The sequence below is a fragment of the Necator americanus genome, chromosome X (genome assembly GCF_031761385.1).
Source record: "Necator americanus strain Aroian chromosome X, whole genome shotgun sequence".
In the NCBI taxonomy this organism is placed as follows: Eukaryota; Metazoa; Nematoda; class Chromadorea; order Rhabditida; family Ancylostomatidae; genus Necator; species Necator americanus.
In genome coordinates this window covers 35144667-35259182 of record NC_087376.1, presented here as the reverse complement: position 1 = coordinate 35259182, position 114516 = coordinate 35144667, and the positions used below count along the sequence as shown (strand labels likewise).

The following is a 114516-nucleotide window of genomic DNA, read 5'->3' as shown; positions in this document are numbered from 1 at the left end:
AGTACAAAACAGCAGAAAGACGTACATTTGTTTCTGGTTTATCCAGATTGGATTGGATTCATTCAGATGTTTCTTTTCTTTCTTTTGTTTTCTGCTAGATACATCCTCATCGCTGTTGCATTAAAGGTATCACCCCACGAATCTGGGGTGGTGCGGATTCCAGGTGGGTTATGCCTGTAAGGGTCGTAGATTATGGAGAAGAGGGTGGGCAATGTTGGCGCGCTCCAATCGAACAGATTGTAGATAATAGCACCCCGGAATACTCGAAGCCGCAGCTTCTGGGCCGTTTTTCACGGTAATTAGGAAGGAATGGACGAAATCACCTTCTTCCCCATATTCTACGACCCCGTGTAGACATAATCCACCTGAAACCCGCACCACCCCAGATTCGTGCCTTTCAACGAAACGAACCAAAAGAACGGAAAATACAAAAAAAAACTGGCGGTTATACCTAAAGAAAGAGCAACTCTAGCGACCAAGACACAAGTTAACTTGAGCAACAAAAAACTGTCCCGGATGCCAATTAACATCAATCCGCTTAATCTGCTGTTCCGATTGGAAGTTTAGAGAAAGCAAAGAAACGCGGCTTTAGGAGGCTCCTATGAATCCATCAACGAGGATGCTCCGCCATTGGAACAAGATATCACATTGACGGATTAACCCTGGCAAACCAAGCCAGATGCAATGCCCCTCTTTTACGGCAGAACCAGGACTAATAAGGTGCAACAAAAACATCGGCAAACATGGATTAAAACCTGCTTCTCGAATTGTTGTGAACCTCGTGCTGCACCATACTCGAGGCAGGCCAGATGTTAAACTGGATCGTGTCTAAAATGAAGCTAAGAAATTTCTCGAAAACAGGACGTTGAAGCTCTACGTTCAGTGGAATGTATTTAAGTCCTTGCAAAGGAACTTCAGGAAATCAGGCAGAAGAAAATCCTGGAAACATCACAAGCAACGAGCAGTCTTAAAGGCATCACCCCACGAATCTGGGGTGGTGCAGATTTCAGGTGGAGTATTCGTATACGGGATGGGAGACTACGGAGAAGGGGGTGATTCCGTCCAATTCTTCCTAATTGCCGGAAAAAACGGCCCAGGAGATGCGGCGCCGCACAAGGCTGGCGCGCTCCAGTCGAACTCCTTGTGGAAAATAGTGCGCCAGAACGCCTGAAGCCGTATATTCCGGATTTAATGCAATTAGGAAGAAATGGACGGAATCACCCTCCTCTCCACAATCTACTATCCCTTATAAGAATACTCCACCTAAAATCTGCACCACCTCAGATTCGTGGGGTGATGCCTTTAAGGAATATTAACGGGAGCTTCGAGCGAGTCGTGATCACGAGCAGGAGACTTGGAACAGAATGGAAGCCGATGGAACAGATTTCTAAGGCAGCGTACGAAACTTCCGACGTTGTGTTTCTGCAGAGTGGATTGGCGTAGGGAGGTAGTCCAAGAGTATGAATGCGACCGCACTCAATTTCCCTATAAAATTTAGAAAAACTTGTCCTCATTAACTTTTTTGTGCTTTTGAAAATCCTCTACTCTGCAGATTATTAATGCGATGGAATGCGACATTTCGCAACAACTCAGTTTGCGAGTGAGACAGCGTCAACTGCATATCGATTGATTTTACCAGGGATTCCGATGCGTATGTTCTGTCTTTCGAAGCTCTTCATGTGCATCGGAATCCCTGGTATTCGAGTGATCTTTTCTCTGTTCAGTTTGTTAGTACCGATATTCCTCCGGTGCTCGCCGGTTTCGACATTCTGTGGATTTTTCCGCTGAAGTAAGAGTAACGTTGAAGCAAAGTAGATAACTTCATTTATTTGATCCCTCTGATTATTCGTGATTTTTCCACTGATTCGTTCTTTTGCTTTTCAACTTCCCCACGACTACTTCTGTTGTAGTTAGGGTGCCTTTGGTTTGTGCTGCTGCTTTCGTACGGTTACCGTTTCTCAGTGCTCCTCTATTGTATAGTTTTGTAGTGTTCTCCGTGATGTCTTCTGACACCGTATTCGCGCTACCCGCTATTTCTTCGTTGTACTAGTCACATGCTGCGGGTGCAAAGTGAGTTTATTTGTTTGTATGAGACGTCATACCTATGTAATGTACAGTCCCTGTGTAGAAGGTTGTCACGCCACTTTTTTGTTCTCGAGTGAGCAGCAGATCAGAACACGTAAGATGACCGACCAACGTCTATCCTAATGACGAAATAATGCAGTGGGATGTCTAAGTAAGCTAGACTATCAAGTGCAAGCAACTCTAGAGGGCGCTCACAGCCTTCTTTCTCCATGTGCAGCCAACCCGCCACCGCAGCCACACGTAACCACTCAGTAAATGTGCAGTGTGTGCCCTGCTCACATATGGAGTTTCACGGCAAAATCTTGCTTCTTTCAATAAAAGCCTATATAACAATGATATGAAATTTATTTATGATGTCTTTAACTACCCTCTGACATATTTTGTGGTTTCAATCCAAAGGTCCCCTTCAGAACTTTTGTGGGAAATAAAAGAACTCTTGAATAGTACCGTGCTGCACCAACTGAGATGTGTAGTATGTTGAGATCGCATTTGTTCAAAGACCAGTGTTCTATTTCCCAGAATTTATGAATGCCCCTTGTCAGAGACTGACAGTTGATTTGATCCAGTGGGAAGGTCTCCAACGCAGGTAAGAGGTGTCTCCAAAAAAGTGTGTTCTGGGATGTCACAGACACGGAATTTCCTCTAGATTCGTGTTATACTACAAAAGACGTCAACATTATGCTTTTTTCAATAAACGGTGGCTAAACCTCTCTTCCCACAGTTGCACGCTCTTCCTCTTATCATCACAGATTTCAGAAACATGGTTCTGAAATGGAAGCGGAGCTCTTTGTTATCTTTGTCAATTATTTCTGTAAGTGACTAGGTTGTGAAAGTTTGCCACTATGAAAACGTTTCTCTGTGTGCGTGGGATATCTGGAAGGTGAATTTTCATGAATTATTATACGCCGTCTGTGAACAACGCAAACCGCAATCAGCTTCAGTCCCCTTGTCCCCTTGATTAATTGCAAAGTCCTATCGAAAATGTTCCATATTTTGTAGACTGAGAAGCTCTCTATTGAGCGACTTATAAGGTTTGGTTATTAATTATTATGGTTATTTTGCTATTATGGTTAATATGATTATTTTTTGTCATATTTTTATGGTTATTATGTTTATTTAATTTATTTTTTATTACGGTTATTTTTGGTTTAGTTTGTTCCTGTATTTTACATTTTCAAAAAAAAAAAAAAAAACTGGCGACATATTCCTCAATATATAAGTTGGAACCCAAGGACAAGTGGGTCTTTCACGTTAGGTTGAAATGACGATAGGTGAACAACAGAACACTAAAGGGAATCCTAAGGCGAGTAGAACATTCTTGACTGCTATCGAAATAATTGGTGTGTTTGCTACAATTTCGAGTTGAACGCTCAGCTCGACACAATTCAGAGATATGTTCTATTCGGTGTTATTTACAAACATTTTCTGGATGATTATCATGCTATATGATAACGCGCTTAGTCAGTGTGTGTGTGTGTATGTGTGTATGTATGTATGTATGTGTGTTTTTGTCTGTGTGTCACGAAAATACTGCACAATAATGCAAAGCTCTGCAACGGTGAGGTGCCGAACCATTCACCATTCACCTGATAGGCGAACACTCTACCTTTTATCCATTGTCCAAAGCTATGCAGTCATTTGCGTTGGGTTTGATAAGGCAAATTGGTTTCTCTCATGTTATGTATGTTAGTGAGGGTAAATAAACTTTTATGTGAATGTATACTTCTAAGTTTGCAAACTATCATACTGTATAACAACGGGCTTATTCTGTCACGTGTGTGCGTCTGTGTATGCGTGTGTCTCAGTCAAGAAATTCCAAAAGGAAAAGGAGGCGGATACTATGGCGTCGGTTTTGTGCGCTAGAGCCTCAACGCAGTAAAATTGGGTGAGACGGGTCGTACGGAGTCGAATTCGTGCCCCGAAGGCAGATAGCTGTAAAATGGGGTGCGACGGCTCCCATGGGGTCGGAATGCTGCGTCGGATTGGTGCGCGGGATCCCGAAGGCAGAATAGGTTTCTGTGGTTCCTTCACATATCTATTTCCCAGCATGTCTCCCTAACGCCTAACCTAACCAACATCCTTTTTCAGAAGGAGAAAACACACGTGCGAACGGCTGCTTAAATACAGTACATAGTAGCTTATAGTTTACACGATCTGACGTAGAACGTTATTTTTATCACTACGATAGTGATATTCACGTCTTCATGTTAGCATATCGTTCTTTGCTAATAGTTGAGAACGGAAAAAACTCATACTTCCAATAATGTTTCCAAATTGTGGAGGTTTGAGAGGAACGTAAAATCAAGTTTGATTGTTCTCCAAATATAGAACTGAGCGTTTAGGAAAAAACCGTGAAATCTTTCATCTATGCTTAAATTTTCGGGTAAAAAAATGGAAGAAAGCGTTGACAGAAAAAGCAATTCTAATTTTACAAAAATGTCGCTACTGTTATTTCTTATTGATCGGTGAAGGCGAGCGAAGCGATCACAAAAAAACTGTACACTGAACATCAAAACTCAGCACTATTTCCATTCTTTCCTTTATTTATAACCAGCCTGAAGTCCGGCTTTAGCCGGACGGTATAAAGGAAAGATCAGTTAAAAGGGTATATATATGTCTGTGTGTGCGAGGAAGTAACGGTTCGAATTTTTCGAATAAAAAAAGCCTCTTTTATGAGTTGTCATCAGTCTAATTTCCGACCTATCTGAGTTTTAGAGTATTTTACGGTACTCATGTTGTGATATAGTTTGAAGTTGTTTGCGATCTAAAAGAATTACAGAATACGTACACGTATGGGGTTAAATAGGAAATAAATATGTTTTCTATGTCTGCTTTTGTCATCGTTGCTATGTACTTCGTAACGGCTAATCATCGCAGTGAATCATTTGAAATTCGAGATGTCTAGCGTGACTTCACACACCGCTGTACCCTTTGACAAAAATATGTAACATATGACATCACCTACTGCTATTGCTGCAAATTCCATTCAGTGCATTTTGTGGTCGTCCCATGTCAGTTATGTTTTCAGACTGTGTACTTTTGCATGAACATACGCCTTGGTTTTTAGAGAAAAGTCGCTCAGCTCAATCGTTAAAGCACCAACTTTACGTACCAGTGTTGTTAAAGTGATGGAAACGAAACTGCTAACAGTAGAATGAATTGAGTCAATAAATTTTCAAATCTTTCATGAATAAATTGAGTCAATCAACTCAATTCTCATCCTTTTAATGGCAACAAACCAGTCCTACTGCCTCTTAAAGGATGCGAACCTGGATTGTTTGATTACAGAGGCACGAAGCAGAGTAGGGGACGGTCTCACAATAAGTTCGAAGTCGATGATTCCTTTGCGTATCAACTTCATGCTGCAATCTTAACGTAGTTACAATCGTTTCTCATCCGACGAAATAGGATATTCATTTCTTCTCCAAATGCATTGTTTTGAAAACTCCAGTTTTCTTTCCCTTCCAAATAGTTCCTCATTTTTGAAAGTTTAGCGACAGTTTGGCGAAAAAGAGCAAAGATTCTAGCTAAACCTACACCTTGTTGATGTATAAATTTGCCTTTCTGAGCTCCAGTCATCGGGGGAAGCGGTTGTTGGGAACGTAAGTTTGTGAAGAACTTTTCCATTTTCATTCAACAAAGTTCAGAGAAGAAGAAAGCTAATAACCATCAGAGATCATCACGGAGAAGCCAACATTTTCGGATACATTTTGCAGAGTAAATTTAAAATTTCGAGCAAACTATTCTTATTAAAACTACCATCTCATAACGTCCAACGAGACCTTAGCTTGACTGATATTCCTTCTCGGTGCGTCTGCGTGCATCTCAAAGGCAGTTTTTCTCCCTTCACCTTGTGAACGATAGGGTTTTGAAAATTGGAAGAAACAACTACGGGAGCTCATGCGTTCTGTATGCGCAGACATTTTAAGAAGTAGCGTTTGATTTCCAGGCAGCTATTGCGAGACCTACGCCCTTGTATGAGTGGAATAGTGCAATGCGAAAGATGTAGACGCATATCTCACCTTAGCCAATGATAGATCAGATCAGTGTTTCATACACGTTTAATTTTAATTCTATTTAATTTATTTTTTTTTAATTTTAATTTTGATCTACTATTCGAATTAATCGGAAAAGTTCAATAGTGACTAAAAGAGCGTTTCAATAGCGTTCCTTCGGTTTCTTGTACTTCCTTACCATCTATAGCAATCGTGCAAGCACCAGGCAGCATTTTTGAGCTTGTCTGCTATTCATCACAAAAAATTCTCCGGTCTATAAAATTTAGATTTTTAAGGGGGAAATCTAGTTAGTCGATAAGAAATGAAACACTCTTAGATCTCCTGTGCGATGCCCTGCGCCACACCGTCGCCTGACCATCGTGTTTATAATCCAACCACGGTACCTTTCTTAAGAGCAATTGGATTTTTTCTGAAAATATATCAACTTCTGATCAGTTCAATCATTTCGGTCAATACACGTTCTTGATGAAACTTGACTTCTCGACTCAGTCATCGTCGAAGCTTATGCAAGCCATAAGGCTGCAGAATTATTCAGCAATTTCAGCGAGAATTTTTTTAAGGTGTTATGATGGATCTTACGTAGGATGAAGACGTCGATTCAGTCCTATCTTATTCAGAAATCTAGCTTGTATGTATCTGCCTCAGCTCTTAAAGTCGATTGCTTAGGTGCACTTGATAAACTACGCTTCGACCTTACTAACTTACGCTGAGAACTGAGAAGGTTGGGTTTGCCAACAGTTTCTACTGCTTCTTTCTGCTGGAGGGATAATTCTGAAATCACTGGGACCTTTCGAATACTCGGTATTTTTCCAGACATTCTGAGTTGTGTTTTCGGAGTGTTCTCGAACTAAACTTAAGCACCGTCATAAATTGACGCTGGCAATGTTCGCTGTCTTTCATGCCGGCTCCCTACCGCTGCTGAAACAACAAGTGCCATTCGTCTCTCAGCTTCTTTTTCTCGACCTCCTACTCTGCGTGTCCGCCATCCACACACTCTCTCCTACGTCGACAATCACGCCTCCTCCTCAGGCATTGGTAGTGTGTAAAATAGTGTTGCCGTGCTCGACGAGCTTGCTTTATTCAAACTTAGCGCTTATCCTTCACCAGCCATCCAATGGCTCCTATCGGTCGTCTTCAAACAGGACTTCATTAGTGGGGTGTACGCATATGTGCGGCTTGTACAGATCGAATAAGGATCAACCTCCTTTGTTTCCTTCGAAGTGCCCTAAAAAGTGTTTTATGTATGTGGGAGGATTTCCAGTTCCAGTTTCACCCAAACCACCTAATTTCATGAATCATTTCTCGCTCCCTTATTAATGGCCCAGCTGTATAAACCTCTGTTTCGAGGCGCTTCGACAACCGCACCCGACAAGATCCTGAGATAAGCCAGGGGATTTCCTTGACATCTCTTTGCATTGGTTATCTCCGCACTTTTATTTCTTCCACACCTTAGCTTTGATGCCAAAATCCGATTATCCCATTAAAGGTTGTTATATTTGCTGGTGCACTTTCTTTGTTTACAGAAGTTCAGAGTGACTACCAAAATCACGTAAGTGAGACTCTTCATATTTTGAGGATTATTCACAGCAGGATCTCTCACCAGACTTCGTAACAAGGTTCTTCCTCGATACTTCTAAAACTATCCAATTGTCAACGTCTCTTTTTAACCTATTTGGAGTACAAAGGGTGCAAATCAGTGCCCATGCCATGATTGTCAATACATAGATGCTTCGTTAAATATGGGTGGGTGGTGAGGGCGAATTTGCGGCTCTCTCTTTTTCATAATATTTACACATAAACTACACGCACACTAGGACTTTTTCAGAGTCAAATCTATACTCCACGTTTGCCCTATAAGTTTTAGGATCGGTTTTAGTTCGGTTAGGATCGATCTTTTTATCTCAGAAATTAAAAGAAAAAAGAAGACATCTATGTTGAGAAAACTATATCTGCCACAGCTCATAAAATATTCATCAGTACAAGAATTAGTACATATCAGATTACGCACCAGAATCCTAGCCCTGTGAGCAAAAAATGCATCATAGGGTTGCTTTCGCTAGCATTGTTGCCTTTCGTAGAGTATTTGATGAATCTATCAGAATCCTAAATGATTAGCAACGCACACCCGTTTTACGAGCCCTTAAACATTCGCATAGTTACAAACAACACCAAAACAATTTTTAAAAAATGAACAAACAGCCGTAGAAAGTAGTTGGAAATTTCAGGAACTTTCTCCACTTTCTGCTCAACAACATGTTAGTCAGGTTTCAGAAGAAAAAAGAACCGTTCAGTGATTGAATCCACATAAACTTTTAATTCTCAGTCGTTTTAGTTAACAATTGGAAGGAATTGCCTTGTACCGTACCACTGTTGCAGTATAGTTATGATTAGCTTTTCTTGAAGATGTCCCCTATATACTCCCCCAATTGCATGCTGTCCAACTATGCTTCACCTTACACTCTCTGAGGTGTAGCTACGAGGGTTCTCAACCTATTGATAACCTGTGTTATAACCCAGATGGGTGGTTGTAGTGTAGCTGTTAGAGGTTCCGCTTCCTGCACGATCGATTGGAGGTTCGAATTCGCCCTAGTACTCACCAAACCTTTTACTCCTTCGAGGTCGATAAGTTGATGCCGAACCTGTCTGGGAGGATAAAAACACTGACTCGACACATCGGTATACCATTGTATTGTAAGGCAGCACGCGGTTTCATAAACTTCAAACGAATTCTAAACTGAAATCTAACGTCCACGCGCTTCCCCAGAAGGATAGGGTCAACGCCGTACATCTTATCTTCTATCCTTTAAAGTCGGCGCCAAATGTGTTCAACTGGGTGAGTGCGATGGACGCGTTTGCCGCAACGCACGCTCTGTTCCTGCTTGGAACACTCGTTCTCTCCTCTGCAATACCGTAGACAATGCGACCTTCGGCTGAATACAATCGACGCCGACTGCAAATATGCCTTGCCAACAAGTAACTGCTTCTGATTCCTTTTTCCTATGAAGACGTCACAACACGCTAGTGAAAATGTCTTCAAATCTGTTACTGATGATTTCGAAAGGTGCTTACTATCTTGGCTTTCACTTTAAATATTCCGTTTACTTAGAAACGTGCGAAAGTAGAAGTAGAAACTGCTCCTCTACAGAACAACTGTCACCTCCTCATCACTTCCGAAGTAAGATGAAATTTGACAGGTGTTTGACTAGCTATAGCTGCTGCTTGTTATGTGTTTGTGGCACTTTCTATGCTTTATATCCTTCCTGGATGTAATGTTGTTCTCATCTTATATCATGAGTCTGTAACATTTCGTTCTTAGCTGTTACTCCTCGTACTATGTGTAGTTAATGACTGATAGTGTTATTTATCGCGCAATACCGTTAGGAAAGATATCATGAAGCCCATTGTTACGGGCCTAATTTTACCGCATACCACCTATTCTCGTTTTTCTGGTTGGCTCACTCCAATGACAATCGCCCATTTTCATCTTCATACGTCTTTAGCATGTGGATTTGAAATTTTTTTTCTAATGTATACGTCGCTGCACGGAAGAAAACTATGTTTCGTTTCCGTCTTTTTTGTTGTTGCTTATGCTTGTGAATGGAGCCGCAAAACTATAGAACCGTAAGTATTTCCACCAAGTTACCAGTTGAGATTGTTTTTTTCTAATTTATAAGCTCCAAAAGATCCGAAAGCGAAGATCGGAAGTTGCCGGATCCACTTCATGCACTTTATTATCTATCTCTAAATTGTCAGCAGAATACAATTCTCTCTCTTATTGAAATACTTTAAATTCATAGGTAAGAGGATTCGGATTCCAGTGTTTGTCATCGAACGGTGGCGCTAATACAATACCGTACTCGAGAGTTATCCATAGATGATGGCGCTGTCTTTCGGTGAGCAGCATTTTAAGGTCTAAAGGGGCTTTATAGCTCCTAACATCAGTTGTTCACTTAGTATGCACCGTTATGTTCTGCTTTTTTTCGCTGGTCCTAGTTGAAAAGCGTTAGAACGACTTGGACTGAATGGGGGTTATGTGAAAATATTACCGTGAATTAAACATTACATGATCATTCCTTAATCAAAAGCGTTGCTGCGTTGATTCCTCAGAGACCGGCGACGTACTCCTGAGTATAATTCCTAATTCGGTTGATGTTTCCCTTCATTTCATGCCTATTGTTTATAACATACTTTAAAAAAAACCGGGAATCAAAGATAATTTGCCGCATCTGGTTGGCTTGTGATATTTAATCTTCGTGTAGTTTCGCCACAACAGTACTTCGTTTTGGAAAGGCCAATCAGGTGACTTAACCTGTGGTGGGTTGCCCGCGGCGTTATGCGCGAAATGAGAGGAGCGGGAAATTATCTCACATGTATAGAGTTATGGGGAATGCACGAAAAATTGGGAGTCGAGTGCCGAGACCTTGAAGTATCCGCTTTTTTGATCATTCAAGTAGTTTAATGCGGCTGCTCACAAGTCGATGTATCGAGTAGTCAGTGTTCTTATCCTCCCAGACAAATCTGGAACCAATTACCCTGGAGGGATGAAAGGCTTAGTGAGCACTAAGGCGGATTCGAACCTCAGATCGACCGTGCAGGAAGCGGAACCTCTAACCGCTACGCTACACCCGCCCATATATCCTTGATGCAAACCTTTAATATTGCCCATTTTGATTTCAGGTTGTAATTCAGAGTGGGAACATTTCTGAGCTCGTATCCAACAAAATTTTTCAAGTTGGATAAACGTGCTCCAGCAGAAAAAATCTACCTTCGTTAGAGGCGCAGCAGAAATACATTTCCACCCGTTTTAGCAGTGGAAATATTGCTGCAAAAAACAACTAGGTCCCGCAGTGAAGTGCAGTTGTACCGAGTTTCCGCCAACAAAATAACCATGTGGATAGCACGACTGGACAAAGCATTTGCAGATGGTTTTGCTTCCATCGTATTTATCCTTCCAAGGACAAATATACTGGATATGGGCTCACATTTCCACAATTCCAATTCCATTTCCTTCAAAGATCATATGCGTCGCAGCGATTGCGGCGCTACTGCGTGCCGACATCGTAGCGGCTTTCGATAGCGTTCCGATTCTCACGAGGTCTTGCGCTGCGGACTTGGTGGAATTCGTAGTGTGCAAACATTCGAAATAGCCGCTCACTCAGCCTCGTACCTTCGCTACAGTGCCGCAATTTTTCGAACGCTCAGCTCGAGCGCTGACCTACAATTCCGATCAATTCGAGCAGTGTCAGACGTCTTTTTGTGAGCCATACTTTCACAGAAACATTCTACTGCTTAAGGTTGATTAGAAATAAGTTTAAAGGTATCATAATCTATCAGTTTCGCTCCGCATACCCTATATTTTTCTACATTTTATGCATTTTCTAGTCGTTCCTCAAAAACTCTCCTTAGCTTAACATCTCTAGAGTTTTTCCCGAACGGCCCATGTTTCCTGATGGTCTCCACCTCCTCCACTATTTTTCCTTCGAATGATTAATTACGGATGTTCATCAGTGACTTCTCGGCATGTGTAATGTGCAGAAAGTGTGCATCACCACCTCCTCATTTCATGGTCGATCTCCACGCTCAGCTTAGGAATACATGTTACTTCAGTCGTTTGAAGGTGGATTTTTTTTTTTCGTCGTGTTTACCGAGAGTGCGACCAGGAGTTATCGCGCACTTGTGACCTCCTTTCTTTCGTATTAATTTCTCCTTCAGAACTGTAACTTTTATCGAAGCAGTTCCTCAGGGATCATATTCATTCTCTTCATTGTTGATTCCACCTTTATTTATTTCTGAGCTACGTATCTTGGTTGAATCTCACTGCTCAGGCTACTCTCCTTTCATTTTTATCTTTTTATTCTTACCCATGTTTTGTTTTTATTCGTCGTAGTTTCCGCTTCTTTTAAGACCTTAGTTCTACGACCTCAACCTGAATGTTTGTGATAGTGTCTTATCGAAGTCTTACCAAACAGTCGAATATTATCCTGTCCGGTTGTGGTTTCAGATCTTTCTTAGGTTCTTACGCTTTTCTTTCGTTCCTTGCGTACTTGTTTCTAATTGTTGAGGAATAAGTTCCCTAGTATATTGTACAATTGTTTATTCCTTAATGTCTCCCTTTGCTCTGGCATATATTTTCCCAATCAATTAAGGACCTATGTAGGCTGATATTTAGGTGTAGTGAACATCTCTTATTTTTCCCTGTACCGTCATCCTCTATTCCTCACTCCCTCTCTCATTTCTTCATCATTCAGGAGGAAGGAAATCAAACTTTAACACGCCCAGTGAACGATCTGAAAAATCAAAATTATTCTCGAGTAATGTGGACCTTAGGAAGAAAAGCAGTTGAGAGAAGAATACGTTGTCCTTACCGGATCTTGTTGCTCCTATGCTCTGCTTCCATTTGTTTCATCATCATTCATTGAGAAATCCATGCAGGAGCACTTATGATTATGTGACAAAGAAAAGTATTGTGCAAATAGTCGCAGCGGCAATCAATATGCATTTTTTGCTCTCCACAATTGCTTCCGTATATTCAGCTTCACACTGCTTTGTTAAGTCCGCTTACTGCGGTGAATTCCTTTTGTATTTTCTTGAAATAGTCCTTCAGCTAGCTAATTAGCGTCTTCATGCTTCAACTTTCTTCTGGTGTGAGCTGACTGACATTTTCTTCTAGTGAGAGAAGACTTCTATATTGAATGACAGACCAAACTGAAGATGTGACTCAAGCATGACTTCACTTTTCTTTTTTGTATATAGAAGTTAGGCACTTTCCCACGCTTGCGAAGGAACTTGAGGAAACATTTTTTCGAAAAACTTTAGCCCTTCTTCCATTTTCCAGATTTACAGGCAAAAAAATAGCAGGAAGTTTATTTTTGTTATTTTTGTCGTTACTGACAACGGAATCCGTGTATTCAGTCCTTTCCTTTAAAAAACTATCATACGTGGTAGACATAAGTGGATATCAATCTATTCTTTCAAGAGGATGGATTCTTTTATCCAATTCGTGTTCCCAATCGAAACATCAACGTCGTGGAACGGAATTCTGCACTCTTGCGCTCTTATTTGCAGGCGGAGGAGCAGCGCAACAATCGGCGCAGCTAATGTATTCGACAGTGATTGCATATATGAATGTGTACGGTGCGTTTGAGATACGACCCTATAACTTATTCGCGTGGATTGCTCGTAGCCCTCTTCGCGAGGCGATTTCACCGCGAAATCATGTCGGGTCAGTTGTTTGCTGCATTGTACGTGTGTCTCTACCGCTTTCAAACAGCCGTCCATGCAATCCGTGCAACTGGAAGTCGAGCGTGTTGGTTGTTTTGGGAGAACAGCTGCAATTATTGGTATGGCTTGGAGGACCGGTATCGGTTGTTCGCGGACTCGAGCAGTTGCCGTTGTCGACGGTCCATGTCCACAATATCCCATTATACTTCCTTCAAAAACCAGTGAATGGAGTGGTTTACACTTGTATGATCCTATTCGTTATGGAGTCAGCTATCAGCAAATATGATAGGTTGCTAGCAGATTAGAAAATCCATCCACATTCACCTGTGGGTAGATCCAAGGACGCCACCAGCCGTACCTGTAGTGATGATTAATGATTAATAAGATGTGCTTAATGACCGATAGAACTGGTTATCAATGTTTGGTAGACATCCAGTTTGTTTTTACGTTATCCAGGACTGAATCGCTTCGGAAGAATTCAAGTTCTTGTGGTTCAAGCAGTTTATTTCACTCCAAAGTGGAACCACCTCCGTTAAATAGGGGCAAATGCTTACATGGAGTACTTTTGTTATTATAGTATCCTGGATGAGTTTATCTGGCGATTATTCATAATTACTTCGATTGCGAGAAGGATAATAGCAATCTCCGTTCCAGATTACATCTTCGTCTTGAGTTGGTCATGTTCGATCCTGTTCCTGAAAAAAACTTGACCTTGATTCTTCGGTTTTTTTCTTGGGAATTCAGCCGTCCCTGTAAAATCTCTCTAAATCAAACAGCGAACTTGAAATCGTGGAATGAATCGCTATAGGCGAGGATTTTTTTTAGCAGATTAGGACTACATCAGAAGGGTTTCTTTCATTTTTTGGTCAGTTTTCCAACCGTCAGCAAACGAGAGTTAAAAATACCACTGGTCATGCGAAGGTGTGGAGCTACCCTTCTATTAGACCACTCCGAATTACTCAGTGTAATTCAGATGTCGTATAGGGCTAATCCGAATCTTACACTGTTCTTAATTGAACTTAACTGAACTGAACTCTGAAACTCTCAGCTGACCTCTATCTCTCTCCCAATGTCCAAACTACGATCAGGTAGCGGTCGCCAGGTGTTTACTCCGCGGATTTGTACGACTTTTTCACGCCTTCAGTTCGTGCAGTTCCCTATCGACCGAATTTGCTCTCAGTTGATTATGACGTTTGGAGCATAGTTTTCACTTAACTCTTTATTCTGCCGCCCTCTTCGTTCAAACACAAGTTTCCAGAGCGTATACTGTCCATTCCAAGCCCTCTGCAGGAATTGTTTATAGGGTGGACCAAAGCTTTCTAATGCTTGCTGGATCTAGTTTTCGTTCAGACAATCCTTTGCCAGCTAGCATTCATTCATTTCATTAAGCATTTGAAGAGACTCTTATGAGAAGAGTCGTTTCATGTGCGTACAAGGCGCTGCTTCTACGCTGCTTACTTTAATTTCAGTTTCAATTTCATTTTCCTGGATTTCAGATGCCCATTGGGATTTTGTCAAAGGAGTCCATACTTCCAGCATTATTTGTTGCTGGAATTTTTCTCCTGATCTTTGATTTCTAGTACATTGCCTAAGAAGAAGTTCGGTGGAAAAGACCGTAACTTCGCAAAAATCTATGTGCATAGTGCAATGAGTGGCATATCGTTCCACCATTATCTCTCGCACACTCGGCTCCAAATATGTTCAGCGGGGTTAGCGCGGCGCAATCCGCAACGCACGCCCTTTCTCTGCTTTACACATACACACCCTCCTCTCACTGCTTTTCAGCTGTGCATTTTTTGAGAAGATAAATTTGAAGAGGTTTCATGGAAAATTTCTATTAATATTACCTGATCCAAAATAAAAGTCTTCATTCCCTGTCTACTTCATTCCTTTTCGATGAACGGCGACGTAATAATAATAATTATAATGAGGACCGAAAATTTACCTTCCTTAAGTTTTGTGCTGTTGTTGAGCTCCGGGTATACTGAACGATGTTTGCTGAGCAGCACAAAACATGATCTATTAGTTGGAAATCTGGTTAGGTGAGCTCGTGTCAAGATTCCGGTTCAGAATGACCGCCGGCGTGAACAACTTCTCCATTGACGTCCCTTATTTCCACCCTCTGTAAGCTATTTTAAGGAAAATAGTTAAGCGGTTTCTGGTTTTGCGCTGGTGCTTCTGGTCTCGTCTTTCTGTAAAAACTGAGAGCGAGATAACGCTCTCGGTTACCTTCTGCTACATACCTCTACTCTCCATTCATTTCTAACTCATGGATTTAATTGTTTTTCCTGAATCTCTGAATCAGCCAGTTATGCTACTATTAGAACGACTTCCATTATATCTCAGCAAGGCATCGAAAACAAGGTCTTCAAACCAGTTCCTGCATTTTGTCCTGAACGAAAAATGCTTAAGAGAACGAAATAGCTTCCTATAGTAATCATGTTGCAATCGTAACATCGTAGATAATTTATTAAATGTGACATGCCCGGTTTCACGTCCCATTTCTGTTTCGCATCTTTTTTCTCATTGTGATTCAATCCTCTAATCTTTTTCAATGATGGAAGAACTTCAGTACTTATACATGGAATCGTGAGTTTTACCATCTTGCGCTGTTCAGTTGCGGTTGGGTCTTGATGCCAATGATGTCTTACATTCCTAGCCAGATTCCTGCAGCGATTACAGTAAGACGTTCCTCTGCCAACCGCGGCCTTCAGAAATGGTTGGAGACGGGGAAACGACCATCTGATCCTCTTGAAAGAGCTCATGTCGAAGTCAAAGTCCTGGACTTTAGTCTATCTTAGGATAAGAACGGTAATGTGCTTCCGTTGGTACTTGCATCGATGAAAATCAACAAAATTCACCTTTCAACGTGAGCTGACGTTTTATACAAAGCGAATATGTGCCGCATGGAAAAAAATGCGAGCGCGCGGCGATGGTTTGGGACGAAAAAGTGAAGGAAACTGTCTGACATTAATCATCTTAGCCGTTTGCTTACATCATGCAGATCATCATGAGTTGTCATGCAAATACGCTCCTGTTCTCCGTGGATTCGGCGAAAAGGAGCCGTTGAATCGGTTTGGAGCGCTTCTTTCGGTGCGTATCAACAAGGCGACATGTGGCATTTACAGCAGAATTTGCACATGTTGTGAGCAGTTTAGCGTAGTTATAGTGGAAACTATCGTTAACCTTGTGCAGAAGTTCCGACAAACCCTCACTTTAGGATTTTCTGCAGTCCGTTCGTCAGGATAGGGTATCTTTCTCCCTTCTATCTCCTTTTTCTTTCTTCTTCTTCCTTCTACATGCAAATTCCTTATATTAGAGCAGTTTTTTAAGCTAATAGTCAGTTTTTTCCTATAGAAAGACTCCATGAAAAACCTCTTGTCTCTGGCTAACAAATATCAGTTGGCTTTGTAACTTGTGAAATAAAGCCTCCTCTTGGATTTGTTCTGGCATTTTTCTTTTAGATCGCGAAGTTTGTCTTGCCTATCTACCATCAAAAAGTGTTAATAGCAGCGTAGGTCGGCGGGTGTTTCGATTTCGATGCGCCCAGTTTTGACGAAGGATTCCAGGGTCAAATGCCGATGGAAGTGTCGGAGATCCGTTCGGCACTAATTGACGTTCTCTTCACTTCAGCTTTGTACCTCCGCATGCGCTTACGGCTACTTGAGCGTAGAGTTTTTTCGAACCTGTTCATTCGCAAACAGGACTTTTTCGTCTCATTCTTGCACTGTTCGTATTTCTTTCTTTTTCCCATTATTAAAATCGAAGCTGCATATTTCTAGTTTTTTTTTCTTTTTTTTTTTCTTTGGAATCTTCAGTCTATGTGGTAATGTAAAAAAGTTGAACATTAGAACCTTGGATATACTGCAAGGCTCAAACACAGTTTCTATTCTACTCCGCTTGAACCGCAGCAAAGGATGTATATTTTGATGTGCGACGAGGATGACAATCGAGAAAACACACACATCTGCGCAGTCGGCCGTCCCTTGCTGCTGGCCACACGAACCGCAAATAGGCCCGGCCTTCGCGCTGGACCAATATACTTCGGCAAGCGGCATCCGTTTAATATGCTTCGTCGGTGGACTTTCATTGCTGTTCTCTACCGGTCGTCTTCCTGATGATCCACTTTAATTTCTATACGGTGGCCATTGTAAGCGAAAGTCTTTCCTAGGCAGTGTTTCGCAGTAGCGTTGATGGATTTCAGGATCCGCCGAAAGGATAGTTCATTCTCTTTTCATATCTGTTCAGTACTTCTTACTTCCTTCATTTCTCAACGATCGTCCATTCCGCATTGCGTCTATTCGGCGCCATTTCTAAGATCATCTTTGGACAGAATCCCTGAACTGATTTCACCGTAACATTTCACGTAGACATGATTCCCAGATTCGCACAGACTTTGAAAAGGGCGTTTTGAGGGACAATAGGCGTAAAAACCATTTTGTGTATGAAGTAAAGTCTCGTCCTTCTCCATCATGAAAGTAGTCCTTTTTTCTGAATTAATCATTAGGCAAAAATGAAGAGCTTAGTCTTAGCATTAGAAGTTTTTGCAGCATTGAAATATCTATCTACGATGTTATCTACGATGTTACGATTGCAAGAAGTTTTTGAATGAGGAACTTGGTCCTACTTTTGCAATAATGTTTTGAAGAGCAAAAAAAAAGTCCGGCTTATCGCACCGCTAGGCAAGCAACAAGAATTTTTTTTTTTTTTTTTTTTTTTGCTAACATCGCTTTGCTTCGAATTCTTTTCTCCAAACGAATTCCTTTTCTGATCTAGTGACTGAATATTTCTTCTTTTTTGTGAACACTGACATTTTTCGCTGGGATATCTCGAAGAGTCAGTAAGGTGGAGAAGACGGCAGCAGACGGTCCAGAGGATATTGTCTATAATTATCTGTTCTGCGACCTCCTGCACATTCTAGTTTTTCGGAACTTACGACGTTGTCCTTCGCTTATTCAGAGCTCTCAAATACTATCGTCGATGTTTTCCCGGGTGTTTTCTAAGGACATCTCTCCAACCCGTGTACCGTTTTCAATTACTGAATAAATTATCTGCAGCTACCACGCTATCCACTGCCCTTTCCATAATATAAATAAAAATAAATAAACACAACTCGAACTGTATACGTAGAGGAGAGAGTAGCCACTTGCTATCACGACAGCTTGACAGCATATTTTGATGCAGAGGATAATGGTCCGAGGTCAGAAACTAAGGCAGACTTCTCGTAATCTATGGATAAGGTGTATGGTGTTAATCAATCCCTACGCGGCTACGCGTTCGATTTCAATTTAGAATTCGTTTGAGATCTAGAAATGCAGCCTGGCAATGACTTGCACGGGCTGGCTGATGTGTCGAGTCAGTGTTCCTTTTCTCCCAGAGAAGTTTGATATCAACGCCGAAGCTATGAAAGGCTTGGTTGGCGCTAGGGCGGATTCGAACCTCCGATCGATCGTGCAGCCACAGCGTAACCTCTTACCCTCTGAGCTGCACCGCTCCATAAAGATTTATGATCATTTTCATTGCCATTATTTTGATGTTATTGGACTGGACCTAAAAATTTTTTTAATTAGCCCTTAATAAATTTTGTTCAAGTACAAGTCCACGAAAAGAGTAATTAAAATGGTATTATGAGTTCATACTTTATAGGTTTATATACTGCCGCCGCCAGGGAAGAAGTATGAGCAGTACACATAATCATTCAGTATGCTGATCCTCTGACTCTCTTCTAAGGTTCACGATTAAATTTGACACATTACGCCGTGATTTTATTTTCATATTTGTCAGTAATTTTCGTGCAATGAAACATCTTAAAACTTTCCAAGACTGTAATGTGTTACACTATTATGAACTAGAACAGCAAAGAAGTGAAATGTTACGTGGGCACTTACAGCATCTATAAAATTTCTGCCAAAAAAAATCGTTAGAAACTCTGCTGTCAGAAAGAAAAAAAACTATTCTCCTTCATATACATATATAGGTGCGATGGGGCGAAGCCGGACCCTCCTCAGGTGAAGGGGATCAGCTCATGGGGTAAAGCTCAAGTGATGAAAATCGCTTCGCCAACCGTCCAGAGTGAGAGCGGTTGGAGTACTGCCCCGACAATCGCATATACCCCCATGTATCTACACACTTTTACTTGATTAGTCCGAATGCAACTGAAGAAAAATTGAGAACTGAACTCTCAGTGAAGAAAAGTGATCCTATGAACTTTGACACAACGGTATTGGACAACCATTGGGTCTGCGGGACTTTTACAAGGCTTTCTGTTCCCTCACGGTTTCAAGATCAGTGTTTTTATTGTTATGACAATTGTCTCTATTTTTTCCGATTTGTTTGAAGTCATCGCCATCTGTAATGAAGTTCCAGGTGAGTTTCTCTTTGTTCTTCTGAACAGCAACTGCAGTAAGGGTAATCTCCAGACAACCCAGGATCAAGTAATCCCTTGAAATTCTCGTGAATATTTCTTCCGTTTTTACAGGCTCTAGATGTTTTGCGATGATATTGAAACGATTTGGTACAAGTCACCGTTTCATCCACAATAACCGACCTTTAAATCAGGAAATGGGAAGATTTTGGGGCAAATTGTATGACATAAATTGGCATTAAAAATAAATTTGTACTATTATTATTATTCATATTTCTTTTTGTTCTTCTCAGTCAACACTTCCTCGAGATCTCAAATACTGCGAGACCTTCAACAGATTCTCTGTTTTTGTCGGCTATCTGTAGCATTAGGTTGTCCAGATGTTTTTTGTTTTTGTGTCGGAGCTGTTGCGCCCTTTCTATCTGATATTTGGCTAATTCTGTTTTCACGACTATCGTTTTCCTTCAAATTCTTTCAACTTCTCAAGAAGTATTTTTCTCGGCGCTTCATTTTTTTTTTTGAAATCTTACCTCTAACCACCATTCCGGTGACAGAGGATCCCAGTCGACGTGTTAATAATCTTGATCCTCCCAATGCACTGTGGAAGTGCACTCAATTTCCGGATTTGTTCAATGATTTCCTTAAGAGCACTCATAGTGTTTCTATCGCCCTCGTTCCTACGCTGCACTCTCAACTCGATTTGAATTTCACGTTCTGTTGTCCACTCGGGCGTCGTTTTTCACTGTTTCAGCACTATAGTGCGTTATCTTTGGCCAACATGAGAAACGAAGGCAGCAGTTCCCATTTTTCTGCGAATCGTTATCCCTCAGCGAGTCCTTTTATTTCTTTTTCATTCCTTGCCGGTTACTTGTACTTTGAATTCCTCGGTTTAACCGAGAACTGAACGCTGGTCACTGTCAGCCCCGACGTGCTCGCACTGGGCGCCAAATTTCACGCCATCTTAAGGATCTTCTTGGAGTAGCGGGCGTCGCCCATGCTTGACCTAATTCCTCTTGTATTAATACATGTCTTTAGTGTTGATGAGACATTTTTTCCATCACCGCCTGCTTTGAAACCTTTGAGGACTCTACAATGCATTAAACTCAAACAATTCGTTTCGCTTTAAATTCCTCCATTTTGTAGACTCTATGTTTTATTTTTTTATATGAAAGATAGTTTCCTCCAGTGCTGTCCTAAATTATCATCAGCTTCCAGACTCAACTACACGGCCACAACTTCAACTTTTGGAAAGTTACGCTGTAGAAGATTTTCATTGTCAGTACCACTGAAAGGGGTAATTATTAATGGCATTTTAAATACTAAGGGAACCCTTTACTTACGGATTATATGCTTTAAAAGGAATCTAGCACCCAAAAAAGAAGTTTTAAACTTGTAGTTTGAGAATCTGCGTTTTTGAAAAACTTTTCCTATCATAGCCGTTCAGTGTTGTCATTGTTTAATTTCGTCGATAGTTTCTGTCTCTGATATTTTTCAGATAATTATTTGTCCGGGATTCCAGGGACCGGTAAGCGTGGGTAGAAAAAACATGATAACAAATCAAAAAGTGGATGAGCATGAGCAATATTCAATATTGCTATTAGTATTTTTAGGTAATTAGACGAGTTGTTGGGTTTTTAGATATCCTAAGCGTAATGTAGAGTAGGCGCAGTATTGTTACTTGCTCATTGTGTTTAAAGTCTAACGTTGTGTGGACAACTCTGTGAAACCACGTAAGTATAATTCAAAAGCAGGCATACAATTTTTACCACATTTACATTTTACATTTATTACTATGTGATTTTTCAGTTATTATATAGGAACAGTAGCTTTGATAAGTCGCAGTAAGAATACTATAGAAATTATAATTGTGTTATATTTGATACGCAGATCGTGACCTCTCCTTTCACCTCTGCATGTGTGGCCCGACGGGCTACTATTCTTTATATACGAAAAATATTCGAATTTAATAGCAAATAAAAAGAAATTTCACTTAACTCTTATGATTCTACATCTACCGCTAAATTCTTTCCTTCTGTATATTCGAACCTTATTCCCTCTTTTCCGTCCTCTTCAGAAAGTAGTTTCTAGAGTCACAGAAGTCCACGGTGGTTCATGTCACGTTGCAAAAACAGAGAATTCAGCGAAAGACATGCACATAGTATAAAGTAAGTACAAATGTGTATCCAGGTTTTGCTCACTCTTCGTGCTCCGATGAGCATTTCTTCGCTGTTCAGGGAACGCATTTTGCCTTCGCGATGGTCCGCAGAAGGCCTTCCAAAATTAATTTCCCGACCCTCGCAGGTCAGAATCACATCTATGTACCTCAAATAGGGTCTATTTAGACAACGGCAGCTTCTCCAGACTCTGGCCCATTCGAAGCCGCTGCGTACATTTCACTGTTTAGTTAGATTCTCAGCGTGGCTCCATCATTTACGTACCATGACACGTCAGAATGCTCCGTTTTTACCTGGGGATTCCACGTGGGACTTGATTCGGATTCATTTTCTCTACTGTTTCTCATTTCTATGAGTCTTGAAAGAACGGAAGGTCGAGGAGCACAGTGAGCAAACATAAACAATAGCGGCGACAACAGCCGAGCAGGTGGGTGTTCGAGTCGACTATAGAAAGACTAGCAGTCTCCTGGGGAGTAACTGTACCGATCTGTGTTCTAAGCCCGGAAATAGGCTTAGTATAAAATATCTACTCCGTTTTGCACATATTATGCTATAGAAATTTGAGCTTGTAGCGCAGTGGTAGAAAGTCACTACTTTGCCAGAACGGTCATTAGCTCGAAAGCGCTGAGGAAATTGATAGAGAAAAACAATCCTTTCTTTATTGGGACTTTCAGAAGGTACTTTGATAAAGAAGAAATGTAAGGACATATTACAGCTTTCCGACTTGATTTTTCAATCTCTGGTGGAAATATTTCATATTTTCATACATCCACCGTCGCGCAACTGAATGGAATCAGTTAGAACGATCAGTTCTTCAACATCTCTCAAGGATTTCTTGTGTTTGTTTGATTAGTGCTGCTTTTCTCCCAAATACACGTCACCTGGGCACACTTTATTGTCAATGGCCTGATAAGTTTCTTGTCGACCTGAGCACTTTTTTCTTTATCAGCTCGCTGTGAATCACATTCCGTTGCTACCTTCTACGAACTGCCACCGATTAGGCTATCACACGCCTTCTCGTCATGTATTTTCTTGTACTACTTTACGAAACTTTACATTTCTACAATAATTTGTGTTTTCTCCAAGATATCAGATCTTCGATCAACCACATATGTCCGATTTTATTTGCTTCAGTAAATCGTATCCCATTATTTTTGACAATTTAGTATCCTGGAAGTGTTCCACATCACCGAAAAATCCTTCCGCTTCCCTTCTTGGTGACGATGAGATTTTAAACATTTTCTTTTGATCCCCATTTGTTGTTGTTTTATTTTTAGTTCTCAGAAGGAGAAGAAAATAAGCTCTTCTCTTTATCATTCTTTCTGTGATTTGAAAAAGTGCAGAAGAGAAAATACTGTTAAATGTGGTTTCGGTGTAGCAGAACGCAAAATTTGGATAGTGCATGAATATTTTAAAATGTGTTTAGTCGTAATACGAAGTAGTAGAATAAAAGTGAAGTGCGAAAGGTCAACAAAATCAAAGACTTTGCGATAAGAATGGGACAAACAAGCTCAGCGACGTTCTCAGCTTCACTATCAAACGATGTGTGTAACTTCTTTGGTGTCCGTCGTGTTTCCAAAAAAAAAAGTGCTACCATCAACGTTCTTAAGGGTTCTTTGCCTCTTTACATTTTCACCAAAATCATCCCAACTCTCACTTATTTTTCCCCTAGTTTTTTTCTTCAATTCTTTTCTATTACGAAATTTTGAAAAAAAAAAACACAAAATTACTTTTTGTATTTTGTGGTTATACTATGTATAGTAATGTAGATGCAGATGTAAGTAAACTAGATATGGTACGTTTCTTGGAGCGAAGCGAACTATCCATTTATGTCATCCTGTAGAATTCCAAAAAGTCCGATTTGTGGTTTGTGGTGTGGTTCTTGTACGTATATTTTATTCCATCAATCACGAGTGAAGACAACATTGTAACACCTATGTAGGATATTCTAACGATCGAGAAGTTACTGGAGATAGATCTTATCGACGTTAATCAGTAGTTCTAAGCAGCCATAAGTGAGCGCTAAGGTTAGCAATGGGTAACTGTGAATTGGCTACAGCCTACCCTCAGGGCAAGAACACTTCCCGAGCTAGGACTATGCCTACGAAGAGGAGCTGGAAACACCCTAGTAACATTGCTTCGCATTCTTCTTCAAAATGTTGTTTTCTGTGCCTGCGCGCGTCAGATTGTTACCGCTGACATTCCAGCTATATATTAAACAAAATTTTTCTTATTGTATTACTATTGAAACACTCTTGTCTCAGTAAAAACTTGACTTGCGAGATTTCTTGAATTATTTTGCTCGATATGAATTTCTTTTGCTTCCTACCGTGCTATGAGAAGAACTAACCTTCTTTTCAACTCTCAAATGGTCAAAATTTAGATAAGCTGATATCAGCTTCTGCTGATTACAGACAAAACTTAAAGGAAATGTCACAACTCCATCGAGCAGGTTCCTATTATTCAAAAATGGAGAATGTTCTAGTGCAACATCATTTTAGAAGCACTTTCGCTAGCTTCGAGGAGAAACGTTTTCGAGTATGTGAAGAGGTTGTGGCGCATAGCACCCAAATTATGGTTTTTTCTATCAATTCCTTCAGGTTTTTGCACGAGGCACATCTATGCTGTCACAGTGAGCTCATAAGATATTAATTTCCTAGGAATTCTCTGAGGAAGCTGTGTTTGCGGAAATTGTTCATTTTTTCAGGGACTCATGTTTATTTTTCTGTATTTACTCCGTTTTTCCTGGTTGTGAAGCGAGAAGCGCAGTCTCTAGAATACAGTAATTTGCAAGCAACATATCCTAACTAATGAAAGCGATGCAAATGAATGACCCATAAAATTGTTCTCGAGGAGAAACCGCTGGGTCAGTCCAATCCTTATTCTTTCAAGCAAAGAATGTGCCAATTTATCGACCAGAGAGAAATAAAAATCTTGGTTGGTCATTGCCGGTTCCGAAGCACTGACCGCACGGACGAAATGACCACTTGTAACTGTGCTACGCCTGCCTCGTAACTTAAAGGCATCACCCCACGAATCTGGAGTGGTACGGATTTCTGGTGGAGTATTCGTATACGGGGTCGTTGATTATGGGGGGAAGGGTGACTCCGTCCATTTCTTCCTAATTGAAAGCGGAAAACTGCCCGAAAGATACTGCTTCGAGCGCACTCTTTCCTACAAGGAGTTCGATTGGAGCGCACCGTGCGGCGCCGCATCTTTCGGGCCGTTTTTACGGCAACTGGGAAGAAATGGACGAAACCGCAACCCTCTCCGTAATCTACTATCCCGTATACGAATACTCCACCTGAAATCCGCACCACCTCAAATTCTTGGTATGCTGCCTTTAAATAATGCTACTGTTTGTCAGTCAAATTCGCAACACTTTTGTATCTGTGTACATTTGTTTGAATGCAGTTCATTCACTTCGTGGAACTCACATGACAAGAATGATTATTCGCACTTTGGCGATCATTCTCTAATCTATCCGCTAACTCTACGTAAGTGCACGCAGTTAGTTCTGATATCATATGTGGAAATAGAATTCATTGTGTTCAAACGTTATTTGACATTTTATGCTCGCATTAGCCTCAAGTGTCTTTCTAGAGTATGAAATCCGGTATTCCTGACGTATGGAGTATGGAAAAGAATTCCTCTAGAAACTGGAAATCAATAACATTCTTACAGTTTGAAAGCAAACAAGATATTGCGACTTCCTAGTACTCCAAATCCTTAAAATGAAAGAAGCAAGTCATTCCGACGACTTAATGCCCATGGTTCCATCAGCAACGAAGAGCGGTAGCAAGCGAAATAGTGAGGCGCCGATGACCTATGTGTACCACTAAGGAACCGCTGGCGGGCGCACTTTTCTTGGAATGGCACCGTGCCGATCGAGTCACATGTGCAACTGTTGGTCCGTCATGGAATTAGCAGTGTTGTGTTCAATGCTGCACGTGAGTCTAGTTACGCTCCTAATTTAGCCACTGACTCGTGTTGTTAAGGAAACGCACAGTCGACCGTTCATATTCATTACTGAGTCGTTTCCTTACGTTTTCGTTTGTCACCACAAAAACTAGGTGTGTAGGGCAATCGGTACCTCTACTCTACTACAGGTGGCATAGGTGCGCTGTCAGCGAGGAATGAAGGAAGGAGGGAAGGGGAGATGTCAGATGCATCCGCAGTGACCACCCCATGTCGCTTTTTTTTAAAGATTTTCTCGCATATCCCACTAATGGCAGAGGCAGCTGTTGACTTCTTGAATGGTGAATGTCTCCTTAGTTCACGTAGTTCATCCACGGTTTGCCGAATGAGGTGGCGACCGTTTCTGGAGACTTACGCATTCTTCCTTTTGCGGTGGTTTCTAGTCTCTCTCTCCACTTACTTCCGCTGTCGTCTTCTTCGAAAATCCACCGATCTTCTCCTTCTTCCGTCCGCAACTGTAGATGTACGAACTTGATATGTCAGAGCTTACGCCACTATACGTTTCCATGCCGTCCTAGGCGTGGGAGTCTCATTCAGATGCCGATACTGATCACTCTAAAAACGCTGCGCTTAAGCATTGTTCATTCAGCCGAGCTGCCATCTTACAGCACAATTCTCTAAAGTGTAAATAATGATTCTCACGTCTGTATTACAACGTGGTAAAGCGGTGCTGTAAGGGAGGATTTATTCTGGATTGTTTTTGGCGTTCGATGCCTCTATTGTTTTTTTTTCATTCTATTACTATTATAACTATCTAGTCGTAAAATCTTTGCACTTACCTTTTCTTCTACGGATCACTTTATCAGGAAAAATCACTTTTTTATGTCGTAAGGTTCCTCTGACACTAGTAAGGGAAATGTTCGCAGATTTGATGAAAGAGCTTCGAGGATACGAAATGAGCTACTGAATCCTTCAGAACTTTTGGAATTTGCACGACTAGCGAGGATTTGGGAAAAGTTGTCCGGCTCCAAAAAAGACGTAGAGATTGAAGGAGTCCCGTGAATCATTTTATAAGCCAGCCACGAGTTTAAAAATTTCTGAATATGAACATACTGAATCTGAATATGGATTCGAAGTCGTCAGCTCCTCCTAGAAGGATTTATTAACGCCAAAAACTTGTTCGTTTATCACGCTTATACTTTAACGGCAGTATATCAAGAAATTTGTGATGTTGGGGCCTTTGTGGGAAAACATAGTTCGGGGTATAGATTACGAATATGAGCGTAACCACTTTCGATTCTTTCAGTCGTCCCGAAAAACGATGTGGGGTTTGCCATAGTTCCTATGAGGTACGTAAGAACGCACCACCCTTGTACGTTCCTTCAGAAGCCCGCCTGAATGGGCTGGTGAGGAGAGCTCATTGATTTTCAATCGCTCGCCCCTGGACGCGGCCCATTCTAGCGTACCTTATCGGAACTCACACCTTTTCAGGACGATTAGAAGGAATTGAGGAATTGAGCGTAGCCGCATTGATATTCATAGTTTAGGACCTGAACCCTCTATTGTCCCAAAGAGACGCAAACATCGCCAAATTCGTGATATCCCACCTTTAAACTTGTGTTTTTGTGTTTATGCTTCTGTGCATATACGCGCTTGTGCTCCTAGCTGTCAGTTTCTGTTTTATTTTTTTTCTGAAATAAGTGAAATAGTACACACTCGCTGTTTACTGATGTGATATATGATTTTTACCTTTCCTGCGTTGAAATTTACTTTGTAAACTGGCACGGGATGGAACGCAAAAAGAGGGCGTTCTTAGCGCTTCATTCTTTCTTCATTCTTCGTTAGCACTAGGTACTACGTGGAACATTCTCGGATTATGCAACATTGAAGAAATCCTTGAATGCACAACAGATCGAACTGAAAGAATTTTGTACAATATCTAGCTTTCCACTGCAAAATGTAAGCTTAGGAGGGAATTCTGGATATTTCTTCCCAAATTTTTGCCTTTTCGTAGATCTTTTAGAATTTTTTTAGGAAACGAAAGCTCCTATATGCGTATTCTCGAAAGTTCACATTAAATCTGCAAAAATTTCCTTTACTTGAAATTATTCAATGGAGAGAGAGGTCAGTTATTGCAAGCTTACAATCCTTCGTCTGTGATGAGAAATCCTTGAAGGCTTGCACTGTACGAACATTCATAGAATGGAGATCTTAATAATAGCTGTTCTGGATTCGGAGAGAAAATTGCGGAACGCGTCCCATTCTTTAGATTTTTACACATCACTCAACGAGAATTAGGTCCCGAAAGAAGCCTGAAAATCCGTCGTTAGTCGTATGTTCGGCATTTTATTATAATAATAAATAACTCTCAAAATATCCTTACTTTTCTGTTTCAGTAAGGAAATTTCAATATCTGTAGTAGTTGAGAATACTACTCATTTTGCAACAACATAGGTTTCTTAAAGAAAGTTGTATTTCTTTGAAAGTATCTTAGGTCACCTTACGGAGTTCCCCAACATAATATTTTTAGTGGGTCGTGTTTAGTGCGGCGGGTCTTATTGCTGTCTGCTCGCGATGACTCGGCTTATACTAAGTGCAATTAGGCATTTGAGGATACGCACAAGTTGTATGCATAACTTGCACAGCTATGCGGGGGGGTTACTCAGATACTGGAAAAAGATGCTGTTGTCCAACATACCGTCAGTCCCAATCCAAATAAGTCAAACACCTAAATGGGTCTTTCGGTAGTAACTCCCCGTTTCGTTACGCTGAACTGTCGGATGTTGCCGATCTGAGGTACTCGGATCGTTCGGTTGCGGTTAGGCAGTTCACGCGGATTCTCGCGGGAGGTGGAAGGAGGATCGTCCGTATCTGCGTCTACGCCTTGCTCTCCCGGACTTGGTTTCTGATGAATTCCGCAAGCAAGATATAGCTTGGAAACATTTGCGATGGATTCTGTGCGTGGCTTTGCTGTGGATCGCGAGGCTTCGGCGGAGCTGTGCTCAGCGACGACACACCTCGGCGAAGATGCGGGCAGCCGTATCAGGCAATGATACCAGCCCGATTAACGCTTTTGAAAATCGATGCACCAAGAATTCATCAGTGTCAACACGACGTTTTTTGATCCGAAACATGTGTTTCTGAGTCATGACTTCTCCGACCGAAAAAAGCCCTCAACGGCCTGGTGTCGTATAATCCGTAATACCAGTTCCCCGTCAGTTCTGCTATCGAATCATCCCTATTAGGCACGAATTTTATCGGGAATTGGTTTGAACTCCAACGCATCTCTTCCGACACTCAATTCCATAATCTCACCTAAGTTCTATCTAATATTTGTCGGATGTATACGACTTTTTCTTTACCAATTTTTGGTAACGTTTCTGTGCAGGAAGTTACATTTGAGACTTATACAGAATTCATTCGCGACTAGGATTTACTCCTGCAGTTTTTTTAGGGGAACGCTTCGGAGATTCCTAGAGGGAACTTAAACAGCTTGCTTGGGAATGTTATGTTCGAGTCACCTTCATAGTTCTTGTTCAAATTGCTCAACGTTTCTCCGCGAACTTACTCGAAGCATTTACGAATACATTCGTCAAAGGCAGGAAATCTCTTTCTCACTTGCGTACAATTGTTTCTATCCGAATACATATTTCATTCTCTTTTTTTTTCTTCATTTGCATCTTTTTTCTTTTGAATCGCTTCTTTTTCCCTCGGCATCCACCCACCTCCATGGAAAAAAGTTGTTGCACCTGTTGTTGCTGCTTTTATTACAACCAATCGAGGAAATTAAGCATTTCTTGCGATGTTAACTTCTCCTTAGCTGATATTGTATCAGGTTGATGCCATATTTTTTCGTGAAATGGCTTGTGTGGATTTGCTCTACGTTGTCCTTGAATTGCCTCAGGAATCCGTCCTGTGATGATGCCTCAGATTCCTTCAGATAAACCAGTCGAGAGAGATCAATTCCATTCTTTTCCACTCTAAAGCTCTAATCCGTGCTACGTCTAGGACAACAGCTTCGATTTTCTCGAGAGTCTCAGTAGCATGATTTTCCTGCCCGCTTCAAATCTAACGTTCGTTGAGAGAGGTTATGCTGTAAATTAAAGGTCCGCCTTCTTGAAAATCTTTTTCTTTCGAGATGAGGACCGTAACGCAGTTGCTCGAATATGAGCGATGTGAATTCTATTTTTAGTACATGGAATAAGTATCTATTGAGGTCTAATAAACTATCACTGGGAGATTCTCATTCATCTATTTAACTCACATTAAGATGCTATATCCTGTGCCTTCTATTTTTTTCTAACTTCAATCGCCGTTAGTGCTTCACTTGGTGTAAAGCAGCTTACTTCAGAGAAGTGCTGTTTTAACAATCCCCGTTGTCTTAAAATTACCAAAACTTACTGAATTAAAATTACTTTAAGTCTTAGCATACTATTTCTAAAGGTTAGGTTTTTTGAAATTTCACTGTGTACCAGCACTCCCAGTTATTTGCACAGCTTTTTTTCTCCGCGAGACCTACTCTCCATGTCACAATAGGACGTAATAATAGAATGCGAGAACATCTTAATCAAATACGATCTTTGTAGATCTGTCTTGGAAAATCTTTGATGCTCCTTTTTTTCGTACCAGATTTTAGGTCAGGCGATTTTCTTCCGTCGTAAATGACCACTTAAGGAGCTGCTGAGCATTTTTAGGGACAGACCTGTCCCGTGCTACATAAACTATTCATTTTCTAGTCATTGTTCACGCATATTTTGAATGTTTTTGGTTTTAAAGCTGAAAAAAACAGACCATGGCTGCAATTTAAGCGAAATCCTGTGCAGTCAACTTTGATTTGTCTTGGAAACCCTTTCTTATGCATTCGTTCCATCTTAGATCCTGTAACTATATAATCTTAAGTAGGTCTTAAAGTAAAATAGGAAAAAAGCTTTCCAGTAGTAGGCGCAGAAAACAGAACACAAAATGTAAGAATATGGCATTCAGTCCGCTTAGAGACAAAGCAGATGAAAAAGAGGTCAGAGAAAGAAAGGTTATATATAACTGAGCTTGTTGGATTACGTTAGTACGAAGTTGAGGTACGAAAGAACTTTTTTTTCGTAGCTCACTTCTGAAATGTAAATAATGTTTTAAACAATTTTGAAGCAATTTTTGTAAGCAACAACAATTTTTTTCGAATAGCAATGGTGAGAATTCGTCTTCTACTTCGTGTTGCTCCTCGTTTTTTCCTTCACTTGGTTCACATCTCCATCTGCGTCTAGTAAGCTTACAAACTCCCACCATATATATATATATATATATATATATATATATATATATATATATTATATATATATATATATATATATATATATATATATATATATATATATATATCAACTACGGTTTTATTGTTTTTATTGGAAAAGTCCGGCACATGTACATCTTCGTAGTAAATTAATTAGACGATCATTTTCAAACGTGCTCTTAAATTTTTGTGTCTGACCTTCTGCTTCATTCACTCAGTCAGTTTGCTCAGAAACAAATTTTTTGGCGACCTTTGGTTCTGTGGATGTTTTACGCAGCTGTTGGGAATTTCTGATAAATTTCTCAGTTGGTGAACATTGCTCGTCAAACAGTAAGCAGTTGAAGAGAATAAGTTCTAAATTTAATATCAGACTCCATCAACATTCTAACGACACTGCTAATACTCATTATGGGTGGAAAAATTACCATGTTGTCGCCTTATTTTGTGATTTTTGCACGCAATTCCCAACTTGCTCCGCTCATCGCTAGCGACGTTTTTTTTAGTTTCAAAACTCATAGAAAGGAACTGCAATAGAGTTTTCTATCGTAAAATGTTATCGCTCAAGGGTAAACAGAGTCCTTTGCCCTCCGGGCACATATGGATTGTTATGGATTGCTACCAGATTTGTCTGAGAGTACAAGGACATTGACTTAATAAATAGCTTGGTCATGTAAGTTATTGTATAGATCATGTATAGCGTTCACTGGCCTCTACGATTCTGAATTTAATTCGAAAGCGCCAGTACATGGCGAGGAACTTTATCAGGATCGAACACATTTACGAAATGCTGGACATTCTTCACGACCACCTGCAGAAATGGTTCACTCTAACTGCGAAAGCTCCTCACTGACTGAATCGCTGTTCTCAGCGAAATGGTTGACTCGGGAGAGTCAATCGATCTCGGGAGGGATATCCCTGAGGATGCATGTAATGTGAAGGTGTGTATGCTATGTAGTGGTTCAAGCATGGGTGCGCTTGCGCTCTCGGCATGCCCTCGCTCCGTTTTTTTCTTGCCACCTCGAGCCACATTACACTAGTGCTGTCGCCTCCTACACGCCTCCGGTATTGACCTTTCTTTTACTCATTTTCTCTATATTCTTTTAGTGGTCTTCACTCTTTATCCTCCAGCAGCTGGCCAAATGCGAGGAAAAATAGATGAAGCACTTTTCCAGTCGCTGCAACAGATTTCTAATGAACGTGTGCTATTTGCCGTCTTTGTGGCTGTCCAAAGATCATTTACATATAATTATACATACACTCCGTTGAGGTGTCGTTCACATTCTCTTGTTTCAAATTAACTAAAAACATTCACACACATGTTTCTGCGCCCTCGCACCCGCTTTTGTAGAAATGAGCTTTTTAAAGATGAAATACCGGCTCGGGTTCCTTAGATTTCCTTATCGCGTCTATTCTTTCGCAAACGAAAATATTATGTTACACCGTTATCCGTGCTGTGCTCTGTTATCATATTACTTTATTATTTGTACTACCATTTTCTTATCCTTTATTCCTATAAATCCTGATCTTCAAAATGTGATCGTGGGAAAGATGTATGAGAGAAGAGATTTCATATCTGAATTTATTCTGCATCGTATAGTTTGTTTGATAGCAATTTATTTCTGATAATTCTTGAGATTTGCTGCTTACCTTGGTTAATGCGCTCATATCTGTTGCTGTTTTCGCCTGATTCTTTTGCATGGACAACAACTTTTTTTCCATTTGCTGTATTGAATGTTGAATGGAACTGTCGGGATGCGGTTTGAGAGCACTTTCTTTTTCGCATAATTGGACCAAGCACGAACTGCATTGCACTTCTTACACTTTCTAAACTCTATTTGGTTTGATTCATTGAATCAAGGCAGTAGGGAATTTGTCGAGAATTAGTTGAAGAAATGTATAGAAACGTAAGGACATATGCTACTTTTTAGACTCCCCTCAGGAGAACAAGTATGATGGGAACCTCTGATTACGCCTGATCATAGTAGTAACCAGTGAAGCCGGCTGCTGCGTGGCTGGCCATTAACGACCCGATGCCCACGAGAATCCTGCTTAAAATTGCCTGTCTCACCCAAGTGCACTCGCATCTTCCTTTACACTCCAGCTTTTCTTCAAAGAAAACATCTTTTGCGGCCATAGAAGAAGATCTTCTGCTCTAACCGGACTTTCCGGATTCCGTGAAAACACTGCTTCGGCATTGGCGATGCGCCGACTACCACCTTTCGGATTCGGACGTGGGTTCCCTCGCTGTCCCCTTTTTGCAAGAACATGCTTCAGCGAGGCTGCGCTAGCCTGCAGATCACTACGGCAAATGGCTCATTATGTTGTGGAGTGTCTGGAATTACTCCGGTTGTCCTTGTACAATTACCGCTCATCGTCGATTGTACGTACACACTACTTTTCCCCCTGCGCATCTGCACTTTGCGTACTCTCTGCTCATCCTCACTGCTCACGCTTTTGTTTGAATATGTTGTTGTAGAGTGCTCTTCTTGTCACTCTGGCGCTGTCCCATCCGTTTTTCGACCTCAGTCATGTTTCATTCTTCCTATTCAAATCGTCGAGGAAGTGTGATTTTATGGACTACCACTTTCGAAGTTCCATTTTTTTCACGAGGCCACGTATTTTTCATTTTTAATAATATGAAATTAACACTTCAAGATACTTCACATTTATCCATTTTGTGTTTCCAGTCGGTTTCTATCTACTTCTGCCTCAAGGCAAATTGACCTATCGTTTGACATGCTTGTTGGTATAAATCTTAGGATATTATCCATGCATCTCGACAGATGGCGTGTGATACATCGCTCTCGTCTGTTATGGAACTGCTCCAGTTGCTTACTGCGGCTTTCCTGAAATAATGTTCCCCTTTCTCTTTGTTCCCTGATATAAATCCCTAAGATACTTCTGTTTGAGAGCATCCTCGATAAGAATGATCCAGCATTTGCAATGTTAGTGACATTAACTTATTTATTAAGACTTCGGAGGGAGAAAAAGTACTTTTTAGAATGGAATTTGATTCGGAAAATGAAAAATGGATTTTTCTTATTTCCACCTCCTTGGTAAAAACAACCCTAGATTTTATTACTGGGTCCCGGCGTCTACTCAGGCCACAGTTTTTTAAAGAACTTTATTTATTCGTTCTCCACTGACGCTTTTTTCTGCCCTGTTTATTCGTTCCAGTCCTTGTCAACTGACTGACTTAATTGAATGATGCCGCCAAGTATGACTCCCAATCTAACTTCCTCTACCTCGTCTTTGCCGATTCGACAACTCTCATTCTATTCCATAAAATTCCCTTTATCTATCTTCGTCTGAACTGTTTGCAAATTGATTTTTCACTTTAATTTCGTTGCTATCCATACATACATATATTGCCTAGTTTTGTCCATTTCTGACTTTTTTCGTCGATAATAACAGTGTCTGGTTTTCGACGTTGACCATATTTGCTCTTTGGTATTTTGCTTTCTCTTCTCCTTTTTTTTTTGTCAATTTGTACACATGTGTTTCCAATGAACAGGATACTGATGAATACTTCCACGAGCCACAGAACTCGAAGTGTTCGGGTTGATTTATCCTGTTGGTGCTCCTGGAAGTGTGTATTCACCCTGGTTGAACTGTTTAACGCTGTTCCGTTTACTCCTCTTCTTCGTAAATTACAATGCGTCCACACATTTGTCAATATTTTCACTAGAACTGTTTTCCCCGCTCCTCCTAGTTAATTTCGTGTCTCTTCTCTTTAATCCCATCTGATCAGCTTCATGTTTAGGCGCAGGGTTATGGTGGACTACTACGCTGCTCCACCGGCGTTCCACCAACAACACCAACCTGGGTACGATTACACGCAGCAGGAAGAGGAATGGGATCGTGAAGGATTATTGGATCCAGCATGGGAGAAACAACAGAAGAAGGTGGGAATAAAGGGAGTAGTCCATTTTAGAGCTGAATGTCACGGTTGATGTCAGTTCAAAGTGTGGAGAAAATTTTCAGCACAAGGAATTGGTCTTATTCGGGACGACTCGAGAAAACCAAAGAAAAAAGAATAATAGAGTAAATGAACTGAATGAAATTGCTCTGTGGCAAATTTTTCTTCGTTTGAGAGGTCGTTTGGATTAGCTGGATTAGTATGCACGTTCTAGTTTTGCTTCCCTTTTTTGACTTTGGAGCGCACGCTTCATAGCTCCCTGTTCATGCAGCTGATGACGCGCTTTTGTTCAGAATGGCTTCATGAAACTACGCTCCTGGACGAGCGCAAATAGCCATTCACGCAAACTGAACATTTTTTTCTTGACTAGTGGTTATCCTTCCTATTTGGGCGCTACAACTGGAACATAAAGTAATGCGTGAATTGAAATTAAACCTGGTACATCAGGGTTTTGTATAGGAGCTCAGCGACAGCTTCTCCAGTAATTGACACTGTGGAGAAGCGGAAGAGGCGGGTTTTTGGTACGTACGGTGTGACAACGTTAGGAGTGAAAAAGGCTGTCCATTCTGCGCGCAGATCCGTCTCTGTCGTCATGACGAGGAACATCTTATAGATTAACGCATAGTCATTAAAAGATTTTCTTGTGAGGATGTGAGGGTCCACTTTAGGCGTTTTTAGAGTATGATACTGGTATCAGAGACATAAATGTACGATTGGGCCAAAACTTTTGCAGAAGAGCGAGGGGACATGATGAAGGTGCGGGTGCTTAACGAGCACGCCCGTCACTAAAGACGTCGCTAGACTAAGTCAGGGGTTGTCAAAAACCACTTGGATTTCTTCTCTCCAGTGAAACTCCAAAAAGTAAGTGTGGTCCATTTTTGATCTAGTCTCGAATGAGCGAAATTAACGTATCCGTCACCACTTTCGAATCAGTAATGCTAGTAGGTATGCCAGGTACTCCAACTAAGGTAGACAACTTCAGCGTAGCTATTTTTCGCTGTGTTTCATCCGGTGTCTACGGTAGCTCTCTATTCTTTCGTAGATGTTTACATGCGTACAGGTTTACAGTTTATGGACAGATCTATCGTATTTCTCCTTATAAGGACAAATACAATGAAAATGAAACAGTGGGTCTTCTTCTCCTAGAGTTGTTATCCAATATTACTTGCTTGGTTTTTTGACACAGTGGCGGGGCCCCCGGGACCTGGCGGATGTTCGGACCAGCGTACAGTGGACAAATTTTCACCGGATAGAATTGATCCATCCCAAGCACATTCACCAGTTTTGGTTAAAGAGCATTAAATATGAGTTCCATATGAATATGATAGTTTAAATACCAGTTCCTTCAAACTTATGTAAGTCTCGAAGCAGAATCTAATTTCACTCAAATATTCCACCTCGCTGAGTCCTTAATTATATAGGATATCTTCACAAACAAATTATTTATTATTATTATTCACTTACTTTCGACCAAATATTTATTTATTATTTACTCCCACTATTGACCCCAATATTTGGGGTCAATAGTGGAAGTAAATTGTTAGTTTCTTCATACCCCACTTTAAAAGCACATCCACTGTCCCACTCTTCTATGATAGTCACGGAGAGACCATGATACAACTACAGTTTTCAATGCGTTCCCTCGAGGATGGTTGTGGCTAACTGCATCCAAACTGTCCTTGGAAATCCAAAGTAGCCCGAAAATCTGCTTGGTCTATATATGCGCGTGCAAATGGACTCTTCGTGGATTGTGAGACTCACGATTTTTTTTTCTCAAAAAGCGCACCTCAGGCATTTTATTATGGATCGTCGTAAAGAAAAGGTGTTTCTCTGAAGCTAGCACCTTTTCAATTACTAGTAAACTTGCCATGTTCCTCTATGATTGAAAGTTTTTTTTGGGGGATTCCAAACGGTATGTACTCATCAAAGCCGATGTGAAGCCTTTGGTGCACCTTACAGTCGGGTTACCGTATGATTTAAAGGCATCATCCTATGAATCTGGGGTGGAGCGGATTTCAGGTGGAGAGTTCCTATACGAGGTCGTGTATTATGGAGAGGAGGGTGATTCCGTCCATTTCTTGCTAAGTGCCGTAAAAAGGGCCCGGAAGATGCGGCGTGTGCACAAGGCTGGCGCACTCCAATCGAACTCGTTGTAGAAACCAGCGCACCGGAACGCCCGAAGCCGTATCTTTCGGGCCGTTTTTTTTACGGCAGTTAGGAAGAAATGGACGGAATCACCCTTCTCTCCATAATTTGCGACTCCGTATAGGCATAACCCACCTGAAACCCGCACCACCCCAGATTCGTGGGGTGATGCCTTTAAAAATGATTTGTCTAGTGTGCTCATGCATGTCCATACATATCCTTACGACAACGTTTTCCAGACATTTACCGCCTGGTGCAACTCACACTTGAGGAAAGCTGGCACAAGCATCGAACTAATCGAGGAAGACTTTCGAAATGGTACACATTGCGTTTGTGAAGTTACTTAAGATTTTAGTCCTTTAGATTCCGTTTAAGGATTGAAGTTGATGCTTCTGTTGGAGGTAATTTCCGGTGAACCTCTACCACGCCCGGATCGCGGCAAAATGCGTTTCCATAAGATCGCTAATGTCAACAAGGCTCTCGAGTATATCGAGAGTAAAGGAGTAAAACTCGTTTCCATCGGAGCCGAAGGTGCGTGTTTTTTTAGTTTGAATGTGAAGAAAAGAATTTTGTGCTCCGCAAGATAGTTTTTGATTTTTTTAGTGGTATGAGATGTTAAGTTGACAAACAGAGTTTTTGTAGAACCTCCCTGATTTACTCTCTGATTTCAATTGAGGTTAAAAGCCACCGATATTGCTTGTGATTTATGTAGTTTGTAGTGTAGAATGGGGATCGATTGAAAGATGATATTCAAAAGCTAAAAAGTTTGTAAACTTTGAAAAACAGAAAAAAAACAACTTGGAAAAACAGTGTGATGCAAAAAAAAAAAAACACTTTTTGAACGATGGCATACAGGCGTATACAGCGTAAGAGATTATTGATTAGTTTGTAGTGTCTTTTTTGTCGGAAATAAATTTTTAATAAATTCACTGAGAAGACAGTGGGGAGGCAGAAAGCGAGAGTCCCAGGGACTGTCAGACGAAGACCTGGAAAGTTGTAGATCCCTTGATCTCCTTATTTTGAGGAAATGTGAGGACGAACCGTAATTTAGCATCACCAATCGGCTTGCAATCTCTCAATAACGATGAAATGAAATGAAGGGGCGTTGTCGCAATTGACCGTAGAACTTTTCCAGAAATTGTCGATGGCAATGTAAAGATGACACTCGGACTCATCTGGACAATTATCCTACGTTTCGCCATCCAGGACATCAACGTCGAGGGTAATACCTTGACATTAGCCTTCTTTATTTCGTTCTTATGTGTTAACTATCTTTTGATTTTTATTTATAGTGGAGAAAATGAGTTTTTTTTTTTTGAAAATGCTCTTTTTTGAGCAGCATATTACTTGATTGCTTTTTTCAGAATTGTCCGCTCGTGATGGTCTACTGCTTTGGTGTCAACGAAAGACCGCTCCGTACAACAATGTGAATGTGCAGAACTTCCACACTTCATGGAAGGATGGTCTCGCCTTTTGTGCCCTTATTCATAGACACAGGTGAGGCTACCTTTTCGTACTGAGAACACCTTACCACTCTAGAATAATTCAGCACGTAATTAAAGGCATCACCCCGCGAATCGGAGGTGGTGCAGATTTCAGGTGGAGTATTCTTATAAGAGATAGTAGACTATGGAGGGGAGGGTGATTCCGTCCATTTCTTAAGTAGTTTCCGTGAAAAACGGCCCTGAAGATGCGGTGCCGCACAAGGCTGGCGCGCTCCAGTCGAACTCTCTGTAGAAAATAGTGCGCCAGAGCACCTGAAGACGTATCTTCCCGGCCGTTTTTTACGGCAATTGGGAAGAAATGGACGGAATCACCCTCCTCTCCATAATCTACTATCCCTTATAAGAAAACTCCACCTGAAATCCGTACCACCTCAGATTCGTGGAGTGATGCCTTTAAGAGAAATCATAGCGGGCTCGTGAAGAAAAAAAAACGGCTTTTTACCTTTGAAATTGGGAATGTTTCGCGGATACAGTTAGTTTAGCTTCTTGTAAACTGTGCAGTGTTTAATGTATCGTCACTTTACCAAAACATTTTTTCGAAAGAACTTAATTTTTTCTTTGACATATTTTTGAACTCATTTTCTAAGTCATCATCTTCAAAACACTCCGTAAGTGATAAATTGCAGACCAGATTTACTCGATTATTATCAACTGCACAAAGGTGATCCGTTACACAATCTCAATCTGGCTTTCGATGTCGCCGAGAAGCATCTGGACATCCCAAGAATGTTAGACGCCGAAGGTAAGAAAATACAGGATTCAGTAAAACGTTTAAATTGCAGTCCCTATTCTAAAACTACTTTTCGTAGAGCTCTCTTCTACCAGTTCTTCTAATTCTTCAAAATCGCGATTTTCTGCAGTAATTCAACTAATCTTATTTCTAGCTAGCTTTTTTTTTCTGGATTTCAGTGTATCCCTTACTTTTTTGTCTTTATTTCCTTCATTACAGTGATCTCTATCCTCATGAGGGTTGTTCTTCTCTTCATACTTTGGTTAAAAATAACCTAAGTATGATGTGCAATTGAAATTAATATTTATATTATTTTTATTGCACATCATTCTTTACTTACTACATATTTATCAATAATTGATATTAATAATTAATAATTAAAAAATAAGTGATTATCAGACGCTGCGGTCAATCCGGACGAAAAGTCGATCATGACGTACGTGTCATGCTTTTACCATGCGTTCCGAAATGCTCCAGAAGTACGTTCGGTTCGACCGCCCATGAAGGCACCACCTCCAGAAAGGGATTGGCGTAAGGAAGTGAGCAGCGTTGTGTAGACGTCGAGTGTCGAGTGCTCTGGCATGCTAACTAAGTTCATGAGTGATTTATTCGGGATTATCTAACCATCTGTCGTTGTACGACCGACTCGACGACGCGCCCGGATTGAGCCTTTAGCTGAGATCGGTGGAGTGACGACTTCCACTATTTGTGTAGTTTGAGGTGTTGCTTTCAGACATGGTTAATTCTCATCCCGACGAGAAGGCCGTCATGACATACGTTTCGTGCTACTACCACTATTTCAGCGGAATGAGAAAGGTCCGTCTTTCATCGGACGAAATTTTTCTTTTGTTTTATCGCTAAGCACTACTGCCCTTCAGCTCTGTGTTTTGTGTTGCTTCATTTCATCCAGCTTTGCTGATTGTTGTGAATTTATTGAGTTTACGACAAAATGAGAGCTGATGGAACTGTTGACCTCCTCTGAAATTCAGAGCGCTTTCTTTCTAAATTTGCGCAAAAAATAGACCTCAGTTGCGAGCGTTCTTTTGCAGCATATTGGAAGTGACAACTGTGGGTTGAAATTGGGCGCCCACAACCCCTGAAGTTATTTTTGTGCGTAATGTAATGTGAAAGAAGTTATAATAGCAGTAATGGGAGTAATAGTCAAGGTATTTTTCGACTCATTTTTAGAAGAGATGAGAATTTTATTTACTGCTGTTGCGATAATCTTAATGGAAGCTACTTCATAAAGTGCACAGAAATATACTAGATGTGTAAGAGTCCTTTTGCAACGTTGAAGTTTAGAAAATCTGAAAATCGCTTAAAACTCACGCCTACATGGAAAGGTATGAGCAAAAAGAAAAGAAAAAAAGCTCGTTGAGGAGGTCGGCCTTTTTTCAGCAGTTCTTTGAATGTCCATTTTCGTGTTCAAAGGTAGCCACTCCCTCATCAGAATACCAGCGTCATACTAGGTAGTTCAGGCGGAAACGGCAGCAAACAGAATTTGCCGTGTGCTCAAAGTGAACCAGGAGAACGAGAAAATGATGCAGGAGTACGAACACCTCGCCAGCGATGTGAGCCTTGCTATACGGTTTGAGACCCACTGTGTTATCTAGTTTCAACTGGCAGATTTTCAGCTTCTTGCATGGATAAATCACTGGATGCCATGGCTCGCCAACCGAACTACGGATGACAGCCTACCAATGGCGCAAAAGAAGCTCGACGATTATCGTAATTATCGACGGTGAGAAGAATTTTGTGCATGTTCTGAGTTGGAAAGGATCTTTCCTCTAATTAAGGCACGAGAAGCCTCCTCGAATCGAGGATAAAGGTAGGCTCGAAACATTGTTCAACACACTGCAAACACGCCTTAGACTATCAAATAGACCTGCGTTTCTTCCAAGGGATGGCCACCTAGTGAAGGTTCGTCGATTGGAGATACATCAGGAAGTATAGAAATAGAAGTGAATAGGAGTGATATTGCTTTTCAGGATATCAACAATGCATGGAAAAACCTCGAAGATTCCGAGAAAGGTTTCGAAGAATGGTTGCTTAGCGAAATTATGCGGTACATAAAAAAAACCCTTTCTTTGCAACTAGCTAATTTCCTAACATTTTCCATCCTCAGTCTGGAGCGCCTCGAACATTTGGCCGAGAAATTCCGTCGCAAGTGTGCTTTACATGAAGAATGGTCGCATGGTAAGGAAGAGGCGCTACGCAGCCAGGATTGGAAGAGCTGTGGCCTGTATAAGATCAAAGTGAGTGATACATTGGTGTAGTAAAGACGTCAGTGAAGAAAATCTGCTGAGAAACATTTCGAAATTTAGGCTCTACGCAAACGCCATGAAGCGTTTGAGAGCGACCTTGGCGCTCACCAAGATCGAGTGGAGCAGATCGCTCTCATTGCTCGAGAGCTTAACAATCTCCGCTATCCAGACATTGGACCAATCAATGCTCGTTGTCAGGTACGAGTCGTCCTGCTTGTACTACTTGCAATGCCATTTTTCTTATTTTTAAAGTAAGGTTTAGGCATATTTTAAGATGTTGTCGTTGATTGGTTTCTGTAGCACTAGAATGTAAAATGTGTAGCTCTCCCAGATATGATGATCTAAAGGATATTGAGTGTTTGCAGGCTATCTGCTCACAGTGGGACCGCCTTGGACAACTGGCTGCACAACGACGAACTGCTCTGGAAGAAGCAGAGCGAGTTGCTGAGCGCCTTGATGCGCTCTATCTCGATTTTGCAAAGAGGTACGGCTACAGTTTCATCTCATTCGCTACACAGTTGAATCTCTGTTTTGAGGGCTGCTCCCTTTAATAACTGGCTCGATGGTGCTCGTGAAGATCTCGCTGATCTCGTGATTGTGCACGAAATGAGGGAAATTCAAGAGCTTTGTGCTGCTCATGATCAATTCAAATCAACGCTTGGCGATGCTGACCGAGAATTCGCCAGCATTTCCGGGATTGAGCAGGTATGGTTCTCATCAAGACCTCATCAGTTCTTCCAACATCTGCATTTTTTTGTTGGTTTTTTTTTTAACGGAAATTCTTTTTTAAGCTGAAATGAGTGCTAAATTTGCAGGAAATTGAGCGTCTGGTTGAAAGCCATGGACTTGATCGTGAGCTTTTGCGTAATCCATACACTGATCTCTCTGCATCGGAAATTCGTCGTAAATGGGGCGAAGTTCAGCAGGCGGTGCCCAGAAGAGACGGACAGCTGCAAAGCGAACTGCGAAGACAACAAAGTGAGCCATAATGCAGACGAGGTCGAGTTGGAGTTGAGCTGCTACAATGAATCATAAAATATTGCAGATAACGAACGTCTACGTTCTATATTTGCTGACAAAGCGAACCAAGTTGGACCATGGCTGGAAAGGGAGTTGGAGAAGGTAGGTTTTTCAGAATAGCCTCAGCCGTGCTTGACGATAACCTCGCACGTCAAACCCATGTCATAAAGGGTTCTGTGCAGAACTTGTTGCCTAACGAGTAGTTTCGATCACAGATAACAGTGTCATAAAAAAATTAGGATCGGTTGTCCGTTGCCACACTGTTGTAACCATCTATAGGAAGGTCAGAACGACATGAACCGGCGACTGCCTCAAAGGAGCGCAGTGGAGACAGCCGTTGGAATCAAGGTGGGATCATCGCGAACTGCAGCGATGGGTGGTGCAACCAATAGTCTATGCTGAATTCTAAGCGCTGCGCTCCGCTGAACCAATGCGAGCGCAGCCGCTTACGCAACTGCACCATGCTTCATGTCGTTTTGACCCTAGTGGAGAAGCTATTTCGTACTGGTCATGCTAAGCACGTTCTTCTTTCAAGAACATTGGGATAAAGTGCTGGGGTCAATCAGCTGTTTGCGGTGCGCCAACGCGCTTGAGTTAAATTCAGAATCGCCAGAAGTTTAAGAACGTGGATGCAGCCTATGCTGTGAATTGCGGAGACCAGTCTCTGAAACAATGCAGAGTTTTTGTCCTTTCAAACAGGCCTGGTATCAACTTAACTATTCCGGATGAATGAATTATTGGCCTAGGGGAGTTTCGCACCATTGACCGCACTGTCCTCTCACCATTATCGCCTCGTTCCATTGGGTTGTTACTCTTGGATCATATTTCAGAGATATTCTACTCATTTAGATCTATGAAGTCAATGATGCACCACGTAAGTTTGGCCGAAATTGTTGCGCCGATGTTTCTTTCATTCTTTTAAAAGTGCCGTACCACCGTAGTTTTACTCAATTCGATTCCCTAAGTTTGGATCTTGGACTGGTTCCACTCGTCATTGACTAATATTTGACAGAAAGGGAAACTAGAAAATACTGGAGTACCATTTCTGAACCATGTTTCAGCATTCAATTAACTTCTTCTTGAGGTTCTGGCTATCGGGCTCGGAGGACGCGGACGTCTTGAAGATGCTGTGTATCAGCTGCGCGGAATCCACCAGGACGCCCTCCATTACAAGCCAAATTTGGATGAGCTGGAGAGGATCCATCAAGAAATGCAAGAGAACTTTGTGTTTGAGAACAGGAAGAGCCGGTAAGATTCTCCGCGTTTCTGACAGCGGATCTGGTCGATATTTTCTATCTTCACTGCTTTTATTTTGAAGGTATTCGATGGAATCACTTCGCGTTGGTTGGGAGAGTTTAATTACTAGCATAAATAGGACCATTAACGAACTTGAAAATCAGGTACCGCTTCTGTGTATAGTACAACATTGCCTATTTAATAGTGAGAACTATTTTTTAGATCCTCATGCGTGATAGTAAGGGAATATCCGAAGAACAAATTAACGAGTACCGTGCTTCGTTCAACCACTTCGACAAGGACAGGCAAGGTCTCGACCCTGAACAGATGCGTTCCTGCCTCATCTCTGTCGGCTACAACATTCGGCCAGGACGAGAGGTTCGGTATAAATCAGAACTGAAATTTGGTTATCCTTCTCACTACCATTGGTGTTTTATGGAATGGTTAAAGTTGCTAATTATCGTGTATTTTTCGCTATCAATGCCATTTTTCCTCCTCATCAACCAATCAACCATCGGCTAGTCTTCCTGAGGAGCGTGTTCAAATCAAAATCACTAGAACGGAATTTTTCGAAACATTGTTGGCACTGACGTTCCTGTAGAGCATTGTCACCGTAAACTTTATGTTACTTTCCAAGTGATTGGCCCACGTTTCCTTTACGGAAATAAAGGATAAAGTTTCTGGCGTTAATCAATCCGCGTGGGATACCCCTCCTCCCCTCCCCCACGTTCACTTCAATTCAGAATAGTTTGAGTTTTACGAACATGTAACTGACCTTTACGATGACTTGCGGAGGTTAGCCGATGTGCCAAGTCAGTGTTTTTATCCTCCCAGACAAGTCTGGTACCAATGTATCGACCCCGGAGGGCTGAAAGGCTTGGTGAGCACTAGGGCGGATTCGAAACTCCGATCGATCGTGTAGGAAGCGGAACCTCACTGCACCCAAAATACTATATAATCGGCGCAAAATGTGGCCAAACGAAGTGAAAGTGGAAGTGAGCGATGGGTCCTCTCCTCAGTGTTCGCTTTTTCTTACCATGCTCTAATCACAATGTCTCGGTTGAGCACAGTTTTTGGCGACTATACATTCATGCGTAGTCAAGATATATTCACTTTTTAAAAATTTCTGTTTGTCGTTTTTCAAAACAAAATTTCCTCTAGTCTTTGGCATCAGAGCCGTACTACTTCCTTCTCTTTTCATTCGTTTTCGTCTAAAAGTAGAGAACCAGAATTCGAAATTTTATCCTTTAAGGTGAATGTCCATCCTGTACTCTTTTCACAGCGAATGTTACCTAAAATTGTGCCAGCATGCGAAAAGAATTAAGAATTTTAAGTGATTATGCGGTGTTAAACATCAATACTACAATTTTTTGGAATGGAAGTGACTTTTTGGATACAGAAGAATTATAGAAATATCCCACAGATTGAGGTATTAACCTCCTTCGAAGACGTGATATTTTCAGGGTGATGCAGATCTCCATCGCATCCTATCGCATGTTGATCCGAACCGAATGGGTCGTGTTCCATTCGATGCCTTCCTCGATTTCATGACCGCCGAAGCTGCTGATACGGATACTGTTGAACAAATGATAGATTCATTCCGTATTCTCGCGGCTGGAAAGGTAAACTCTTTGAAAGAAGTGCTTCTGTAAATAACAACTCAGAGTTTTATTTCATTCAAACAACATAGGCAGATCTGATCGCTCCACCACTTCAAAATTCATTCCAGTCTGGGCTTTTGCAGTGTTTTGCTATAGGCTCTTGGTTCTTTTCTCCTTATGCTCCAGAATTAAGGTGATGAGAAGGTCGTTCTGTGTCATAGTCGTTCTCCGCCACTCTCATGGATTTGTTGCGCGACTTCAGTAATAAATGATGCCACTTTTAGCTCACTTTGCTCTTCGAACACAAAGTTCCTTCGTATTTTTGGATCCTACACCTAAATTGAATGTTACAGCCATTCATCACAGCGGACGAGTTACGTCGGGAACTGCCAGCGGATCAGGCTGCATACTGCATGCAACGAATGGCTCTATCGAATGATCCTCAGGCGCCGCATGGCTCCTTTGACTACGTAACTTTCAGCCGAAGTCTATACAATCAGTAAACCGCGTTTGCTACGAAGAACACCCGAAGCTTTCCTGAATCCGTTTTTTTCCCGCAATATATCGATTAATCTCGTACAAGCCCGAGAAGCAGGGCAGTTCTGCTAAGTGTCAACTAAAGCATAGTTAATTGATTTGATTCTTTCTCTTCCCCTCTTCGTCAGCAACATAAAAACTGTCTCGCCTTTAATTAGGGAAGATTATCTAGTCTATGTTCTGTGTTGATTTACGAGCAATTAATTATTGTCATTAATCTAGCTTAGGCCAGCTATGTAAATATTTACTTTTGGAGATGACGTCATCACATTCAACCACTCTAACTACTGCCTTAAATGTCTGCTTTGACGTCGGCATTCTATATTTCCATAGATTTGGTTTTGCTGTTTAAATAAATGTTTGATTGATTTAGGAACACAAAATAGGTCTGACTTAATTTTAATTTTGTCAGGTAAAGTCACGTCAAAGCGGCCTGAAGCTTGGCGCAATTGCGTAAGCAGCTGCGGTCGAAGGTCCCACCTCGAGTGATCGAAGGACTTTTGTTGGCTCCAATCATACTAATCATTACTGCAGTCCGAGTCGCTCGCTACCACCAGCTCAATCCTGCCGCTTCGAATTGCACAAGGCTTTAAAGACAGCACACAACGAATACACCGTGGCGAGGGAATCCGCGAGAAAAGTCAGAGATGAGACACGGGACCAGAGGTAGTTGCGCTCATCTCTTCTAGATCGTCGTAGGAAACGGCCTTCCTAATTCTTTACAGTTGAGATCTGGGGAGAACAAACATTATCATTTCAAATATTATTGAACTGACGTTGGGGGCGTCCCGTTGCTGATGGATGGGGCCACAAAGGAATAATAGGCACAGTCCCAAAAACTAACATCTCGTAACACATTATAAGACGACACGGCTTGCGGTGGAACTGCGTAAGCCGCTGCGGACGAGGTGACAATATTGCTGAATTCAACAGCCTGATTAGGGCTAGTGAGGGTCCCACAGCGTGACCGATCGCTTGACGGGTACGTACTACGAAATTGGCTCTCTCCACGAAAAGGTATGGTTAGGGATGTAGGTCACGATCATTTCGTATGAGCGCCGTCGTGCTTAATTCTCAGTAATTGTGCTGAAAAACGGTGTAGGCATCGGCCCTGTCGATCGGATTTTCCTACGAAGCACCTTACAACGCAACAGCATCACAAACTTCTGGTAGCAAGCGAACCGAAAGCAATGAGCTCCTCTTAGCAGACCATTCAAGTGAAAACTATGAATAAGCTGAACAATGAACAATGTTGAGGAACTGACGTGTATTCGAAGATTGTGCGTTAGGAGTCTCGCAGGAAGATTCGATTGACAAGACCGTTTTCCACGCAGGGAGGATTTGAGCGTGATCGCGTACGACTGGTCTACAGTAACCTCACCTTGTGGAGAGAATTTCGTGGTATGCTGCCTCTAATCCCACCCTAAGCCAAGTAGCTTCGACCCTGCTGTATGGTTTTAGTGCTACATTGAGACCACGCCACTTCTATTCCTAACATTTGTTCTCGATGATATCCAGGAACAAATGTTACAATTACGCTTCACTACATACTCATCTAACTGCTGATATGGTGCAATGCGAATTCCAAAAAAAAAAAGGATTTGTTCTCGACTACATGCAGTTCTGTGGGGAAAAATTAAACACGCGGGTATCAAATGGTACTGAGATTTATTATTTTCACTACAGAAAAGTCTTTTCTGAAACTAGACACATATACTTCCACGGAGTTGGTCTTACAAATTTCTGGTCATTGTAAAAAGTTGCAAGTTGCAAGCAATCAGAAAGACGAAGCACAACTGCAATGGAAACCAGTCAAAACCAAGTATTTTTCTCAAAATCCCAGTCTGCTGCTATAGAATTTGATCCTACCTTCATCTCTAGTTCTAGAGTTCGAAGTACGAATTGGGGGCTCGAGACATTACTTTTCCATGATGGTCCTTTTGGGCGAATGAACACTGGTCGAATGCAAAGTCCAGTCGCTGCCATCAAATTGTCATCATTTTGGGGCAGGTGCAAGTTTTTTTTGGAGGTTACAACGATTGACCGGTTTGCAGTAATATTTACTTATTTCCTTTGAATTTGCACTTGTTTCCTGCCATTTTGCAAAGCGGAAAAATTTCTTCCTTTGAAATCTCAGCGCTAGAATCTCCAGTGTTGCTCGTTTTCTCTGCAAGCAGAAACTGTCCAGCTTCAAAGCCAGCTGAATGGATAACTTACACAAAATCTTGTTAACCGATTCTTGATCGATGATGAAAAGAACTAAATATTAGCAATGGCCAGACATCTTTTCAGGAATTTCTCTTTTGCATCTAGATCTCGTGGATTACAAAACTAGGATACAAATAATGAGGAAATGGAAGTTCCCGTTACCGCTTTCACACAACTGTCTGCAGAGCACAATCGGCCTTTATTTGGAGCATTGAATAGATTTGTCCTGTCACTTTTATTCCCACATTCTTTATTTCAGTACACCTACAGCGAATATACGAGCACCATAGCAAAATAGAAGTCCGTTGTTTAAGATACTTTTGTTTTCTCGCGATTGCTTCTAGAAAGCACCTTTTTTTGCTTTGCTGTTAAATGTATATTCGGATCAGAACGACATCAAAGTCGGTGCAGCAGCCATCGCTAGCTTCACGTGATCTGCAGGATTGAGTGCGAGCGCCTTATCTCGAACTCAACCACCCTCTACACTGCGCCGCTACTAGCGCAGCCGCTTACGCGGCTGCACCAGATTTCAGATTTTGACACGACCATGAAAGCATACATGAACATAACATAGACTACTTCAGATGGGCGTTCAAAGAATCAAACTTTCAACCGGCGGACGCATGCCTGTGTTTGGGCTTGGAATTTGGCAGGATTGCCTTTATTCTGTCTATTACGTCATATATTCTCTGGAGAAGGTTTCCAGAACAATAATTACCATAGGATCAAATTCTATAGCAGCAGACTGGGATTTTGAGAAAAATACTTGGTTTTGACTGGTTTCCATTGCAGTTGTGCTTCGTCTTTCTGATTGCTTGCAACTTGCAACTTTTTACAATGACCAGAAATTTGTAAGACCAACTCCGTGGAAGTATATGTGTCTAGTTTCAGAAAAGACTTTTCTGTAGTGAAAATAATAAATCTCAGTACCATTTGATACCCGCGTGTTTAATTTTTCCCCACAGAACTGCATGTAGTCGAGAACAAATCCTTTTTTTTTGGAATTCGCATTGCCATATTAGCAGCTGGATGAGTATGTAGTGAAGCGTAATTGTAACATTTGTTCCTGGATATCATCGAGAACAAATGTTAGGAATAGAAGTGGCGTGGTCTCAATGTAGCACTAAAACCATACAGCAGGGTCGAAGCTACTTGGCTTAGGGTGGGATTAGAGGCAGCATACCACGAAATTCTCTCCACAAGGTGAGGTTACTGTAGACCAGTCGTACGCGATCACGCTCAAATCCTCCCTGCGTGGAAAACGGTCTTGTCAATCGAATCTTCCTGCGAGACTCCTAACGCACAATCTTCGAATACACGTCAGTTCCTCAACATTGTTCATTGTTCAGCTTATTCATAGTTTTCACTTGAATGGTCTGCTAAGAGGAGCTCATTGCTTTCGGTTCGCTTGCTACCAGAAGTTTGTGATGCTGTTGCGTTGTAAGGTGCTTCGTAGGAAAATCCGATCGACAGGGCCGATGCCTACACCGTTTTTCAGCACAATTACTGAGAATTAAGCACGACGGCGCTCATACGAAATGATCGTGACCTACATCCCTAACCATACCTTTTCGTGGAGAGAGCCAATTTCGTAGTACGTACCCGTCAAGCGATCGGTCACGCTGTGGGACCCTCACTAGCCCTAATCAGGCTGTTGAATTCAGCAATATTGTCACCTCGTCCGCAGCGGCTTACGCAGTTCCACCGCAAGCCGTGTCGTCTTATAATGTGTTACGAGATGTTAGTTTTTGGGACTGTGCCTATTATTCCTTTGTGGCCCCATCCATCAGCAACGGGACGCCCCCAACGTCAGTTCAATAATATTTGAAATGATAATGTTTGTTCTCCCCAGATCTCAACTGTAAAGAATTAGGAAAAAGAGAAATATATAGTGTACATCATATCGTGAGGGTTCGACTAAATTTTACTAAAACCGAACGGTATTAGATGGCGCGGTCGAGTCGAAAACATGAAGCCCGTGATGGATTTGTGCAAGACCATGAAGCGTCTTATTGCAAGTACTGGAATGCCTTGGTATCAATTCAGAATCACCGCAGCGGATGTAAAATGGAGTCCTCTAACTGCTCTCCAACTGGTAATTATGCAAGTACAATTGGGTCAGTGAGACCTAGTCAGGGGTGGTTCCGCTCATCTTTCCTTGATCATCGTCTGAAACAGCGTGGATGACGGCGTTTTTCAAGGCGATTTCAGTTGCAACGCTCCGCCCTTGCGCACTCGTCGCATACAGCTGCGTAGCGATCGAAGATCACTTATGTCTTCTCACCAGCTTATTCAAGTAAAACCAACGAATAGGCTGCTAAGAGGTCCGGAACGTGTGCATAGAGGAGTGTTCTAACCTATCGCGTAGAAGTGGTTCCCACGCCGTTTCCTACGACGATCTAGAAGAGATGAGCGCAACTACCTCTGGTCCCGTGTCTCATCTCTGACTTTTCTCGCGGATTCCCCGCCACGGTATATTCGTTGTGTGCTGTCTTTAAAGCCTTGTGCAATTCGAAGCGGCAGGATTAAGCTGGTGGTAGCGAGCGACTCGGACTGCAGTAATGATTAGTATGATTGGAGCTAACAAAAGTCCTTCAATCACTCGAGGTAGGACCTTCGACCGCAGCTGCTTACGCAATTGCGCCAAGCTTCAGGCTGCTTTGACGTGACTGTATAGTAAAGTCAAAACGACATGAAGTAGTGCAGTTGCATAAGCGGTGCGGTGGGGCATAGCGGTTAGGTTCGGGTGAGGAGTCTGGTGTCACCGTTCATTGCTGCAGTTCGTTCAGGTCCCAACGGCCGCTGTCTCCATCGCGCGGCTTCGAGTGTAATCGTTTGCGCAAGTGTGCCGCGCTTCATGTCGTTTTGACCTGACTATGCCTGGCGTGCGGGAAATTTAGAGAGGATCTAACCCTAACGAAATCCACAACAAGATGAAAACTGACGGAAACTTGAGTTTTGAAAACTAGTTAGAGGCTTTGCGTTGCTTTAGCTCACTTTCTTGTGTTTTACGAGTCAATACAAAGAAAGTTACCTTCATAATACCAGCTTCAGAACATATAGTCACTGAGAGGTAAATAACATTCGCAGTAGAGTGAAAATTGTCTTCGCTTCCTTCCGCCGTCTCAGAATGTACCAGTTCTCAAAGCAGCGAATAGGAAAGCATACAGGGGGAGACGTTTGTGATGATAGAGGGCCTTTTCACGAAGTTCGCGTGTCCATTCTGCGCCGTACACGTCCAGTCACGTTGACACGCGGCGTCTTTTGTGCTACGCACCCCGTTTTCTATCTGGCTGGTCCCAATCGAACGAACACATTCGACATCGACAGTACATTTGTTAGCATATATGCCGGAAAGGTATGCTAAGAAATTCGAGCAGATGGTCTCTGCTAGATGCTGTTCCAAGGTTCAGAAATAATCTAGACGTCTGGAAAGGAAAAAAATCTACACCACGTCAGATTGATGTACAACGAGTGTTCGACGAGGAAACAGTAGCGAATGCACTCTGACGTGGCCGCCAATCGATGTCTGCAGTCAGTTTTTCGGATACTTCTGCAACGTGCGGTTGCATTGCCCTCCACTCTGCTCGAAACGTATTCGTTTTGTCAGAACCACACTATGGCTTACAAAATGTGTCCCTTAGGACTAGACCTTGTAGTAACAACGATAGAATGGCGTAGTGGTAACTGCATTTTTCCTCATAGCGTTCATTCAGTCGCCCTATGCCTTATCTGAGTCATTGGATCTGATTATTTATGCTAATGTTTCGTTTCTTCCTTTTCCTATATCATACGGAAGTAAATGAAATGAATGCCATTAAGCATCATAAAAGAACTGGATCGATTTTCAGGCGTCCTATTCCCGATCTCAAAATTCTAGGCTGTTGTCTTTTTTTTCGATGTTTACTCCCCGTGTTACTGCTAGAATCCTGCGTTCTGTTTTTGTTGGATTGTATGTTCCTTCAAAGAAGATACCTCAAAGGTTTTGTCAACAAAAGGTAGGAGGAGAACAGTTAAGATCGCAGCATCCTCAGTACACTACAGTTGTAACTAACTGACCCATGAAAAGTGCACATATGACCTGGTTAAAACAACCCGAACTGTGATGCTTGAGCGGTTGTGTTCGAAGCGGCGCAGTGGGCCAGCGGTTTCTGTCTAACTGAAGCCTTCGCCACCCTCACTCGAATGCTCCTTGATCGTAACAACTGGCTCCACTGCGCCGCTTCAAACGCAGTCGCTTAACTGCACCATGTTTCATGTCGCTTCGAACCTACTATGCCTGTTTTGTAAACTGTAATGGGCACCACCTGTACCGCTCGATTATCCCCTCGCACGTGAAGTCGCATTTCCAATCATTCAGCAATTTGGAAAGATCCAATGAAATTGGCGCAGGAAGTGTTAGTTACATGTTGTCGTTTTCAGATATTGGCTCTAGCTGGTCCTGCTATTTATTACGAAGACAAAATTAGTTTATTTCATAGAACTCCTGCTAGACGCCACTCAACCAGTTGCATCATCTTAGGATACGCTCGTAGTCGCTTCTTCCCTTCAAACTGTCAAAAACTGCGCAGCTTTGCGCATAACGGCCTGCGCGTTTTAAAGTAAATCTAGACGTTTTGAAAGGACTGTACATTTGGGCCCCTATTATCCTTGTACTATTAAAGGCATCACGGGTCTGGGCTGGTGCGGATTTCAGATGGAGAGCTCCTATACGGGGTCGTAGATTATGGAGAAGAGGGTGATTCCGTCCATTCCTTTCTAATTGCCGTAAAAAACGGAAGATGCGGCACACGCACAAGGCACGCTGGCGCACTCCATTCGAACTCGTAGAAAATAGCGCGCCGGAACGCTCGAAGTCGTACCTTCCGGGCCTTTTTTACGGCAGTTAAGAAGAAATAGACGGGATCATCCTTCTCCACAATTTACGGGAAATTTGAAGGATTCCTTAATATCGACTCAAAAAACGTTGTTTATCGTGTTAACCATATTTTGTTAGTGGGCGTATAGGCATAACCCACCTGAAACCCGCGCCACCCCAGATTCGCGGGTGATGCCTTTAACATAGCAAGTTAAATGCGTCTTGGTAGATGCAGTGAACGTTGGGCAATGAAAGCAGCTCTCGGCCTTCGCAAAGAGCCACATAGTAGGGTCAAAACAACAAGAAGCACGTACACAATTGCGTACGGGGCTTCTCTCGAGGCGCTTCAGTGGAGCGTAGCGGCTAGGAGCGTGGTGATACCATTGCTGGCACCTATCGCTGCAGTTTGCGACGGTCCCAACTGCTGCCTTTGCTGCGCCGCTTCCAGCGCCCTCGCAAATGCACCGCAACTACGCTCGTGATTCATGTCGTTTTGACCCGACTGTACCTCTGGTCTATAATCTGGGTGTCGCTCCTATCGAGAGTATCTTAGAGAGGCTCGGGTTGACGTCGCTGTCCTTGACGTCGTCGTTCCCCGTGTCCCACCTCTGGCGATGTCCGGTGGCTAGGGTCCTCTCTGAGTGCTCTATGCGCGGACTCTTATGAGCCCAGCCACGAGGTCGCTCCACCTCCACTATCAAGAAGCTCAGGCCTGAAAGTAACTGCTACTGTTCGGTCGGCGTGCAAAGCCCATCACTTGCAATGCATGGAACTGGGTTGGATAGATTGCTAATAAACATTCGTCCGCGGATGAATACATCATGCAGTGGAAAAATATATGCATCCGTTCTGACACTGGAAATGTTTGTCCAACAAACGGCTGAGTGCCGTTACGACAGCAAATCAACTAAATGATATTTGGTAACCAGCTTGGAAAAAAATAGTCGCCGACAGTTTCATTTCCATCGTATTTATCATCCCAAGGACAAATATACTGGTGTAGTGATTGGTAGCCAAATATTTTATTTACCGACATCTGCCTTTTTTCGCCTTTCTCTTTTTCCTTTATTTTTGAAAGGTTGGAAGGCATTAAAAAGCACTTGATTGATGGCAGCCTCAAGCTGTGATGCTGCTGCTGCCTGTTGCTGCTTATTACCCACCTTTGCTCTTTCGCAGATGAACGATGCCAATAACATCTACTTAGTTAAAGAATCAATAAAATTCTAGTCGTCTGGTTTTTACTGGTGTTCAAAAAATGCTAGTTAGGTTGCATTCTCATAGCCAGCAACGCCCATCGAATGAATCAATCTGATCGATCAAATGGTTCTATTTTCCAGACTTTTATTTCTTCTCTCTTTAGATATCAAGCTGTCTCTCTAAAATAAACCTAAACCGTTTCTGATAGGATCCGTATAAGGCGAGATCCATTAGCCTGGTGTATACCTCAAGCATCTCGCTGACAGCCTCCTTTATGTCAACGGAATCAGGATTGTTAGTTGAACAAGCTCATCAATGATATTTTCGATTTGGAGAGATTTGAAGAGGCAAAAGTGACCTGTTGTCTTGTGAGATCAAACGATCGTCCAGGTGTGCCTAACTAGTACTTTCGTTTCGTCACCAGTCTTCATATTTAGTCGAAATGGTACACAGTGACGCATGTTAACAGTCACTCAATGAGTGCTTCTAATAAAAAGAATGAAAGATTTTCGAACACATTCTTCTGATTTTCCCTTAAAGGCAGAATACCACGAATCTGACGTTGTATGGATTTCCCACGGAAAGCTTCTATATAGGGTCGTAGATTGTGGAAAACCAAGCGGTTCCGCTCATCTCTCCGTAGTCGCTGTAAGAAAAGGCCCGGAAGCCGCCGTTTTCTCAAGACGGCTTGCATTGCAACGCGCCACCTTTGCCCACGCACCGAGGAAGGAATGTGTGCATAGAGGCGCGTTCTAGCGCACCTCGTAGCAACTGAAGCAATCCCCATGTCGTTTCTTACGACAATCATTAAAAGAAGAGCGGAGCCACGTGGTTTTCCACAATCTACGACCCCGTATGGAACCTTTCTATGAGAAATCCACAACACATCGGATTCATGGTGTACTGCCTTTAGTAGTCGGATCAAAACGAAATAAAGGACGGTGCAGTTACGTAAGCAACTGCACTCGAAGCGCGGCGGTGTAGTTGAGGTGAGCGAAGGGTGCTGCTGGTAAGGGTTCCACCTTTATCCTAACCGCTACGCTCCACCGCTCCGCTTCGAGCGCGGCCGCTTATGCAACTGCACCGTGCTTCATGTCATTTTAGCCTTACTGTATTTAGTTTTCCATCACAGCTCCTTGTTGAGCTTTGTTCTGTACATTATTTGTCATCTGCTCCATCCTTTTCCCTAACTAATGTGCATGAGTATATGGTCGTATCTGCGTGGTCGTTGTACGTGTACGTTCAGGTAACTTGATCTACGCTGTTTAAGAGAACTATCTGGCTTTTTTTTTAACATTATTGCTGAAGTCGCGGGTTAAATGGGTGCCAATGTGATTTGAGTGGGGCCACTCTGCTGCTCTAGCATCGCCCTGTGCTCGCGTAGACGCGCTGTGCTTCTACGGCGCGGAGAATGACCTTACAGCAGAAAATCGTTTTTAAGTGACAAACAGCTGCCCCGTTTGAAAAGCATTCGAGGAGGAGAGATTTATCAATCGGCAGGACATCACTGGAAATGAATGCAGCTGAGTCAGTCCGGGGCCTGAAACCTAAGGAGTAGTTTTAGAAGATCCACGACATGCAGGCTAAGGCTTAAGGTATTAATAAAGAAGACAGAGCTGGAACTACTATTGTTCTAACTTTACCAAACCTTCGAACCAAGCTCATCAGACGTGAATAGCTAAGATGCATCATGTATTACTCGCAAAGAAAAAAAAAAGATTCATGAAACGATTCCATAGTAACCCACGATCACCCAGCATGCATGGAACAACTTTTATCCACATATTTTTAATTTGTATTCGCAAGCTGGTGGCCCTAAAGGGGTCCATTGGGTTAACCTTCATGACGGTTGTTCACATTCGTCTGATTCATGACTTTACGAGGATTTCCAATCGGGGCAAGGTCTCTACTTCCACCGCTATACACAATCGGCGAACCGTCAAATTTCTCCTTGTACTTCATGCAAGGAACCTCGGCAAAGCAGTAACTAGAGTAAAGTTGCGAAGAGTCAACAAATCAGCCATCAAAAGTCATCATGCGAATGAAGCGGTTTACCAACGAGAACAGGGTCTCTGCCATATGGCCGCAGAATTACAGCGCGTCTACGCGAGCACAGGTCCATACTAGCGCGAAAGAGTGGCCCTATCCAACTACTCTAAAATGCAGTTGGCACTCATCAGTGGCCGGACTGAACTTCATTCGTACTGGGGGAACACGTAGTTGGGGGGGGGGAAGAAGGTGGCGCTCTTATTTCTGGATGCTCTACCTTACTTTTTCTCTTAGTAAGTTTAGCTTACGTGTCATAGATCCTCTAAGACTAATATTTAGGTCTTAGGGATTCGATTGATTTAGTTATCTACTTCAGAAATAAGGGCGTCGAGTCCTCCCCTTCTCTCCCAACTACATTTTCCCTCGTACTGTAGTCGGAGCGTACTAGACCTGGGCTTAGAGCGCATGAACGTCCGTAGAACACAGAAACCGTCCTTATCGTTAAACTGTTTTATTTGCATAATGGTTGCCTCTATCTTTCTGACTCTTCGTGGCTTCACAAAGATCATTGCCACTGCATTACCACTTGACCGGAGCTTGCATCGAAGTTGAAAGAGAAGTTCGGCGAATGGGTCGTTGATCGTGGATTGCTCTGGAAGGAGCGACTTTGCCCCAACTGTGGAAGTCCCGTCAAAGTCGCGTTGCAGGCGAAAGTGAACTCCCTTCATAATGAGCAACCATACAGCCCTCCTTAGCCACAAACTTGCGAATACAAATCGAAAATATGTGAATGAATGTTGTTTCATGCATGGTTGTTGATCGTGGATTGCTATGGAGTCTATTTTCGGTCCTTTTTTTTAGGGAAGTAGTACATGATATAACTTAGCTATTCACTTCTGATAAGCTGTTCGAAAGGTTTCGTAAACTTAAAGGCATCACCCCCACGAATCTGAGGTGGTGCAGATTCCAGGTGGATTATTCGTATACAGGATGGGAGACTACGGAGAGGGGGGTGATTCCGTCCATTTCTTCCTAATTGCCGTAAAAAACAGCCTGGAAAATACGGCTTCGAGCGTTCCGGCGCGCTATTTTCCACAACGAGTTGGATTGGAGCGCGCCAGCGTTGTGCACGCGTCATATCTTCCGGACCGGTTTTTACGACAATTAGGAAGAAATGGAGGGAATCACCCGCCTCTCCATAATCTACTATCCCGTTTAAGAAGACTCCACCTGAAATCCGTACCGCCTCAGATTCGTGGGGTGATGCCCTTAAAGCAGTAGTAGTTCCAGCTCTGTCTTTTTTCTTAGTAGTTTTAGCATACATGTCGTGGATCTTCCAGGACTACTGCATGAGTTTTAGGCGCCCGACTGACTCAGGTAGCTATTCACTTCCAGTGATGTCCTATCGATTGATAATTAATCTAATTATCGTCTCTTCCATTCCTTCTCAAAAGCGAAACCCATTTTGCCACTTCAGGCCGTTCTTTGTCCTTGTGGAAGGCTCTGTGGAAGTGTCTGCGCTTTTGCACCTTCGCCATTACATGCCACATTACAGTAGTACCACTGTTCGATCCTGTCTCGTCAGAGTAGCTCACCCCTCCTCCAAATACCCCCGTTCCTGTGTTCTATGGATGTTTTTGTGCCTACGCTTACAGTACAAGTACGCGAGTATGGTTCAATCTGGTCACGGTTGAGTTCGGTAAGCTGCTGCACCCGGATTGGTATGCTGGAGTAGTTAGGATTGAGGTGAGACCATCGCGAACTGCAGCGATGAGTGGTGCCAAGTGCCAACAGGGGTCCCCTCGATCCTACACTCCATCGCATCGCTCTCAGTTAACGCTACCGCTTACGTAACTGCACCGAGTCTCAGATCCTTTTGATCGGACTGCAGCTGTTGATTGTGTTGAGTCCGTCGCAGTGAAGCTTTGCCCACAGATGATGCGATCGACGATTTAGTCCCATCATTTTCGTTATCGCTAGCAGCGGCAGAGTATAGGGGCTTTACAGCTAGGGTGCACAACGAATGCGAGCACAAAAGCATGGATTTATCACCACACACAAACATGCACTCTCAAGAGCAGTACATAAGAAGTTATAGGTTATTAGGATAAAGAAAAGTGCTAGTTCTAGTTAGTGAGGGATAGTATACGAGGACTCAGCACAGGCTCAGGTCTCTTACTAACTAGCTAGAAGGGTTTAGGTCCTAAGAGAGTCCTAAGACTTACTAACTTTTAGTTCCAGCTAATAGTTACTTGCTCAGATGTCTTGGCCCTTGATACTTGTGCTTAGATCCTAGACATTAGTAGTTTTAGCCAACACCTGGACTAAAGCCGCCCGCTACCTCGCCCCAGCCAGAATAATTACCTAGAAATGCTATATTTACGGATGCTAGTTAGTTGCGTGGCGTATACGCAGCTGCTGAATGTGTTCAACCAAATGGGTGCGCGGCGCTTCCCTCTCTTACCACCTGGTTGAAAAAATTCGGCAGCGACTATGGACACAAGTTCAAAATTATTTCATCATTGAGATGGGTATGGAAACAATCAAACTCTCGACCGGCGGGTGCATGCCTGTGCTTGGACTTGGAACATGGCAGGTATCGTTTCGTTATCGCTTCTTTCCCCTTTCTCGTGTAATTGTTCTTTCTTCTTTACTCTATGCGTTCTTTGTTTTGTTTTGGAGTTTTTTTTTTCATCCATTCCTTTTTTGCTTAGTAATTCAAATGACTTGCAGTCCAAGGACGAGAACGAATTGACTCGTGCTTTGAAAACAGCTCTAGATTGTGGCTACCGATTGATTGGTAAGACACTTTTTACTTTTGCCTTCGAAAAGTACTATGTTACCATTACAGCTTTCGTTGACGGCGCACCTTCTGAAATTTGTCACCAGTTAATCTTACAAATCTAATTCGCTGCCTACCACTCATATAATCGAATCTGCTACGATGTTTTCTTTTAGTAAATTGTAGTAAAGGGATTGTGTAAATTGTTCACCTCTGACAAAGCAAATGCACTGCTGCACATACCGCATATGTAATACATCCCACAACGAATTTAAAAAAAATCATAAAATTTCGATTTGGTCCGGAAAAGTCTGAGATTTCCACACCATTACCAACTTTTTTCATTGCAGCACTTGCGATATCGAGTTTAAAGGCAGCGCATCACGAAATTGACGTAGTAACGGAAATCCCAGGGAACCCGCAGAGTTCGGAGCGGAGACTACGGAACCAAGCGCGGCTCCGCTCACCCTCCCCTGTTTGTCGCAAGAAATGGCGTGGGATCGGTTTTTCTTCCTAGTAGGCACGTCAGAACACATCCCCTTAGCAGCAGATTTCCACGCTCCGGTCCCCTCAGCAGTATATTTGTTGGTTTCCCCTGCATAAGTTGGTGAAGAGACCTTAATGATCTCCGACCGCTCGTTAACAAGGGTGGTACGTTCTAACTTATTTCGTGGGAAAAAAAAACGCCGTCATCCATACCGTTTTTTACGACGATTAGGGCAAGTTGAGCGAAGCCATACGGGTTTCCCTACTACATCGATTTCGTGATACGTTGCCTTTAAAATAAACTGTGAATGAAAGTAAATTGTGATGTGTTCGCCCATGTTACATCGTGTCCTTCTTTGTTCTAATATCTCAGTTATCTCAGCGACTGAATATATGTAGTCGTTTATTGGATTAAAGGCATCACCCCACGAATCTGAGGTGGTGCAGATTTCAGGTGGAATATTCGTATACGGGATGGGAGACTACGGAGAGAGGGGTGATTCCGCCATTTCTTGCTAATTGCTGTAAAAAACGGCACGGAAGATGCGGCACCGCACAAGACTGGCGCGCTCCAATCGAACCTCTTGTACAAAATGGTGCGCCAAAACGAATGAAGCCGTATCTTCCGTGCCGTTTTTTACGGCAATTAGGAAGAAATGGACGGAATCACCCCCCTCTCCGTAGTCTCCCATCCTGTATACGAATAATCCATCTGGAATCTGCACCACCTCAGATTCGTGGGGGTGATGCCTTTAATGATGGTGTAACTTGCGTTGCGCGCAAGAAGAGAGACATCCTCTGAACTAATATTTACCAGTTCTGTTTCTTTTTTTTCAAACAGATACTGCGTTCGTATATGGTAATGAATCTATTATCGGAAAAACGCTGAACGATTATTTCAAGGACGGGAAGCTTAGAAGAGAAGACATCTTCATCACATCTAAGGTACTTTTAATCATTTTAGTTTTTATCTCATAGTTTATTCCAGAATTTACTCGTTGCCAGAGCATTCGGCTATCATTCGGGGAGACAGTCGTAGACCGTACACAACATAAAGTAGGGTTGAAACGGCGTGAAGGACGATGCAGTTGCATAACCGGCTGCTCTCGAAGCATTGTCGTGGAGACAGCGATTAAAATCGAAGCAGAGATTTGCGAGGAATGGTGTCAGCACAGTGGTGTCAAATCAGTAGATTTTAGCCACTATGCTTCGACGCACTGCTTCAAGCGAAGCCACTTACACAGCTGGACCGTGTTTCATGTCGTTGTGACCTTACCACACATAACAGTATATCTGTGCTCCCAGTTCTCAAATATAACAGTTCACCAACTAGTAGTAATGGATCACCGTAATGTGATCAAGCATTACTGAGTTGTTGATGTCCAATTAATATGAAAGTTGGTCATGTTATTCGCTTATGTGATGTTTTCTATATTCGTATCTTACAACCTACAACCAACCTTCTTAAACTTACAACCGGCTCTGCCCCTTGGACCAATGCTTACGCGCCTCGAAATTCAAAATGGTACACCGAGTAACTACATCCTCTGCTCCTTCAGAGGAATAAACTCGGAGAAAGGTAGAAAATGAGTGCCATTTTTTCCACGTAATCTTACCTCAAAACCAACGAGGGGAATATCACAATAAACCTTTATCCATGAAAGAAAGGAAGTATGATCTCCGAATTTCAAACCGAGTAAGCGATGAAATCGGAACTTAGGCTTCTCAGCCTTTATCTTGCAGCTAAGAAACATCACTTCAAGTAACTGCATAGCTTATATCTTTTCTTCTTCCTCTGTCCAGTTTTCTTCTCGTTGTTCCATTTGTTCTTGCAATGATCTCCTTATTTATTATTATCACTTGTTTAATTCGAACTTTCATTCTCTCTCTCTCTCTCTCTTCTATTACATTCCTGTTTTAATTGATTTGTTTACTTTCCATTCTATTTGTTTTTCTACAGGCGGACTTCTTTCGAAATAGGTCCTATGCCATGGACGGGTGTAGTGTAGCGGTTAGAGGTTCCGCTTCCTGCACGATCTATCGGAGGTTCGAATTCCCCCTAGTGTTCACCAAGCCTTTCATCCCTCCGGGGTCGAAAAATTGGTGCCAGACTTGTCTGGGAGCGGTTTGATTAACGTCAGAAACTTTATCCCTTATCCTTTTTAAGTTCTCTGCCGTTTTCATTTGATTCCCACACTATTAAGTATTGACACAGTACCTGGACACCCTCCTTTAAGCTCGCTACTGTTTTAGCTTTAGTAACAGGAGAAACGACGTGACGTTCTTCACGTTTCTGTCAGTTCTTTCCCATTACGTAATAGCATCGCAGAACTGAAGTGTCTCAATAGCTTTGATTTGATTCTAATCTTTTCTTAGCAGAGCTTTGAAGTTGGGAAGTGGTAAAATTGGGATGCACAAATGAGTAATCATACTTTTGCACAGACGAAAAAAGGAAATTAAATCAAACTTCAGGATTCAGTGTTAACAGAAGTATTCATTGTCGGCAAATCTCCTTCTTCCTATAAAAAGCGCTAGGTCTAACTGTGAATATGAGGAAAGTGATATTTCTGCTCCAGAATCGGTTGAATAGTAGCAGAAAACTGCTCTACCAAGGAAAACTTTGAGAGAGAGTCCAAAAACAGTAAAAACAAAGTCGATTGGAAATATTTACGAGTTGTGACATCAAGTGATGTCTGAGAACGCTTTTTTTTATGCGAATTGTGTTCCTTTACCTTCGATGTTCTTTTCATATATTAACGTGATTTAAGTGCCGATTATCATGCAGTACGCATTTTCCAGGTAGGAACGAAGTAAACAGCGCAATTACGTGCTCGGGAGTAAAGACAGAATGAAAAAAGGAGAGTAACGTCAAGAAGAGTGAAGAAACAGAAACAGGAATGGATGTAAGGACAGTGAAACACACGAAAATGAAACAAACATGAATGAAGTAAACGAGTGGTACAAGGTATTCGTCTACCTCATTCTTGTTTGTTTCATTTGGATACAAGGTGAATTTGTGATATAAAAATGCTGTATGAATAAAAGGAAAGAAGTTGGAGCCATAAGCCTTTTAGAGGAGACAAAAAGAATAAGGTAGACATAAAACCAAGAATAGACACAAAGACACAACTTTAAGTGACAGAGAAACAAGACAAAATAATCATACCAAGCAAGGCAAAGAAATATCACAGAACAATAAGACAATGAAACGGTAAAAGTAAAAACAGGACGAGTAGGACAGAGATGATCCAAAAGATGAAAGGAAATAAAAATACAAATTGAATAAGAAAAGCAGTGCAAGAGCAAATGAAAAAACGAGAAGAAAACTGAACAAAGTAAGAGTAAAAGACGTTAACTATGCAGTTCTTGAGGTAATCTTTCTCAGCTACAAGATAGACCGAAAAGCCCAAATTCCAATTTCATCCCTTACTCAGTTTGAAATTCGTATACCATACTCGGTGTTAGTTGCTCGGTGTAGTTAGTACTGTAGTAGTAGTTACTCGGTGTACCATTTTGAATTTCGCTGCGCGTAAGCATTGGTCCAAAGGGGGAAGCCTCTCACAGCCATGTGTAAGTTTAGATACGAGTATAGAAAACTTCAAATAAGCGAATAACACGATTGTTTTAAGAGACTGTGCAGCACAATTGGAAAAGTCTAGTTGTAGTACAAAGCGAATGTTAAAGCGGATGTCGATCAGATAATAATCTTTGAGAGAGTTTCGCACAAATATCTTGCAACATCAAATGTGATTACTGTCAACCTTTAGTAATACGGCACTAATTCATAGACCGCAGTTTTGCAAACAGCAGATCTATGAATTAGCGCCCTATTACTAAAGGTTGGCAGTCCCTGATCTATCGGGAGCTACCCCAATGCAAGTGTTTTCAGCAACCAATGTCGAAGATGTGTTAGAGATTGTGAGATTCGAGTAAATACTGGGTAGCATCAAATATTTTGCCTTCCACTTCAAACCGATTACTCGTAATTGTGTTTATTTGTAAACAAATCGAAATTTTATGTTCGTGACTGTCCAAACAAACTGCAACTTTTAAGTTATTAGTTTATGATTGTATGTAGATTAACAGGTTTTCTGCTGAGAGAAGCGCATTGTGCGCCTAAAATGTCAAATATTTTTGTTCGCTTTTATACCAATTTACAATTTTTTTCTTACATCAGACTTCTTTTTGAAAAATCAAAAATTCAGCTCCCCTTCACAGCACATTCTCCCGAAGATGTGGAGAAATGTGTGAAAATGCAGTTGGAGGCGCTTCAAACCGATTACCTCGATCTCTACCTTGTTCACTGTCCATTGCCTTTTCAGGTATGAACATTACAAGTAAATGAATTAGCTGCATTTTTCACATCGTTAGAGTTACCACCTGCAGTTACCGGTACAATAGAAAGGTGAGAATACAAGAATAGAGTGTCAACAAATACGCAATATCATGGTGTGTAGTAACGGGCTTATTCTGTTTCTGTCCCGTGTGTGTATGTGTATGTATGTATATTTATATGTGTGTATATGTGTATGTTTATGTATGTGAGTACCTGTATGTGTATATGTGTATGTGTATATGTGTGTATGTGTATGTATATGTATGTGTATGTGTATGCGTGTGTATGTGTGTGTTTGTGTAGGTAACAAAATTCAGGAATAGGGTGAGGCGGGTCCCACTGTGTCCAACTGTTGCGTCGGCACCAGAACGCTATAAAGTGGGGTGGAAGAGGGCGTGGAATTGATGTGCACCAGTACTTCGCAATAACTCCAGATGGATATTTAAGAACTTGTAAAAAGTTCCATAGCCGTGACAGCTGCACGTGTTTTGTTTCTCCCTATGTACTCCTCCGCGTATCTATTTCCCTGCATGTTCGCAGACGAGACGACCAGACATCTGCTTAAATAGTAGCTAATAGTTTAGTTTATCTGACATAGAACATTATCGTTATTAGTGCACTAATGGTGTTCACGTCGTTTTATGTCCGCATATTATTCTGCGTTAAATATCTAGGAAAAACAGGCGAAGACTCATAACACGAATAATTTTTCTAAATTGTGTTGGTATCGAAGGAATATGGGTATAAAATAAAGTTTTAATGCTTCAAATGTAGAAGTGACGCATTAGAAAGAACACTGTGAAATCTTGAATCTGTGTTTAAATTTCTAAAAAAAAAGGAAGCGCTGTTGGAAGCATCCAAACTTAGTTTGACAGAAGATGCCACTACTTTAAATTTTCATTACTTGCTCAAAGCGAGCGAAGCGAGCACCACAAGAAGTCTAAAGTCCAGTTTTACCCGGGCGTTCAGACGTATATATACACATATGTACAGCGATATGCAAAATCTTAGGTCTACCGCTAACTTTTCTAATAGCAGCCTAGAAGCGGCTTACTTAATTCGGACTGAGCCACCACCGTATTTCTCACCTGCGTAAACCTCCGGCCAAATACCCTTGGCAGCATACCTGATCAGCCCAGGATGCCACGTACTTTTATCGAGAAGTAGGCCGGTGCAAAATAATAGGTACACTTCATAAAAACTCTGATTTACTGCAGAAATAACATCCAGAAAACAACTTCAGTACTTTGCTACATTGCCTTTGTTGTAAACAACATCAAAAATTCTATTCGGCATACTACTGTTAAGGATATCAATAAAGCTTTGCTCTACATTAGCCCATACATCAAGTATGGCGGCCTTCAGCTCAGAAACCGAGGGGGAAGGGGTTCTGTTAACACACAAATTATATATATATATATATATATATATATATATATATATATAATAAAGCAACACAACTTCTCTATCGAGTTAGGATCTGGGGAACAACTTGGTATGTGTGTGTCACGAAAATACCCCATAATGATGCAAAACTCCGCACCGGTGATGTACCAAACCATAGCCATGCAACTGATGGGCGAGCACTCTACCACTGGACGACCGCCCAGAATTATACATTCATGTATATTGGCCTTGATAAGGCAAGTTTATTTCTGTGTACGAATGTATACTTCCAAATTTGCGAATTATCATGCTATATAAAGACGGGCTTATTCTGTCACGTGTCTGCGTCTGTGTATGTGTGTGTATCACTCAAGAAATTCCGAAAAGAGAAGGAGACGGATACCATGGCGTCGGTTTGGTGGGCTGGAGCCCAAACGCGGTAAAATTAGGTGAGACGGGTCGTACGGCGTCGAATTCGTGCTCCGAAGCAAGATAGCTGTAAAATGGGGTGAGATGGGTCCCACGGGGTCAGAATGATGCGCCGGTGCCAGAAAGGTATAGAGTGGGAGAGACGGGTTCCACTGCGTCGGATTGCTGCGCGGGAGCCTAACGCGGTAGAGTGGGTTTCTATGGCTCCTTTGCATATCTATTTCCCAGCATGTCTCCCTGATGCTGCTAACATCCTTTCTTCAAAAGGTGGAAACACATGTGCGAACGGATGCTCAAATAGAATCATGATCATGCTATATGATAACGGACTTAGTCTGTCTGTGTGTATGTAAGTATATATATATATATATATATATATATATATATATATATATAATAAAGCAACACAACTTCTCTATCGAGTTAGGATCTGGGGAACAACTTGGTATGTGTGTGTCACGAAAATTAAGGAGTTTTCCTTCTAGACGCGTCAACTTTACATTTGGTGAATATTCGACCATCAGCTGCAAACACTCCTTCGATGCGAGATTAATGTAGATACTATTTGAAAGCATTACTCAAAGTATGGGTATTCCTCTTGATTTCCCCCAATAGTTATCACAGAATGATGTTTTAACATAAAATGACGTAAAAGACATCATTCTACTGATAATGATAACGTCCCACGTCGGATCGCATAAACATCTTGCTACTGTTTAAGCAACCGTTTGCATGCGTATTTCCACTTTCTGAGAACGGCATGCTACAAACTTGAGGCAAACAAAGAAGGAAATAGGCACACGGAGGAGTCATAAAGGTGAAGAACAAAGCGTCCAGTGGTGATAACTGTTGGAGAAAATACGAAGAAAACCCATACTTCGAGTAATATTTTCAAATTGTGTGTGAATTATGTTGGTATCGAAGGAGTATTTAAAGCTGACGTTTGAATGATCTCGAAATGTGGAACATTTAGAAAGAAATCTTTGAAATCTTCCCCTAATTTTATACAAAATAAGAAAAGTATTGTTAGAAAGGCACCAGTGTAATTTCACTAGCTTCTACTATTAATTTTCATTGATCAGTGAACGCGCCCGAAGCGAGCGCCACAGAAAGTCTGAAGTGCAGCTTTAGCCGGACAATCAGACTGGTTCAAAATAGCCAACAGTTCTCGCGATCTCACGTCGAACTTTATTTTTATCACTACGATAGTGCTAATCACGTCATTTCATGTTAGCACATCATTCTTTGCTAATAGTTGAGAACGGAGGAAACTCATACTTCGAATAATGTTTTCAAATTGTGGAGGTTTGAGAGAAACATAGATGTAAAATCAAGTTTGGTTGTTCTCCAAATATAGAACTGACGCGTTTAGGGAAAAACCATAAAGTCTTTCATTTATGCTCAAATTTTCGGGTAAAAAATTGTCGAAAGCGGTGATAGAAAAAAAAACAACTTTAATTTTACAAAAACAAAATTTTCTGCTGTTATTTCTCATTGATCGGTGATGGCGAGCGAAGCGAACACCAAAAAAAAGCCTGAAGTCCGGCTTTAGCCGGATGTTCAAATTGGTATATTTGAGAAGTAGGAAGTTACTGCTGCAACTGTGGAAATATTTAACCGTTTTGAAACCAACCAGAAGGAAGACGACAGTTTTGCACCCGCTTTTGTAAATGACATGCAAGTTCCGATTGTGATCGACCATTTGGACACTTGGCATGCTTTGGAGAAACTCTACGACGCGGGAAAATTGAAGGTTGTCGACACTTGTTGTTGTGAATTATGTGTGATTAAACATAAGTGTTTGGATTTAGGCTCTTGGTCTATCTAACTTCAACGCCACGCAGGTGAAAAATGTTTACGATCATGCACGTATAAAACCCGCAAATTTGCAGGTTCATTCCACTTTTTTTCTGCCGTTGGAGAATTTGCCTACAAATTAAAGGCTAGATCTTGGAAAAACGTAACTTCGTCATGCAGACGTCTATCCTCATATAGTTTTAGGTTGAATGTCATTTGTATTGGCCACAAACGGAGCTATATGAACTCTGCAAAAAGCTAAACATCTCATTCACAGCATATGGTCCACTAGGATCACGAGGAAGAAAGGTCTTTTCGTGCCTGAATTTGAAATTATCGAAATTAAAGAACGTTTGTTCGTCCCAGGAGTTCAATCCAAACATGAAGTGGCCGGAAGCCGATCCACTTTCGGATATTATCGTCAAAGAACTTGCGCAGAAACATGGCAAAACACCGGCGCAAATTTTACTACGTCACCTTATACAACGCGGAATGGCTGTTATTCCCAAAAGTGTCAAACCGGAGCGGTGAGCTTGTACATGCTTAAGTTCGAGTGAATAATTTGTAGTCAAAACTCGGCAAGATGTGCTCAACCAAGTTTATTTAGCGTCAAGGAAAACTTCGATGTTTTCGACTTTTCCCTGAGTGATGACGAAATGACTAAACTTAACTCAATCGAAACAAGAATGAGACTTTTTCTCTTCGACTTGTGAGTAGTGCGGCTTTACTACTCTCTTTTTTGATAACTGCTACGTTATTGTCACTGTACGTGAAGTTATATGTTTACAGCGCAATCGGTCATCCCTTCTACCCATTCGAAGAAGTCGATCAGTCTAAGATGTCAATGATTTCGCTCAAAGCATAGTCCGTTTACGATGATCGTTTCCGTTCACTTTGAAAAGCAAACGCACGCTAAAACACCGGTGATTTGCATGTGTATGTGAGGTGCCTTCAAGGTTTTTGCTTTTTCTAAAGCTTATTGTGAAATGAAAGAGAAGTAGCTAGCATTCTCGCTTAAGATATTTGTAAGTGATGTGCTTGTAGCCTACAAAGTAATTCGTGCCGGGAAAACGCATGCTTCACATTAAAAGATGTAGTTAAATTACTTCTGTCGGTATTTCCTTTTTTGTCAACAATTCGCTTTTGCCAATCTGCTTTTATCACTTATACCTTGTGATAAAGATTTGTGTAGTGTGAAATGTTAAGGAATATCTTATCCGTAACATCTTTTCCCATATAAAGCAATAATTCTTGGTTAATTGTTGTGGAATTTAGAACGCTAAGTCAGTAGTGATTAGTAATGCTTCAGATCCTGATCGATCAGTTACCCGATCGTTTTAATCATTTATCACCGATACGATACTGGTCAACAACAGATGTAGTTGCAGACCTCTCTTTACTCTGTGATACCAGAATCACCACATCATAGATTTCCCACTTTCAATAAATACCTCCGCGATGCTGTTTCTCCCCAAAGGCCTTCTCCTAACCTCTTGTCTACGGAATTGATGTAACCTATAAACTCTTGGAAAAAAGGACTCTAACTCTGCTATATCAATTTTACCACAATTTTAAAAACTAAAATTGTACAGAACGTGTTCTAAATCCCACCAGCTTGTTTTCCAGTATATTCCCTAATTATATCTCATTCTACTTGAGACACTACTCTAAATTCTTCTCCATTTCTCAGGTTTCAAAACTGGAAATGTAATTCAAACATTGATGAGGACATAATTCCTTAGTATTTCATAAATTTCAGTTCCTTTTATAAACATCCTCGATGCCTCAAACCTCTAGTGACATATATGTATGGGTATAATAAGTGTTTGCACCAGTGATTAGGTGTTTTTTTCCCCAGGAAAAGGAGCCGCTTTGAAGAAAAAAGAAATTTGAAATATAATGAAGAGTGATGAAATAGAATCATTTTTACTTCAGAATATCATTGGCGCAGTAATTCAGAAGCGTAGCCACTGAGACCTTACCATTATGCATCGAGTCGATAGAGTTATGAGTACCATTATGCACACATCGAGAGCGTGTGTATCTCTCAACTTGTTCGAATCTGCAGCGTGTCCGTTACGCAGTCCTTCGTCATTTTAGGACCTGGAATGTCTTATAATATTGATTTATTTCCCACCTTCTTCTCGTTCGACAATGCAAAGCATCCCGTCGCTCCCTAATAATTGACGAATACATCTTCATACATACGTAATTGATGAGTTTGTACGGGATTTCTGCATTGCATAATTTCCAGTTCTTTTTTTACCACGAAGAAGCCTTGTTCCTATTTTAATTTTTCCATGATGCAGGAACACCTAAGACGCACCACGTGGATAAACCACACGTTCCATTCCGCTGGCAACAAAGTGGAATTATCTTTTCTTCGTAAACGTGAAGAGGTTGCAACGAAGCATGCGACTGTGCAATTAAAAAAATAAAACCTTAATAAAGCTCCATGTTTGCATTTTTGCAGGATTTAGGTCAACTTTGGACCTTGTCTAGCTTGAGAACTTCTTGAACAACGAAAGGATCCTTACCGGATCAGTGTAACAAACGATAGGATATCTTCGTAATTCCATTTTCGACATAGCCGTTCGTCCCAAACAAACAAATCAATGTGCGCTGACGTGTTGCATGTCTCTACGGGAGACTGACGTGGAACGGTGACGCAACCACGAAAAGAATAGATGCACAATAAGGACGGTATTCTGGACAACGCAGTTTTCCGCTTTTTCACTTAATCTAACACATTCACAAGCTGGTGCAGTAGATGGTTTTCACAAGCCTCCACAGGTCGTTTGAACATATCCAGATTATCTCTTCTCGCCAAGTGTCATAGACTACGTGTAGGGACTAGATCTAGTTTTGTGTTCATGGAGGAAGAATTGCCTACTCCCGTCTTTGGAGTGAGGTATCTAAATAGCATTTCATTTAGATTTACCACTAACATGAGACGAAAACCAAATAAGTGAGTACCTAGATTAAGTGTTGAATATCCTCAGAGCCTTCTTCGATCATTCCATTTAAAGAGCTTGCTTCATAAATTTCGCAAATCTTTGCATGTAAATCTTAAGCGTCCTAACGCAAGCGACACATTTCTTTTTCATTGGCGAAGTTTCTTTGTATACACGTTAGTGAAAACGCTTGAAAAATCCAAATACTATACTTTTTTGCGATCCACAAGCCTTTTCAACCACAATATTGGCTAATTCTGACGTTTCGTCACTGTTGTTGGGAATCGATACGAAGCTGAGAATAATTTTGTTCTAATGATGGGTTTCATGCTACCACGTGGCTAGTTTTTTTCTTGTGATTCGTAATAGCTTTAAAGGGAAGGGACCTTAACAGCGATAAAAATCTTAACAGCAGCGCATCACGAAATTGATGTTGGAATCTTTCCGAGAATAGAGGGTGTTGGAGTGTAGCTCACGACTATGAACGTCATTACGCCCAATTTTCCACATCCAGAAAAGAGGCGAATGAATCAGCTCTGTGTGACCCCCCTCCCAAACAATACAACTTATTACGCAGCAGAGCACGGACAACTCCGTCGTTATCCAACATCCGTAGTCTAACAGCTTAACTGAAATAAACAGCAAAAGCTCCACCATTTTATTACTCGTAATAGGTTGCTTCGTTGGGAAGAAAGGACCAAGCAAGCTTGTTTCGCACGCTTTTGTCTAGGATTATTACGTGAGAAAGAGCATGATCACGGTGATGCTTGTAAACTATACTTCTACCGAAATCTATTCATGGAGAGGTCCCAATATCGTTTATTTCGTGACAAGCCTGTCTTCAAGCTTCAATTATTATGGTTGGATGGAGGTAGCGCGTGGCAGTCATCCAGGAATATCAATCGCACCGTTGCAACTATGTAAGTGTGAGCTAAAATACAAAACATATTCTGCACAACTGAGTTCTGTGGTTATGATGCATTGAAACGTTTGATAATGTTTCAAGACGACTCCTTCCCTATCAATTTCGCTAAAGGATCGATTGCTAACGGTATGCCACAAACTACAATTCCACCTTACGGCTAGACGAAAAACTGCTAAGACTTGTGAAGATAACAGCAAAAAGATTTATAGCGCTTCTTATTCCTTCGTGTCTTCAGGATAATTTCGTCACTGTTTCTAATTATTTCGCGTAGTGAAAAAAATCCGCCAGAAAAGCGGAATAGGTGGTCGTCTAAGGTAGCAAGGTCAGAATGAGTAGGATGGGGTAATTCGATTGACTCTCTGAGTAACTCATGGATGATGTTTTTCTGCTTCACTAACACCTTCATTCAGCTGACTGCGGCTGTATACTTGCAAACTTCCTATACATCATCTGGAACTGTTGAAGGTGAAACTCAGCAAAACCAGTAAGGAACTATCAAGTGTGTAAGACCCTCAGAATTCTACCAAACTAATAACATCACCAGACGCTCAAACCTTCCCCGCTCCGTTGCAGCTTCTGAAGGCTGATCCGGACTCACTGGTTTTCCGAGCAAGATTTCCGAGATAGGCAATTCTATTTCATATATCAGGCTGGTTTTCTCCGCTAGCGAATCTTTTAAACTAAGGCTTTTTCCAAATCCCTGAGACAAGAGTACTATGCACGTCCAATATCGAAGATTACTTCTAAGGCCCCTCTCATTCATTCGTTTCCAGTGACGATGTAGAAGAACTCTCTTTCCCCTTGAAAGCGCTGAAAAAGCCATTAACGATCGCCATAAAAAAAACATAATGACACTCTAAGCCAGTAAGGAAGACTTTTTTTTCATAAATGAGGACGTCAATCAAACGCGTCAGGTCGGCTTCCTGCCGTGGCTTCTCGCACCGTTTCCTGTATACGGAAAAAGTACGATAAGGGCACTAAATAACAGGCGTCAACCACACAAAAAGGAGGAATGAGTTGACAAAATCAAAAGTTCTAATCAATTTTAGCTCACACTAATAGTGCATTATTATCTCTGATGTGTGACGCGCAAAAAAGAAGATTAATTCTATCATTCAACAGCGAATGGTTTGAGAATGATGTTGGAGGTTCCTGTGTAGTGTGTGCGTGTATGAACGTCCATACTTCTTTAGGTGCACTCCTCGTCCGCCTTCACTGATCAGGTAACGGTAACGGTAACGGTAACGGTAACGGTAACGGTAACGGTAACGGTAACGGTAACGGTAACGGTAACGGTAACGGTAACGGTAACGGTAACGGTAACGGTAACGGTAACGGTAACGGTAACGGTAACGGTAACGGTAACGGTAACGGTAACGGTAACGGTAACGGTAACGGTAACGGTAACGGTAACGGTAACGGTAACGGTAACGGTAACGGTAACGGTAACGGTAACGGTAACGGTAACGGTAACGGTAACGGTAACGGTAACGGTAACGGTAACGGTAACGGTAACGGTAACGGTAACGGTAACGGTAACGGTAACGGTAACGGTAACGGTAACGGTAACGGTAACGGTAACGGTAACGGTAACGGTAACGGTAACGGTAACGGTAACGGTAACGGTAACGGTAACGGTAACGGTAACGGTAACGGTAACGGTAACGGTAACGGTAACGGTAACGGTAACAAACAAACAAACAAACAAACACACACACACACACACACACACACAAATACGTGACAGAATAGGCCCGTTATTATATAGCATGATATGTCGAGAAAGAGAGTATTAGGGATTCTATGGAGGCACAAATAAATAAGTTAAATAAAAACAGTTTGGCACACTTAAAGGCATCACCCCACGAATCTGAGGTGGTACGGATTTCAGGTGGAGTGCTCGTATACGGGATCGTAGATGATGTAGAGGTGAGTGATTCTGTCCATTTCTTGCTAGTTGCCGTAAAAAACGGCCCGGAAGATACGGCTTCGAGCGTTCCTTCGCGCTATTTTCCACAAGGAGTTCGATTGGAGCGCGCCAGCCGTGTGCACACGCCGCATCTTCCGGGACGTTTTTTTACGCCAATTAGCAAGAAATGGACGGAATCACCCACTTCTCCATAATCTACGATCCCGTATACGGATACTCCACCTGAAATCCGTACTACCTCAGATTCCTGGGGTGATGCCTTTAACTAGGTGGCGTTCTTAGTAGACTGTCCCCATATAGACTACAGCTGTCGAAATTGTAGTGATTTACATAGATGTGATTGTCACATGAATCATTATGTATTCCCAATTCGGTGAGGATATCAAGCAGATGTTCCCGTTTTTACTGTATGTACATTGCTTCGAATTCTGTATTTCTCTTTGTATTAAAAAAAATGTTTGTGACAATGTAGAAGTACTTAGGTATGCAATCGTGTCAAAACGACCTGAAGCTTGGTGCAACGGAAGTGGTTACGATCGATGTGAGACCTTCGCTAACTCCAATCGGAGTGCAGAGGTAGGAAATGGTCCCGCTGTGCCACTCGCAGCCGCTTACTTAATTTACCGCAGGATTCAGGTCGTTTTGACTCCGAAGCAGCATTAATTTTTGAGAGGATAGAAAGAACAGTGGAGGCTTTGTGTTACATCGAATCCTGGGTTTCTGTTACAGGGCTGCACCTCAACCTAATTCAAAGCATGCATTTTAGAAGTGCAGTTCTAGGGCAGTGGCAATTGGCAGCAATTTACAGTCCTCTGTGTAGTGTATCAATTTCAGTTGACTCACAAACTGTAGAAAAGTGCTTGGAAATTAAAGAAAGTGGTGGTCCCAGACTTTCTGTAGCTCGTTTGCCCGAACACGAACATTTTGCATTGTACAGATCAGGTTGGAGAAAATCACCTGTGTTTAAACCCGAACAAATCACCAGAAATCAGGTGTTACACCTCTTGGGAATTTACCAAGACTTCTAACCGTTAGACCATGCTAAGAACCTATGTGCAATTGTATTGCTGTCATTTAAGATTTCTCCGCACTGAAAAAAGTGAAAAGTAAAGAAGCTAAGAAAATCGCCGTGTGAAACCGTCAAGAACTTTCGAACTGTTTCGCTCCCGGTCCCATCATCAGTGAATGAAATGAACGGTAAATCAGTGCACAGTTGATTCTAGCAACAATGTTGGTCTCAGTTCTAGTGGAGAAATACAACTGCCATTTCACATACACTGTTACCACTTGCAGTTCGAAAATCTGGTCCCTTATTTTGATCTCTAACAGGAAACAGTTAAGTGAAGCGGTGGTCTTTCACCAATATTTAGAAAGATGAAGGTGTCTACCCAGAAAAACGGAATGCGAAAATCCATGTACAGTGGTTTTCTCCGCTCTGTTTATGCAACCACATTTCGGTCTCAAATACTTTTAATACAAGTTACAGGTGCAAGTTCATGTATAACGCTACGAAAAACGCGTCACACTGACCTCGGTGGACCGTGTCGACTGCAGTCCACTCAGATTATCGCGTATTCTTGCTTTCTGCACAGTTTCTTCACAACCATAGCACAATGGGGTTAAAACAACCTGACTCATGGTTCTGTAACTCGTACCATTGGTCAGAGCAGCCAGACTTGTGATGCAATTCTGTAAGCGGTTGCGTTTGTGATGGAAAACGTCGCAAGCTCAACATCGGGTGCTGGCTTGAACTTCTTCATGTGTCTCCGCCATTTCGAACGCGATATTATGCAGTTGTACAACTCCTTAGGTCCTTTTGAACAAACTATGGGCAGTTCCGTCTGACCTTTCCTGGCAGTACCTTCGTGCAACCCTTACAGGAAGATCATCCATTGCTTTTGAAAGACAACTCTCATGTTAGTCACTGTGCCGTTACCAGCTTATACTTTTTAAAGCTTAGGACATGATTCCGTATTTTCTCTATGCTGAGAAGATCCTGTACCCACCAGAATTCAGTACCAAAGAATATCCGCATACCCAACCGTATATCCTCAGAATAAGGGTCATGACATAACATGCTGTTCAGGGTTCCTGCCTGATAGATTACAGTATTACAGGGTGACTGGTAGTCCTTTATGACTCCTAGCGTCACTGTCACCACTTCTCTGCACAAGAAACCATTTAAAACAAGCAATATTGACATCGATAGGCATCGAATGACAGTTCAAATCCGCACTTTTCGCCTGTGTTTTGGGAATATCATTAGTTTCCCGGGAGAAAAAGAGAGAAATGGATCGATGAGAAGCGAAGAATTGGGGAAAACTCCACATAGCACCTCTAATTGTTATTTGTTGTTTGCTGTTACTGATTAATTTATCGCAGCACAGACCGTGCACGAAATGCCAGCGTAGCATGATCCGCCACCCCTTCTCAGAGCGCTTATCAGCGAATCGATCGATAGTGTTCGTATTCAGATCCAGGATGAGGCCATTCCCGTATGAAGCTTAGCGTAAGGACGTTCGCGACAGAATTTCGTGCCCGCTCTTCTGTGATCTTAGCATAATGAGCTTAATGAGCGACAGAATGCTCCTACCGTTTCATTTGGAATGTTTCAACGTAATCGCCGACGGTGTTTAACAAATGACTCACGACGATGTCGTGTCACGCATCCAAGGACTGCAAACAGCGCAAAGCGCCTCAGTACGGACGCAAGTGGCGAAGGCGGACAACTGGCCAACGACCTCCTCAACCACCAGCCATCCCTACATCCTGAGGAACCCAAGCCGAACTTGCAGCTCGAAATTGATTGAGATTGATCAGCGAGCCAACAGTCAGCGAGCGGCAGAGCGCAGACACATCAGCATCGCCCGAAGTCCAGTCGATAGTCGTGGGTGGACCGGTTGTGCGCGGCGAGAGAGCGTGTATCCACGAGAGACCACGACGAGCAGGAGTTAGGGACGTAGACAACGAAAAGGGCGGACGTTCGGGTGGCGCTCAGACGGCTGTGGAGGCCCATAACGGTGCCGTTTCCCCCTTTCTCTCCTGCATAGGGTGGACGGATCCGTGCTTGTGTTGGTGGTCGTCCACTCTCCAGTGTTGTTTGTCTGAGCCGTGATCGCGCTTATCTGTGACTGTAAACGGTTGCTGGGCACTGCGTTACGCCTTCGTGTTTCGCCGTTCACGATGTTGTTTGTAGATTCGCGGGCGCTGAGTCCGGTTTCTTTATGTTCTTGGGCTAGATGTTGCCGCTGACCTAGTTTTCCCATTCGAAACGGGCCTCCTTTTTTCATTATTGATTGTCAGGGCAACTGAGACCGGCTCGCGTTTGCCACTTTGTGAGGCTTATCTTGGCGAGCGCTTGTATGTTGAAGCGAACAATCTATTTTGATTCGTAGTTCCGTTCGCTCGCCAATACATTCCATCCTTCGATCATCACTAGATCACCAGCTGCATTCATTCGCCGCTTTTTTTGTCATGGAATTTCGCTTCGAACTTCTGCTGTTTCGAATCTTTCACGCCGTCTTTTACGTACTAGTCTGATACCATAAATATTCTCTTTCTTAAACTGTTTATCTCAAACTTTGAACCTTGCATTTCCTCACGTTTTTCAAGGGCTATTGCATCACTTTAGTTGGACGACCGGTATCAGAGGGATCTTAAGAAATGAATGCATAGAGGAATCATCCAGTTCAAATGTGCGAATCTTTTTTTTTTTCAGGATCTCCTTGACACTTGGAAAACCCGTCTACTTTTACTGGGAGTGCCAGTTGTGCATGTTCTTGCACCCAACAAACTTCGTAAGATACTGCGATTTTATGCTCGACAACCCTCAGGAAGGTTAGTGGTTCGCTAGTTATTTGTTACTATTTCCAACATACCTCGCGAGTTGGATTGCGTAAGTAACACTATATTTTCTATCTTTGAAAAAAACATTCTGAATTGTCTGGATTTACAAGAAGCATTTAAAGGCACCACCCCACGAATTTGGGGAGGTGCGGGTTTCAGGTGGGGTGTTCGTATACGGGATCGTAGATTAAGGAGAAAGAGATGATTCCGTCCATTTCTTCCTAATTGCCGTAAAAACTGCCGGGAAGATACGGCTTCGGGCGTCCCGGGGCGCATTTTCTAGAAAGAGTTCGGTTGGAGCGCGCCAGCTTTGTGCACGCGTCGCATCTTCCGGGCCATTTTTACGGCAGTTAAGAAGAATGGATGGCATCACCCTCCTTCCCATAATCTACAGCCCCGTATAGGCATAAACCACCTGAAACCCGCTCCATCACCGGTTTCGTAGGGTGATGCTTTTAACGAATGTTACTATGGATGGTAGAACGAGGAAATATCACTTTTTGTTAATGGGGGGACGCAAGACGCAAGCACTTATCTTTGTCTGGGTGGAAACAACGTGGTCTCCGTAAAGTAACAACTTTCCTATCTTGATGCATACTCTCTCCTCTTCGGCTCAATCGCGTTTGGGAGGACAAACACAAGATGTGTCCAGATAGTATTCGAAATTCTACAAGGTAGTCAAATAGTTTAGAGCAGTCTCAAGAGCAGATTGACTTATTACAAATCACATCTTTTCCTTGTCATTCTTCGTTAGCCTAGGGGTGCTTTGGTTGAAGACAGCCTATGACGATTTCTTTTTCAGTGGGTTTTGCGGACGGATCGATAATGACTATCAGTATAGCTGCCCGCTGATTAATAATATATATCAGAAGTGAAGTCGTGATCGTAAATATTGGTCGTCATCGCCAAAAACGTGGTAGTATTAAGTACAAGGGGACAAGAATTCGAGGAAATTGTAGTTAGGGGAGGGGCACTCAGTGGCGCTATTATTTCTAGACGCCCTGTCTTACTTTTTTTCTTTTAGTAACTTTATCTTACATGTCATAGATCGTCAGATCGTCTCTAAGACTAATACTTTTGCCTTAGGATCTGATTGATTCAGTTATTTACTTCCAGAAATAAGGGCGTCACTGAATGGCCCCGGCAACTACATTTTACCTCAAGAATTCTTGTTCTCTTATAAAGAAATAATAAGGAAGAGAAGTCTTTTTCGACATCAACTATCTTTTAGCTCAGTGCCCTCTTCAATCATCACATCTTCAGCACGTTTATTAGCGTGGTGCTTTTTAACAAGCTATAGTTACTAGGTACTGTAGCACTTGAAAAGGAAGCTGTTGTCATTCGTTAGCTACTAATGTAAGATCTGAACTGTTCCCATACATTCGTATTATATGATTTTGCTGTTAATGCAGAGAATGGACTAGTGTGTTTGTGTTACTACACTTCATTTAGTGCAAAATGATTTCGTTTTGGTAGGCTACTTTGTTTTCGGAGAGGCGGGTAGATCAGTAAAACGCATTCATGTTTAATTGTTTAAAGCCAGCATATCACTAATCCGAGGAAGACACGGAGAGGGAATGCGCAAGAAAACTAGACATGGGGTTGTAGATTGCGGGATCAAGGGTGGTTCCGTTCATCTCTCCCTGATCATCGTAAAAAACCAAAACCACTTCTTTTATTACGAGGTGCGTTAGAGGGCTCCACTATACACGCTCCTATCCCCTTAGCAGCCTATTCATGGGGTTTACTTGAACAGGATACTCGTCTTCAACGTCGTTCCTTACGACGATCAGGGAGAGATGAGTGGAAGCACTTTGAAGATTGGAAGCATCCCTAGTCCCGCAATCTGCGACCTTAACTCTATATTTTCCCGCGGATTCCTTCACCACGACTATTTCCTGGTATGCTGCCTTTAATGCGGCGGATTTGCGTAGTTCGAGGATATGCGATTATTTCTCTTTTTTCAACGTATAAAGTGTAATTGGAATTCGAGCCGTATAGGTCACTTTGAAGAGTTGCAGTTTTTTTTTTGTGAAAAACATGTTTCCAAGTTTGTTTTGTGAGATTGAAGTGTACATTGTGGTATGGTTCATTCGCGACTTGCGTTGGCCACGTTCGGTTTGTTTATGCTTGGCAATCCAACCGCTGAGGGTCGGTTCATTGCATGTTATTATCTCTCTGGTGTGCTTTCATGATGCGAGTTCCAGGGAGGTTGTCAAGAAAAAGAAAGAAACTGAAGACTAGCGAATCGTTAGCGTCGTTTTTCCCCGACGCCATTCTTTGCGACACCGAAATCGTATGCAATTTGCATCGCGATATACTCTTCCAAGATTGTAGTAATTATTGTAAGTGCTTAAGAATAAATTTTAGACAGCACGAGAATTTGTTCTGTGGTTTTCTTTAACAGACGAACGGCAATTAGCTCACAATGGCTCTCAATGTCAACCGTGCTGTAACCGATCCATTCTACCGCTACAAAATGCCGAAATTGCTTGCAAAGGTGAAGTTATTGCACACTAAAGAAAAGCATATTTGCGCTTAATGAAGTGGTGGGGTTCTTCTTGTTATTTTAAAGCTTTTTCGAAGTTTTTCCAATAATCACAAAGAACTGAATAGTAGAACCATGCATTTGCTTGGCTTTAGAAGTTGATCATGTGTATTTCGTTTAGGTCGAGGGGAAAGGCAACGGAATCAAAACTGTTGTTGCGAATATGTCTGATATAGCTAAGTCTCTTGAACGCCCACCTATGTGTAAGTTTCTCATTTTTCGGACACGGATCCACCTTCGGCATCTGATCAATTTCAGATCCGACCAAGTACTTCGGTTGTGAACTGGGCGCACAGACCAACTATGATGCGAAAAACGAGCGTTACATAGTGAATGGTGAGCACGACGCTGCGAAGCTCCAAGATATTCTGGATGGCTTCATAAAAAAATTTGTACTCTGTCCAGCATGTGAGAATCCGGAAACTGCGTTGGTAAGTTAGTAAAATATAAGTAAACCTAGTTGTTACATAAGATTTAAATACATTTGAATGAATGTAACAATTTATTACTCGCGTCTTTTTTCAACCTTATCCATCATAAAAGAATTTGAACATGTTTAGTCAGTACGTCGCAATCAGATTCACAGCAAGTGCAAAGCGTGCGGACATGCATTCATTATCGATAGTCGACATAAGCTATCTACATATATCCTCAAGAACCCGCCCAAAGTTGAGGTTGACTTCTGTAAGTTTTGTTCGTCGGTTCATTTTGAACCATAGTTTGGAATCAGCTAGCTTTTTCAGCTAAGGACAGCAAACAGAACGGCAATGGACATGTCAAAGAAGAGGATCTTGGAGTGGAAGCTAATGGGGATAGGGTAATTTGAATTAGTATTTCTTTCCACTATCGTACCTGACTATTTTATGCCGTATTGAGTCGACTGCTATTGTAGAACAGCTCTAACGATGATGATGATGACGATTGGGCACCAGAGGAAGACGAAGCAGTGAACACTAAACTAGCTGCAGGAATTGGAAAGCTGGTAATCGATAAGGACCTCGACAAGAGTATTGAGGAACGCTTGGACATGCTGCATCGTTTCTTCCTTGATGCGAAGGAAAAAGGAACTGTTGGCGATGGAAAGGTCGGTGCTCCCATTACATCATACAGTGCTGTTTTTTGATAAGGTTGAAAAGTACGAATTTGTATGGGTTTCTTGTTTTCTTTCAAAGTAAGTAGTCTATTAAGAGGGATTTTGCTTTGTTGTTCGTAAATGTGTAACGCCTTTGGGGTTTTCAACTCAGTAGGGACGAAGTTCGTCGCTACATAATTTATTCATTTCCTTTTGAAGGCTTTGGCCGATGAAGCGGAGCGTCTAGAACTCAAACAAAAGGCGCCGCTTCTTCTTGCTGATGTCCTTTTGGATCAAAACATAATCAAGGATCAAATGGCGCAGATCAGAAACAATAGAAAAACGTTACTAAGATTTACGCTTGGTGATAGGAAGGTATGGATCTATTTTCTAGAGCTGCTTTTCCTCAGTAGGACTCACAGTTGTGTGCAAGCATCTGAAAAGAAGTTAATTTAGGCGCAACGCTACCTTTTGGGTGGTATCGAACAACTTATTATAAAACATGAAGCAATATTATTACCGAAAGCTGCTCACATAATCAAAGCCCTCTACGATAATGATATTTGCGAGGAGGAAGCCATCCTTGCTTGGGGTGAAAAGGTGAGCGTTCTGTGAAGGTTTCAAGATAGTAGTCACTCTGTTCTAGCATTTCTCGCTTTAGAGTTGTTAGACACTTTCTCCCGACTCTGCAGCAGAGTTTTGGAAATTGTTGTAAATCGCAGTCAATCTCTACAACTAAGCTGTATGATGATTTATGAACTACTGGAAGTGCTTCAACATTTCAGCCGTCGTCGAAGTATGTTACAAAGACACAATCTAAAAAGATTGTCCAGAAATGTGAAGCAGTCCTCACGTGGCTCAGAGAAGCTGAAGAGGAAGATGACGACGAAGAAGAATCTGATGACGAAATTGACGTAAGTTGGACAATTTTTGTTTTTATTTCCTCGTTTTTATAATTATGCCATTCTAGTTCGATGATCGTGCACAAAAGAAAAGCGTGTACGCGGAAAAGGCAAAGGTGCAAGCTGGAGCGAATGAAGACATCAAGGTTCAAGGCGATGATGGCGTCGAAATCGATATTGATGACATTTAATGTTCTTGAATTCACAGAAGAAAAGTTTCCTTAATGCTCTGATTATGTAGCCGTGATACTTTTCCTCCTGCTTCCAACTTAATTTCTGGATTAAGTGTGCTTCACCGTTCCATTGGTGTGTCCACTATGATTTTCTTGTCTCGTTTTCACCTGTAATTCTAGCCTGTGGTTCTGTATGGAATATTTGGTCGAGTATGTTATTCTGAAATGTGGAGCAATTATGAATAGTTTCAGTGCTGTTTTCAGTTGCAAAATTTCCCTTTTTGTGTTGTGATGAGCGAAGCCTGGGAACCTAAATAAAAAAAATTCTAGTAAGCTAGACTTCGTGTCATCTTCAGAGATCGGTTATATACGTGCAAGTTACTGTACCGGTGAAGTAAGTATCTAATGGACGTAGTGGTTGCTTATAGGGTGTTGATTTGTCTAATTTCCTGACTAGTTTGCTTGAAGCTATCCTGTGAGACGAAACGTGGGATTCATTTTCTCGAGTGAGTCGTATAGATCTTTGCTATCGTAGGAACTCGTTATTTGTAACTACATTTTATGGTTTGTAGCTATGCGAAATTCCTCCGTAACAACTTTTTCAACAGGTTTCATTCTGGACTTTCGAAAAAGCGGTTGTACTCAGACTTAAGTGTAGCACTGGTACTTGCTTGCTGGTTGTTGATTTTGCTTTTCGAAAATCGAGCATTCAGCTTGGTGCCACCAACTGCAACTTCGACTTTCGACATACCCGCGCGAACGAAGAAAATTCGATATTCATGGAGCGTTGATATTCTCAACCTCCAGCTCCGAAGATTGCACTCTTTCGTTTACTTCTGCAAACAGTACAGGATAGCACTTTTCGTTTTTTAATTTATATTCCATTTAGCCTTCGTACAATCTTTAATTCCATATTTCTTTTGATGTGCTATAGATTCAAAATCACCTGACCACATTAGCATGTAAATGCTTCACTTCGCTAATCGTCTTTGACTTTAGGTTAGTGAACAAATTCGTTTGGTAAATTTTGCAATAATTTTGGCGAAAAATCTGCAATTTAGTTGCCTAGGTTACTACTAACTAGAAAAATTCTTCAAACATGTAAAACCTTTAAACAAAGGAAGTGTTTCGTAAATCGTAAGCCATAGACGAAAGTATTAGTTCTTACTATAAATACTATTCAGCAGCATTTCCATTAAATTATTTGGTTGGACGGATAAATTAAAATATATGGACAAGTAGTAAGGATACAAGTAAACAACGAAAATGTACAGGGTACAATATTGCATATTTATGATATTGCAGATTGAAATGTGGTGTTTCTTTCTTTTGTCTCTGGGAAACTCTTTTTGGTTTGAGTATTTGTCTCGCGCTGCAGCACCCCGCTTCGCTGTTCTTTGTGAAATGATATTCGCTTTTTTTTTACTTTCTGTTGTAGGTGAGAAGATTCTTCATTGAAAACAGCGATAGTGGAAACGAACTGCGCTCCTCTCCAGTTTCGTTCCTTCAGGAATTTCCTCGCATACGAACATTATTGTTATTAGTTATTTATTAATTTAGCACTTGACTGCAAATCTTTTATACTTTTACTGTCCTTATTTTAATGTACAAGCAGAAACTAGTTTTTCGCTCGTTCATTTTTTTTCATTGTACGTTTATAATTGATATCCTTTTCAAGAACACCACCATTTGATGGGAACTCGCCGCGTTTCTTCTCCAAATGGCGATTTTACCTTGTTTTTCACCATTCAAAGCCCATTTTCCAATTTCCATCCATGTCGATTTCAAGAAACAGCTATGGATGGTTCGAGAAGAAAGTTCTCCTGCGTTGAACAGTACTACATGTGAGTTTCTGTGATGTATTTCGAAAGGCAAGGGCACAAATTCTTCACTGCACCTCATCATGAATTGTATTTAGTGCTGGGAAATTTCAAAAAAAGCAGCCTAGTAAATTTTGATGACAAAATCAACTTTCAGGCTCCTAGTGGGGATTTGAGTATGCTTTCTTTTTTTCTGTAATTATGTGAGGCTTTGGTCATTTGTTCATCTGTTCAATATTAAATTTTGGGTCCATTAATCATTTAACCTGATTTTTGGTTTCTGACGTGGATATTTGATGATGACATGATTTTTTTTTTTTGCTTTAAACAGTTGGTATTCATCACGAAAAGGAGATTTCAAGTGAGGCGCTGGTTTTGCGACATCCTTGCATGACTGTTACTTATACAGGTACAGCAAGGCTCTGTCTGCTGGTGACAAGACCGCCGCAGAACGCATTATGTCGGAACGAGATCCGAAGAAAATGAAACGTATTGGTATGGAGGTCGTCGGCTTTAATCGCGAATTGTGGGTGTTCCTCTTTCCTATTTTGCTCTGTTTTCTTTATTTTATTTATTGTTTTGGTAAGCTCAGGTGGGGTTGTAGTCCCCATTTCTTCGACAATCCCACCAGGGTATTCCAGTCTTTCTAAGTATTCGATTTCAAGTAACCCTAAGTCGCATTTGGTAGTAAACGTGATTGAGCTATAGAAACTAAACAGTTTTGTTTTCGTCAGGAGTCTGGTTTCGCTCTTTTTTGTATTATTGAAGTTACCTTTTGTTTGACCTTAGGTTATCCTCTAAACTCCATTCGAACATGTGCGGTGTAATTCACATCTGAAGTAGACATGCACAATAATAATTTGTTGAAGTTTGCTTATATGCGGAAGTTATTTGTTACAGCATTTAGCTCGGAAAAGAGTAATTATTTGTAGCTGATGTCAAATGTTCCAATCTTCTTAAACAACTGTTGAACTGCGATCTTTCTTTTTGAGCATTTCCAAAAAATTTCATGTGGGACTCCATGAGCACAGCAGTTATGTCAACTGCGCTCGAAGCGAAGTTTACGCAGGACGCTCGGCTTCGACACATGCTTTTTTTGACTCATGGATCACGTCTTGTCGAGTGTTCACCTTCCGACGTCATTTGGGGAATCGGTGAGTTTCATTTGTTTTTGCTTTTATTTCTTCATGATTGTTTTTTTTTATAGTTTGGATGCCGCGGTAAATTGAGCCTCTCATATATCTTCCTTTTACAATTTCGTTTTTCCTGGATACAAGAGCACTTAATGTTCTTAATGTTGGGGCGTTCTTTCCAGTAATCTCGTGACACTTCTGGGAAGACAAAATCTGAAAGGAATTGAAAAGCTTCACCAAATGTAGTGTTTGCGGCAGATAGGAAAATGTCGGCTTAGGGCAGAGCGCACATTCTAGGCACCTTTTCGCGTGGAAGCATTGATTCATCTGTCAACTGTGTCGATGTTACTGATTTCAGATTCGCTTTTAAGGCTGTGTAACCTTACTGATGAGGGTATTGTTGTGTTCTGACCTCAAATACTATAACCAGTTTGTGGCGAAGTAGCAGTTTTATCGATGCGTTGATTTTTCGTGCAGAGTGATTATAGCCGTTCATTGTCGCAAACGACAAAGTAGGCAAGCCATACCATTCCCTCCAGAAAGTGAATGTCCGAACCAGACTCATTCTTCTACGTAGGCCTTCAAGAATTTAGCAAAAGAACAATATCTGGTTGCTGAATTACTAAGATTCATCCTAAGATTTGTTGCTATGTCCAATTAGAGTAAAAACGAAAAATATGGCTGTTCCTTTGTAATTTTCTGAAAACTCGACATCGTTGAGGTTGAAATCTTGACTGAAGATGACGAGAATTTGTCAACAGTAAGATTGTAGAAAGGATATTTGGTTTTCTAATTCTTATATTAGTTTGCCTTGTTTAATCGAATTACATTTATAGAAATCTTGACCTTTTTTGTCGTCCGAAAGGATCAAAACTTTCACTATAAACTAATATAGTAACAATGGAACTGTATGTTCCTCTTTTAAAAATTACTTTTGTCAGTCTAGTACACCTGCTGAAACTCAACATTTTTTCGGCGTTGTCCTGCACTACTTTCGTTAAAATTGGTAGAGTTGAGCCTTTAAAAAGACACATCTGGTTGTGCTGCTCTGCGCACTCTCTCTTCCGTACCCTTTCATCTCTCCCTTTCTTTCCTTCTCTTTATTCCCTTTCCAAGATATACCCATTTCATGATAATAGTCATAATTCTATGATGTTAACTGTAGTTTCTTGACTTCTTAGGCGATAACTGTAGGGCAAACTACGTTATGTAAATACAGAATCATCTGTGCGCGTATGGTAAGCTCAGGTCTTCCGATCAACAGCCCGGACGCTGTGAATCCGTCTAGATGGCGTGGGAAGAATCGCCTCGGCAGCCTAATGGACGCCGTGCGTGAAAAGTTATGGACAAATGATGAATACAGGTATTGAATTTCTCGGATCAACATAGCACATTCTGCTCATATACTATAATGAAAATTTGTGTGTTTACTTTTTCTGTTGTACTTAAAGGCAGCACACCACGAATCTGAGGTAGTGCGGATTTCATGTGGAGTATTTGTACACGGGATAGTAGATTATGGAGAGGGGTGTGATTCCGTCCATTTCTTCCTAATTGCCGTAAAAAGCGGCCCGGAAGATGCTCGCGTGCGTTCCAATCGAACTCCTTGTGGAAAATAGTACGCCGGAACGCTCGAAGCCGTATCTTCCGAGCCGTTTTCTGCGGCAATTAGGAAGAAATGGACGGAATCACCCTTCTCTCAATAATCTACGATCCCGCATACGAATACTCCATTTGAAATCCCTACCACCTCAGATTCGTGGGGTGATGCTTTTAAACAAATGTATTGGATTTGTGAGATTGGGTCAGTAAGAGTATAATGGAAGAACGTATAATATTTTCTAGCAAAATTTCCGAATTTCATTACCGAAAAAATGAAGAAGAGATGACTTGAAATTCAAATGTTGGTTTTTATGTTTATTAAAATTTCTTAGTAAGAACAGGTCCACCCCAACAACACCCCGGATCCAGAAATATCAGGATGGTCCTGAGGCGATATAAATCTTTGTTGAGGCGTGGACCAATTTTAAATTTTTAAAATTAAGGGGGTAAAATACATCTGGAATACAACTGCCTACCTCTCCTAATGAGCCTCGTATATTTTTTTCCTGCAAAATAATCATTTCGCTTGTTGTTAGAAAATAGTGGACTTGTTCATCTCCACTGTTTTTCATGTATTAAAGCGGTAAGACAGTAGGAATGTGATTTAGGTCGCAACGTGAAGAAGTCGAGGCGCAGATGAATTTGTTCCCCGGTTATGCAGATCTGTATTTTTCTTCGAATATAACCAGGTGTTTAAGTTTTATTGTTTACGAATACCATTTTAACCAAGTCTTTCTCTTGGAACCCTCCACAAACTCCCAAATATACAATTCCTTGATGGAAATTGTTGGTTAATTGTTTCTTTAAGAAGTCGTCATAGCACTGACGGTGCTGTTGAAGCGAAAAGCGACGAAATTCATGAGAACGTGCGGCGACGAGGTTCTGGCGATTCTCTTCGCGCCAAACGACGTGCGCAAGCTGAAGAAGAATTAATTGAAGCCGTGTGTGTGGAGAAGCGACGCCGTAGTGAACATGAAAGTTCTGACACAAAGAAAATAGAAACCCTAAGGTGAGCGGATGATTACAAATTATTGGACTTTCTTTTTCACAGCTCCTCATTTGATTTTTTTCCAGTGCGGTAGCTACTAGTCAAGTACACTCAACAGAGTGTAGAAATGGTTCCTCATCAATTCAACCACTACAAAACGTGGCACGACCTATTTCAACTGAAGGAAATAACAATAATGCTTGCAAATCAGCGGGACAAAAAATAAACAAGTCGCAAGCGCTGCTAGACGTTGTGGACCATTCTATTCAAGAAATACTGCTCCCTGGAGAGGGTGCTGCAGCAGTGACAGTGTCCGAAGCAGTCGTGACTACTGACGATACAAATACTAACATACAAGTGGAGGCTGCGGAAAGGCTAAGGAAGATTCCTGCTACTGAAGACACTGAAGAAGTCATACGACCAGAGGACTTAGAGTTCAAGAATGGAAGGGGTGGATCAGGACGAAAGCGAACTGCGGAGAAAAGGGAGGTTAGTGAAAACGAAATTCTTTCTTTCTGTCCGTCGGTTAATTGTCATGCGTGCCATTCACGGCCATTATTAACAGTCACTACAACAAAGGAAAACCCTTCATTGACGTGTTTTCGGAATCTTGAAGTATCCATGGCACTAGTAAACACCAAAGGATAGGTTTCAACGAATTAGTTTCCAGAAACTAGGTGTGCGCAATGTTTTTCTCTTTAAATTAAAGTTGGGTGGAGCTAAGTATTAGCTGTTTTCCCTGATTTAAGTAAAATAACTCTGGGCGTACACAAGAACAATAGAGCCATCTTTATTCCATGTATCATGAGTAAAATGTATTAAGTAGATAACGCTTCTGATTCTGACAACGTCGTAAATAGCAGATAGTTTCTAACTAACTTTTATGAAAAAAAAAACTAGAAAAGTGATGTGAAAGGGATTTCAGGCAACAGATGTTCCTAAGGAGAAACGTAGAAAGCGAGGAGACAGTGGCACGTTAAGTCGTTCACGCTCAACGCACAAAAAAACACGATCGCGGTCGTCACCCAAAAGGTCTCAAAAAGATAATGGAGAACGTGTGAGAGGCAGAAAAAGTGGTCATAAGGAACGCACTCGTAAAGGTATAGTAAACTTCATTTATGTGTTCGTTATGATTTCATTTTCTTGGTTTTACTTGATAAACTGTCCTAATTTATGGTCTTAAGATGAGAAGAACGATGAAGAGAAAAAATCTCATAGGCGGAGAAGGAGCAGTGAAGAAAAATCAAGAACAAGAAGCAGGAGCCGATCAGGAAGGAAGGATTCCATCAGAAACGGTTCGTAAGCGTAATAGAGTTAATGTTTTCTTCACCTAAAGCCCAGGTATTTACTTCACCTAAATCCCAGGTAATGATTAAAATTTTAAAAAATCACATATTCAAAAACTTTGCGTAATGGAAGCGACAAGCCATATGCATTTTCATAGGGTTCTTATTAAAATAATTGTGTCGCGCTCTTTTTTTTATGTAGACCCGTGGTGCAAGATGTTCTACAGAACTTTTGAGGATTTTCTTACTGAAAAAGCTTTTTTCTGGTCGCTTCAAAGATGCCCCAAAGTTACCATTTTTAGTAGTAGAGGCTTTTTTTTGGTCAGATTTAATTATTCTTCAGACACCAAACGTAAACATGGGTCCTCATCTGAACATACGAGAGATGTAAGGAATGAGGAGAAGAATAAGACAGTTGAAGAGAAGAAGGACTCAAAACCAGGTAGAAGAAAAAAAAAACTCGGAACTCTATTAACATCTTGCTTTCTTGTTTCACATCTTTGTCCAAACTTTTCGTCTCGTTTTTGTGGATCTCAAAGAACTAAATTTGGACAGATAATCTCATCTCCACTGGCCCTTCTTGGTTTCGTCAGCAAAGACTTCACCTCTTGTATTTGGCTCCGACTTGTAGTTCTTTATTTCAAATCTGTAGATATCTGTAGAATTGTTTTCTTTTTGTTTTAGATTACAATTTTCCGAATTTTGAAATATTAAAGTCCACGAACTATCTAAGGTATTCAGGAAATTCTGTTCCAACATCACTTACCACAGCCGTAAGACCTGCAGAAGAGGAGATGTTTGGTCCACCAACGGTTGCCTTTTCAAAAGCAGAAAAAGTATGGTATTCACTGTGTTTGTTGCATTGATGAGAAATAGTGGGGATGTATTTCCCACTTGAATAAGTGCTGTTATGTTAGTTTTTTAATGGATCTACTATTTGTAAAGGATACATACGAAATTTGGGAGATATGTAATAACATTCTAAATAGCTAACTGAATAACTGTATTGCAATTATCTTACAAGAGCTTTGAAAAAGTTGTCCTGTCACTTCAGTCGTCTTTATAACCTTACATGCGATAGTCGGAGCCGTGCTCCGACCCCTTTCAGTTTTGGACAGTTGGCGAACGGGCCCCTATACTTCTGGACGGTTGGCGAAGGGATCCTCATCATTTGAGCTGCATCCCATGAGCAAGACTCCCTTCACCTGAAGAAGGTCCGGATCCTATCCTATCGCACCTAGGTTCATACGCGCTAACGTCCTCTCGAAATTTTTTGAAAGGATCGTGAAAGCTTGTTACAAATTCCAAGTCTTCATTGATGTAGTCCAGACGATTCTATTCAATCTCAACTACTCACGTATCTATGCATTACATTTTAACGTACCAATCCTAGCAAACCATGAAGAGCTGCACTTCGTAAAGAATTAAGCGGGTTTGCTTATCGTAGAAAGTAAATTTCTTGCTAATCATTGAATTTTCCTGCAAACTTGCCATAGTACAGTTCCAGGGAGCAGTTGACACCAATCTGAAACTGTTTACTGCAAAGTGTTTGGAGTGTTTACGTATCTGTGTCGTGGGATTGGATCCCATGGAATATTTGTATAATTAATTATTTCTTCAAAGATATTTCTCTACCAAATAAACAAACCAAATACATCTGGATGTTTCAACTCGTTGGTTCAAAATAATCGCTATCATCTGTTTAGATGAACAACCTTCTCAATCGAATGAAAAAGAAGCAGTCACTACAATCGGGACAAATCAAATGATTTCATTTTTTGGGTATCTTGTACGTGTACGCTACATGTTTTCGTGTTCCACATCCTGTATAGTATGATCGAATTGTTGTTACCTACACATGCCTTTCATCCCTTCGTGTAAAGTCACCCATCTCCTTGCCCCACAGTAGGGGCTTGTTGATTGTGTTTCAGTTGTTCGTGATTACATGGGCATTTGTTGTTTATTTAGTGGTTATTCTTTTTCACAAGTTAAGAATAGTTGCCAAGTTTCTCTTTGTAAAGATGACACTGTGATCAACGACACAAACACCTTCACTCTTACATCTGTTCTCATATTTTATTTATAACAATGGAACTATACTGTTGGTATTCTTTATGTTGTCAGTTTGGTCTCATTCTGTCCTGAATTTTGATTGTTCCACCAGATTACCGTCTCAAGGTCATCCGTCTCTTGTAGCAATTCAGGTTTCACCTGTTGTGTTGTGAGCGAATTTCCTTCAGGACTAAGTCGTGGTTTTGTATCCTAATGCTAAGACAATCAACACCAACATCTAGCTTCAATACAGCTAAACCATACAATTCTTCCTCATTTGTTTATTAATTAATGAAATTCACCGATTTTCCATTTCACAGATGCAAGGAAAAGCCACCACATCAGAAACATGAAATTATGCTGGGAGGGCTACATTAGAGCTCCTGCTAAATTTAGCAGAGCAAATTTCAAAAACAAGCTTTGCAACAAACAAAGATGGTAACAGGTTAAAATGATAAATTCTAAAGCCACGAAAAGAGGTTAACGAGTTGGGTAGCAGTCTCATAAAGATAACCGACAAAAGTCGCACATTCTGGTTTCTATATTGGAGCTGCACTGGTCTTTTGCAGAGTTCGATAATAATTACAATACACCGCCTTAGTGGTTGAAGAATTGTCCAAAAAGTTTCAATAACACGTTATGAACAACACATGGAAGCTCGAACTATTGGCCCACATACAGTACATGAGACGAATGTATAATTCAAAAACGATAAGAAAAAGAAGGATCCGTGCGGGATCTCACATGAACGGAGACGTCAGTATCAGGAACACCTGTTTGCAAATCCGTGAGTAAATCTGAACGAGACAGTGCAGAAAATGAGGCAGAACGAACAGAAACGGTATCCACCAACCTGATACTGAGCATAGAAAGAAGCGAACCAAAACATGTACTGGCCGATGATTTTGGCCCACGAAAATACCACACGTGTTCCACGTTCTCCGGATTGAAATTGGCCGGTTTCGTAGTATCGAGCTATAAGACACTGCTTCGAACGGAACATTACCATTTGAAAATCCCTTCTAAACCTGCTTACGATTCATAACGCCTTAGATCTTCACGATGAACCAATCAGAAAAGGAATAGTAGTACGCCCGGGCGGGGTCAAAAGGACTTGAAACCTGGTACAGTTGTCCATGCATCTGCACTGGAAAAGTCGCACTGGAGCCAACGATTGCGATCAAGATGGGACCACCGCTGGCTTCACTCGTGCTGAGATGAGTGGAGGTAGTGAGGTCGTCACTAACGTAATCGCGCAGCTTCGAACACAGCTGCCTAGAAAACTGCGCCAGGCTTCAAGTCATTTTGACCCGACTATACTTTGACAAACATGGGGTCATAAAATGGGTCAATCCCTAAAGGCAGCATACCACGAATCTGAGGTAGTGCGGATTTCAGGTGGAGTATTCGTATGCCCTATTATTATTATATATCAGAATGCTATTTTGTACGACGTCATCTATTGCAACGCTCCACTCCTTGCGTCGCCTCCGCCTTGCGATTCGTCAGAAATCAATTCGGACTGCTCCGATAGGCAGTAAGGGACGCTACGCGTGGCGCGCTGCAATAGAAAGCATTGTACAAGCATTGTGGACTGAGGTCAAGAAGTAATACTCCCCAACATCTTCCTTTTTATCGTCCGAGCGTTTGTTTTCTTGGTAGAACTTTTAAAAGCTCTACCTCAGATATTTCGATAGAATTCCGTAGGGTTCATAGCTCTTATGATACTGCTTGGTTGCTGTTGCAACAAACTCACCGCATCCTTCAAAACTATTTGTATCCCCATATACAAGAGGTTGGAAAATCGATATGAAAATATGTAGCATGGATTACTAGGAGGATGAACTGCATTGAATTCTCATAGTTAGGATCAGATATGAGCAGGATCAAGCGTGAGATGGGATTTCCCCATCGGGTAAAAGTGGGCACTAGTGAATGGAGGATGGTATGATAACCAGGACAAAATATTACTTAGTATCAAATAATTACAACCGTAACAAAACATCACACTAATAATATTAAATAATTACAAACTACAAAATATTATATAATATAAAATAAATATAAATAAATAATTATAATAAAGTACAAAAAAGATAGAACTACAAAATATTATATCAAGTTCCAGGCGTTGGACAGTAACATGGAAACATCAACATTGTGTTTTGAAGATGTACAATGGGTTGACAATGTGACCACGCAGGTTCAACACCCTACTGAGCCAAATTTTTGCAGAAGAGTATAGAAACTTGACGCTTCTAGAAGATGAAGGGTTCAATGATACATAGTTTTTAAAAGTTTAAATGTGAATTAAGCAGAATTTAATGACCAAAAAAGATTTTGATTTTGTGCACACTGGAATGGATATGGAAGATCGCGAATAACTTCGAAATAGGGGCACCTAATGAAATACTTTAAGTGGCTTTTCATTGAGAAAAGTATGCCTTACAAAAGAGTCATAGTGCTGTGCTTTGAGACCTTCTAGTTTTTCGGAATTTAGGTGGAAAAAAATCTAAAATTTTTCTACTTCTTGTGGATTTTTTCCACCTAAAGTTTGAGAAAACCAGAGCACGGAGAGTAGAAATTTTGCATATGAGATTTCCCTTATTACCTCTATCTGAATATACAGGTGATTTTATAAAACGCAGTTTCATTTCTCTTGCCTGCCGGAAATAATATCAAAATCGAAGCGATTTCCGGGGCCTCCAAATTTTTGATGAGAAAAAGATCGGAAAAATGTTATTTTTCCCATCTTATTCCTATCTAGATTCAGAAAAAAAATTATGAGGTTGCAAATAACAGCAGTATGACCGCTTTATACGACGAGCCATTTTCCCCAAAAAACTGCCTGAAATATTTGCTTTGGTCCTCTCATATCGAATCTTATATCTTATATCGCAATTTGCACAGAATCTGAACTTTAAAGCAGTTTTAAAAAGCTGGAAACTAGTATATATATATATATATATATATATATATATATATATATATATATATATATATATATATATATATATAGCTGAATTAATCATCTTCTAGAAGTAGTTTCAAAATTATAACTCCAAAAATTTGACTGAATAGAGTGTCGAACCTGCGTCGTTCCTCCATTTGTTTCCATTCTATCCTTGTATCATAAGTTTCTCTCATTGGAGACTTCAGTTTGATGATCAGTGGACTTGCGAGGCCTACAGGATCATAGATCGAGTTTACCTGGCTTACAATATCAGGTTTGGTTAGTTTTTCTTTTTGTGGAATTGTTACTTTCATCACAAATTCGTCGGATTTGGTGTCATATTTGACGCCAAGAAGTTTTATGTTGTCAATGTCACATTGTCGAAATAAAATGATTTTTCTTTCGCTTTTTTCTTCGTTCCTCTGTAATTCGAGCTATGCATCTGACTCTTCTCTTTTCTTTGTCGTATTATGTGCTTTAATCAGTATTTAAAAAATATTTAACGAATTTTTAAATAAAAGTGAAAATATTTCAATACAAATATTTTAAGATCTCAGCAAACTTGCTTCTTCTACGACTCGTTGTTTCTTCACTTCAGTTAGCTGCCGAATTTCACATTTCCCATTCGTTCTTCAGCTAATCTTCGACTTTGCTTTTTCAAAAAACTGAATTGGCAGAAACCTTGAAAGGGGAGTGGTCGTGTTCGAGAGGGTCGTATCTCATCACCACGCTTGACCGTGTTAAGGAAGCATAGATTTAAGATGGAATACTCACATCTGAGGACGCATGCAAACAAGACATTTCATTAGTTCTAACTCTTCACGATGATCCGAGACACAAAAAAAAACGCCTCGAAATGGATCAATGAACTAAAAAGTCGTAAAATAAAGGGCATACAGCCTACTAGAAATATAGAAGTGAACTTAGCTATCGGTTCTTTTTGTTTCGAAGCCTTCTTCTTGCCTTCTTCTATTTCCGATTTGTGAGCGAAGGAAAATTTACATGTACCCGTACTGAACATTTCTCCAAACTCTAGTATATCGCTATCGGATGTTACTCTACTGCATTTATGAATTTATAAAGCAGTAGAATTTATGATTTTGGCTTCAGGTAAATTCCAGTTGGTCGCTACAGAATAGGAAGTCGAATTTGAAATAATATCCCTTTTCGAAATGATTATTATATGAGAACTGACAAGAGACCCCGACGGAACAAATCCCATATCTACATCAACAAAATATACAAGAAGTACAAGTACAAAAGCACTACATTTCTCCTTGACATGTCCATTTAAATTTTTTTGATAATGTCTCGGGGTTGTTAAGATATCACTCACGTGGTTATCAAGTAATCACACCACCATGTCTAGGACAGTGTTATTCTAAACGCCTTCATTTCGGTCAACATCTTGGGAAATCAATTTACGATGTGGAGCCAGAGGTTGCCGCGGGTCTTGAACGCTCAAAAGTGGTACAAAGGTCGCGTCTGCGAAGCGACCGCCCCAATATATCGACAGATAAACTGTTAGCCGCAACACAACCGCACGATTAGTGCATGATTTTGTGCGTCTTCGTTAATTAATTCTTATGAATCTCGTATGTGTGCTATGTACATGCCTCAAAATGCGAATGCTGTAACAACATTTAAAAAAGCTTATCGTGTGACTGCATGTCTTTAAGGTCCTTCACAAGCTGGCACAGTATAGTGAGACGGGGAACCCACAAGACAGTCCTTCATTTTTCATTCTCACACTTGTACTTTTATATTCTTCATACTTCATACTCGACTTAATTTATTATACATTCTTCTTGTTCTAATGGCAGATCACTCAAACCAGATAGGCTATTTACTCTTTCTTTTAGAAAGCGCTCACCTAACATCTCGTCCTTCTCCTTATACACGTTATACATCCAGTCGCGTAATTTGTCATCATCGTCAAATGGAACCTGAAAGACAGGTAAGAATTTATTTGCCTAAGAGAACAATTGCTACGCCAGCTATCCCATTGGCTACCTTTTCTGATTCACGATAGCCACACAAATCAGATAACATTCCAGTACGGTAATTTCTTAAAGAACAAAAAAGTTCTTTGGTAAAACATTTCCTAAGAGTCTTTCGAGTTACGAAATCGTCTTAATAATGAACAAATGCAAATAAATATAAAAAATCATAGAAGTCTCTCATTACAGAGCTTTTTGCTACCGTCAAAAGTTTTCATGTAAGTCTCAACAACACAAAATCCCGTTATGGAAAGTTTTTTTTTTCACAGATTGCAAAAGACATCAGGAATCGATGCAATGTTGGTTGGGAACTATTCACATTCCGTGTATCTTTGTTTAGGACAATAAGTTTTGTAAACTATTACAGAAATCTGTAACCCATCAATTAAAGATTGAAAAGGCTGAAAAATAGATTGAATGACCAAATTTTTGGAGTACTTTCCGTACCTCCACAGAAAAGATCGAAAGAGATTTTTTTAGAAACATGAAGGGCTATGTTTTCAAAGGCGACCAATGATTAAGTCCAAACGTCCAGAAATTTCCTTCAGATTTATGAGGAAGTTACTATCGCTAACACTAATGTGGGAGAGCCCACAAAATTGAAGAGCTCCTGATTGACTCTTTCCTCATTTATGAAGAACGATATGCTGTTCTAGGCAAATTGATGCTTAAATGATGATGAAGTCGAACTTTCACAAAACCGAACAATCAGTAGCTTTAAGCATTATTTATGACCGAACTCTCTCAAAGTAACATTGTCTGTCTACAAAGGGCGGATTTTTCTGAACTCGCATATCACTTATGTGACTTTTGTGTGATTTTATACGCGTATTAGCAGTTGTTTGAGTATTTTTCTGCAGATTTTTCATTTTATTTTGTTTTTTCATCTGTGATGCGGCGCAATGCATGAGCGTGTCAAACATTGGTGGATAATCATTAGCATTCATGGAAATTTATGAAGCATGGAGGAATTAATGCGAGTGTTTCTAAATAATCACTATGCTAACCATATCATCCCAAACAAAAAAAAAAGCAAAGTCATCAGCTTCGAGTACAGATCTTTTACAAATAGTGTGTCCACAGCAGGTGTTCGGACAATAACTTTTCATATTTGCCGTTACTCTCAGTGTGAACAGCTCGCATCGCGAAACAAAAAAACACCACAGCAAGTGTTCTGTCTATTTCTCTGCACATCTTCTATTTCCTGAATTAACAAAACAACAGATTCTTATCTCATGTGAGAAGGAGCGAATGAGCAAATAGTAGTTGACGTACGTCATTACATCAGAACTGGTTACAGCTAACTAGTGAGCAAAATAATTCCACACATAGGGATTTGAGGAGATTAAGAGTCACTTATCATTATCAGTGATAATAATAGACAGTTCAAGAGGCTCTATAAAAAATCAATACTGGGAAATAAGTACAAAAACCAACCTCGTCAGCGTTGTAAATCTTATAGTTCACTGCGATGTCGCACTTTTCGCGAGTACCAAATCCAAGAGAAACAAGACTGAGCGGTATGCCGTTAGGATACGCAATTGTTACATCCAATACATACTTGATAGGTGGACGAGTTTCTGAAATTAAGATACGTTACTGGTAATATTACACCAAAAAAATGTAGGCAACCAAACGGGGGTCTCTTCTTAGTTTACAAACCTGTTTGTACGTTTTGACACTGTACAAACCAATGTAATTTTCAATTTAGTGATTCTGAACAAATATTACACTGTAAAAACCTATAGTACTAGATTTGCGCGTCAATGTGGTTGTGGGTGTTGGGAGAATAGCTGTCATGAACTTTGCTCTACGACCGATATGATGCAGCTTGCGTGTGCTCAAGTTTGAGTTTCACCAACCTCTTCGCCATCCATTCTCCACATTTCAAGTGATTTCAATTATCGTAGCTTAATTTATTTAATGTGAACATCTAATATGGAACAAGTAACCTATCTTGCGTGGAAAAAAAGAATTGTTGCCAAGAATTGTTAGTGCACTTCCTCTTGAGATTGTTTTCATATGACCACATCCATAGCTGTGGGGCAAATACAGATTCCTCTCGGGGGATTAATCCATGTCTCTTTTGCTCGGAAAGAAAAACATGTGGGAAACCCTGATTCGATATTATGGCTGCAAAGCAGATTTACTCTTTCAAATCCGCAAAGACAATAAGCAGCAGTAAGTGAGAATTTTTGTTACGAGATCTCAACTTCAAAACAGCGTAGAAGGAATTAAACTTCTCAAGGGAGTCTAGATTCTATCCCTCAATCTAGTGGTTTCGACAGACAAACAGCTTACTCGCATTACAAAACAAGTCACTAAAAACCAGCTTCTGTTCACTTCGAGGAAGAACATGCTCTTCCTTTCTTCTTCACTACACACAGCTACTACTACTACACATGTTGCGGACATTCGTGAACGCTTCCCTGATCATACTTTCGAACATTTAACTAATATAGGATCACGATCTACCAAGTTTTTCCCATCACTCTTGTGTTTTGCTATGACCAAAAAACAGCCACGCCCTTTTATGGCGGTGGAATGGCCACGTAGTAACCAGAACACTTTTTTCCTATCCCTTCCTTACAGCTTTTAGTGAGCGGCCTTTTGACAAGAATTCTGCAAAAACCTCGACCTAATAAAGTCACACTTCCACTTTTGAAGAGCATCGAAATGATTTTTAGCGCTTCCACTAATAATATGAGGTGACAGCTCGCGTTATTGATCCAGTCCAGTGGTGTCGGCGCAGTTAGTCTTTTTACCTCCGCGAAATGGCAGGATTCGCACATTGATGTACAGCGTTCGAAATGATAAAAACGGATTGTGGATAGCATAACCGGACCTGGTCTTTATGTAATTGTCGTCTTTAAGTAAATCTTAGCACTCTGTGCAATCCGTATATGCGATTCTGATTGCTACTTGCTCGCGGCGCCCTGTTCTTACTGAATATAGGTGTTCCGAGTGTATGGAACAGGAAGTATGCGATCTGCACAGTTATATGGTGCAAGATTCCTGTGTGTTAGCAAAAGTCGTTGCCTAATTTTGAGCGACAACCTTGTACAACCAGAAAAACATGGACATATAGATGTTGTAGAGATGTTTCTTCCAGATCTCATTTGATTTTCAGGACATGACACATCTGCTGGGGATTGAGTTCGCCCCTCTCAATATTCCATGGGAACGGAGACTTCAAACTCTCGGCGCTATACATTTCTTTATGGTTTCGCTATTACTGCCTCTGTTAACACTTTTGTTTCCTATTTATATGGTGAGTTTTTCTCTTTTTTTCTATATAACACATAATGTACACATGGTAGTAAAGCGGTAGATCACTGTATCATGCACTGAGCCCTATTTGATGCTCAGCCAGCGAGAATTTCGTTTTGTTTTTCCTCTACTATGGAAGCACAAGTTGTGAATGTGCATTCTTGGTGTACAATGTTATGACAAAACAAAGCGGTCATTCGGAAAAGAAGAGAAACCTTGTTGATTCCGACCCTTAATAATAATTTATGTGATCAAGAGCAATCTCATATAAAACGAATACATGAGATCTGCTTCAGCTATTCTCGTGCCTGTGGCCTTTGGTTGCAGCATATTTTGTTTGGTTGTATTACGACTGGGATTCACCGAAGCGGGGGGCATACCGTTCTAAATGGTTCATGCGTCAACGCATCCATAACTGGTACGCCAACTATTTCCCTGTGAAGCTGCACAAAACTGAAGAATTAAGCCCAGAGGAGGTGAGAGACTTTCATAACTGTGCCGAAATGAACTGAATGTAAAAAAAAAAACTACTTTTAGAATTATATCATAGGAAGTCACCCCCATGGAATTATATCAATGGCGGCTTTTGTTAATTTTGCAACGAACGGGACAGGAATATTGGAAAAATTCCCTGACATCGAATTCCATTTGTGCACGTTGGTTGGACAGTTCTACACGCCATTTAGACGGGAATGGGGACTTCTACACGGAATGATCGACTGTAGTCGACAAAGTCTCACCTATGTGCTCAATGGCACGAAGGTGATCGATAGATTGATTTCCCTAAGAATAATAGGTGAATTCGGCTATTTCAGGGAAAAGCCTGTGTCTTAGTTGTCGGCGGGGCAGAGGAAGCTCTTGACGCACATCCTGGTCACCACATTTTGACGATTTATAAGCGGAAAGGGTTCATTCGTCTGGCCCTGGAAACTGGTGCAAATCTTGTTCCATGTTATTCATTCGGAGAAAACGAAATATACCATCAGGTATAATTATGTTGACCTTCCACCTGGATTTTTAGCATCAAGTATCAAAACTTTGATCGATTTGGTCACCATGAAAACTATAGAAAAACTTTAGAAAGTATAGTATGCGGAAAGTTTGATGTGCATACTACTTTGAAGAGAAAGTCGATAAATACGAGAAAACGTTCTTTACAGCAAAGAGTGCAGCAGAAAAGAGGGGAAATTAGCAGGGGAAATGATGCGGAGAGCATTAATATAAAACGCAAACAAGTTCAGTTAACTCGGAATTTTTATCTGGAATAAATCGTTCTTAAGGGCAGCATACCACGAATCTGACGAGGTAAAGGAGTCTGCTTGAGAAGCTAGAGATGGTGTTGTAGATTGCAAGATCCGGTGTGGTTCAGCTCCCATTCGTCATTTAAAAAAAAACGACGTGGAAGATGCTGAGATGAGAGGTGAGCGGAACCACTTCAGATCTGCAATCTAACAACCCCATCTCTAGCTTTTACCGCAGATTCCCTCACTACGTCAGATCCGTGGCATGCTGCCTGTAAGAATGAGATTACTCCACTTCCAAATTTGTGAAACACTGTGTGTCATTTAAAAACTTCAAACTTGGTTTTCTTCATCATTCTTCTTTTTACCTAACTCATGCTCATTACCCGTTACATTATTTGTACAAAGTGTATATACGGATAGGAACAATTTTCTTCTCTGAGAGATGTCAAGATAAAACCATTAGCATAATAGCGGAGATTGAGCAGGTGATGGGAGTGATGTTTTAAAGGGGCTCTTCAAATATTCTACATCTCAGAAGCAAGCTATGCAAAAATCGCATCAAAACTTTTCATATCCGTAGGAGTTTAAAAATTACAGTTTAAAAGTACAAGAGTTTAATACTATCGAAAAATCCCACTGAGTTCCGCCCCACCTAAAGGCCTCATCCTCATCTGTTACGGTATGGGTTTCAGCCGAGTAGTTCCTATACGAGGTCGTAGATTGTGGGTAAGAGGGTAATTCTGTTCATCTCTCCCTGCATCACTGTAAACAGACGGCTCTGGAGCGCTGATTTTTGCGACGGTTTCTGCGGCAATGCACCACCTTTGCGCCCCGCCCCCGCTTGCGATTCGTCGAATGAAATGAATTGCCCACCGAGGCGTCCGAATGGGTTTTCGAAGATTCGCAGGCGCGGTGGCAAGGGTGGCCGGCTGCAATAGAGGATGTCGTAAGAAACAGTGTTCCGGAGTGGTCCGTTTACACTGATACAGAGGGAGGTGACGAAATCACCCTCTTCTGCACAATCTAAGGCGCCGTATAGGAATTATCCGGCTGAAACCCGTACCGTCCCATACGTGGAGTGATGCATTTGAAGCAAAGCTTTTAAATTTCTCTGTATATTAAGAAGCACTTGTAAAGATCGATGTAGTTGTAGTTGAGTACAACAATAAGAATTAAAGGCGAAGGATTAGACCAGGAATTCTAGGAAATAACCCCTTTCAAACTTCAGGCTGATAATCCGAAGGGCTCAACAATAAGAATGATTCAAACAACGCTCAAGAACATTCTTGGCTTCTCTCCACCAATCTTTCATGGGAGAGGTGTTTTTAACTACAATTTCGGACTACTTCCTTACAGGTAAGCTTTAAACATTGGAATTTTCAAAACATATTCATATACACTCAGACATTCGCAACTCAGATCGCATAAAATAAATAAAATTCGAATGAGGCGAATTCCTCCTTTTTCAAAGTCGAAATAGTTGACAATTACATTAGTACAAGAGGATAGAGAAAGTCCGAAAAAAACAATGTATACCTAACTGACCTGTTTTCCTACGTTTCAACCTAACTGCGAATGTTGTGGCCTGAGCTGGTCGCCCATAATATGCTTGAAGAAGCAGGTCTCCCGCTTAGGATATTACTCCGAATTCATGCTAGTATTAGTGCACAAATATCTGACTGGATGCACATTGCTTTGTTTAAATTGGAAAAATTTTCTTTAAGGAAGCCAATCAACACTGTATTGGGAAAACCTATCAAAGTGAAGAAAACAGAGCATCCAACTCAGGAGCAGATTGACGAATTGCACAAGGCCTACATCGCGGAACTGCAGAAGTTGTTTGAGATTAATAAAACGAAATATGGTGTTCCACCTCAGACACAGCTGGTACTGCAATGAAAGAGCTAAACCTGGAGCTTTCTGTTTGCTTTTTGCGACCTCCGAATACGAGTATCTTCACTGTAACTTTCACATTTTTATATACCATTCAGATTAGATCTCGTATCATTTCTATTTTCTTTTTAAATGTTGTTTCGCCATTTATGATAGATAAATCGCTCTATAGTTTTTCAGTTGTTCGACAGACGCAAATAAGAATACTATTACTACAGACAAAAAGTAAACATAAGATAAGCGATGAACGCTGCTCCATTTTAGACTGCAAATAGTAAAAGTTAAGATAAGATAGTAAACGAGTGTCGGACACCACTTTATAGTAATTCCACTTAAAACAAGAGACCTATTCTTTAAGAAAAAGCTGACAAAAACACAGCATTTGCCGTTGTTATAGAGAGAAAAAGAATGAAAACGACAGAGATAAAACCTACCTTTAACATACTTCTTCTCCCTGATAGCTCCAACGGTATCAGTGATTAATTTTAACTTGCTGGAGCTACGCTCTCTCGGTTCATCTTCATCTTCTCGTGGTCCCACCTGGAACAAGATGTTTACTTAAGAGTTTTCAGTCTACATTTATAATAGTAGTATAACAGTTTAGTTTTAATAAAGATGAAAAATCCCGTTAGGGAATGAAACGTTAAAGCTAGTTTCAACTTCTGCAACGATTTCAATATTTACAGAGAAATGCCTAGATATCGCTGTGACTTAATGTGGATATAAACTGTCTCTTTCGATATGTTCGGAAGTATTTGTAGTATATCTGAAGCATGTAATGCATCAGGCACCTGCGATGTATGTCCAAGTGTATGCTGTCTACAAATCCCAGCTGATCAAGCGTTTTAGATTAAGTTTTGCAAACAGACATTTGAAAATGAGCACTTCTAGGAGATACGATAGTATTGCCTTGTCTATTGCAAAGATCTTATGCATTTTTGTCTTTTTTCAAATGCACAGCGAAACATAACCAGAGAAAGGTTCTCGCACAGCTTTTGTAAATATGATAATCGCATCTCGAGGAGACATGGATTTTAACGACTTACTCACTTGTTACGATCTAGGAAACTGCATACAGCGGTCTTACCGTGCAAGTCTGGTACGAAAATTGCGGTGGAGAAATTTGCATTATCTATACCTTAAAACTTGAAGGATTTTATTAAAAAAATTGCAGCGACATTTCTTCAAAAATTCTGAATTTCCATGAGGGATTAGTACAACCCTGTTATGGGAACGGAAGAGCAAAAAGGGGAATTTATACTGTCTAGAACTTTATCATGAATTGGGCTTCGATTATAAAGATGTAATATGCTAACGTGCATACATCAAGAACAGTAACACAGAAGCAAAAATAATTTTTGAAATAATAAAGAACTTCACTTCTTCTAATATGGCTTTCACCGCTCCCATTCGAGGTAAAGTTGTATACTTCAGGTGAGGGAAACCATTGAGCTTTCCATATCTATGTGGAGATAAGGTAACATTGGAAATTTGAAAGATAAAACAGTTGTTCAGAATGAAAAAAAAAACAGAAGAAGAAAAAGTTAAGGGAACCTTTGACTACTCTCTACACGTTTGTGGTAGAATCCGCCTTCGGGAAAGAGAATAACCCAGCGGCGATCGCGATCCCAGAATACCTCACGTAAATGTTGCTTCAATCTAAAAAAAAAAAAACGAAAAAAGACTAACAATCATAAAACACGCAAAATGTCATTATTTGGACCAATCCTTACCTCAGGATCTCTTTTTCCCGAGTAGCTTTCCCTTGTTTAATAAAATAATCTCCGTGATTGTTTCCAACTATACCAAAAGGACTCCAACGGAACATCACATCCATTAGCCAGAGAGTCTCCAAGGAATGTTGTATTACTTAGGTTGGTGATGTCGTGTGTTGTATTTACATAAATTTAAAGTTTATATGTGAAAACTGGAAGCGTACCTTTCTGCTGGCAACGCCCTTACTTTGCAAACACGCCATCAACGTCGGAACATCTGCGGTGCTTTGATGATTGCACATCACCAAGACCCTTTCGTCTCGATAATACGTAGTAACATCGTCTCCGTACTCGAAAACTGAAAGCTAAAAAATTCACAACCGATATAAAAAGTCACATAGGCGGAAATAATAATAATATCTTATGTTATGTTGAAAAGCGAAATAAAAATTATGAATGCATGTACTAGATTCTTAGATCATTGACCTACAATCTCAAAGAAAAACAACAACTGAAAATAAGTTTCTATATGAGTTTAGCGCCAACGGCTCAACAGTTATAGAAGCTAAAATCGAGCAATAACGATTGAAAATGCAAACGCACACAAATTAATTTTCAGAAGCTTCACAATACCTGTTCTCTTGATACTAAAAATGGAAGTACCTATGCCCTAAGAACACCAACAAAAGTAGGAAGTGAAGAAAAATAGAAGAAAACTGAGCACTGAGTACGACTCTAAAGATTCAATTTTTTAATAACACAGAAACATATCTTCGAAAATCGCTGTTGATAAGCATCCTTTACATTCGAAAAGCATTCGAATGCACATGTCAGAATTAATTTCGATAAAGACGCACGAATTTACGAGCTGCCCGTCCACTTGGTGTCACTCACATATGTATAACGCAAGAAAAAACCGTGAGAATTACGTAACCGGTGCAAGTTAAATTATTGATGATGATAGAAACTGTACAATTTGAAAGGCAAACCATCATATCCAGCCGTATATCCCCATGTACCAATAAATCCTTGTAGCCATCGATACAATTTGCCTTCGACGAACCAGTACAGACGAGGCCTGAATAATCAAAACATCCCAGTCGGAGGAGAACATGCAAATACGAATTTTATGTATTCCCCCACCTCGGTCACTTTGTAGACCCCTTCACTCACGAATCTGCTGAATAGATTTTCGGAAATTAGGTCTTAAGAAGACTTAATGACCTGGTGAATGAATCAAAATATTTCAGTTCTCTATTTTGCTGTTTGATTGCTGGTCATTGAATGAGATAATTTTACGTACTGATGATAACTGTAGCTCATATATTGTCATTAGTATATTTAAACACAATATATTAGGTTGCATCAATGGTATTAAGAGCGTTCAAGTGTTTTGTTTTATATTTTTAATGGAGAGAGCAATTGCTTCGAACTCAAACCAGTGCAGTAACACGTAGTGCCTTTTTAAAGAGATTCAAAAACAACCAACTTCCTAGGTAATAGTTTTTAAGCTCTCTTTCGGCCAACCTTCAAGAATAGTCTATAAGAAAGTAACGTTTCAAAATCGCTCCTTTTTTTAGTCAATAATTGTTCCAACGGCTTTCTTGGGATCTATATTTTATAATTCACAACGATGATAACTCATAGAGGCCATGGGCTTCACACCTTTTTATTTTAGACTAAGTTATATATAAGTAGTCAGTTATATATATATATATATATATATATATATATATATATATATATATATATATATATATATATATATATAGTCACAAATTCCTCAAAATGACTGGAAGTTCAGAAAAAGTTTGAGATAAAAGTACCAGCCACAGTGGAAATTCATACTGCTTGTCGTAGGCTAAAAGGGGCATTGCAACGAGAAGCAAAAATAACGCAAGGACAACAAACATAAGCTGAAATTCGTCAAGCAGCATTCTATATTTCTATATCTCTAGCACTGCCTACTTACTCCAACTTGCTAGGGCTATTTCACAGTTAAAATGAGTACGACTTCTGGCACAGATCAAAAAAGATACGGAACAAATTACTGGAAAAAATCGCAACGACTAGCACAATGCATTATCTAAGTTATCCTCAAGAAATTTGGCGATGGAATCCGAAGGAAGTACGAAATTTTATGAGCGACAAAACGATATTTCTTTCTTGAGGTGACGAAAAACAGAAAATGACAAATATCAAACAGTGACCTCGAAAAAGAAACACGAACAAGCAAAAAAAAAACGTAGGGAACGTATTGTGCTGCCTTTAACTCAACTGCTTTGAGAAAAAGGCATGTAGATTAATTATTTACGATCAACTTACTTGATGTCTGATAATTCTGCACGCTGTCTAACAGAGAAGTGTGAGAAGGAGAAGGTAAAGTAGAGTCAAAACGACATGAAACACGGTGCATTTGCGTGATCGGCTACGCTGGAAGCGGTGCGTAGCAATTAGTATCGAGGAATGTCCTTTCCTAGCATCATTCTTCACCGCAGTTCGCGGTGGTAACAACTAGATTCCATGCTCAAGTGAAGATGGTCCTTTCGCCAACCGCCCGAAAGTGAAAGTGATAAATTCGCCAATCTTTTAAAAGTGAAGGAGGTCCCTTCCTCAACCGTTCAAAAGCGAAGGGGGTCAGAACAGGCTCCAACTATCGCATATATGCCGCTTTCTCCATCGCCGCGCTTCGAGCGCATCCGCTTATGCAACTGCACCGTGTTTCATGTCGTTTTGACCATGCTATAAATGCAGCATAAGGCAGCTATTCGGAATGATTAGCATTCGAACAAATCCCTGTTATTTAAAGGCCCAATCAATCTCAATTCATATACTGGTAGCCTAGGTAACAATGAATGGAAAGAAAAATCGCTGTTAGAAATACCACTCACCAAATTTTTCGCAGTCCCATGACAGGGAACATGAAACCAAAGTAAGTCAAAAAGAACACTGTCACAAGCGATAAACACATTACTGCTCTGGAAACACTCAAATTAGGCATGGAGACATAAACGCATAAATAACCAACGACTCACCTAATAGGTGTCTTTATAAACCATAAAATTTTCTCAGAGGTGGAAGCTTGCGAAAATACTGATCGAGAACCTGGCGGTCGGTCACGACCAGGAGCCGACCTCAGCTTCAATAGTTCTGCAGTTTCTTCATCTTCCAACATCTATGAGAAAAACAAGTATCAAATGAAAATCAACCATTGCAGTTCACCGGCAGAAGGTTGCATAACGAACTAGGAGATTCAAAGGGCAATCTGCAATCTGCTGAACAGAAATTATGATGATCAACATATACAGTCAACCAGAGCCATAGGTGCGACAGAGAGAAGCCGGGCCCTCCTCAGGTGAAGGGGGTTTAGCTTATGGGGTGCAGCTCAAGTGAAGGGGGTCCTTTCGCCAACCGCTCTAAAGTGAAGGGGTGATTTCTCCAACCGTTTAAAAGTGAAGGAGGTCCCTTCTGCAACCGTTCAAAAGTGAAGGGTGTTAGAGCACGAGCTCCGACTATCGCACCTATGACCACAGCATAGGCATTTTAGTGCTTTCGGAAACAAATATAGTGAGATGTTTAAGACAGGGTCTAGAACTAAAACTTTCGTTTCAAAAAAGACGTGGAAATCCTACGACTAAATATGGAAAAAACAAGAGTGGAATTGAAGAAGTAATGTGAAGAAGATTTTGTACAAAACAGCAGAGTAAAGGGATCCTTTCCCTTTTGTCGAGAAATATAACGCAGTTCATCACAATTCTGGAAGCTGGAGACAACTCTACATAAATTAATTTGTGGAGCAACGGTAAAACAATATGCAATAGATTGTTTCTGCTGTGTATTCTAGACTGGGACAAAGAACTCACTTGATTTTTTCTACTGTAATTGACTAGAAGATTTTCAGTCCCTCTGAGTGGGGAGTGTTTTGTCGGCATTTTGCTCCTTCTTTTGTGTGAAGGCCTCTTCTTCAGCGGTCTCTGCGTAAGACGTCTTTTCAGCTTGCTTATTAGATATTAAACCATAGGCGATTTTGGTTTTATTTGAATGTTCGCTCCAAACGAGCGAACTTTCAAGTGAGTCTGATGGGAGCGTCGATGATACTCGGGATAGTGTTGATCTGCTCTTCGGTTCACGTCCAGATGATGATTATGAAGTTGTGTCAGTGAAATGTGGACAGTCGCAGTGATTCTGATTTTTTCTGCTCAACACCGACACTCTCCACATTTTGTTGAAAAGGCTTCCTAAGTTTGGCACAAACTCGATCTGCTCCATGGTCTTCGTGATTGTGGTCCGAAAAGTACAGGTTATTCCTCCGAGTTGGAGCGTGTATCCCATTTTACGGACACCCCTTCGAGATCATCATCTGGACCTGAATCGATGAGCAGCCCAACACTATCCCCCATCAGACTCATTTGTGGCTCTCTTTCCATTTGATTCAGATATTTTTCGTCCAACAGCTGAGAAAGGAGAGCGCTAAAAAGGATGGAAGAAGAAAAAAGAAACTGCAACAACTTTGAGGAATCCAAATATTGTCGCCTTTTGTCCTCCACCAAAAATAATCCCGAGTATATTTCCCAGAAAACCATTCGGTTTGCCAAGAATTCAGGTCTCGTTTGGAGCGGAAATTCAAGTAAAACCAAAATCACCTATACTTCAAGATCTAATGAACAAACTTAAAAAGATGTCTTGCGCAGAGACCGCCGAAGAGAAGCCCTCCATACAAAAGAAGGAGCAGAATGAACTCTCACCACTGCTCCTCAACACATTCCAACAACACCCACAAAAGATACAGTCCCGATATCTCATTTACCTAACCCACAGCAAAGGTCCAAATTTGGAACAATTCCCGCTGTTTTCTACCATGGGAAGGGGAAGTTCAATTACGGTGGTGAATCTTTGTGTTTAAGATTTGGTTACAACCACAACCGAATTTCAGAAGCACATTGATTCAAGACCAATCCCCTTGCACAACCCAACTATTCATTTTCCTGCAGTAACTTCACAAGATTTGTGATTACAACCTCTCGTCATAACGGAGTCTCTGACACCTCAAAACCAATTGCTATCTAATCCATAGAGCCTACTAATTTAAGGATGTGATGATCAGTTGTGTGCTCCACTCAATAACGTCCACAAATTTCCAAGAAAGCAATGGCAATTGAACACCATTTGAATTATCGTCGAAAAAAAAGTTGGAAAGCCATAAATAAGTCAGTTGCAACTAATGAGCTCTATGATAAAGTTTAAAAAAGATTAAGACTTCAAAAACAGTCAAACTCAATGCATTTTTCAAGAATCACCGACTGGTTCAGTTTGCCACTTATACAGGTGCTGCAGCGAAACCAAAGAAGACTGCACGTATCAGTTATGCTTACAAACTAATTTCACATGGATTTAATGATTGAGAATGAAACACTTTAACCCTAGTTCTGCATGTTTCTCAGCGCTTCCCGAAACCTGGGAGAGCGGAGGAAGCAATCACTTCAAGAAAAGTTAAAAATGACAGGACGAATCGTCAGGAGAACCGGGGGAGGGATTAAATCGATGTGTCCACACAGTGCATCAAGAGTTTTTTTTTGTATTCCGCAAAATATTTGGCCAAAAACTGATGGAAACAGAATAGTTCGGTGCTGATATCAGAAGGAAGTGCATTATAAGTGAACAGACATTCTCTATAAACACATAGCGAAACGACATAGGCACTCGCCAGACAGATAACGCTAAAAAATGTTGCAAGAGCAAATACTGAACAACGGATACAGATATAAGGTATAAACGACGCAGAAAAGACAAAGCACAGCTTTCACGAGTATAGTGAAAGAAACAAATTGGAATGAGTCTCAATTAACAAAAGAATTACAAGAACTAAAGTTCTAAAAAAAATAACACTTTGAGAAGTTTTAACTACGAAACTTAAAACGTCAATGGCAGCCTTTCTAGTAAGAAATGTAAATGAAAAAGGATGTACCACATAAATAACAAACATTTTAGTGAGAAAGCATATTTATAGAAGAATACATTTCAGGCATTCGAGATACATTCTTAGCAAGAAGTTCTTGCAGTTCAGCATCAAAATAGAATGAAAGACAAAGATATTTACCACCATTTGCAAATGAAATATTGAGAAAAAAACATAGAAGGCTGCGTAGCTGCTCAAAGATGATACTATGTCGACGTGCTGTGCACACAAAATCAGCAGATCAATACGGCGACTACACGGAAGCGAAACATGTGAAAATCATGCTTCTGCGCGACCATTTTGACAATTTTTGCTGCACTGCGTACTAAATCACTTCAACAACGCACAATTTGTGAACGTTACAACAAAATTGGAGGAAGATGTGGTTGGAGGTCGTTCAGTGGTGTCCTTATTCCTAGACGCTCTAACTTACCGTTTTCTCTTGGTGACCTTAGCTTAGATGTCAAATCCTCTTTGACTAATGTTTATGCCTTAGGGTACTGAGTGATCTAGCTATTTACTTCCAGAAGTAAAGGGCCCCTCCTAACTGCGTTTTACTCCAAAATTTTTCCAAAAGGTAAAAGACTAAGAATAAGAAGGATATGCTGGGCTGAATATAACATCAAAAGAAGAGATCAAAACAAAACAACAATAGTGGCAGTGGGCGTGGGCAGATCCTAATTTTTGATGAAGGCATCGTTGGATTGGTGAGCTTGACGGGGAGATGCGGTCGTTTTCAATCGATAGCGAGGCGCCCCAACAAAAACAGTCGCACAGGTTTGTTCGACGGTGCAAATGCACCACAAATCTCAAATTTTGATTTCAGTTCTTCATAGGTAGTTACGTTGCTATTTTCTTCAGGTAAATTTGTTATTGTAGATTCGCAACGTCCCGTCTTTGCTTGTATAAGTACGACGGGGCTCGTAATCCACCACATCACCATGGTGAACTTGGCCAGATGCATGAAGTTTTGGTGCAATATAAGAGATGTATCGCATCCACCTAAGAACAACCTTGTCTCGGTGCATAGCAAAATCAAATTGGAAGAAGGTGAGCAAACATCAGTAAAAAGGAATGGGGCTATAGGGAAAGAGCAGGGGATGGTTGATGCAGTTCTCTACGCACTGATTAAACCAGGAGGTGATTTTACGTACACGTCAGCAATTATGGATGGATGTTTCAACACATTTGCCATACGAGCTGCAGAAAACCACGTTGTATGAAGGAAGCCGTGAGACATTGGAGTGGGCTGGAGAGCACCAAGGCTTGAGAGAAATTGCGCTCCATGACGCAACAAAGGCACTCCTGACATACGCCAGCGAGCTCGTTCGTAAACCAGGAGTGCCTGTAACTGAGCACGGGGAAGAACGCTCCTGTAACTTTCTTCTTCACAGGACCCGCTTAGAAAGAGCAGGGAAGTTAGGGGAAGAAAGTAAAAGCTATTCAGCAACCGCACAAAAACCTCATTTTCTTTGTGCAACCTTTGTAGTCATTCCTACTTATCTTAATGGAAATTGGTTGACTAAGAACTTTGTTCTTACAGGTGATTTTACCTTATTTTCATTAGGAAAATATCGGGAATACTTCATAAGATCGTACTAAGTATATGGTCGCCACTGAACCTTTTCAGCCAGATGAGCGCGGTTGTATAGCGCAGAGAAACGAGAGAGTCTCTGCTGAGCAAGAAAAGATGTGCTTTGCGACAGCGTCACTTCAGCTGAACATATTCGGCAGCGAATACCAGAAATTCCTAACTGGATAAAATAAGAACTCGAGAAACTTATCAGAGATTATCACCATACTTCGTTCACGGTGACAGCATCGCTATTCTTACTGGTTCTATGGAGTCTACGATGAGTTTCAGTTTCTGCGTCTTCTTTATTTTTATTTAATCTTCTTGGCATCTCACACAGCTGAGGAACAGATACTTCTGTGTACGAAACCGTCGTCATTCAGTCATGTGAGCGCCTGCCGGCGGTTCTATGGGACCAAAAAAGTGAAGATAATAGAAAAGCGTAGAAACAGATAGAACAGTGCACGAAGATCAAACAGATCAGACCACTCAGATCAGATCAAACACACATCTAAACAATTGATGTAAACTTACAAAGTAAAGCATGGATAAGTACAGGATTTAAAAACGAAGAGCAACTTCCCAAATCGATAGTTGACTTCATACATGTAGATTACTCTTGATGGTTATTAGAATTAGTATTTTTAACTTGATACGAGTTCTTAGGAAACCAGACAGCGTATCGCGAAATCCTCGATCTTCGGATCTTTGACGGTGGTAGGGGTGTGTTTCGGGAATATCAGAGGATCACGCTCAATCCTTCAATAAACTGAGAATGTACGGGTGTAGCACCCCTCTTTTCGTCTCCGTAACGATGCAACTTACTGGGAGTGATAGGGCGCGAACAATGCGCAACGCGTGCGCGATTGTGTAGGTGGGTCAGTTTGGTGTTTATTTCAGTTATATTAGTTGGATCGGTGAATTTGGACAATGACCGGTTTCCTGCGTTCCATCGCGTAATAATTTGCTTTGTTCGTGATGCGAGAACGCATAGTACTATGGTATGCTGATTTTCGCACATTTGGGAGAGGAAGGGTTGAGCGTGATTTCTCTCTTCTTTCCTCTACTCGTGAACTGAACCACTCCCCGCCCCTCCTCCTCTCGTCCTCCTCCATATACAAATGCAGAGTTCATGGTCGTAATATCGGTGCGATGCACTTTGTTTGAAACGAGTTACTGTTTGTCATCTTAGTGATGAAATTGCATTGTGAGAACATCTTCATAGCGAGAACCTACTTTGTCAGTTGCAATTTAGAGCAGTGTGATGAAATCACACTTTCACTACTTTCTTTAGGTTCTTTTTCTTCTTCCAGTGTTTCGTGATCATCTACCGCTCTCGGTGTATGATAAAAATAAGAATTAAGAATGCGGAGAAGTGAGTGAGAAAATGCAAAAAAATGGGAGAGGAACAATCTATGAACCGTGGAGATTCTGTGGGATTATGATGGAACTGCTACTGACTGACCCGCTTTCAAAGCACATAGTGAGGGAACATTTTATCGGATTTAAGGCAAATCGATCGAGTGCTTGACTTGAGCAAAAGTCGAAAGAAGTGAGAAGCAGATGGGCATCGTAGTAGTGTTGTTTCGGGTGTTCATCAGTAGGAACATAATTTTCTAATGAGCTTAACGCTTTAACCACGTCCATCCTGTCTGGAGCCACCTCGACCTCACGTTCTCTCATCTCTACCGCCGCTCAACGATGGCTTGCAAATCAAAGATGTGCGTCGCGGTTATGCGGTATAAAATAATCATCTCTATCAACTCAGCGATAGCGATCACGGATCATGATCATTCTGGTTCTAGTTGTATGCAGGCGTAGTCCTCCTCTTGTAACTCAGCTTCATAGACGTATCTTCGCCTTCTTTGGCGCTGTGTGGTTGTCTTCCTACTTGCCATGAATCTACAACTAAACCATTTGTATCCTTGGGGTCAATCCTTTAAATCCCACGGACCTCAGCACGCAATACATTACTAATGCGATTAGAATGCAAAATCGCATATTGGAAGCGTAGATACAGGGCAAGTACCTCTCTCAAAATGCGAGTTCAGGTGAAGGATGGTAAAGGACAGAGGGGAAGCGGTCTGGAGAGAATGTTTTGATTTATGATGCAACATCACACTAGCTGTTTTACACAAAGCGAAGCTTTTTTCAAGCGCTCACAAATGACTGCGGGAGTGTCATTTTAATGCGGTTATCGGCCGTTTCCCAGCCGAGGGCAGAGTGAGGGGAGGGTCCCATCGTACAGACTTTTATCCTTCTACGAAAGCACAAATACACAATACAACGGGAGATAGACTTCCGAACTAGTCGAACTTCGGCGCGGGATCTAAACATGGGCCTAAAATAGAATACAATAAGAGAATACATTGAGCTTTCGTGGGTCCTGAACGTGCCTCTTTTCCATCACCAATGGAATGCAGCATGAACATCGCGAACTTCTGAAAGGATGGTTTCTTACACCCCCGCATGTCTTGAAGGCAGCATGCCACGTGGTGAGGGAATCCGCGGCAAAAGCTAGACACGGAGTCGAAGATTGCGGGATCAGGGGTGGTTCCGCTCAACCCTCCCTAATCCTTCTAAAAAACGGTGAGAATCCCTTTAGTTCCTTCGAGGAACCTTAGAACGCTCCTCTATGAATACGTTCTTTTCAACAACCTATTCATAAGTCTCATTTGAATAGGTAGTCGAGCGGAACTCACTGTCATTCGACCGCTGCGAAGCCGTATGCGGCGCATGTTACAGTGGAGCGTTCCAACTGAAATCGTCTTGAAAAACGGAGTCTTTCACCCCTTTTTTTACTACCATCAGAGAGAGATGATTGGAACCACCCCTGATCCCACAATCTACAACCCCGTATGGAGTTTGTCCATAGGAAATCCATACCACGTCAGATTCGTGAGGTGATGACTTTAAGCACACTTCCTTGGAGCACTTCCACGCTCCAAAGGAACGATCATCGTGGTCGTGCTGAACCAATCAACCTAAACTCTGGCGCCTGGATTGTCTTCGGTTTCTTTTTTTTTGTTTTTTCTCCCTTTCTTGTCCGTTTTTTACCAAGGGTCCCATTCATGAGAGAAATAATGCAAATAGTTATTTTTTAGTCTGTCATGAAAATGCAATGACTGCAAGGATTCCAGGATTGCAGTGTTTTAAATATCATCTCTGTGCGAATAACTGCATCACAGCAGTAA

At 41.2% G+C, this 114516-nt stretch overlaps 10 protein-coding genes across 19 annotated transcripts; 9 read left to right on the top strand and 1 right to left on the bottom strand.

Moving 5' to 3' along the window:
* Window positions 1-13198: 13198 nt before the first annotated feature.
* RB195_026414 (uncharacterized protein) lies at window positions 13199-13627 on the top strand (the record flags this gene model as incomplete). Its single annotated transcript, XM_064214960.1, has 1 exon — window positions 13199-13627. One exon carries the CDS (start codon window positions 13199-13201, stop codon window positions 13625-13627), a length of 429 nt encoding a protein of 142 aa, XP_064070841.1.
* Window positions 13628-15879: 2252 nt separating this feature from the next.
* RB195_026412 (uncharacterized protein) lies at window positions 15880-45985 on the top strand (the record flags this gene model as incomplete). Of its 5 annotated transcripts, XM_064214958.1 has the most annotated exons (27): window positions 15880-15911; window positions 15982-16112; window positions 16306-16415; window positions 22268-22287; window positions 34826-34967; window positions 37366-37444; window positions 37502-37657; window positions 38262-38348; window positions 38491-38623; window positions 39258-39373; window positions 39761-39900; window positions 40082-40177; window positions 40840-40932; window positions 40996-41102; window positions 41158-41281; window positions 41350-41426; window positions 41487-41616; window positions 41686-41823; window positions 41991-42109; window positions 42162-42330; window positions 42441-42603; window positions 42671-42747; window positions 43730-43893; window positions 43964-44045; window positions 44104-44259; window positions 45345-45503; window positions 45836-45985. In XM_064214958.1, 27 exons carry the CDS (start codon window positions 15880-15882, stop codon window positions 45983-45985), a joined length of 3150 nt encoding a protein of 1049 aa, XP_064070837.1. The 5 variants fall into 5 exon arrangements, with proteins under 5 accessions (XP_064070837.1, XP_064070835.1, XP_064070836.1 ...); XM_064214957.1 differs by lacking the exon at window positions 39761-39900 and having other exon boundaries at window positions 40095-40177; XM_064214956.1 differs by lacking the exon at window positions 40082-40177.
* RB195_026413 (uncharacterized protein) lies at window positions 16239-16571 on the top strand (the record flags this gene model as incomplete). Its single annotated transcript, XM_064214959.1, has 1 exon — window positions 16239-16571. One exon carries the CDS (start codon window positions 16239-16241, stop codon window positions 16569-16571), a length of 333 nt encoding a protein of 110 aa, XP_064070840.1.
* A 6141-nt stretch (window positions 45986-52126) lies between the features above and the next one.
* RB195_026411 (uncharacterized protein) lies at window positions 52127-68352 on the top strand (the record flags this gene model as incomplete). Its single annotated transcript, XM_064214953.1, has 11 exons — window positions 52127-52225; window positions 58799-58867; window positions 59005-59071; window positions 60381-60484; window positions 63745-63861; window positions 67327-67443; window positions 67502-67582; window positions 67692-67796; window positions 67854-68014; window positions 68095-68196; window positions 68277-68352. The coding sequence occupies 11 exons, from the start codon at window positions 52127-52129 to the stop codon at window positions 68350-68352; spliced, it is 1098 nt and encodes a 365-aa protein (XP_064070834.1).
* A 3085-nt stretch (window positions 68353-71437) lies between these two features.
* RB195_026410 (uncharacterized protein) lies at window positions 71438-79861 on the top strand (the record flags this gene model as incomplete). Its single annotated transcript, XM_064214952.1, has 7 exons — window positions 71438-71492; window positions 72590-73051; window positions 73779-73872; window positions 77015-77133; window positions 79350-79487; window positions 79550-79642; window positions 79812-79861. 7 exons carry the CDS (start codon window positions 71438-71440, stop codon window positions 79859-79861), a joined length of 1011 nt encoding a protein of 336 aa, XP_064070833.1.
* Window positions 79571-81855, top strand: RB195_026409 (uncharacterized protein; the record flags this gene model as incomplete). 2 transcript variants are annotated; one of them, XM_064214950.1, is made up of 10 exons in its annotated part: window positions 79571-79642; window positions 79812-79893; window positions 79949-80121; window positions 80251-80374; window positions 80434-80507; window positions 80583-80774; window positions 80982-81137; window positions 81219-81362; window positions 81548-81676; window positions 81733-81855. In XM_064214950.1, the coding sequence occupies 10 exons, from the start codon at window positions 79571-79573 to the stop codon at window positions 81853-81855; spliced, it is 1269 nt and encodes a 422-aa protein (XP_064070831.1). The 2 variants fall into 2 exon arrangements, with proteins under 2 accessions (XP_064070831.1, XP_064070832.1); XM_064214951.1 differs by lacking the exon at window positions 79571-79642 and having other exon boundaries at window positions 79890-79893.
* A 175-nt stretch (window positions 81856-82030) lies between these two features.
* On the top strand, window positions 82031-90435 carry RB195_026408 (uncharacterized protein; the record flags this gene model as incomplete). 2 transcript variants are annotated; one of them, XM_064214949.1, is made up of 14 exons in its annotated part: window positions 82031-82047; window positions 82306-82343; window positions 83516-83681; window positions 84067-84152; window positions 84650-84811; window positions 86039-86153; window positions 87001-87081; window positions 87201-87401; window positions 87467-87869; window positions 88306-88480; window positions 88565-88675; window positions 89010-89108; window positions 89408-89502; window positions 90373-90435. In XM_064214949.1, the coding sequence occupies 14 exons, from the start codon at window positions 82031-82033 to the stop codon at window positions 90433-90435; spliced, it is 1812 nt and encodes a 603-aa protein (XP_064070829.1). The 2 variants fall into 2 exon arrangements, with proteins under 2 accessions (XP_064070829.1, XP_064070830.1); XM_064214948.1 differs by lacking the exons at window positions 82031-82047; window positions 82306-82343 and having other exon boundaries at window positions 83635-83681; window positions 84067-84183; window positions 86010-86153.
* A 1023-nt stretch (window positions 90436-91458) lies between these two features.
* Window positions 91459-106968, bottom strand: RB195_026406 (uncharacterized protein; the record flags this gene model as incomplete). Of its 3 annotated transcripts, XM_064214945.1 has the most annotated exons (12): window positions 91459-91515; window positions 91572-91693; window positions 95545-95617; window positions 97109-97251; window positions 102513-102618; window positions 103459-103540; window positions 103633-103737; window positions 103812-103927; window positions 104018-104151; window positions 104783-104871; window positions 106685-106771; window positions 106829-106968. In XM_064214945.1, 12 exons carry the CDS (start codon window positions 106966-106968, stop codon window positions 91459-91461), a joined length of 1254 nt encoding a protein of 417 aa, XP_064070824.1. The 3 variants fall into 3 exon arrangements, with proteins under 3 accessions (XP_064070824.1, XP_064070828.1, XP_064070825.1); XM_064214943.1 differs by lacking the exons at window positions 91459-91515; window positions 91572-91693; window positions 95545-95617; window positions 97109-97251 and adding an exon at window positions 102339-102343; XM_064214944.1 differs by lacking the exons at window positions 102513-102618; window positions 103459-103540; window positions 103633-103737; ... (3 more) ...; window positions 106685-106771; window positions 106829-106968 and adding an exon at window positions 97414-97471.
* On the top strand, window positions 98640-102084 carry RB195_026407 (uncharacterized protein; the record flags this gene model as incomplete). 2 transcript variants are annotated; one of them, XM_064214946.1, is made up of 7 exons in its annotated part: window positions 98640-98651; window positions 98802-98942; window positions 99238-99417; window positions 99479-99703; window positions 99757-99927; window positions 101414-101541; window positions 101910-102084. In XM_064214946.1, the coding sequence occupies 7 exons, from the start codon at window positions 98640-98642 to the stop codon at window positions 102082-102084; spliced, it is 1032 nt and encodes a 343-aa protein (XP_064070826.1). The 2 variants fall into 2 exon arrangements, with proteins under 2 accessions (XP_064070826.1, XP_064070827.1); XM_064214947.1 differs by lacking the exon at window positions 98640-98651 and having other exon boundaries at window positions 98805-98942.
* Window positions 106969-110690: 3722 nt separating the features above from the next.
* RB195_026405 (uncharacterized protein) lies at window positions 110691-110972 on the top strand (the record flags this gene model as incomplete). The annotated part of the gene is made up of 1 exon (XM_064214942.1): window positions 110691-110972. The coding sequence occupies one exon, from the start codon at window positions 110691-110693 to the stop codon at window positions 110970-110972; it is 282 nt and encodes a 93-aa protein (XP_064070823.1).
* Window positions 110973-114516: the final 3544 nt, after the last annotated feature.